The sequence below is a fragment of the Saimiri boliviensis genome, chromosome 9, assembly GCF_048565385.1.
Source record: "Saimiri boliviensis isolate mSaiBol1 chromosome 9, mSaiBol1.pri, whole genome shotgun sequence".
NCBI lineage: Eukaryota > Metazoa > Chordata > Mammalia > Primates > Cebidae > Saimiri > Saimiri boliviensis.
Window position 1 is genome coordinate 99,557,678 of NC_133457.1, and position 113,498 is coordinate 99,671,175.

Below are 113,498 nucleotides of genomic sequence, written 5' to 3' on the forward strand. Positions count from 1 at the left end.
ACCTCTGCCTCCTGGGTTCAGGCAATTCTCCTGCCTCAGCCTCCTGAGTAGCTGGGATTACAGGCACGTGCCACCATGCCCCGCTTATTTTTTGTATTTTTAGTAGAGACAGGGTTTCACCATGTTGACCAGGATGGTCTTGATCTCTCGACCTCGTGATCCACCCGCCTCGGCCTCCCAAAGTGCTGGGATTACAGGCTTGAGCCACCGCGCCCGGCCAAGTTTTGTATTTTTAGTAGAGACAGGGTTTTACCATGTTGGCCTGGCTGGTCTCAAACTTCTGGCCTCAAGTGATCCGCTCACCTCCGCCTCCAAAGTACTAGGATTACAAGCGTGAGCCATCACACCTGACCAAGGGCGTATTTTTGAGGAAGGAGAGGATCTGGTCCTGTGGGAACTGTGACTAAACATCCTTTATTTTGAAAGCCCTGAGTGTTAGTGAAAAGATGTCTTGCACTTCAAGAAATCTCAAGCTTGGGTATGCTGGTCACTTAGAGTCTGACTTGGTCAGTGAGAGGGAGCTTGGGGCTGGAATAAGCACGGCCTACTGAGGTGGAGTCAGGACCAAGGAGAAAATATCCAGCTGTCAAAGCAAATCCAACCAGGGAGTCACACAATTTAATTAAGTGGTGGCATCAGCAAGAGGTGTGTCTGGCATTCCCATGCTGTAACATGCGGCTGTGCCTTTGCACACGATGCTTGGAATCCCCATCACCACTCTACCCTCACCACTTTGCTTAGCATTTTTTTTTTTTTTGAGATGGGGTCTTGCGATGCTGCCCAGACTGGTCTTGAACTCCTAAGCTCAAGAGGTTCTTCCAACTCAGCCTCCTAAGTAGGTGAGGTTACAGCCACATGCCAACCATGCCTGGTTTGTCTGCTTTGCATTTCTTTTTTCTTTCTCTCTCCTTTTTTTTTTTTTTGAGACAGGGTCTTGCTCTGTTGCCCAGGCTGGAATGCAGTGGCTTGAACACAGCTCACTGCAGCCTCAGCCTCCTGGGCTCAAGCGATCCTTCCTGCCTCAGCCTCCCAAATAGTTGGGACTCAGGAGTGTGCCATCACGCCCAGCTAATTTTAGCTTTTTTATCCTTCACAAACAAGTCATAGTGGCACTGCCTCTGTGCAGCCAGCTGCTCCCTCTTTATAGAATTTACTACACTGTATGTGTGTGAACTGTTTCTTTACTTGCTTGCCCACCATGTGAGTTTGTGAACAGAGGCTCTGGACAAAGTTCTTTTTTTTTTTTTTTTTTTTTTTTTTTTTTGAGACAGAGTTTCGCTCGTTACCCAGGCTGGAGTGCAATGGCGCTATCTCGGCTCACCACAACCTCCACCTCCTGGGTTCAGGCAATTCTCCTGCCTCAGCCTCCTGAGTAGCTGGGATTACAGGCACGCACCACCATGCCCAGCTAATTTTTTGTATTTTTAGTAGAGACGGGGTTTCACCATGTTGACCAGGATGGTCTCGATCTCTTGACCTCGTGATCCACCTGCCTCAGCCTCCCAAAGTGCTGGGATTACAGGCATGAGCCAACACACCTGGCCCCAAAGTTCATTTATTACTGTTCTTTGGGTCCCTCCCTGTGTCTAGCTAAGTGTTGGCACATAATAGGTGCTCAATCAATATTTTTAAAATAATGAATGAATGGCTCACAAGGTGGGATTACAAGCATGTGCCACCACACCTGGCTAATTTTGTAGTTTTAGTAGAGATGGGGTTTCTCCAGGTTGGTCAAGCTGGTCTTGAACTCCTGACCTCAGGTGATCCGCCCATCTTGGCCTCTCAAAGTGCTGGGATTACAGGTGTGAGCCACCATGCCCAGTCCATCCATGGGGTGCTTTTATACACTCTTCAGGGGTTCCCTACTGGCCTCTCTCCTGCAGTTCCCTTAGCAAAGGGATCTATTGCCAATGGCCATTTGTCCAGCTTCTTGTTCCTGGGGGTCCCTTTATACCTCCAGGAGGCCCTACTGCACAGGACCTAGTAGTCAGCAGGCTTGTCTCTTCCTGCTAGATTTCACAGGCAGGAAGTATATCCTAGTCACTGTATTCCCTAACTGCAATGATATGGATTCTGCACCTCAGATTCTCATGGAAGCCCCCTCTCCCAGTCACTTGGTTTGAGTGGTTAAGGTAATGTCCCCTCAATCTTCCCTAAGGAGGAATGGAGACTCACAACCAGAAATATCTTCACACAAATTCTCTATCCTCTACCCTGTGGCTCCCTTTATATTAGGATAAGGGGTTTAGGAACTTTATACAACAACAGAATTTAGGCTAAAATTTTATATATATATATAGTGATTTAGCACCTCTCTTTGAAACTTCACATGTATATATTTTTTAATTCAGTTAGTCCAGACAGCCTCTTGGCATGGATTAGGAGGAATATATGTATAAATAACAAGAAAGGCTAGATGTAGGAAAGATCCATATTATAACCCTCAGAGAGGGTTTGAGTATAAGGCATATTTCTAGAGATGGAATTTGGGAGATGTAAAGGAGAAACTCTTCCCCTCACCTGGCAGGGACCAGGGCTGATTTTCTTTCAACTGATCCATTGTCTCTCCCTCCAATCCAGCCTCCTTTGAGAACTCCCCCAGTCTGGTTCATCAGACAGGCCTGAACATGATCAGACTTGAACTGCCTGGTTTAAGTCCTTCTAGGACTCCTGGGCCCCAAGCCAGGTGATGGGTCGGAGCACCTGTTTGTACATCTCAAACGCTCCCTGCAGTTTGCAAAATGTGGGGTATTTTTCCCAATTTTTTTCTTTTTCTTTTTTTTTTTTTGAGACAAAGTCTTACTCCTATCACCCAGGCTGGAGTGCAATAGGGCCACCATGGCTCACTGCAGCCTAGATCTCCTGGGCTCAAGCGAAATCTCCCACTGCATTTTTTGATTTTTTTGTAGATACAAGGTCTCACTATGTTGCCCAAGCTGGTCTCCAACTCCTGGGCTCAAGTGATCCACCTGTCTTGGCCTCCCAAAGTGCTGAATTTACAAGTGTGAGCCACCGTACCGAGCCATTTGCAGGATGTGTAAAGGCTGATGTGTCTTGTGCCTAGAGACTGGGGCAGGGGTTCACCAATCCCCCCCTCCACCAGGCTGCTGATCTGTTAGAACCCTGGCCGAACAGCAGGACTGCTATCGGTCTGTGGCTTGTTAGGACCCTGGCTACACAGCAAGAGTTAAGCAGATAAGCAGGCATTAACACCTGAGCGCCACCTCCTGTCAGTTCAGCAGCATAAGATTCTCATAGGAGGCTATTCCTATTGTGAACTACGCATGCGAGGGATCTAGGTTGCACACTCATGAGAATCTAATGCCTGTTGATCTAAGGTGGAAGTCTCATCCCAAAACCATTCCCGCCCATCCCCCACCAATTCTTCCTTCACACACCAGCTAACTCCACTTTGGGTTTTGGCTCAGACAATATCCAGTTGTACTACTTTATGTTTTAATACAATTTCCAACTTGTCCTTAATACATTGTATTATTATTCAATATTAGAACATAGTCAATGCTCAATAAATGTTCACTGGGTGAATGGTTGAAAGAATAAATAAGGGAATGAAGTAATGAATCCCCCTTTACAAACATAAAAGATTACTGTTTGGTCTGAAGCCTCTTCTCCATTCATCCTTTATTGGTATATCTTGGTAATCTGAAACCTGTTTACTCCTCATAGTCTTTTATTTTTCTTTCTTTCTTTTTTTGAGATGGAGTTTTGCTCTTGTTGCCCAGGCTGAAGTGCAGTGGCCCGATCTTGGCTCACCACAACAATTTCACGCAGTCCTTCCTAAAATGTGTTCTCAATATATCAGAATCACCCTGGGTACTTTCTAAAATGCAGATTCCTGGACTCCACTCCTGGTCTACGGATTCTCTGGGGGTGGAATCCGACAGTCTCCGTTTACCTATTTTTTTTTTTTTTTTTTTTTTTGAGACGGAGTTTCACTCTTGTTACCCAGGCTGGAGTGCAATGGCGCGATCTCGGCTCACCGCAACCTCTGCCTCCTGGGTTCAGGCAATTCTCCTGCCTCAGCCTCCTGAGTAGCTGAGATTACAGACACGCGCCACCATGCCCAGCTAATTTTTTATATTTTTAGTAGAGACGGGGTTTCACCATGTTGACCAGGATGGTCTTGATCTCTTGACCTCGTGATCTACCCACCTCGGCCTCCCAAAGTGCTGGGATTACAGGCTTGAGCCACCGCGCCCGGCTCCGTTTACCTTTTATGGGTTTTGTGTGTGTGTGTGTGTGTGTGTGTGTGTGTGTGTGTGTGTGTTTTATTTTTTTGAGATGGAGTTTCGCGCTTGTTGCCAGGTTGGGGTGCAATGGCACGATCCCGGCTCACCGAAACCTTCGCCTCCCAGGTTCAAGCGATTCTCCTGCCTCAGCCTCCCCAGTAGCTGGGATTACAGGCATGCACCACCATGCCCTGCTAATTTTGTATTTTTAGTAGAGACAGGATTTCTCCATGTTGGTCCGGCTGGTCTTGAACCCCAATCTCAGGTGATCCGCCCGCCTCGGCCTCCCAAAATGCTGGGATTACAGGAATGAGCCATCGTGCCCGGCCTGTTTTTTTTTGTTGTTGTTTGTTTGTTTATTATTATTATTATTATTTTAAAATCACCAAAGGCACTAGACTGGATTTTTTTTTTCTTCCTGCTAAAAATTGAGAACCACTGAGTGCAAGAGTGAGGCAGGTAAAGGGAGTTTACAACTCTAAGAAAGTGCTTAAACAATTTATACACAAAATGCTAAGGGAATAACGCATGGGTTCTACAGGGAAAAAAGAGGTACTCTAGAAGAAGTCAGGCTTATGCAGACGAACTGCTACAGGTAACGGTAACACTCTGTGCAGAGACCTGTAGACAAAACCAAATGTTGAGTAAGTCACTCGCCTGTAAGTGTTGTGCTGCCTGAAGCTGTTCTGAGCGTCTGAGCAGCAAGGTGAGAAACCCCCAGAAACTGGTCGCGCTGCTAACCGGTACCAGCGAGCCCCTGTTTCTCACACAGTTGTAAATTGTAGTCGTTTGTGGGTGGAGCTGTGCGCAGGCGCACCTAGAACCGGGGACCTTGCACATGCGTTGTATGTAATTCTGAAGCCAAAAAGGGAGATGATTGAGGGCAATTTCTTTTTTCTGCTTCCGAAACGTCCCTTTCGCGAATCCAGAGACTCTGACAGTCCTAATTTCTGGCGAGGGATCTTATAATTCTATAAATAATACGCCCTTTCCTTCTGGGCCTACTCTAGTAAGTCGGCTGCCAATACCTAATATGGCGGGAGGCCCTGCGCCGGCGCAGTCTGCCTATAGGTGCAGGACTTGGCGGGGCGGGCCCCTCCCAAAGGCGGGAGTTTGGGGGGCGGGGCCTGCCCCTCGGGGGTGGCAGAGCCCCGCCCCCGGCCCCGGCAAGGCCTTAGCAGCCGCTGCTGCAGCTCCAGTGCTGAGCATCGAGCCGGGCGTCTGCCGGAGCGGAGCGTGGTGAGGTGGGGCCTCAGGGGCAGGCGGGAGGTGCTCCGGTTAACCGTCAGACGCCCAGAGACCCGCCCGTCTAGGGCACCTGAGGGAATCCTGTTCCGGCAGCGGCCTCTTGTTACCCGGGGGGGAACCCAAGGCCCAGAGAAGGGCTGGGACGCGTCGTAGGACCCGGGGCCCGCTTGCCTCAGCTTCCCGCTGCCGCCAGCACGCTAAGCTGCCGGTCGGCTCCGAAGGACGGGTTCCCGACCCTCGTGTCCAGTGGCCCCAGTCCCGGGCTGTGGGGGCTAGGCGCCGCGCTCTCCCGCCCCCCAACCCTTCTGGCTCCCTGTGCCCTGGCGGCTTTGCACGTGATCTGCCCGAAAGCCCAGTCCCACCTGCCGCCCCACTCTGGAGCTCCCATTCTTCTGGACCTTGCTCAAATATCACTTCTCAGCCGCCTTCTCCAGGCGCAGCTGCATTCGCTTCTCGGTTTTTGCATTCGCTGCACCTTTCCTGCCCCTCTTTGACACCGTGAGCTCGTTCGTTAGACGTTATGCCTTGCCCTTTTCATCTGTATATCCCAGGATCTAGCACGTGATGGCTCGTTGTACGGAATGGTCACAAATTGCCAGGTGCTACTGAATGCATTACATATAAGGGCCTATTTATTTATTTATTTTTGAGACAGAGTTTTGCTCTTGTTGCCCAGGCTGGAGTGCAATGATGCGATCTCGGCTCACTGCAACCTCTGCCTCCCGGGTTCAAGCGATTCTCCTGTCTCAGCCTCCCGAATAGCGGGGATTACAGGCATGCGCCACCACGCCCGGCTAATTTTATATTTTTAGTAGAGACGGGGCTTTTTCCAAGTTGGTCAGGCTGGTCTCGAACTCCTGACCTCAGGTCATCCGCCTCCCTCGGCCTCTTAAAGTGCTGGGATTACAGGCGTGAGCCACCGTGCTCTGCCAAAGGCCCAATTAATCTTCCCAACAATCCTATGGGGCGAGTTTTATCTATATCTTCACTTTTTACCCATGAAGAAACGAGTACTCATAGAAAAAGCAATTTGCCTGGAGTCCCGCAACTAAGTGGGTGGAGCTGGAAAACTGTTCCCAGGGCATTTGATAACTTGACTAGATTGCCTTTGGGTTTAATAAACGTTGGTTGAAATTATCTTTACATTGGCCCTAGGAGTTATATTGGAGGGTAGGATTAAGATCAGCATCTTACCCAGAAAGCTTAGAAAGGAGACTTGGTGTTCCCAAATTTATAGAAGTCACAACAAAACCAAGGCTACCAGTGCACCCTCTGTTCCTTTAGTCACATTCTACTTTTCTTTTCTCCTTTTCCAACAGAAATCTGCAGTCATAAGTGTCATTATTCCTCACTATTTAGGAAGTGCCCCTCACAGGGCTGTGACTGTAGTCTATGCTTTAGTAGGCAGCTAATGTAATGGAGAGGGTGTAGAATTTGGAATCAGATTGGGATTCAGTCACTGGTCTGCCACTGACCAGGTTATAAGTTATATCTCTCCCTCCCCCTCAACTTTTATTTTCTTTTTCTTTTTCTTTTTTTTTTTTTTGAGATGGAGTCTCGCTCTGTTGCCCAGGCTGGAGTGCAATGGTGCAATCTTGGCTCACTGCAACCTCTGCCTCCCTGGTTCAAGTGATTCTCCTGCCTCAGCCTCTCAAATAGCTGGGATTACAGGCACACCCCACCACACCCTACTAATTTTTGTATTTTTAGTAGAGATGGGGTTTCACCACTTTGGTCAGGCTGGTCTCGAACTCCTGACTGTCTGCCTCAGCCTCCCAAAGTGCTGGGATTACAGGCATGAGCCACCACACCCAGCCTGTTTTTTGCTTTTCAGGTGGCTAATAGAGCTGTTAGCATTTTGCAAGACCATTGGTGATAATATGGATCATGTTACCTAACGTCCTATAATAGTAATAATGAGCACTTGTTATAAAACAAGGTATGTTTTAGGTAGGAGCTGGGAATGCAGCATTCAATAAAACAATGCTTTTGCACTTGTGGAATTTGCATTTTGGTAGATATATTGCATAATAGATAGGGACAGAGAAAGCATGGTAAGGAAAATAAAAGTACCAGTGTTATGTGGAGAAGTGATATTTATTTATTTAAGAGAGCATCTTGTCCCAGGCTAGAGTGCAGTGGTGTGATCACAGCTCACTGCAGCCTCGAACTCCTTGGCTCAAGCAGCCCTCCTGCCTCAGCCTCCCAAGTAGCTGGGACTGCAGGTACATGCCACATAGCCAGCATTTTTTTTTTTTTTTTTTTTTTTTTTAGAAATGGGATCTCCCTATGTTTCCAGGCTGGTCTCGAACTCCTGGCCTCAGGAGATCCTCCCGCCTTGGTGAAACCCTGTCTCTAATAAAAATACAAAAAAATTAGCTGGTCATGGTGGTGCACACTTGTAATCCCAGATACTTGGGAGGCTGAGACATGAGAATTGCCTGAACCCAGGAGGCAGAGGTTGCAGTGAGCTGAGATCATGCCACTGCATTCCAGCCTGGGTGACAGAGCCAGATTCTGTCTTAAAAAAAAAAAAAAAAAAAAAAAAAAAAAAAAAAAAAAAAAAACTGGTTAAGATTACCTTGGAAACAAATGGAGATGGAGAAGAGGTCTGAAGCCTGAGCCTTGGGGCTTCCAAACTTTAAATATTGGGGAGATGAGAAAAGGCAGCAAAGGAGATTGAATAGGAGAGGCCAGAGGTTGGAGGAGAACAACAGAGAGAGGCCCCACGTGAGATTTAAATAAGGAGCTGCATGCTAATTTGTTTCATAAGAAATAGAAATTGTCGGCCGGGCGCGGTGGCTCAAGCCTGTAATCCCAGCACTTTGGGAGGCCGAGGCGGGTGGATCACAAGGTCAAGAGATCGAGACCATCTTGGTCAACATGGTGAAACCCCGTCTCTACTAAAAATACAAAAAAAATAGCTGGGCATGGTGGCACGTACCTGTAATCCCAGCTACTCAGGAGGCTGAGGCAGGAGAATTGCCTGAACCCAGGAGGCGGAGGTTGCGGTGAGCCGAGACCGCGCCATTGCACTCCAGCCTGGGTAACAAGAGCGAAACTCCGTCTCAAAAAAAAAAAAAAAGAAATAGAAATTGTCAATGGGTGCGGTGGCTCGCACCTGTAATCCCAGCACTTTGAGAGGCCAAGGTGAGTGAATCGCAAGGTCAGACATTCGAGACCAGCTTGGCCAACATGGTGAAACTTCATCTCTACTAAAAATAAAAAAAATAAAAAAAAATCGCTGGGCATGGTGGTGTGTGCCTGTAATCTCAGCTACTCAGGAGGCTGAGGCAGGAGAATCGCTTGAACCCAGAAGGTGGAGGTTGCAGTGAGCCGAGATTGTGCGACTGCACTCTAGCCTGGGCGACAGAGCAAGACTCCCTCTCAAAAAGAAAAAAAAAGAAACATAAATTGTCTCTGTACACAAATGTCTATACTGTAGTATCTTCCTCAAGAAATAAAATGTTTGTGTCCTTAAATATTTTTCTGTTTTTGCTTTAAGTGACGAATTATTTAATACCATTCCATATCTAAGTCCTTGTAGCATTTCTGCCTCTATTCCAAGTTTAGGTGGTGGTGGTGCTTCTTTTTTAAACTTTATTTAAATACTCCTTTTGGAGTATTTCAGATGAGAGACGACCAAATACATAATTTTTTTTTTTTTTTTTTTTTGAAACAGAGTTTCACTCTTGTTACCCAGGCTGGAGTGCAATGGCGCCATCTCGGCTCACCGCAACCTCAGCCTCCTGGGTTCAGGCAATTCTCCTGCCTCAGCCTCCTGAGTAGCTGGGATTACAGGCACGCGCCACCATGCCCAGCTAATTTTTTTGTATTTTTAGTAGAGACGGGGTTAACCATGTTGACCAGGATGGTCTCAATCTCTTGACCTCGTGATCCACCCGCCTCGGCCTCCCAAAGTGCTGGGATTACAGGCTTGAGCCACCGCGCCAGGCCAAATACATAATTTATCTCACTTTCTGTCACTTTCCACTCTAGGCTCACAGGTGGCTATTGGTCTTTAATCAGGGTGCTGTCTTCACCATCTGATTCTTAGCAAAAGTAGGAAGGTAGGTCTTGTTCATTTCTGTACCACTGTGGCAGACTCCTGGTACTGAGCTGAAATTCATGAGTGTTTTTGGGATAAATTAATGTACAGAAGAAGTGAATCTTCTTTTCCCTTTTTCTGCAGTAACAATAACATTGGCTTAGTGGTTTACTGCTTAGAAGTATATTGACACTCATTACCTAATTTGAATGCAATCCAGTTTGTTACAATTTGCAAGCCACTGCTCTTTTTCCTTTCTCAGGCAGGTTGAAACTTACCTTTCCTTTGGGGGCTCTGCCAGTTTATTCCTAGCAGATCTGATGTCAGTATGTTCATAAAAGGGTGCTGAAATGTGTCTTGAGGAATTTGATTCTTGAGATAATTTTTCTCTGTTTCTTCCCTTTTATTCTTGTTGTAATAAATTTTAGTTTTATGAGGATTAGTTTGGTTTTTAAAAACTTGAAATCATTTTTTAAAAACTGTTTTTTAGAACAATTTTAGTGTTACAGAAAAATTGCGTAGTACAGAGAGCTCCTATATACCCTGCACCTAGTTTCCCCTTTTAGGAACATCTTACATTAGTATGGTATATTTGGGCCGGGTGCGGTGGCTCAAGCCTGTAATCCCAGCACTTTGGGAGGCCGAGGCGGGTGGATCACAAGGTCAAGAGATCGAGACCATCTTGGTCAACAAGGTGAAACCCCGTCTCTACTAAAAATACAAAAAATTAGCTGGGCATGGTGGCTCGTGCCTGTAATCCCAGCTACTCAGGAGGCTGAGGCAGGAGAATTGCCTGAACCCAGGAGGCGGAGGTTGCAGTGAGCCGAGATCGCGCCATTGCACTCCAGCCTGGGTAACAAGAGCGAAACTCTGTCTCAAAAAAAAAAAAAAAAAATGTTTAGTTGGCCGGGCGCGGTGGCTCAAGCCTGTAATCCCAGCACTTTGGGAGGCCAAGGCGGGTGGATCACAAGGTCAAGAGATCAAGACCATCCTGGTCAACAAGGTGAAACCCTGTCTCTACTAAAAATACAAAAAGTTAGCTGGGCATGGTGGTGCGTGCCTGTAATCCCAGCTACTCAGGAGGCTGAGACAGGAGAATTGCCTGAACCCAGGAGGTGGAAGGTTGCGGTGAGCCTAGATCACGCCATTGCACTCCAGCCTGGGTAACAAGAGCGAAACTCCGTCTCAAAAAAAAAAAAAAAAAAAGTTTAGTTATCTCTTAAAGTAAAACAATTACATAATTCTAATATAATTTCATTTATTTGATGAAGTATTACTAATGCCACCTTGCAAATAATGTTTACAAGTTACTGATAGCCTTATCCTAAAAGAAAACTTAATGAGGATTCATGGAACTATGCATGACAGGACTGCTTATTAGAGATATTAGGTTGAACTACATGAAATTGTCATTTTTGTAGGTAAAAAATAATGGGTAGGGCTGGGCTTGGTGGCTCACACCTGTAATCCCAGCACTTTGAGAGGGTTGGGCCAGAGGATGGCTACCTAAAACCAGGAGTTTGAGGCAAAGCTTAGGCAACATAGGAAAACCTTATCTCTACAGGAAAAAAAAATGGCATGGTAGCACACACCTGTAGTCCCAGCTACTCTGGAGACTGAGGCTAGAGGATTCCTTCAGTCCAGGAATTTGAGGCTGCGGTGAGCTATTATTGCACCATTGTACTCCAGCCTGGGTGACAGAGCTAGATGCTTTTTAAAAAAATAATAATAATAATAGGATAATATTAGCAATTTCATGTGTTTCAACTTAATGGGTTTTTTTGTTTGTTTGTTTGTTTGTTTGTTTGTTTGAGACAGAGTTTCGCCCTTGTTACCCAGGCTGGAGTGCAATGGCCCGATCTCGGCTCACCGCAACCTCCGCCTCCTGGGTTCAGGCAATTCTCCTGCCTCAGCCTCCTGAGTAGCCGGGATTACAGGCACGCACCACCATGCCCAGCTAATTTTTTGTATTTTTAGTAGAGACGGGGTTTCACCATGTTGACCAGGATGGTCTCGATCTCTTGACCTCGTGATCCACCCGCCTCGGCCTCCCAAAGTGCTGGGATTACAGGCTTGAGCCACCGCGCCTGGCCCCTAATTTGAATTCTTAAAAACAATTGTGTGGGCCACACAATGGCTGAAAAGAGCTAGCAGGGCACTGATTTGTAATCTCTGGCCTAAGGTTTAGCTCTGCCAGGAGTGAGGCTCACATGCATTTCTTCATTGGACATTGTTGACAACTTATAATTAAAATGAATTAGATGGCTTCTGCCTTTGAGGCACTCATGGATTGGCAGAGAAAGTAAACAAGTTATGATGATAAAATGTAGAGTAGACATCAGAACATATGTATTCTCTCTGTGTATATAGCTATAAAATTGATGAACTCTTCCTGGGTTCATCTGGAAGGACATGATAGGATCTGGCATTTGAGCCAGGATGTGGGAAATCGATAGTTTGGTGCATTAAAAGGATTTGGGGCCCTTGAAATTTCTATTGTATGTGCAAATGTTAGGTTTGCATTTGCTGTTTATACTATTTTGTTGATAAGTAGTTGAAAATACAAATACTTCCTTCACCAGCAGGGGCTGGTGAAAGTCATAAAATAAGAGAACTCTTTCCCTGGCCCAAGTTATAGGATAATTGCGTGTTTTAGAGGCCTAAGTAACTCAGAGGTCCTGTAGCTCAATGGCCTCATTTCTGGACAAGAAAGGGAAGTAGCACATCTGTGGTCACAGAACCCATTGGAGGCAGAGCTTGGACTAGCACCCAGAAGTCTTCTTTACCACCATGCTTTCCCCTCTCTTGGGTGTCTCTGAAGGTCACCGTTAAGCTGGTCACCTTTGCCTGCGGTGGCCCATTGCCCTGTTTTTGGCCCAGCTCCTGGTGGGTGAGGGATTTTGGCTATCCTGCATCTACTGGTTCCTTCTCTCTTTTGGATCCTTTGCCTGAAATGCCTGCTACCCCTTTTCTTTGTCGGTCAGATTACTTGTGTTCAAATCTCTCATCAACCACATGCAAGCTGTGTGGCCTGGTACAAGTTTTTTTTTTTTTGGAGACGGAGTTTCGCTCTTGTTATCCAGGCTGGAGTGCAATGGGGCGATCTCGGCTCACCGCAACCTCCACCTCCTGGGTTCAAGCAATTCTCCTGCCTCAGCCTCCTGAGTAGCTGGGATTACAGGCACGCACCACCGTGCCCAGCTAACTTTTTGTATTTTTAGTAGAGACGGGGTTTCACCATGTTGACCAGGATGGTCTTGATCTCTCGACCTTGTGATCCACCCGCCTCGGCCTCCCAAAGTGCTGGGATTACAGGCTTGAGCCACCGCGCCCGGCACAAGTTTTTTTTTAACCATTCTAAGCCTCAGTTTCCTCATCTATATATAAAGAGTACATTTGTAATAGTACATTTGAGGAAGTGTAATGGGAAGGCATTGGAAGGTTTCAAGATTTTTGTAAAGACAAAATGACATAATGCATATAAAGCACTTAAAGCAACAGCCCTCCAGAAGCACTCAGCAAGTATTAACTGTGATGATGATGATGATTCACACAGTTCACAGCTTCCCAAGCTGGGTGAAGTTCTCTTCCTTTGTTTCCTCATACTATCTTGTTATTATTTCACATGCCACATTGTATATTGTAATTGTGTCTACTTCACCTGCTAGACTAAGAACACCTTTAGCAATTCATTCAACAAATGTTTGTGAGCCACTGTGCCAGGCACTAGGGATGCAGTCATAAACCAGGTTTAGCTCTTGGTTTAGTGCAGAGTTCCAGAAGGCATGCCAGGAGACACTAGCCCTATGAGCTTGTCTCATGGTTAAATTTGGGGAATGATGCTCATCATAGTGCCCCTCAGAGATGAGGGTCCCTCTTAGTATTTAAAAGGTTCCGGGCCGGGCGTAGTGGCTCACGCCTATAATCCCAGCACTTTGGGAGGCTGAGGCAGGCGGATCACGAGGTGTCAGGAGTTTGAGACCAACCCGACCAATGTAATGAAACCCCTTCTCGACTAAAAATACAAAGTACAAAAATTAGCTGGGCATGGTTGTGTGTACCTGTAATCCCAGGTACTTGGGAGCCTGAGGCAGGAGAATCCCTTGAGCCCAGGAGGTGGGGATTGCACTGAGTCGAGATTGCGACACTGCACTCCAGCCTGGGCGACAGAAGAAGACTCAGTCTCAAAAAAAAAAAAAAAAAAAAAAAAAAAGGTTCTGAGAAGTCTTGTAAATAGTAAAAGAACAGTCCTTTCAATCTGACTATGTGCTTTGGTCCCCAGTTCAAGAAAAGGTTGAAGTGGCATGGCAATGGTTAGAGACCCTACTGGGCGTGAACGGTCTCTGGCTACCTAGGGATCTGTGGGTTTACTGCATTGTGCCCTCATGGAGACAAGAAGCTCTGGGTTGAACAACATGAAGCCCCCATCACTGCGGCTGATGCTGGAAGAGCAGGTGCTGGCACTACAGCAGCAGATGGCGGAGAATCAGGCAGCCTCTTGGCGGAAGCTGAAGAACTCCCAGGAGGCCCAGCAGAGACAAGCAACCCTTGTGAGGAAGCTACAGGCCAAGGTGAGGCAGCTACCCTTTTGGGGAGGGGAAAGAGAACAACCACGAGAGCTGGGTGCTGAGGTGAGAGAAGGGTTGTAGGAGGCAGAGCCTTGTGGGAGTGGCCTGCACCTAGCTTGGTGAGATAAGACCCAGACCTTCTAGCTTTCGTGTACAGCTTCTCTTCTGATGCTCACAACTGTTCCTTGAAGTACATATTATATCCTTTTTATTTTATTTTATCTTATTTTTGAGATAGGGTTTTGCTCTGTTACCCAGGCTGGAGTTCAGTGGTATGATCACAGATCACTGCAGCCTCAACCTCCTGGGCTCAGGCAATCCTACTGCCTCAGCCTCTTGAGTATCTGGGACCACAGGTGTGCACCACCACTCTCGGCTAATATAGCCCTTTTAAAGACAAAATTCACAAGGGTTAAGTTAGTTATCCAGGTTTGCTCACCTAGTCTAGAGCCAAAGCCCATGATCTTGCCTGTACGATATAATGCATATAGCAAGTGTTATTTAAATGTCCAAATAAGGCCAGGCACGGTGGCTCATGCCTGTAATCCCAGCACTTTGGGAGGCTGTGGCAGGCAGATCACAGGTCAGACATTCGAGATCAGCTTGGCCAACATGGTGAAACCCTGCCTCTACTAAAAATATGAAAAATTAGCTGGGCATGGTGGTGCACACCTGTAATCCCAGCTACCCAGGAGGCTGGGGCAGGAGAATCACTTGAACCCGAAAGGCAGAGGTTGCGGTGAGCAGAGATCACACCACTGCACTCCAGCCTGGGCAATGGAGCAAGACACCATCTCAAAAAAAAAAAAAAAAAAAAAAAATTGGATGTGGTGCCATGTGCCTATAATCTCAGCTATTTGGGAGGCTGAGGTAGGAGAATCGCTCGAACCCCGGAGGCAGAGGTTGCAGTGGGCCAAGATTGCAACACTGCACTCCAGTCTGGGAGACAGAGCGAGACTCCATCCCAAAAAAGAAAAAAATGCCCGAATAGAAACTATAAGCTGTTATGGCCTTACCTCACTGTCACCCCCCCAGTTCTTCTGTTCATAGCAAGTTTGCCTAAGAGCCTCAGGGGCCTTTGCTTTGGGCTGTTTGTGCCAGCTGTGTTCATTGCTCAGGGCCTGTTCTGTTTGCCACAGGTGCTGCAGTACCGGAGCTGGTGCCAAGAGCTGGAGAAGCGGTTGGAAGCCACTGGAGTGAGTGAGGTTGAGCTCTGTGAGCCCCCTGGATCCTCAGTGAATATACTTGTTAGGTTTCATTTGTTGACTGAGAGCGGTTGGAGTGTACAAGAAGGTGTTTGGTAGGAGTCTCTCTTTTTCATCCTCTGAGAGCTTTATCACACCGACATCTTCATCAGACCTAGCTGGCCTGTCAGTTTCCAACCTGTGGTTCTCAAAGGATGAAATGTAAATTAGATGGGGAGGAGTGTGGGATTAGCGGGAAGAAGTACATGTTTCGTCCAGCAGGTGTCAGTGTTTGTCTGTCATAGAAAGATGCAGGCCTTTCTGGGCTTACAGCATTGTCTGCAGCAGAGGGATGTCTGTGCTATTAGAACTGGCTTTGAAAAGTTATTTTATTTGCTTTTGTTCCAGCTCCCTCTCAGCACCTCCTCACATTTTCCTCAGAAAACTTCTCTCAGAGGAAAGAAAGAACCAAAACTTATTGAGCACCTTCAATGCAGGCCAGGCAGCATGAGGCACTCTCATATACAGATGGCACCCCCTTAGGATGGTTGCAAATTTTCAACTTTATGGTGGTGTGAAAGCTATATGCATTCAGTATGCTCCTTGGGTTATGATGGGGTTACGTCTGGATAAACCCATTGTTTGGGGTTGTTTTGTTTGCTTGTTTGGTTGGTGTTTGTTTGTTTTGAGACAGGGTCTCACTGTCCCCCAGGCTGGAGTGCACTGGTGCCATCACGGGTCACTGCAGCCTCAACCTCCTGGTTTCAAGCAATCATTCCACCTCAGCCTCCAAAAAAGTAGCTGGGACTACAGGCACATGCCTCCATACCCAGCTAATTTTTTTATTTTTTGTTGACACAGGGTCTCTCTATGTTGCCCAGGCTGGTCTCAAATTCCTGGATTCAAGCAATCCTCCATCCTTGGCCTCCCAAAGTGCTGGGTTTACAGGTGTGAACCACTGTGTCTGGCCTAAACCCCCTGTTAAGTTGAAAATATCATAGTTGAAAAGGCCGGGCATGGTGGCTCACTCCTATAATCCCAGCACTTTGGGAGGCTGAGATGGGCAGATCATGAGGTCAAGAGTTCGAGACCAGCCTGGCCAGCATAGTGAAACCCCATCTCTACTAAAAACACAAAAAATTAGCTGGACATGGTGGTGTGTGCCTGTAATCCCAGCTACTTGGGAAGCTGAGACAGGAGAATCACTTGAACTCAGGAGGCAGAGGTTGCAGTGGGCAGAGGCTGCAGTGAGCCGAGGCTGCACCACAGCCTGGGCAATAAAGCGAGACTCTGTCTCAAAAAAGAAAAGAAAATGTTATAAGTTGGAAACACACCTTTAAAGCAACTTTCAGAAGGGAATGATATCACCTTCATTTTGTAGCTGAAGACACTGTAGCTCCAAGAAGTTAAGTGACTTCCTAGTCTGAGTGTGGTGGCTCACACCTGTAATCCCAGCACTTTGGAAGGCTGAGGTGGGTGGATCACTTGAGGCTGGAAATTCAAGAACAGTTTGGCCAACATGGTGAAACCCCATCTCTACTAAAAATACAAAAATTAGCCAAGCATGGTGGTGGGTCCCTGTAATCCCAACAAGTTGGGAGGCTGAGGCAGGAGAATCACTTGAACCCAGGAGGTGGTGGTTGCAGTGAGCTGAGATCATGCCATTGCACTCCAGCTTGGGCAACAGAGTGAGACTCCATCTTCAAAAAGAAAAATGAGGGCCAGGCGTGGTGACTTATGCCTGTAATCTCTACACTTTGGGAGGCTGAGGCAGGCGGATCATGAGGTCAGAAGATTGAGACCATTCTGGCTAACACAGTGAAACCCTGTCTCTACTAAAAAATATAAAAATTTAGTGAGGTGTGGTGGCAGACACCTGTAGTCCCAGCTATTCGGGAGGCTGAAGCAGGACAATCGCTTGAACCTGGGAGGTGGAAGTTGCAGTGAGCCTAGATCATGCCACTGCACTCCAGCCTGGGCAACACAGCAAGACTCTGTCTCAAAAAAAAAGAAGTCACTTCCCAAGGTCAAACAATTAGTGTAGTGGAAGTTAAGTCCATTAGTGAAAGATGTATCACTTCTTAGATTGAAGATTCTTATTACTACCAAAGGCCATCTTTCAGGAGAGATCATCGGTTCACTTTTGGAGTGAGGAATGCAGTGATTGAGAAGAGAAGCACATAGCTAACAAAGGGGAGAAAGAATAGAAAGAACGTGGACTGCCATGGAAGGGAGCCTCGGAACTGGTCTGAGTGACGTTCTCTTCGGAGGTAAATAAGGCTTGTCTCTGTCTGGCCCAGGGACCAATCCCCCAGAGGTGGGAAAATGTGGAGGAGCCAAACCTGGATGAGCTGCTGGTTCGATTGGAGGAGGAGCAACAGAGGTGATGGACCCCAAACTTTCTGACCTGGATAATTGGCCAGTGGGTAGAGAAGGCTGTTGGGAAACCTCTGCCCTGAGGACTAATGTGGATTAGAGCCATGGACTTCAGCTGTAGCCCTCTAATTCCTTGCAATGGAAAATTTCAGTGGTTGCCATCTTACTCCCAGGAGGTCCAAGGGTTGGACCAGACCTTTATTTTGTACCCGCTTTTACCCCTCCCCAGTGCAGGTGTGAGAGTCTAGCAGAGGTGAACACCCAGCTTCGACTGCACATGGAAAAAGCTGACGTGGTGAATAAAGCCCTTAGGGAAGATATGGAAAAATTGACAGTGGACTGGAGCCGGGCCCGGGATGAGCTAATGAGGAAGGAGAGCCAGTGGCGGATGGAGCAGGAGGTAGGAAGAACAGGGACTGGAACTGCGAGAGGAAGACTGTGCACTCTGGATGCTGCCCTGGTCAGTACTGGAAGGGGTTAACTTCAGGACTTAGATGGAAACTGAGCTGTTGCTGTTAAAGTCTCTGACCATTCTTAACCTGCTCATGCTGGCAGCTTCATCCTGCTTGGGCCCTCAGCTTAGACCTGCCACTACCTACCTAGTCTAGGTTCTGCTGGCAGGTAGCATGACACTCAAAGCAACTCTGTTCCTGCAGAAGTGACACCTTAGGTTTTCCATGGATCTGAAAGCTTATTGACTCTCCTGGTCTGGAGGCCTTGCATATCTAGATGGTAGAGAGGTAGATATTGAAACTGAATAGGAAAGAAAGACCAGTTATAGGCCCTGTGGAATTTTCAGGTCCCAGCTGAAGGAAACATGTTTCCTGCAGTTTTGCTTTGCTTTGTGCTAGGTGGTTTATGTATATCATTGACTCTCCTTATAAAAGTCTGCTCTCATTTGTTAAGCAGCTACTGTGTATTCTTTTCCAATATGCCCAGAGGAAAGTGACATACCATCCTAGGCCCTCTGACCTCTCAAGTCCCACTGCCAACTTTATTAAACCCTTCAGCATAACCTGGATAGATACCCATTCATAGACGATCTCCTGTAAGTCCCTCCTTCCTTCCCCCAGTAGTCAGGAGGAATCCAAGACTCTTGTGTTGGCAAAAGATAGTCCTCTGCCTTTTGGTATGACCTGGGTTTCTGAACACACAGTTCTTCAAGGGCTACCTGAAAGGGGAGCATGGTCGCCTTCTCAATCTATGGCGGGAGGTGGTGACCTTCCGACGCCATTTCCTGGAAATGAAGTCAGCTACTGACAGGTCAGTGTGGGGGGAAGAAGGGAGGAGGTTTGCCCCTACCAATTCTGGACTTACAATAGTGGGCTGCTATAGAAGTGAGACCAGCTATGGGGGTGGGGTAGGCTGGGGAGTTGGTGGTGTTGGAAGCAGATGATTTTTCCCAGCTTTGCTCCTCATGCTTCACTGGGCCTGTTCACCACACTCCCTTCCCTGGTTCGTAGTGGAGTCTGCTGTTTTCCTTGCTTGTACTCAGAGATCTGACAGAGCTAAAGGCTGAGCACGTGAGGCTTTCAGGGTCCCTGTTGACCTGTTGTCTGCGCTTGACTGTGGGAGCACAGTCTCGGGGAACTGATGGATCTGGGAGAATGGATGGGCGGGAACCAGCCCAGCTGCTGCTGCTACTAGCCAAGACCCAGGAGCTGGAGAAGGAAGCCCATGAGAGGAGCCAGGAGTTAATACAGCTGAAGAGTCAAGGGGATCTGGAGAAGGCTGAACTGCAGGACCGGTGAGATGGCCTGGGGTCCCAGGAAGGGTTTGCTGAGAGAGAGCTGACTCCTTAGAGGGTTAGGGACAGGGAAGGGAGATGCCAAGAACATTCCTACCATGGAGGGGAAGAAGATATGCCTGAGGGAGTCTACTTTGAAACCTGATGCCACAGTTGGGGCTTGTACTCATCTCTGCCCTCAGCCTGTCTTTCAGCCGAGTTTCTCTCCTGTTGATTTATGGAGCTAGCTATGACTCCATCCTCCATGAACACCAAACTACTTGCCATTCCCAGAAGAGCCAAGCTCTTCCCTTTCCCTGCCTTTGTACCTGCTTACTTTAGTCTGGAAAGCCTCCCTCCCTTCCCTCTCTGCCTTATCCTCTAAGGCAGGTGTCCCCAGACTTTTTACACTGGGGGCCAGTTCACTGTCCCTCAGACCATTGGAGGGCTGCCACATACTGTGCTCCTCTCACTGACCACCAATGAAAGAGGTGCCCCTTCCTGAAGTGCGGCGGGGAGCCGGATAAATGGCCTCAGGGGGCCGCATGCGGCCCGCGGGCCGTAGTTTGGGGGACGCCTGCTCTAAGGCATAGTTCAAATATTACCTTTTTTTTTTTTTTTTTTTTTTTTTTGAGACAGAGTCTCACTCTGTTGCCCAGGCTGAAGTGCAGTGGCACAATCTCAACTACCGCTACCTCTGCCTCTCAGGTTCAAGTGACTCTCCTGCCTCAGCTCCCAAGTAGCTGGGACTGTTTACAGGCACACACCACCACATCTGGCTAATTTTTTTGTTTTTAGTATAGATGGGGTTTCACAGTATTGGCCAGGCTGGTCTCAAACTCCTGACCTCAAGTAATACACTTGCCTCAGCCTCCCGAAGTGCTGGGATTATAGGGGTGAGCCACCACAACTGGCCAAAATGTCACCTCTTCTATGAAGCCTTCTCTGACGTTAGTAGCCTACTAAGTTATTGTGTTCTTGTAGTCTTTTGACTTCTTATTACAGCATTGATCTCACTGATGATTTAGTTTCCCCCACCTTCTTTTTTTTTGGTTAGGCTGTTTTAATTTTTGGATTATAATGAAGTAGGTTTTTTAAAAATGATGATGTAGAAGGGCAGGGAAATGAGCAGAGAGCCCCTATGAATCTCAGGACAAAGTTCATATATGCTCATGACTAGGGTTATGTCTTCACCTGTTGGAGATACATACATAAAATGCAGGACTAGTTTGTTTTGTTTTTGCTTTTGGAGGCACTGAGAAGCACAAAGACAGAGACCACGTCTTAGTAAGTTTTGTGTTTCTAGTACTTTGTACTTCACCTGCCATGTAGGAGATACTCAATACATTTTGTTTCTGTGCCTTTTGAGACAGAGGCTAGCTCTGTTGCCCAGCCTATAGTGCAGTAGTGCAAACACAGCTCACTGCAGTCTTGACCTCCTTGGTGCAAGCAGTTCTCCTGCTTCAGCCTCCAGAGTAGCTGGGACTACAGGCATACACCACTATGCCTGGCTGATTTTTTTAATTTTTTTGTAGTGATGGGGTCTTGCTATGTTTCCCAGGCCAGTCTGGAACTCCTGATCTCAAGCAATCTTTCCACCTTGGCATCCCAAAGTTCTAAGATTACAGGTTTGAGCCACCGTGCCTGGCCAATAAATGTTTGTTGAGTGATGTAATACTTAAACAAATGACCATACAGTGAGTTAAGGTTCTTAGAGATGGTATAGGATAAAATTACCAAGACTTTCACTGAGGCAGGAGGTTCACTTGAGCCCAGGAGTTCAAGACCAGCCTGGGCAACACAGTGAGACCTTGTCTCTACTAAAAGTAAAAATGAAAAATGAAAAAATAGCCATGTGGCGGCATGTGCCTATAGTCCTAGCTACTTGGGAAGCTGAGACAGGAGGATTGCTTGAGAGTGAGCTATGACTGCACCACTGTACTCTAGCCTGGTCAACAGAGCAAGACCCTGTCTCAAAAAAAAATATTGAAAAAAAAATTTAAACTTTTAGATAGCATTCATTCAAGAAATATTTATTTAGCCACTCACATATTACCAAGCAGTAAGCTCCAAAATATAGTGTTAAGTGTTTGGTGATTTTGCTGGACCTTGAGTTTAATATCAAGAAGGTTGACCATAATCTTCTCCAAATTGCCCTTCCTTTTTCCCTATCAGAGTCAGAACCTCAGGCTGGAGGGACCTTGGGACTATCCCTGTGGCAATTCTGATGTTCTTATTGGCTTCAGGGTGCTTGACTTCAAGATCAAGCGAGGCCTGGAAGGGCCTGGGCCAGGGCTTTCCTTCAGCTCTCAGGCCCCCAAACACGTGTTCCAGCCTTGAGATGTGGTAAATCCCTGCATGTGTCTGAGTGATTTTTTGCCTCCCCACTTCAAAGCTATAGCATCATGTGGTGTTCAGGAAGTGCAGAGGGGCTGGGGGTGCTAAGGGATTTTAGGGTGGCCGCAGTTGGGAGTGTCTGTGGTTGGGGCTGGGGTGTGCTGCATCGGAGCTCTGTCCACATCCATGGGTTGTTCTGGTGACAGTGCAATGCTCTTCTCTTTAGGGTGACTGAGCTCTCTGTTCTGCTGACCCAGTCTCAGAAGCAAAATGAAGATTATGAAAAGATGGTAAAGGCTCTGAGAGAGACACTGGAGATCCTGGTACATGATCCTTTGTTCTGGAAGGAAGTAGGGCATGGACTTATAGGTTTCTTGTCCTATATGGACAGATAGTGCAGGATACCCGTTAAATATTCCATGATGAAATCCTCTGAAGCTAAAAAATAATTCTTGGCTGAATCTGAAAATTAATGAACTCATTCATTTATTCATTGAATAAATGTTATTGACTGTCTACTATCCCTACTGTATTCCTGGGGAAATTGCAATGGCATGCATATGCAATATGCCAGAGACTTGGCACATAACATTCAGAGACACATTAGCAAATTAGTGAGTTTCCAGGAAGCAGATGTGTGGAGAGATTTAAAACCTTGTCTCATGGGAAACAACTGAGGAGTATGGCAGTGTTTAGCCAGGAGAAGAAAGAGCCTGAAGCTTATTGAAGGCCCTTGAAGACATGATAGCTGCCCTCACATATCTGAAGGACTGACACTGGGAAAAGAGAGTTTATGTATTTAATGTTTTCTAGGCCAAAACCAATGTCAATAGCTAGAAGTCATTAGGGGAGTAGATTCTGACTCACAGTCAGAGCTCTTCAATGGTGGAACAGCCTGTCTTGTGAAGGAGTAAGGTTTTGGTCACTGGCTTAACATCTGCCAGGGACGTTATCAAAGGGATTCTCTAAGGTTGGACGTTAGAACCTTCTGGCTTGATATCATGTTTCATCTCTTCAAGTTTTCAGATTCCTGATGTTAGATAGCTCCTGAACCCCATTCATATACATACCCCTAGTCTTCTCATGCAAACTGGAATCATCAACAGGCATTATAGATTTCTGATTCCCCCGACCCTTTTTTTTTTTCCCCAGGAATTTGCCAATTCAGAATATCCATGGGGCTCAGATAATGTAAATAAATGAAGTGGGTTCAGTTGTAAGAATTCTGGTTTTCCAGTGCTGTTGTATTAGATTTCAGTACTGCAGGAACACTTGAGCTCAGTATTAAGGAAGTCATGAGGAGTGATAGGGATTGTGAGACCTTGAAGAATAAATGTCTCATCTAGAGGAGGCATCCACCGTTCAACTTCAGTAAATCATTTCCATGCAGGAATGAAGGCTGGGTGTGGCCCATTTATTAACATTTTGGGAGGAGCCAGAAATTTATATTTTTAATGTAAAATCTTTCCATTTATAAATGTTGATTCAAATTTTGTATAAGCCGGCCGGGTGTGGTGGCTCAAGCCTGTAATCCCAGCACTTTGGGAGGCCGAGGCGGGTGGATCACAAGGTCAAGAGATCAAGACCATCCTGGTCAACATAGTGAAACCCCATCTCTACTAAAAATACAAAACATTAGCTGGGCATGGTGGTGCGTGCCTGTAATCCCAGCTACTCAGGAGGCTGAGGCAGGAGAATTGCCTGAACCCAGGATGCGGAGGTTGCGGTGAGCCGAGATCACGCCATTGCACTCCAGCCTGGGTAACAAGAGTGAAACTCCACCTCAAACAAACAAACAAAAAAAAATTTTGTATAAGCCAAATAAAACATAGTTGCAAGTCTAAGTCTTCAGGCCTTCACTAACACAAATAGGAGGGAAGAGAGGAACTCTTGAGTCTTTAAGATTATGTCTAGCTTTGGGGCTAGAGGATTCTCTGGTTTAGCATTAGGTCTCAAGCATCCATTTACTGTTCAGAGACAACAGCTATCCCCCATCTACTAATAGCTTACATTTATTGAACATTTGCCTTGTTCCAGACATTATTTTTTTATTTTTTTTTTTTTTTGAGACGGAGTTTCGCTCTTGTTACCCAGGCTGGAGTGCAATGGCATGATCTCAGCTCACCGCAACCTCCGCCTCCTGGGTTCAGGCAATTCTCCAGCCTCAGCCTCCTGAGTAGCTGGGATTACAGGCATGCGCCACCATGCCCAGCTAATTTTTTGTATTTTTAGTAGAGACGGGGTTTCACCATGTTGACCAGGGTGGTCTCGATCTCTTGACCTCGTGATCCGCCCGCCTCGGCCTCCCAAAGTGCTGAGATTACAGGCTTGAGCCACCGCGCCCGGCCAGACATTATGTTGAATAACTTAAATGCATTTTTCATTTAAGCCTCAAAACAAGTAGTTACTGGTAATTATTTCCGTTTTAAAGAAGCCCAAAGAAATAGTTGCCTATGGTAACCAAGCTAGTAAGTGATAGCGCAGGAATTCTAATCTGTGAAGTCTAATTTGGAACTCATAATCACTTAATCTAAACTTGTAATTACCACATCACATTGTCATCAGACTCTTCAGATAACATATTAGCATTCACGTATGGTCAGGGAAAAAGTGGGGCTGATAGTGTTGGGGGGGCTGGAATAATAAATTCACTTTTGATAGTTTGGCTCTGAGGCTCTATTCTGTTCCCTGGTCAGGAGACAAATCACACAGAGTTAATGGAACATGAAGCATCTCTCAGTAGGAATGCCCAAGAGGAGAAGTTGTCTTTACAGCAGGTGATCAAGGATATAACCCAGGTACTGGGAAGCCTCCTATTCATGGTAACCAGGTTAAGCCTCCTCTCCCCAGGTCTCCATGTCCTTTCAGTTCTGCTTAGATTTCCAGTCTCTGAGGTTTGGGGGCTTAAAGTCTTGTGGAGATAAGTTCTGTGTTTTCGAAGACCAGAACCCTAAGAGATAGCTATGCATTCATGTCTCAGCACTACCTGACAGGATAGGCCCTCTTTCCTGTTTCTACTGGCAGTTCTGAGGGCAGAGGCTAGATTCTGGTCTTCACTATCTCAATAGTTTCATCTTTTATTTCTTCATTTGTTACTCAGAGAGTGTTCTAGCCTTGTTGCTAGTACTAGACTTGGGTGAACAAAGGTGGAGAGTTGAAGGAACCAGACTTTTATGCTCTCAGATACTCCCCTCCTTCCCCCGAGGGAGAGGATCTGAAAAGGAAAACATCAGGTTTGTCCAGGCTACAGGGTTAAGTCTCTGTGTAAACTCTAGGCTTTGGTCAGTAGGGTGTTGACCCTGCTGTATTGGGTTTCAGGTCGTGGTGGAAGAAGGGGACAACATAGCCCAAGGCTCTGGTCATGAGAGCTCTTTGGAATTGGACTCTAGTATCTTCTCCCAGTTTGATTACCAGGATCCAGACAAGGCTCTTACTCTGGTGCATTCAGTGCTGACTCAGAGACGCCAGGCTGTGCAGGTAAGAACCCTTAGCATTCTCCCTCAGTCACAGGGGTATGTGTCTAAACTGATGTGTGCCCCAGATACCTCCCTAGCTTGGACTGTCCCTTTCACTTTGTTGACCAATCGTGAGGTGTTTTGTCAACATCCCAAAGTGAATCTGTCTGTGTTTGCTGAATTGTGCTTGTGAGTAGCAGGCACATCCATGCCAATGGCATGCTTCACTTTGTATACAGTCTGCATAACATGCAGAGATTGGGAACCAGAGCCCTGGGAGATTATTGGGCCAGTGTTCTCCATCTCTGAGGGTCCTAGGCACACTTACCACTCCCTCATGCCACTGTACACTTGGAGATGACAAACTCTAAGAATCTAGAACCACAGAAGCCCAATGACCTCTGATGGTCTGTCTTCTTGAATAGTTGCATCTCCCTTCTCAGCTTACTCTTGTTGCACCAGCCCCCGACCCCCGTCTCCAGCCCCACGTTCAGGGTTCTGACATCGCCTTTGCCCTTGCTCATCATCTGGTTTCTCTTGCTTTCCCTCCACAGGACCTAACGCAGCAGCTTGCAGGCTGCCAAGAGGCTGTGAGCTTGTTGCAACAGAAGCATGATCAGTGGGAGGAAGAAGGCAGAGCCTTGAAAGAGCAGCTGCAGAAGCTCACTGGGGAGCGGGACACTCTAGCAGGGCAGACTGTGGACCTCCAGGGAGAGGTGGACTCTCTTAGCAAGTGAGCAAATGGGCTGTTTATCCCACCCTCCCAGCCTGGTCTCAGTCCAGTCCTCATGCAGCCATTTACCCACTCCCATCAGGTTTTGGGGTGCTTATCCTGCTGTCCCTGAGACTCAGGGCTGTTTTGCTCTGTGTTCTACTTGTTTCTGCAGAACAAGCTTTTGGGGTTGGAGTCTAAAGGGAAGATGGGATCTTGAGACAAGCACCTTTCATTTGAACCTGTGATGTCTGCTTCCAGAAAGAAATTGAGGTCCCACGGTCTCTGTTCATCTCTGATTTCCTTCTTCCAGGGAGCGAGAGCTGCTGCAGAAGGCCAGGGAAGAGCTGCGGCAGCAGCTGGAGGTGCTAGAGCAGGAGGCATGGCGCCTGCGAAGGGCAAACGTGGAGCTTCAGCTGCAGGGAGACTCTGCCCAGGGCCAGAAGGAGGAGCAGCAGGAGGAGCTGCACCTGGCTGTGCGGGAGAGGGAGCGTCTGTAAGTGCAACCAGTCTCCTCTTCTCTGGGGCCTGGTCTTCCTTCAATTCTACACCCTCCCCACCTAGTCCCCTCTCTTAGAAAGTAGAGTATGTAGAAGTCGGCATGCAGTGGGTTCAGATGAGCTTACTGCTTGTTCCTTTGCAGAAAGATGAATACGGAAAGTTCGTAGTTGGTTAAGTCTTTGCAGAGCACCCATATGGGATGAGACGGTGGGGGGAATACAGAAATGAATAAGACACAAGCCCTAATCTCAGGGAGCTTCCCAGAAGACAGACAACTAACTGTGACATGAGGCTGGATGAAGTATGAGTTAAATAGAGTTGCAGACTAAGTCCTTTGGGAGCACAGGAGTAACAGTTAATTATTGAGGACTAGGGAATGCTTTATGGAGGAGTGGGTAGACTTTGTGCTGGGCCTTGACCTGTTTGGTTAGTAGAGAGTGGGGCAAGAGCTCAGGGAACAGATTAGCAAATAAAAGGAGGCAGGAAGGTTCATAGCATGTTCAGAGTAGGCTGGGGTGACTAAAGGCTAAGTCTTATACAGGGAAGTAGTGGGAAATGTGCTAGCTGGTCAAGAAAGGGAAATCCAGAATCAATGGCCCAGCTAATCTGTAAATTCCCCTATATGATGTCACATAAAAAGCAAGAACTTTGAGCTGGGCAAAAGCTTGGTTTGAATTATGGCTCTGTCAGTTGGACAAATTATTTGTAAAATGATGATGATAATATTTACCTTGAAGGGTCGCTGGAAAATTAGAGCAATGTTCTGAAAAATGCCAACATAGAACCTGGCATATGGTAGGTCTTTAATAACTGGGAGCAGGAATGTATTTTCATCTTTGTTCTATTTCCCTCCTCTCCTATGCCCCAGTTCCTTGTATCTGGTAGGCATGAATAGTTGAAGCTTGAAGAGCTACCATAAGGGTCATGACTTGTGCTAAAAATGATCTCCATGTACCAGAGACAAGGGCAGACAATCCACAGAGATCATAATACGTTTTTAAGTTTAATTTATCTGACTTGATAATACATTTATATGATTCAAAAGTCAAAACTATTTTAAGGCTAGGCACATTGGCTCACACCTGTAATTCCAACCCCTTCAGAGGCCTTAGTGGGAGGATTGCTTGAGGCCAGGAGTTTGAGACCAGCCTGGGCAACATAGACCTCTGTCTCCACAGAAACACCAAAAAATTAGCTGAATGTGGTGGCATGTGCCTATAGCCTTGGCAGGGTAGATGAAGGGATCGGCTGGGTGCGGTGGCTCACGCCTTTAATCCCAGCACTTTGGGATGCCGAGGAGGGCAGATCAGGAGGTCAGGAGTTCAAGACCAGCTTGGCTAGCATGATGAAACCCCATCTCTACTAAAAATACAAAAATTAGCTGGGCGTGGTGGCACAGACCTGTAGTCCGAGCTACTCAGGAGGCTGAAGCAGGGGAATCGCTTGAACCTAGGAGGCGGAGGTTGCAGTGAGCCGAGATCGTACCACTGCACTCCAGCCTGGGTGACAGAACAATAATCTGTCTCAAAAAAAAAAAAAAAAAGAAAGAAAGAAAAGAGGCTGGGCATGATGGCTCACACCTGGAATCCCAGCACTTTGGGAAGCCGAGGCAGGCAGATCACGAGATCAGGAGTTCGAGACCAGACTGACCAACATGATGAAACTCCATCTCTAAAAATAAAAATAAAAATAAAGAAAAGAGATGGGAGGATGACATGAGCACCCAGGAGTTTGAGGCTTCAGAGAGTTTAGAAGATACACAGAGAAGTCTCACTCTCATTTGTGCTTTCTCCATCCCATATCCCTTCCCTCTTTAGGCAGCCATTTTAGTTTACTTCTTGTTTATCTTGCCAGTGCTACTTCATGCAAATATAGGCATATATTCTTTCTTCCCCTGCTTTCTTGCATAAAAAGTCGTGTATTATGTTTATACTGTTCTGCGCCTTGATTTTTTTTCTCTCGATATGTCTTAGAAATCTTTCCGTATCAGTTTTATAGACCTTCCTCATTCCATTGCATAGCAAAGGTGATTACATTCCTGTTACCTTTGGGGTTATGGTCCATCCCTAAGAGTTCCTCTAGACCCCTCTCCTTCCCGTCTTAGTCAGGAGACGCTGGTGGGCCTGGAAGCCAAACAGTCAGAATCACTCAGTGAACTGATCACTCTTCGGGAAGCACTGGAGTCGAGTCGTCTGGAAGGGGAGTTACTGAGGCAAGAGCAAACGGAAGTGACCGCAGCGCTGGCTAGGGTGCGTGGCCTCCTCTCCTCACTTGCTGGGTGGGCGGCTTTGAAAGCGTATTCTCATGCAGCCTGCCTCATTCTTCATCTTCAAGCCAGGATCCCTCATCTTTCCTTAATCATTAGTCTGCCTGTGGGTTCTCTCTTCCAACATACCCTCTATATTGAAATTAGAATGGGCTTTCTAAAGTATAAACCTGGTTATGTCTGTCTCTTAAAACCATTCAATGGCTTTCTAGCTCTGTGGTGCCACATTCAAACCTTTTTGTCCTGTGCCCTAAACTGTGTTTTAGCCTCTCCTTCTACTGCAAAACCCATCCTACGCCTCATATCCTTTGCTCCTGCCTCAGTAATTGGATTCTCAGTTATTCCATGTTCTTTCATGACTCTAACACTTTGCGTATACTTTTCTTCCCTTTCCCTGCGCTACTTCTTTCCTCCTCCCTTATGCGCAAACTGTTCCTCATCTCTCAATACCCAACTTAATCGTCAACTTCTCTACCAAGCATATTTGACTCTTCCAAACTATATTAATACTTTTTTGAGTTCCCAGAGCACTTTGTGCTTACATTTTCTATGGCTTCATTACAACTGTAGTCATTTCTCTGTCCTTACATTGGTACCTCTATACTGTGAGCTTCTGTCTTACTCCTTAATGAATGACTGAAGGGAAAACTTGTTTAGAATGCAGGAGAGGAATGGAGTATTAACTCATCTCTATACCAAAAAAGCAGCAGTGTTCAGAATGTGAACTGTTTACTGTTGCAGGAAAATTGGAAATAGGAAACTCTTTAACCCTCTTTGTTTTTAGGCAGAGCAGTCAATTGCAGAGCTGTCGAGTTCTGAAAACATCCTGAAGGCAGAGGTAGCTGATCTTCGGGCTGCAGCTCTCAAGCTCAGTGCCTTAAATGAGGCTTTGGCCTTAGATAAAGTTGGGCTGAACCAGCAGCTTCTCCAGGTGAGTAAAGATTTTCCTGGTTCCCAGGAAAGGGTTGGACCCCAACTGAGGACAAGACAGATCAGCTCCCAAACGTAGTTCTGAAATGAGCAAAAGGAACACTTACAGTGCAGAGGAGAGCAAAAGCTGTAAGGATTGGGCTTTAGACATTAGAAATACTCCACTCCCACATCTTCAGCAGAACCATCTCTGGGCTTCCTCCCGAGTAGCTAGTACTACAGGCATATACCACCACGCTTGGCTAATTTTATATTTTAACTAGAGACAGGGTTTTACCATGTTGGTCATGCTATTCTTGAACTTCTGACCTCAGGTGATCTGCCCACCTTGGCCTCCCAGAGTGCTGGGATTATAGGCATGAGCCACCGTACCTGGCCGCCCCTGGCTAATTTTTGCATTTTTAGTAGAGCTGGGGTTTCACCATGTTGGCCAGGCTGGTCTCAAACTCCTGACCTCAGGTGATCCATCCACCTCAGCCTCCCAGAGCCCTGGAATTATAGCCATGAGCTACCGTGCCCAGTCTAGGACTAGGTTTTTAATCCTGTTGGGTGAGATAATAGCAATCACCAGGAAAAAATCTGCTGAAGAGCCTAAGTCCCAAAGAATGTTTTCTATAGGTTACAGATTTAACCTATAATTTTAGTGAGGGAACCTCCTTGCAACCTCTGTTCCCTTAAGCCCCAGACATGTTCTCTATTCCATTATTCTGAATCATCTGAGAGCAGGATTTTGCCTTTCATATCTCCATCTCCAGCATCCAGCCCATCTATTACCTGGATTATAGGCACTAGATCAAATGAATGGATTTCCCTCTCCCTCGCCCCTTTTTTTTTTTTTTTTTTTCCTGAGAGGGAGTTTCACTCTTGTTGCCCAGGTTGGAGTGCAATGGCTCAATTTCAGCTCACCACAACCTCCGCCTCCTGGGTTCAAGCAATTCTGCCTCAGCCTCTCGAGTGGCTGGGATTACAAGCATGCACCACCATGCCTGGCTAATTTTTTGTATTTTTAGTAGAGACAGGGTTTCTCCATGTTGACCAGGCTGGTCTCAAACTCCAAACCTCAGGTGATCTGCCCCTCTCAGCCTCCCACAGTGCTGGGATTACAGGCATGAGCCACTGCGCCCGGCAGATGTTCCCCCCGATGTTCATCTTTGGAGAATAGATTCATATCTCACTTGGATTTCAGTCTTAGCATTTAATTCCTAAACTAACCATTTGTCTTTGATGCCTGTTTTCCTTTCCCTTTTTGGCCAGTAGTTAGAGGAGGAGAACCAGTCTGTGTGCAGCAGAATGGAGGCCACAGAGCACGCAAGAAATGCTTTGCAGGTGGACCTGGCGGAGGCAGAGAGGAGCAGGGAAGTCCTCTGGGGAAAGAACACTCACCTGGAGGCTCAGTTGCAGAAAGCGGAGGAGGCTGGGGCTGAGCTGCAGGCAGATCTCAGAGGTATCCAAGAAGAGAAGGAAGAAATTCAAAGGAAGCTAAGTGAGGTGAGAAGACAAAATGGACACCATCATTAAGGTATAATACATGCTCATTTAAAAAAATTAAAACACTACAGAAATTATCTGGAAAGTAAAAAAGTCTTACTTCCTAGAAATGACCAGTGTTACTAGTTTGCAGTATATTTTACAATTTTAAAAAAGAATGCCTGTTAAGAATTTTTCACTGAAGCCAGGTGCGGTGGCTCATGCCTATAATCTCAGCACTTTGGGAGGTAGAGGGGGGCAGATCACAAGGTCAGGAGTTTGAGACCAGCCTGACCAACATGATGAAATCCCATCTCTACTAAAAACTAAAAAATTAGCCAGACGTAGTGGCACACACCTGTAATCCCAGCTACTCAGGAGGCTGAGGCAGGAGAATCGCTTGAACCCAGGAGCCAGAGGTTGCAGTGAACCAAGATCATGCCACTGGACACCAGCCTGGGCGAGAAAGTGAGACTCCATCTCAAAAAAAAAAAAATAAAAGCTCTTTACTGATTCCCCACTTTACACCACCCAGTTTGAATTAGAAGCTTCTCCTTATACTCTGATAGCACCTCATGCTTATTTCAGCCACTACATTCCTCATGCTATAATTATCTCTATATGTCTCCACCTTTAGACCAAAAGCTCCTTGAAGGCAAAGCTATATCTTATTTGTTTTTATTCCTCCAGCGTTTAGCATACTGCCTATCACATAACAGGGGCTGAGTAAATTTTTTTCCTGATCCAATAAATGACCTGGCTCAAAGATCATCTTTTTCCTCTACAAAACCTCCCATTGTCCTAATAATTGTATGGACTCTCGCTTCAGAGTCCCTTTCTCCGGATACTGATCACTTTCTTCCTGGTATTATGTGTGCATCTTCTCAGGACTAAAACCTCCTGAGGGGCAGTTCTCCTGCTGTCCCTAGCATAGGGTCTTGCTCACCAGAGAGCATTCTTCCTGGGCTGTGTGCTCTGTGGGCTGATCAGGGAAATAGATAAATGCCACATGGGGTGAGTAATGCTCTGGGCCGCAGAGCTAGGTCCAGTCTCTGAGGAGCCAGTGGCCCTAACCTGGCTGTAGTGGCCCCAGGGGGAATCCTGCCTCTGCTCTGCGTCTCACCACATTTTTCCCCTCAGTCACATCACCAGCAGGAGGCAGCCATGGCTCAGCTGGAGCAGCTGCATCAGGAGGCAAAACGACAGGAAGAAGTGCTTGCCAGGGCAGTCCAGGAGAAGGAGGCCCTAGTACGCGAGAAGGCAGCTCTAGAGGTACGGCTGCAGGCCGTGGAGCGCGACCGGCAGGACCTCACTGAACAACTACAGGGGCTCAGGTAGGGCCTAGACTCAGTTCAGCCAAGCGCAGAGAGAGCTTTGCAAGGCAAAGGCAGTGAAGCTAAGCTCCCTGCCATAAGTATGTAGGTCCTAAATTGATTATGAATTTATAATTGCCCCCCTAACTTCTCCAGGTAGCCAGTAAGTACTTAGAACCAAACCCCTTTTGAAGGGTAAGGGCCTTGATGGGTAAGAACCTCTTCTGATTCCTGAACCTCACAGCTCAGCCAAAGAGCTACTGGAGAGCAGTCTGTTTGAAGCCCAACAACAAAATTCTGTGATAGAGGTCACCAAGGGGCAACTGGAAGTCCAGATTCAAACTGTCACTCAAGCCAAGGAAGTAATACAAGGTGAGAACCCAACTGGGATGGGGTGTGCACCATTCCATGGAGATATTGAAAGCTAGGAAGACAGTGGGAGGCTATTACAGGTCTTTCTCCAGCAGGGTGCAGGGCCTCTGAGATGGGAGTTGCTCATGAGGTCAGGGGAGAGGGAGAATTTTATTAGATAAAAGGAGCAGGGGCAGAGGCCTGATCCTGTCCCTGGCACGTTAGGGGAAGTGAAGTGCCTGAAGATAGAACTGGACACTGAACGGAGCCGGGCAGAGCAGGAGCGGGATGCTGCAGCCAGACAGCTGGCCTGGGCTGAGCAAGAGGGGAAGACTGCCCTGGAGCAGCAGATGGCGGCCCATGAGGAGGAGGTGAACCGGCTTCAGGAGAAATGGGTAAGTGATCGATGTGGCAGGGGATGGCCTCCCTTTCATGAGTGCTCCACTTGCTGCCTCTTGGTCCAGTTATTGCTGCTCATACAAGTGAAATTTGGTCACCAAGGTGTCAAATCCAGCTTCCTGCTGTTAAAGGAGTTAATATATGAAAAGCACTAAGAGTGCTTCCTGGCATATAGTAGGCTCTCTATTTGTGTTAGCCATTATTATTGTTGTTGTGTCAGTGTGTACAGAGAGTTGAGAGTGGACCCTGGGATTTAGGATTATTAAACTGGCAGAGAAATATCTTGAATGCATTCTTGTACAGTTCAGAACTGTGTTTTGTCTTTTAATTATGTAATTTATCCCATTTGCTTTTATTGTGATTTTAGGTGTATTTGGATTTATTTGTGCCATCTTAGGTTATTTCTCATGCCTTTTTATATCTTTTAGGGAGGGGAAATCACCTTTCTTCTTTTTGAGGATTAAGTTGGGTGATTAAGTTGTATTCTTTTCTCACCTCTTTTTTCTCCCTACAACTTTGGATGATATGTACTTTATTTTTAAAATTCTGTTAGTGGTTACCTGTAGTAATTTAAAGTACATACTTAATAAAATCTCAAGGTTCAGCAGTTTTACCCTTTTCCTGAATGATACAAGGGTCTTACATCTTACCTAGCCCAGAAGTTTGAGACCAACCTGGACAATACGGCAAAACCCCGTTTTCTAAAAAAAAAAAATTTAAAGATTAGCCGCACATGGTGGTACACACTCTAGTCCCAGCTACTTGGAGGCTGAAATGGGAGGATCACTTAAGCCCAAGAGGTTGAAGCTATGGTGAGCTGCGCATCACTGCACTCCAGCCTAAGCGACAGAGTGAGACCCTGTCTCAAAAAAGAACATTTAACCTGATTCACTCCTCCCGATTTATGTGCTGTTTTGATCAGTGTGTTCAGTTCTAACTAGTTTAACATCACAAATTTGATTTTTTATTGTTTTATGCAGTCAATATTTGATCAGATACAATGATGAGCCCATGTTCTTTGGAAATTTTCCTTTTTTTTTTTTCTTTTTCTTTTTATATATTTTTATTTCCCCCAGAGACCTTTGTTCTGAGGAGGTTTTTCTGTGGGAATCTTTTTAGGCCTTAGGCAAAAGAGTTTTTCCTCCGAAGATTTGCTTTTGCTTCTATCAGGAAGCTGGAGGACTAGCATCCCAGGACCACTTTAAAGTAAATTTTCTGTTTAAAGTGTTTTCACCCACAGTCAAGCCCATAGCCCATGTGCAGCTCAGCTTGTGATTTTGAATTCTCAGAGGAGATTTTTTTCCTATTCTGTATTAAAGTTGAGATAAGTGCATTTCCTTGATAATTTCCTTCTGTAGAGTTTATTTTGTTTTGTCTCCTCTCCACATCCCTCCGCTTTCTCTGTTTCTACCTTCCTCCCCATCTCTTCTTTCTTTTTCCTTTTTCCCCCTTAAGCCAAGGTCACTATAGCCCAGGGATAGGCACTTTTTTTCCTTTTAGAGATGGAATATCACTATGTTTTCCAAGCTGGTCTTGAACTCCTGGGCTCAAAGGTGCCTCCTGCCTCAGCCTCCTGAGTAGCTAGGACCACAGGCACGGTCTACCATGTTTGGCTTTTTGTTAAGGACTATATGCTAGGTTTTGCAGACCATATGGTCTCTGTCACAATTACTTAAACTTTGCAGTTGTAGTACAAAAGCAGCCATGTATAAACAAATGAGCATAACTGTGCTCAAATAAAACCTTGTGTATGGATACTGAAATGTGAATTCCATATAATTTTCACATTACAAAACATTATTGTATTGTGTTTTTGTTTTGTTTTTTTTTTTTTTTCTGAAATGGTGTTTTGTTCTTGTTGCCCCCAGGCTGGAGTGCAGTGGTGCAATCTTGGCTCACGGCAACCTCTGCCTCCCAGGTTCAAGCCATTCTCCTGCCTCAACCTCCCGAGTAGATGGGATTACAGGCATGCACCACAACACTTGGCTAATTTTGTATTTTTAGTAGAGATGGGGTTTCTCTACTAAAAATACAAAATTTTTAGTGTTGGTCAGGCTGGTCTCGAATTCCCGACCTCAGGTGATCTGCCCACCTCAGCCTTCCAAAGTGCTGGGATTACAGGCGTGAACCACCACGCCTGGCACATTATTGTTTTCAACCATTAACAATGTAAACGTGGACTGGGCACAGTGGCTCACGCCTGTGATCCTAGCACTTTGGGAGGCCAAGGCAGGCAGATCACGAGGTCAGGAGTTTGAGACCAGCCTAGCCAGCATGGTGAAAGCCTGTCTCTACTAAAAAGACAAAAAATTAGCTGGGCATGGTAATGGGCACCTGTAATCCCAGCTGCTTGGGAGGCTGAGGCAGGGGAACTGCTTGAACCCGGGAGGTAGAAGTTGCAGTGAGCCAAGATCGGGTCATTGCACTCCAACCTGGGCAACAAGAGTGAAACTCCATCTTAAAAAAAACAAACTGTCAAGGTTTGCAAACTGTAAAGGTGCAATGGCTCATGCCTGTAATCCCACCACTTTGGGAGGCTGAGGCAGGAGGATTGCTTGAGACCAACCTGGGCAACATAGCAAGATCCTGTCTCTTTAGGGGAAAAAAAAAAAAAATAGCTTGGCACAGTGGCTCATGCCTGTAATCCCAGCACTTTGAGAGGCTGAGGTGGGTGGATCACAAAGTCAGGAGATTGAGACCATCCTGGCTAACATGGTGGAATTCTGTCTCTACTAAAAATACAAAAAAAGCAGCCAGGCATGGTGGCACAAGCCTGTAGTCCCAGGTACTCAGGAGGCTGAGGCAGGAGAATCGCTTGAACCTGGGAGGCAGAGGTTGCAGTGAGCCAAGATCACACCACTGCACTCCAGCCTGGATGACAGAGCAAGACTCCGTCTCAAAAAAAAAAAAAAAAAAGTAGCCAGGCACAGTGGCTTATGCCTGTAATCCCAGTACTTTGGGAGGCTGAGGTGGGCAGATCACAAGGTCAGGAGTTCGATACCAGCCTGGCCAACATGGTGAAACCACATCTCTACTAAAAATATAAAAATTAGCTGGGCATGGTGACGGGCACCTGTAGTCCCAGCTACTCAGGAGGCTGAGGCAGGAGAAGTGCTTGAACCCGGGAGGCAAAGGTTGCAGTGAGCCAAGATTGTGCCACTTCACTCCAGCCTAGGACAGAGCAAGACTCCATCTCAAAAAAGGAAATCAAAACAAAAAAAAGAACAAAAGAACAGCTAGCACGTTTTTGTGCCAGGTGCTGTGGCTCAAGCCTGTGATCCCAGCACTTTGGGAGGCCAAGGCTGATGGATCATGAGGTCAGGAGTGTGAGGCCAGGCTGGCCAACATAGAGAAACCCATCTCTACTAAAAATACAAAAATTAGCCAGACACTGTGGTGTGCCCCTGTAGTCCCAGCTACTCGGGACAGGAGAATCGCTTGAATCCAGGAAGCAGAAGTTATGGTGAGCCGAGATTATGCCACTGTACTCCAGCCTGGGCAACAGAGCGAGACTCCACCTAAAAAAAAAAAAAAAAAAAAAGTAAAGGCTGGGCATGGTGGCTCATGCCTGTAATCCCAGCACTTTGGGAGGCTGAGGCTGGCAGATCATGAGGTCAGTAGTTTAAGACTAAGCTGGCCAACATAGTGAAACCCCGTCTCTACTAAAAATATAAAAATTAGCCAGACATCATGGTGTGTACCTGTAGTCCCAGCTACTTGGGAGTCTGAGGCAGGAGAATCGCTTGAATCCAGGAGGCAGAGGTTGTGGTGAGCTGAGATTATGCCACTACACTCCAGCCTGGGCAACACAGCAAGACTCCGCCTAAAAAAAAAAAAAAAATAGTAAAGGCTGGACATGGTGGTTCATGCCTGTAATCCCAGCACTTTGGGAGGCCAGGGTGGGTGGATCATCTGAGGTCAGGAAGGATCACCTGAAGTCTACTAAGAATACAAGAAAATTAGCCAAGTATGGCAGCACATGCCTATAGTCCCAGCCATTTGAGAGGCTGAGGCAGGAGAATCACTTGAACCTGGGAGGCAGAGGTTGCAGTGAGCTGAGATCATGCCATGGCCCTCTAGCCTAGGTGACAGAGCAAGACTCCATCTTAAAAAGAAAAGAGTAATGATATTGGACATTTATTAAGCACTTCTCCATGCCAAACACCATGCCGAATGCTTTATTCACACAATAAAGGTGAATAAATGCATAGAGAAGTCACTCAGGGCTGTGCATGGTGGCTCACACCTGTAATCCTAACAATTTGGGAGGCCAAGGCGGGAGGATTGCTAGAGGCTGGGAGCTGGAGACCAGCCTGGGCAATGTAGCAAGCTCCCCATCTCTAATAAATAAAATATAAAAGGGTAAGTCAGGGTTATATGGCCAATAAGGGGTAGAAAAGGGATTCAGGGCCCAAACTGCTAACCAATTCTGCTTTGTCCACTTCTGTAATGGTTGCTTAGCTGCTGTTGTGTCATCACTTGGCTGCCCATTTATTTTAGATAGATCTAGTTATTAGGAGATTCATGTTGAACTAAAATCTATTACCAGGAACAGGTGAGCCTTAGATTTGTTTGAAATGCCTCACCAACATGGTTGCTTTCCTCTAGGCACGTTACAATTTACTCATGTCCCAATGTGAAGGTGGCACTTTGAATTGGGTAGAATATTCTATCCATGGTCATACCAGCAATGCTGGACTGTTACTTCCTAGACATCACAGAATTAGCTCTTCTTGTAGCTATAACACACTTCTAACTCACATAGAGCAAATAGGTCAGGTTTTTTTTTTTTTAACACTTGCAACTACTATTAAAATTCATCTTTTTTGGCTGGGCACAGTGGCTCACGCCTATAATCCCAGCACTTTGGGAGGCCAAGATGGGTGGATCACCTGAGGTTGGGAGTTTGAGACCAGCCTGACCAAAATGGAGAAAACCCATCTCTACTAAAAATACAAAAATTAGCCGGGCATGGTGGCACATGCCTGTAAATCCCAGCTACTCAGGAGGCTGAGGCAGGAGAATCTCTTAAACCCAGAGGCAGGGGGTGTGGTGAGCCGAGATTGCACCATTGTACTCCAGCCTGGGCAACAAGTATGAAATTCTGTCTCAAAAAATAATAATAATAAAATAAAATAAAATTCATCCTTTTTATGTTTTCACAGTTGGCTTTGGCTTTTTATACCCCTGGCTTTGGCTTTTTGAACCAGAGGGTTAAATGACTTTCCTATAACTGGGACATTACACATTGCTGGGTTTTGTAAGGAAGAACAAAGTAAGACCTCTCTTTTTCTTTTTATTATTATTATTTCTTTTGCAACAGGGTCTCGCTCTATTGCCCAGGCTGGAGTGTGGTGGCGTGATCAGGGCTCACTGCGGCCTCGCCCTCCTGGGCTCAAGTGATCCTCTTACCTCAGTCTCCTAAGTAGCTGGGACCATAAGAATGAACTACCACACTCGACTAATTTTTGCATTTTTTGTAGATAAGAGATTTCATCATGTTTCCCAGGCTTATCTCAAATTCTTGGGCTCAAGTGATCAGCCTACCTCGGCCTTGCAAAGTGATGGGATAATATGTGTGAACCACCATGTTGGTGAAGCCTTCCCAGACAATACAGTCGACAGCCAGACTACTCTCAATTGCATTGTCTGGGAAAGCTTCACCAAGGAAGTGTCAGTTTAGGTGTGAGGAATGATGGAATGGGGTAGAGAAGGGATTTCCAGCCAGGCGCGGTGGCTCAAGCCTGTAATCCCAGCACTTTGGGAGGCTGAGGCGGGTGGATCACGAGGTCAAGAGATCGAGACCATCCTGGTCAACATGGTGAAACCCCGTCTCTACTAAAAATACAAAAAATTAGCTGGGCATGGTGGCACATGCCTGTAATCCCAGCTACTTAGGAGGCTGAGGCAGGAGAATTGCCTAAACCCAGGAGGCGGAGGTTGCGGTGAGCCGAGATCGCGCCATTGCACTCCAGCCTGGGTAACAAGAGCGAAACTCCGTCTCAAAAAAAAAAAAAAAAAAAGAAGGGATTTCCAGGTAGAAGGAAACATGAGTAAAGGCTTTTTTTTTTTGAGACCGAGTTTCGCTCCTGTTGCCCAGGCTGGAGTGCAATGGCTTGATCTCGGCTCACTGCAACCTTTACCTCCTGGGTTCAAGCAATTCTTCTGCCTCAGCCTCCCGAGCAGCTGGGACTACAGGCATGTGCCACCATGCCCGGCTAATTTTTTTTTTTTTTGTATTTTTAGTAGAGACGGGGTTTCACCATGTTGACCAGGATGGTCTCGATCTCTTGACCTCGTGATCCACTCGCCTCAGCCTCCCAAAGTGCTGAGATTATAGGCTTGAGCCACCACGCCTGGCTGAGTAAAGGCTTTAAGTTATGAACATGTTTGCCGGGCATGGTGGCTCACACCTGTAATCCTATCACGTTGGGAGGCTGAGGCAGGCGGATCACATGAGGTCAGGAGTTCAAAATCAGCCTGGCCAATGTGGTGAAACCCTATCTCTACTAAAAATCCAAAAAAAAAAAAAATAGCCAGGCGTGGTGGCAGGTGCCTATAATTCCACCTACTTGGGAGGCTGGCTAGAACCCATGAGGCAGAGGTTGCATTGTGCTGAGATTGCACCATTGCACTCTAGCCTGGGCTACACAGCGACAGTCTATTTCAAAAAACAAAGTGTTTAGTGTCCTGAAGGACCTGCAAAGAGGCAAGTATGTGTAGCTGGGGTGTAGTAAATGAGGGAGAAAGCTGCACAGGATGACACTGGGAAAGCCAAAACACAGATATTCCCATTACATAAATAAGCAACTACAAATTTACAGGCATTTTAAAGGAAAAGTACAGTGTATGCTAATGTGGTGATGATGCTAGTTGTTATGTATGGCCCACTTTCTGTGTGCTAAGCACATTTAAAGTGATTCAGACTACTTATATCCATCCTCAATACAACCTGAAGAGAATGACACTGTTGCTATCCCCATTTTAATAGATGAAGAAACTGAGGCACAGAGATGTTTAGAAATTTTTTTTTTTTTTTTTTTTTTTTTAGGCAGAGTCTCACTCTGTTGCCCAGGCTGGAGTGCAGTGGTGCGATCTTGGCTCACTGCAACCTCTGCCTCCCAGGTTCAAGTGATCCGCCTGCCTTATGAGTAGCTGGGATTACAGGCATGTGCCACCATGCCTGGCTAATGTTTGTATTTTTAGTAGAGACCGGGGTTTCACCATGTTGGTCAGGCTGGTCTAGAACTCCTGACCTCATGATCTACCCGCCTCAGCCTCCCAAAGTGCTGGGATTACAGGCGTGAGCCACCATGCCTGGTGCAATGTTTAGAAATTGAGTGCTAGTAGTGGTAGATTAAAGATTTTCACTCAGGCAGCCCAACTTCAGAGCCCTTCATCTCTATCCTGGCACCTAATAGAGGGTCCTGAACTGGTCAGAGAGCTTGGGAAAGGTTTTAGTTCCTGGATGACCTCTAAGACAAGCAGCACCCCATCCTAATGCTCTTATATAATACAGGGAGACATTCTCACTGGGCCAGGCCTGATTTTTCAGGGGCTAACTCTGCAATTCTGATGGAGGAAAGCAGATATCAGACAGCCAGAGTTGGCCACCTCAGTTCGTTGTTACAGCTGTCAACCACGATGTGGCTGCTTTAAAGATAATAGGGAGCTGTGTGTGTTGGTGTGCCCCTGTGGTCTCAGCTACTCAGGAGGCTGAGGCAGAAAGATCACTTGAGCCCAAGAGTTCAAGTCCAGTCTGGCCAACATAGTGAGACCCCATCTCTGAAAATAAAAATACCAGGCCAGACATGGTGGCTCATGCCTGTAATTCTAGCACTTTGGGAGGCTGGGGTGGGTGGGTCACAAGCTCATAAGTTCAAGACCAGTCTGGCCAACATAGTGAAACCCTGTCTCTACTAAAAATACAAAAAATTAGCCCGGTATGGTGATATGTGCCTGTTATCCTAGCAACTCAGGAGGCTGAGGCAGGAGAATCATGTGAACCCAGGAAGTTAAGTTTGCAATGGGCCAAGATCGTGCCACTGCACTCCAGCCCAGGCAAGAGTGTGAGACTCGTCTCAAAAAAATAAAAATAAAAATAAAAGATAACAGATATGGAGCTGTGTGTGGTGGCCCCTGTGGTCTCAGCTACTCAGGAAGCTGAGGCAAGAGGATCATTTGAGCCCAAGAGTTCAAGCCCAGCCTGACCAACATAATGAGACCCCATCTCTAAAAATAAAATGCCAGTCCAGGCATGGTGGCTCATGCCTGTAATCCCAGAGACTTTGGGAGGCCGAGGCAGGTGGATCACTTGAGGTCAGGAGTTAATTACCAGCCTGGCCAACATGGTGAAAACCCCATTTCTACTAAAAACATAAAAATTAGCCAGGCATAGTGAGGGGCACCTGTAGTCCCAATTACTCAGGAGCAGAGGTTGCAATGAGTGGAGATCACACCACTGGGTGACAGAGCAAGACTCCGTCTCCAAGAAAATAAAAATAATAAATAAGGCTGGACATGGTGGCTCACACCTATAATCCCTGCATGTTGGGAGGCTGAGACAGACAGATCACCAGGTCAGGAGATCGAGACCAGCCTGGCCAACATGGTGAAACCCTATCTCTACTAAAAATACAAAAATTAACTGGGTGTGGTGGTGCGTGCCTGTAGTCCCAGCTACTCAGGAGGCTAAGGCAGGAGAATCGCTTGAACCCAGGAGTGGGAGGTTGCAGTGAGCTCAGATCATGCCATTGCATTCCAGCCTGGACAAGAGCAAAACTCCATCTTTAAAAAAAAGAAAAAAAGAAAAAAAGAAAGGGTGTGTAGGAGACAAAATGTCTAAGTTTGCATGGTTTAGAAAGCCATTATTCAGCTTGCAGGAGGTAGAATTGTGTTCAAAAAGAAAAAGAAAAGAAAAAATACATTAAAACCCACATATCTGTAGCATATATAAGGGACAATTGCAGTTTGGAAGGTATTTTTACATATATCGTTTGATTTTTTTTTAATGAATTTCATTTGCTTATCATAAAAATTGGTAAGATAGATAAAGCAGGGATTATTAGCCTTACTTTACAGATGAAGAAACAGGCTTAGAAAAGTATCAAGGTAACCCAGTTAGTGAGTAGTATAGAGACTTATTACTCCAATCCAATTCTCCTGCTTCCCCTCCTCACCCATTTGGTTCTAATGGTGTTTCTTTTATGAGGCCAGGAGAAGGAGCGTTCCTGGCACCAGCAGGAGCTGGCAAAGGCCCTGGAGAGCTTAGAGAGGGAAAAAATGGAGCTGGAAATGAGGCTGAAGGAGCAGCAGATAGAAATGGAGGCCATCCGGGCCCAGAGGGAAGAAGAACGGACACAGGCAGAGAGTGCCCTATGCCAGGTGGGAGCTGCCCGTCCAATCAGTGATCTCCTTACCTTTGACCACTTCCTTTTCCACTCTCAAGAATAGGGCTGCAGAGGAGCTTCCAGAAGAGATCGTACCCACCCACTTTGCTACCAGTGAGCAGGGTGGTCTTCCACATTAGCTGCAGTTCCGGCAATATGTCACATTTCCTGAGGGAGGGCTAACATATACCACATCCTGTCAGCTTGTAAACCAGTGGTAATCTTTGCACTTCCTTGTTCTGAACCCATGGGCTCAGACCTTCCTTTGCCCTCAGCCCCTACTCATTTGGTAGAAGAGCCCTAGAGCAGCTGGGATGGGCTTGTGGCCTTGTTGGTGAGCATGGTAACCCTGAGCCCACAAGTCCTTACCCCTCTACCCCTCCACAGATGCAGCTGGAAACAGAGAAGGAGAGAATGTCCCTTCTGGAGACACTGCTGCAGACCCAGAAGGAGCTGGCAGATGCCAGCCAACAACTGGAACGGCTGAGGCAGGACATGAAGGTCCAGAAGTTAAAGGAGCAGGTATGGAGTGTGGTCTCGGCAGTAGGGGAGAAAGGGGCACACATTTACCCATTCAACCATGAAGACTTCTTGGGCACTTCTTATGTGCCAGGCCCTGTGCTAGGTGCTGACACATGACAAGTACATAAAGGTATGGCACAGGCTAGGTGCAGTAGGTCACACCTATAATCCCAGCACTTTGAGAGGCTAAGGCGGGTGAATCACCTAAGATCTGGAGTTCAAGACCAGCCTGACCAACATGAAGAAATCCTGTCTCTACTAAAAATACAAAAAAAAATTAGCCGGATGTGGTGGTGCATGCCTGTAATCCCAGCTACTTGGGAGGCTGAGGCAGGAGAATCACTTGAACCCAGGAGGCGGAGGTTGCAGTGAGCCAAGATCACACCATTGCACTCCATCCTGGGCAAAAAGAGCAAAACTCTGACTTTAAAAAAAAAAAAAAAAAAGATGTGGCATAGCAGTCAGCATGACACACATTGCCCCTGCCCTCAAGGGACTTAATTCCTGTGGCAAAGTTGGATGACAAATGAGCAGACAGAAAGTAAAAGATTATTAGAGTGGGCCGGGCGCGGTGGCTCACGCCTGTAATCCCAGCACTTTGGGAGGCTGAGGTGGGTGGATCACGAAGTCAAGAGATCGAGACCATTCTGGTCAACATGGTGAAACCCCATCTCTACTAAAAATACAAAAATTAGCTGGGCATGGTGGTACGTGCCTTTAGTCCCAGCTACTCAGGAGGCTGAGGCAGGAGAATTGCCTGAACCCAGGAGGTGGAGGTTGCGGTGAGCCGAGATCGCGCCATTGCACTCCAGCCTGGGTAACAAGAGCGAAACTCCATCTCAAAAAAAAAAATTATTATTAGAGTTTGTAATAAGTTCTATAAAGAAAATAGAGTGATACACTGAGAAAAGGAGCTCACTTTGAACTTAGTGTCAGGGAAGGCCTCACTGAGAAAGTAACGTTTGAGCTGAAACTTGAAGGTTCAAAAAGAAACCAGCTCCATGATACAACATAGGTGAACCTTGAAAACATCTGGCTAAGTGGAAGAGCCAGTCACAAGAGGCCATATATTATATGTGATTTGATTCCATTTATATGAAACACCAAGAATAGGCAATGCTATAGAGGCAGAAAGCAGATTTATGGTGAGGAGTGGGTGGGGAATGGGGAGTGACTTAATGGGTATGGGGTTTATTTTGGGATTGATGGAAATGTTCTAAAATTGAATGCAACAATAGTTGCACAACTTTGTGACTATCCTAAAACCCACTACCTTGTATACTTTAAACAAGTGAATTTTATGGCATGTGAATTATATCTCAAAGCCATTAAAAAAAAAAAAAAGAAATGCCTGCCATTTGAAGAACACTTTAGACAGAGGAAGCAATGATTGCAAGGGCCCTGACACAGAAAAGGGTTTGGGAAGTTCAAGGACAAAAAAGAGGCAGTGTGGCTCCAGTTTGATAAACTCAGAGGGAGTGGAGCAGCAGCCAGAAGCCCTTTGTCAGCCATTGTAGGAGCTTGGATTTTGTTCTAAGGGCAATGGGAAACTGTTGAGTGGTATGTATGGTATGTATGTATGTATGTATATATGTATTTGAGACTGAATCTGGCTCTATCACCCAGGCTGGAGTGCATTGGCGCCATTTCAGCTCACTGCAACCTCTACCTTCCAGGTTCAAGCAGTTCTTGTGCCTCAACCTCCCAATTAGCTGGGATTACAGGTGCCTGCCACCATGACTGGCTAATTTTTGTATTTTTAGTAGGAAAGGGTTTCACCATGTTGGCCAGGCTGACCATGAACTCCTGACCTCAAATGATTTACCCACTTCGATCTCTTCCAGTTCCGGGATTACAGGTGTGAGCCACTGTGCCTGGCCACTTGGGTGGTATTTTAAAACCAGGAGTAGGATATTATTTATTTTTATATACATACACACATGCATATACATATATGTATTTTTAAATACTTAAGCTGCTGAGTAGAGAATTGTGTGTGTTTTTGGGGGATCATGGAATCAAGTGTAAGTAGGGATACATTTAGGAGACTGTTGCTGTGGTCTGGGTGAGAGACTATTACCAACTCATGGACCCTGACCAAGAAATCTGGGTGACCCAGTACACTTTGTGAGGGAGAAGAGGGACTAGGAAGTGAGAAGGTGGGGTGGAAAAAATGTGAATTGCTGGCTCCTGCCTCAGCTTTTGCTACCCCACCAAAAAATATATATATATATATTATTTATACAACACAATTCCTCTATTCACTGATGTCTTATCCCTGTGCAGGAGACCACTGGGATGCTACAGACCCAGCTCCAGGAGGTTCAGCGGGAGCTGAAGGAGGCAGCCCAGCAGCACAGAGATGATCTTGCTGCCCTCCAAGAAGAGAGCAGCTCCCTGCTGCAGGATAAAATGGACCTGCAGAAACAGGTCTCCTCCACCTCCCCACCCAATCCCATGGTCCTTCCCCAACACAGCCAGGCTTTCCCACTTCCTCCTGAAGGACAGGGAGAACCTTGGCCCTGCTGCCTGATTTGGGAGGTAGATTGGTGGACCACAGTATTGACTGGAAAATTAGAGGGTGCTCAGAGTTGAGTGTGTGCCTCTCAGAGCCCTGGGATAGTAATCTCTTTCTCTGTAATGGTCGCAGAGTTTCTATATTCCCCTGCAGTCTCAGTTTCAGTTGTTCTTTCTGACCTTGCTATAAATCTAATATTTTTACATACTAGGTTGCAAAATGATGTTCTTTTCATTTTTAAAAAAGCAATCACAATACATTTTTGCCTTTGAGCTTAGTTATAGTCAGCCTTTTTTGTTTTTTTGGGTTTTTTTTTTGGTGGGGGAAACAGGGTCTGACTATCTCACCCAGGCTGAAGTGCTGCAGATCACAGCTTACTACAATCTTGACTTCCCAAGCTCAAGCGATTCTCCCACTTCAGCCCCCTGAGTAGCTGTGACTACAGACATGCGCCGTCACACCTGGCTAACTTTTTAATTTTTATAGAGACAGGGTCTCACTCTGTTGCCCAGGCTGATCTCAAGCAGTCTGCCTGCCTTGGCCTCCCAAAGTGTTGAGATTACAGGCATAAGCCACTGCACCCAGCCCAGTCACTTTTTTTTTTTTTTTTTTTTTGAGACTGAGTGTTACTCTGTCACCCAGGCTGGAGTGCAGTGGCGCAATCTTGGGTCACTGCAACCTCCACCTCCCAGGTTCAAGCAATTCTCCTGCCTCACCCTCCCAAGTAGCTGGGATTACAGGCGCGCACCACCATGCCCAGCTAGTTTTTTGTATTTTTAGTAGAGACAGGGTTTCACCATGCTGGCCAGCCTGGTCTCTAACTCCTGACCTCGTGATCCTCCCACTTTGGCCTCCCGAAGTGCTAGGATTACAGGTATGAGCCACCATGTCCGGCCTCCAGCCAAGATTTTTATTTGTGCCTGCCTCTGCGCAGCATATGTGAGGCTGGGAGGCCCAGGCTGAACTGTACTGAGGAAGTGGGTGGTTAAGAACAGTGTGTAGGGATTGGTGGAACCACCAGAGCATTGGAAATGACTGCTGACTATGGTAAACCTTGAAGGACCCTGAAGCCCTAGGTGAGGAGCATTTTCCCACTGGCCCCCTGCCCTGCCATCTTGGTCTTCATGCCCTTAAATTTCCAGGTGGAGGACTTGAAATCTCAGCTGGTGGTCCAGGATGACTCCCACAGGCTGGTGGAGCAGAAAGTTCAGGAGAAGCTCAGAGAGACCCAGGAGTATAACCGAATTCAGAAGGAGCTGGAGAGAGAGAAAGCCAGGTAGGCTAGGTAGGCCATGGAGGTGGCTTTTGCCTATCTGGCTGTGTGGTCACTATGAGATTGACAGTTGTTTGCTCAGGCCGTCTTGCCTTTCATGTCTGCAGCTCTGGGATGTACATGTAGCCATGTGGAGAGGGCATGATTCCTGTCTTCAAAGCTTGCACTTAATTCATTTAGTAAATATTTCAAAAACACCCATCATGCACCAGGCACCATGCTTGGGGATACAGTAATAAAGACAACTGTATGGTCCCTGCCCGAATAGAATTTGCAGTTTTCTGGAGAAGACATTAATCAAATAATAACTCAAATTATTACAGATTATGACACATAGAGGAAACAGGGTGAGAGAGAAGAGACATACTTTAGAACCATTGTTAAGGAAGGCTTTTCTCAGGAAGGTGCATTTAAACTGTTGCAGCAAAACCCCAGCCAAAGAAGACAAAGAGACCAATGAAGACCAAAGGGAACTTTAATTCAGACACCCGGGCTGGCAGCACGCTCACACCTTAAATGGCCGCTGACCACCACAAAGAAGGCAGTTTTGCTTATATGCAGTTTGAGGCGGGAAAACAAGACCGGCTGCAGGTTTTAGACAAAGACAGTGAATTATTTAACCTCTGACAATTTTGAGAGAACTTACAATTTAGTTATTTTGACCAGTCAACCTTGCTGATAGACAGGAATTACAGAGGTATGCCTGTAATACCTCTGTATTACAGGGTGGGGGGCGGTGTCTGGAGGCAGGTGATAAGCTTGGAAGGTTGAGATAAGCTTGCAGCTGCAACTTGTTAGCTATTCTGGTAGAGGCTGTTTAAATTCCTTAGCCTATGTATAACTTCTAAGTGACCTTAATGTTAACTATTACCTATTTTATGGTTATTAAACTTTATTATTACTTATCTTATTTTTCTTCCACAAAACAACACTAAGCATGAACTGGAGCTACTCATGTAAAAGGGTGAGGGGGAGTTCCATTCTGAAAGAGTAGAAATCATGTGCAAAGGCCATGAGGCAGGTAAAAGTTCACAGTGTTTGGTGGAACTGAAAGAGTGTGGTGTGATTGGAGCCTGGTGAATGAGGAGAGTGGCATAAGCTGGGCAGGTCCACAGCACTCAGGATTTGGTAGGTCACAGCAAGGAGTTCATAGTTTGAGTTTCATAGGAAACCTCTGGAGAATTTTAAGCAGGGAAATTGATATAATACAACTTATGATTGTTTGAAGGGTGCAATGACATGAGGTATCAGGTATGACAGAAGACCATTCAGATTGAAGAGCAGCTTGTATACTTAGTGCTGCAGAAGTCTGAGAAGGGGATGGGCTGGGTGCAATGTAATCCCAGCACTTTTGGGAGGCCAAGACAGGCAGATCACTTGAGATCAGGAGTTCGAGACCAGCCTGGCTAACATGGTGAAACCCCGCCTCTACTAAAAATTAAAAAAAAATTGCTGGGTATGGTGGTGGGTGCCTGTAATGCCAGCTACTCGGGAGGCTGAGACAGAAAAATCGCTTGAACCAGGAAGCGGAGGTTACAGTGAGCTGAGATCACACCACTGCACTCCAGCCTGGGTGACAGAGTGAGACTCCATCTCAAAAAAAAAAAAAAAAAAAAATAGGAGTTTCAGAAGGGAAATGTCATTTTGGTGATTAAACTAGAGGCAGGAAGACAAGTTAGGCTGGTAAGAGTTGTCCTGATTTGAGATCCTAAAGCTAAACCAAGGTAGGGTAGTGGGGAAAAGGAGGAGAGAAGAGAAGAGGTTTAAAGGATGTTAAGGGAATTAGATTCAATTGTATGTAATCACAGATTGGATATAGGTAGGATGAAGGGGGAACTCTAGAGTGGTCAAGGTTCTACACTGGGACCTGTGTAGATGGAAGTGCCATTCATTGAGCTAGGGAACATAGTAGGAGATGATTGGGTGGCAGGGGAGGAGAGGAGAGGGAAGATTTGAACATGTTGATTGAATGTGAGGTACTAATATAAAGTATATGTGAAATTTGCCAGAGAAGAATAAACTGTGAGGTTGATAGCCAGGCATGGTGGTGTGTGCCTGCAATCCCAGCTACTAAGGAGTGTGTGCCACTGCACCCCAGCCTGAGTAACAGAGCAAAACTCTTTTCAAAAAAAAAAAAAAACCCTGTGAGGTTGAAATGGGAAGTACCTAGGAGCACTTCTGCAGGAAGTACCTAGGAGCACTTATTAAAGTAATAAATGATAGCTTTTATTGTTATATCATAATTATTACTATTTCTATTTTGATTTTTAATGCTATGTTAAGAATACTCAGATGGGAAGTAGTTTTTCATTCCCTAAGAGAGTGGCCCAACACTCTGACCCCTCTGTTTTTAGCCTGACTGTGTCACTTATGGAAAAGGAACAGAGACTCCTTGTTTTACAAGAAGCTGACTCTATTCGACAACAGGAGCTGAGCGCTCTGCGCCAGGACTTGCAGGAGGCCCAGGGAGGACAGAGAGAGCTCAATGCCCAGGTACTTCCTACTCTGATTATAAGCCCTGCATCTCTGGCAGAAGCCTGATCCTGGAGCAGTGGATTGATTGCTCTGAGTCCTCTCATGGAGAGGACCCATCTGTTTTTCCTAATTATAGGATAGGCAGGTGCCTCAACAGCCCTGCAGGAGGGGGAAGCCAGGACTAGACAAGGTGGGGGCTTGGGAACCTGACCCAGAGGTGGGCATGGCTCCTGTGGGAAACCTGACAGCCCAGAGCAAAGTGCACACAGGGGTGGAACCCACGCAGGCCTGGTTCCAGCACAGCCACTTTCAAGTGTGCTGGATCTGGTTGGCAAGATGCAGCAGGGGGAACGAGCTACCAGTAACACTCCAGATCAGGCAGGCAGCAGCAAGACTTCCAGGGACTCAGTCTGCCCACATCAGGACCCCAGACCTTGTGTGCAGAGGAGAGATGGAACTAGGAGGGGAGGAATGGGATATAAGAGCTAGATGGTGGATTGCAGGGGTTAAGGGCACACAGGTTTGGCTGTTCAACAGTCTTAAGTTTGAATGCAAGCTGTACCGCTTTCTAGTTGTGTGAACGTCAGCTTCTTCATCCATAAAACAAGGGTGATAATTCTTGTTCCTATTTCCTGTAACCATTATAGAAATATAAAAATGTCAGGAACACAATAAGCATTCAATACATGGTAGCTATGTTATTGTGACTGCTCTTACTAGGTGCAGCGTCAGGGTTTCAGGCCAGAGTTCTGATCATAGCAGGGAGCCAGGGCTGAAGCCCATTAGCATAGCAGGCTGGGCCCATGTGTTCAGTAGTCAACAGGTGTTAGATCTCTACGGTAACACTCATTTCAGAGTCCCTCTACCTGCCTGAGAGCTGAGCTAAAATCCTCCCAGCCCTGATCAGAGTTTGTACAGGGATTGAGTGGGGTCTCACCTGGGAGAACCTGAGGAGAGGGTATCCATTTCCTGCTTAGAGTATGTACAATTCTTCCTTGGCAGATGGAATTGCTGAGGCAAGAGGTGAAGGAAAAGGAGGCTGACTTTCTGGCCCAGGAAGCACAGCTCTTGGAGGAGCTGGAGGCGTCTCGTATCACGGAGCAGCAGCTACGAGCTTCCTTGTGGGCCCAGGAAGCCAAGGCAGCCCAACTACAGCTGCGACTGCGCAGCACAGAAAGCCAGCTGGAGGCACTGGCCTCAGAGCAGCAGCCTGGGAACCAGGCCCAGGCCCAGGCCCAGCTGGCCAGCCTCTGCTCTGTCCTGCAGCAGGCCCTGGGGTCTGTTTGTGAGAGCAGGCCTGAGCTGAGTGGTGGGGGAGACTCTGCTCCCTCCCTCTGGGGCCTTGAGCCAGGTAAGACAGCCACCCCAGAACTAGGTCCTTTGGGCCAAAGCCAGGCCATTCCCAGGAGAAAGGGAGAGGAATGCTATTCCTTAAGCCATATTGCTTTAGGGTTAAGACTGCATACTGGGGAATTCTGAGTTTGAACCCCTACTCTACTGCTTGCTAGCCATGTGTCCTTGGGCAAGTCACCTATCCTCGCTGAGCTTGATTTTCCTTAACTATAAAATGAGGCCGTTAAAAGTACTTAACTTATAATTTCACCAAGGAGTTAGGAGATTGCAGATGTGAATAGCTCACACAGTTCCTGGCACTTACTAAGTGCATAACAAGCCATAGCTGGCCTTACCTAGCACCCACCATAGTGCCTGTCCCATACTATGAGTGAACTGCTGAGAAGGGGTTCTTTTGCAGAGAGGAGGAACCAGTGGGAAGGCCAAGGCTGTGTCTGGGAAGGTCTGGCTGTTTATTTTCATAGTGGCAGCCAGAGGTTTTCCTCATTTTTTCAGACCAGAATGGAGCTAGAAGCCTCTTTAAGAGAGGTTCCCTGCTGACTGCTCTCTCCACTGAGGCAGTAGCATCTGCCCTCCATAAGCTTCATCAAGATCTGTGGAAGACTCAACAGACTCGGGTATGTTTCTCTGCTCCCCTTTCCTGAACTCTTTACCTCCCTCAAAGGAAATGAGGAAAAGATGCATGAAGCAGTTTGACCTGTTCTATTCCTGAGATCAAGTTGGGATGAGTTTCACCTCTATCACTTACCACCTGGCAACCACAAATAGAGCATTTGGAGTTCCTGGGCCTTGTTTTCTCTTGCATATTAGGGCAGACAGTGCCTACTCAGAGTTGTGAGGATTAGATGAGTGAGGATCTTGAATGAGCCTTGTAAACTATAAAACCCTGGGCAGGGCAGGTGCCGTGGCTCAGGCCTGTAATCCCAGCACTTTGGGAGGCCAAGACAAGCGGATCACCTCAGATCAGGAGTTCAAAACCAGCCTGGCCAATATAGTGAAACCTCATCTCTACTAAAAATACGAAAATTAGCTGGGCATGGTGGTGGGCGCCTATAATCCCAGCTACTCAGGAGGCCAAGTCAGGAGAATCACTTGAACCCAGGAGGCAGAGGTTGCAGTGACCCGAGATCACACCACTGCACTCCAGGCTGGGCAACAAAAATAAAACTCCATCTCAAAAAAAAAACAAAAAACCCCTAGGCAGATGTGTGGCATTGTTTTGCATCATTTTCCACTCAGCCATGAATTTATTCTTGGTACCCAGGCTTCCAAGAGAAACCCTAGAAATCAGTGACCACTATTTGAGGTTGGCATTTATAGGAGCATTCTAGGCCTAAGGATGCTCTGAAATGAAGATGTCATCAATTCCACCTCACAGTGAACCTATCAGTACAAATTGAGTGCCACCCATATGTCAGCCACTCTTTTTTTTTTTTTTTTTTTTTTTTTTTTTTGAGACGGAGTTTCGCTCTTGTTACCCAGGCTGGAGTGCAATGGCGCGTTCTCGGCTCACCACAACCTCCGCCTCCTGGGCTCAGGCAATTCTCCTGCCTCAGCCTCCTAAGTAGCTGGGATTACAGGCATGCACCACCACGCCCAGCTAGTTTTTTGTATTTTTAGTAGAGACGGGGTTTCACCATGTTGACCAGGATGGTCTCGATCTTTCGACCTCGTGATCCACCCGCCTCGGCCTCCCAAAGTGCTGGGATTACAGGCTTGAGCCACCGCGCCCGGCCATCAGCCACTCTTGAGCTGAGGATGCAAAAGGGGGAAAGACCTGATGTCTGCCTAAAAAAGTTTTGTGACATGGTGGAGGAACAAAACTGCATTCTACTAGAAAGCAGAACTGATAGAATTAATTGGATCAGTAACAAATGCAAGTGATGTACTGTTGGAACTAGGAGGAAGGGGCAGAAGGAAAGAAGATATAGCCTTTGGCCTAAGCTTTGAAGTAGATGTGTCGGGAGGGAAGAGGTGAACCCTGGGCTAACTTTGAGCAGCTCTCTTTCAAAAGACATAGACAGGTCAGAAGGGGATTCTTGTTCCATCCAAGTGGAGCAGAGCCTGTCTTCACTTCAGGGAGCTAAATGCACATGCATTCAGAGGAAGTAACCCAGCTCTCTGGGAGTAGATCCACAATGGTGGCCCACCACAGGGGCTGAGAATGAGGAGAGAGCTTGAGCCCTGCATTGCTTGTGAAAGATGAGGAACTCACATTTAGCCATGTCCTTCCTTTCCCAGGATGACCTGAGGGATCAGGTCCGGAAACTGGAAGAACGTCTAACTGATACTGAGGCTGAGAAGAGCCAGGTCCACACAGACTTGCAGGATCTGCAAAGACAGCTTTCCCAGAATCAGGAAGGTGAGAAGCTCAAGACAGGTGGGGAGATTTAGAGGGAGAGGGAAGATAAGTGAGGAGCCCAGAAGTGGCAAGAACAGGTCTAGCAGCCACCTATTTTTTTATTTTTTATTTTTTTATTTTTTTATTATTATTATTTTTTGAGACGGAGTTTCGCTCTTATTACCCAGGCTGGAGTGCAATGGCATGACCTCGGCTCACCGCAACCTCTGCCTCCTGGGTTCAGGCAATTCCCCTGCCTCAGCCTCCTGAGTAGCTGGGATTACAGGCACACGCCACCATGCCCAGCTAATTTTTTGTATTTTTAGTAGAGACGGGGTTTCACCATGTTGACCAGGATTGTCTCGATCTCGACCTCGTGATCCACCCGTCTCGGCCCCCCAAAGTGCTGGGATTACAGGCTTGAGCCACTGCGCCTGGCCTTTTATTTTGTTTTTGAGATGGAATCTTACTCTGTCACCCAGGCAGGAGTGCAGTGTCACGATATTGGCTCGCTGCAACCTCCACCTTCCAAGTAGCTAGAATTACAGGTATGCACCACCACACATGGCTACTTTTTTTGTATTTGTAATAAAGACAAGGTTTTGCCATGTTGACCAAGCTGCTCTTGAAGCCCTGGCCTCAAATTAACCACCTGCCTCAACCTCCCAATGTGCTGGGATTACAGGCGTGAGCCACCGTGCCTAGCTGCACTGTTATTTACCCAGAACTGTGAGATGATATCTAGAGGCACTTCCAAAGGGGTAATGACCTCCTTGAACTATTTTTTCTGCTTTGCTTGGCTTTTGAGGCCCATCCTGGAAGAAAAGATGAGGAGGAACAGATTTGGTGATGCAAGCTGATGCAAGGCTCCTGGCCGGTTCTCCCACCAGAAAACCTACCCCGTCTCAATCCCACTCCCCTGGAGTCAATCAGAGCACCCAGCTGTTGCTCATTCCTCCTACCTATAAAACCCCACACCTTGGGAAGCCGTGTGCAACTTCCCTGGCTCCTTTCCCCGGGACCATGGAACCTCGCCCGGGAGCTGAATAAACTGGATTTTCATTTTCTTAAAAGAAAGAAGGAAATGGCTGGGCTTCTAATTTCTCTCTGCAGCAGATTTAAAAATTTAAAAAAATTGGAGACCCAGGGCCAGGACTGTAGGAACATAAAACTGCATCTTTTATCATCCACGTTACTTATTTTTATCATCTTCAAGTATGTCCTCCAAGTTAGCCTTTGGTAGCTGAGGGATTATGAATTTATTTGGGAGAAAGCAAGGAGAGGAGCTCTGCGGAGGACATGCCCATGCACCAGCCAAGGACTGGAAAGGGTCATGGCTCCTTCAAAGGAGAGGAAAGGAAGGGTCTTGAAGCTGAGGTTTCTACTTAGAAGAGTTAGCCGGGCATGGTGGTAGATGCCTGTAATCCCAACTACTCAGGAGGCTGAGGCAGGAGAATCACGTGAACCCGGGAGGTAGAGGTTGCAATGAGCCAAGATTGTGCCACTGCATTCCAGGCTGGGTGACAAAGCAAGCCTGGAATCCTTTTTTTTCATCTCAAAAAAAGGAAAAAAAAAGAGAAGAGGACAGCTTGGGCCTATTTTGAGGCCATTTGAGGGTTCCCTGAGAGCCACAAAAATAAAGTGAGATTCCAGCGCCTGCTGCAGAAATCGGGGGCAGCCAGCAGAGCCACCCATGTCTCTAGGAGCTCCTGCACAATTATAGGATTGGGGGCTAGAAAGGACCTCCAGTGTCATCTGTCCAACCCTGTCTGGAATTGAGGGCTGAGGCTCTTGATGATGAGGATGAAGATGTATTAAGATGATTACCAGGCAATGCTGGGGCTGGCAGCAGCAGGGAGTGCTGCCAGGCAATGCTGGGGCTGGCAGCAGCAGGGAGTGCTGCCAGGCAAATAAAAGCACCTGGCGGGTGGTTGATGTCTCTAGAACACTGGATGTAATTCTCTCCTTCTTGGCCGCCTTCCCCTTTGAATCTGTTCCCCATCCTCCATCTGCCTCTATATCCCTCTTTTCCCCCACCCCAATCATGGGTCTTACTCAACTACTTCTCCTCTCCTTAAAGAGAAATCCAAGTGGGAAGGAAAGCAGAACTCCCTAGAGTCTGAGCTGATGGAACTGCATGAAACTATGGCATCCTTACAGAGTCGCCTGCGGAGAGCAGAGCTACAGAGAATGGAAGCCCAGGTAAAGTGGCACTGGTTTTGGTGGGGTGTGGGGAATGCCTCAGGAGTAGTCCCTTGGACCCACCTTGGCCTGTGGTCATGTGTCCTACTTCCTTCAGCAAGTCCGTCAGCTCCTCTGGCTGTCTCCATGTCCCTGGGGGCCATCATTAAGATTCCAGTGAATCCTCTTTCAGTCGCTTTTTCTGAATTAAGGTTGATGTTTTTGCCCCTTGTTCTGAAGGACCAGAGTCTCCTCTGGGCATAGCAGAGTCCTAGGAGGTGGCAACGATGCTCTTTTACAGTATCCACTTAAGTGGAATATACCACCACTTTTTTGCCCAAGTCCTTGTCACTGCTAGTACCACAAAATAAGAAAGAGAAGGGCCAGTGTTGGAGTGACAGTAGCAGGGAAGTGTAGTCTAAAGTGGTTTTTCATCTTGTCTTCCAGGGTGAGCGAGAGTTACTTCAGGCAGCCAAGGAGAACCTGACAGCCCAGGTGGAACACCTGCAAGCAGCTATTGCAGAAGCCAGGGCTCAGGCAAGTGCTGCTGGCATCCTGGAAGAAGACCTGAGAACGGCTCGCTCAGCACTGAAGCTGAAAAATGAGGAGGTGGAGAGTGAGCGTGAGAGAGCCCAGGCTCTGCAAGAGCAGGGTGAGCTGAAGGTGGCCCAAGGAAAAGCTCTGCAAGAGAATTTGGCTCTCCTGACCCAGACCCTAGATGAAAGAGAAGGGGAGGTAGAAACTCTGCGGGGACAAATCCACGAACTGGAGAAGCAACGGGAAATGCAGAAGGCTGCTTTGGAATTGCTATCTCTGGACCTGAAGAAGAGGAACCAAGAGGTAGATCTGCAGCAAGAACAGATTCAGGAGCTGGAGAAGTGTAGGTCTGTTTTAGAGCATCTGCCCATGGCCGTCCAGGAGCGAGAGCAGAAGCTGACTGTGCAGAGGGAGCAGATCAGAGAGCTTGAGAAGGATCGGGAGACTCAGAGAAATGTCTTAGAGCATCAGCTTCTAGAACTTGAGAAGAAGGACCAAATGATTGAGTCCCAGAGAGGACAGGTCCAGGATCTGAAAAAGCAGTTGGTTACTCTGGAATGCCTGGCCCTGGAACTGGAGGAAAACCATCACAAGATGGAGTGCCAACAAAAACTGATTGAGGAGCTGGAGGGCCAGAGGGAAACGCAGAGAGTGGCTTTGACCCACCTTACGCTGGACCTGGAAGAAAGGAGCCAGGAGCTGCAGGTACAAAGCAGCCAGATCCATGACCTGGAGAGCCACAGCACCCTTCTGGCAAGAGAGCTGCAGGAGAGGGACCAAGAGGTGAAGTCTCAGCGAGAACAGATAGAGGAGCTGCAGAGGCAGAAAGAGCATCTGACTCAGGATCTCGAGAGGAGAGACCAGGAGCTGATGCTGCAGAAGGAGAGAATTCAGGTTCTCGAGGATCAAAGGACACGGCAGACCAAGATCCTGGAGGAGGACCTGGAACAGATTAAGCTGTCCTTGAGAGAGCGAGGCCGAGAGCTGGCCTCTCAGAGGCAGGTGATGCAGGAACGGGCAGAGGAAGGAAAGGGCCCGAGTAAAGCACAGCGCGGGAGCCTAGAGCACCTGAAGCTGATCCTGCGTGATAAGGAGAAGGAGGTAGAGTGCCAGCAGGAGCATATCCATGAACTTCAGGAGCTCAAGGACCAGCTAGAGCAGCAGCTCCAGGGCCTGCACAGGAAGGTGGGTGAGACCAGCCTCCGCCTGTCCCAGCGAGAGCAGGAGATAGTGGTCCTGCAGCAGCACCTGCAGGAAGCCAGAGAACAAGGGGAGCTGAAGGAGCAATCACTTCAGAGTCAACTGGATGAGGCCCAGAGAGCCGTAGCCCAAAAGGACCAGGAACTGGAGGCTCTGCAGCAAGAACAGCAGCAGGCCCAGGGGCAGGAGGAGAGTGTGAAGGAAAAGGCAGACGCCCTTCAGGGAGCTCTGGAGCAAGCCCAGATGACACTGAAGGAGCGTCAGGAAGAGCTTCTGGACTACAAGGAACAGGCACAAAGGCTTGAGGAAGAGCTGGCAGTGGAGGGACGGCGGGTCCAGGCCCTGGAGGAGGTGCTGGGAGACCTAAGGGCTGAGTCTCGGGAGCAGGAGAAAGCTCTGTTGGCCCTCCAGCAGCAGTGTGCTGAGCAGGCACAGGAGCATGAGGTAGAGATCAGGACCCTACAGGACAACTGGCTACAGGCCCAGGCAGTGATCAAGGAACGGAACCAGGAGCTGGAGGCTCTGCGGGCGGAAAGTCAGTCCTCCCGGCATCAGGAGGAGGCTGCCCGGGGCCGGGCTGAGGCTCTGCAGGAGGCTCTTGGCAAGGCTCACGCTGCCCTGCAGGGGAAAGAGCAGCATCTGCTTGAACAGGCAGAACTGAGCCGCAGTCTGGAGGCCAGCACTGCCACCCTGCAAGCTGCCCTGGACACCTGCCAGGCACATGCTCGGCAGCTGGAGGAGGCCCTGAGGACACGAGAAGGTGAGATCCAGGACCAGGATCTCCGATACCAGGAGGATGTGCAGCAGCTGCAGCAGGCACTTGCCCAGAGGGATGAAGAGTTAAGACATCAGCAGGAACAGGGGAAGCTGCTGGAGAAGTCTCTGGCCCAGAGGGTCCAAGAGAATATGATTCAAGAGAAGCAGAATCTGGGGCAGGAGAGAGAAGAGGAGGAGATAAGGGGCCTTCGTCAGAGTCTAAGGGAGCTACAGCTGACTCTAGCGCAAAAGGAACAGGAGATCCTGGAGCTGAGGGAGGCCCAGCAAAGGAACAACCTGGAAGCCTTACCTCACAGCCACAAAGCCTCCCCAGTGGAGGAACAATCTTCAAAATGTTATTCTTTAGAGCCCAGGCTGCAGCAGGAGCTGGAGCGGCTACAGGCAGCCCTGAGACAGACAGAAGCCAGGGAGATTGAGTGGAGGGAGAAGGCCCAGGACTTGGCACTGTCCCTAGTGCAGAGCAAGGCCAGCATCAGCAGTCTGCAGGAGGTAGCCATGTTCCTACAAGCCTCTGTCCTGGAGCGAGATTCAGAACAGCAGAGGCTGCAGGTGAGTCACTCCAGGGGCAGTAAGGGCCAAGGGACACAGCCTGGTCTGGCTGAGCTCAGGGACTGCCCACCACTCTGGGCCTTGTGGTACCTCAGGGTTATGAGAAAGCTGAGATCATGAGTACCTCAACACAGTGGGATTCAGGCTACAGTTCTAGTCTGAGGAGATACAAAGAGGGTAAGAGCCCACAGTCCCGTGGGGAAACCACGATAATGCAGTGTGGTTGGTGCCTAATAGGGGAAGTTTAGGATGCCCCAGGCATGCTGGAGGGATGCTCACCCTTTTCTGGGAGTGGGTCCCAACAGGCTTTCTGGTAAAAGCAGTGTTTAAGATTAGACCTGGGCCAGTGGCTCACACCTGTAATCTCAGCACTTTGGGAGGCCAAGACAGGCAAATCACCTGAGGTCAGGAGTTCGAGACAAGCCTGGCTAGCATGGTGAAACCCCGTCACTACTAAAAATACAAAAATTAGCCAGGCATGCTGGCATGTGCCTGTAATCCCAGCTACTTGGGAGGCTGAGGCAGGAGAATTGCTTGAACCCGCAAGGCAGAGGTTGCAATGAGCTGAGATCATGCCACTGCACTCCAGCCTGGGGGACAGAACAAGGCACCATCTCAAAAAAAAAAAAAAGACCTGAAGGGACCAGTAAAGAACTAGCCAGGCACAGGTTGGGGAGGAGCATTCAGGGGAAAAGGAAAAGAGAGCGAGAACAAATGTACTATCTGTGTAGACAGTTCAGGTTGCATGAGACAGGGAAGGATTTGGTAAGAGATGGGAAGACAGTAGGGGCCACACCTGTCAGGGCTTACAGTCATGCCAAGGACCTGGGTAACTAGTAGGAAGCAGGTGAAGTGTTTGCATCAGGGGAGTGATGTGATCAGACATACAGCTCATAAAGATCACTCAGACTGCCATGTGGAGCAACAGCAGGCCTGGGAGACCCACTGGGAGGCTGTACTGGAAGTCCAGGGAAGAGGTCGTACCCTAAGATGGAAAGTGTGAATGGAGATGTGGTTGGGTCTGAGAGGTAGGACTTCCGACAGCTGATTGGCTAAGAGGTGGGAGGAATAAAGAGAGGGCAGAAAGAAGTCAAAGATGACACTCAGGTCTCTGCTCACCAAGATGACGAGAAGCAGGTATGAGGAAGAGGAATGAAATGATGAGATCAGTTTGGAAGTGGAGGGAGGAACCTGTGGGACAGGCGCGGGGAAGTGTCCAGTGGACAGGTCAGTAAAGTGATCTGAAGTTTCGAATTGAAGCCAGAGTCACTTTGGAGTCATTAACAGTTAAAACAAATGGGTTTCTTGTAGGTAGAATGTTGAGTGAGAGAGGAAATGAGCTTAGGAGAGGACTTCAGGGTATAATATTTAACCTCAAGGTCAAGCACCATATCTTGGTCACCTTTGTACCCCCTGCACTGAGCACAAGACCTGCAGCAAGCAGGCCAACAGGAAAGCCAGGCTAACTTGACAGTGAGAGGCATCATCTTTTTTGCCAAGAGAAGCCCAGTCCAGTTTTCCAGGGAAATCAATTCTCCATCCTGGTCCCTTGACTGAGCCCCAGGGAACCCCAGACACAGCCCCCCAGAGAGTTCCTTCTGGGAACTCAGAAAGCTCTGCTCTTGATGAAGGGCAATATGAGGAGAAGAAGGTCAGTCTGTGAACTGTGGAGTCCAGTTCCAGGGTTTAAAATGCAGTAGTGTTGTGTGACCCTGGGTAAATGCCTTTACTCTGACCTTCAATTTCTCATCAGTAAAATAGGCAACGGTGGTATGAAATGGGATATGTATGAATTGCTTAGGAAGAAAGCACTTAGTAAGTGGAACTCCTTTCCTGTGTTCAGGTGCATTCTTACAGACACAGCAAAAGTAAGGTATGTAATTGGGCAGGAGGGCACTTCCCACCCATACTCTTGGGTTACTAAGCAGTATTCACTCAATAACAACCCAGTCAGAGTCACTTCACCCACTGCCTCCTCCATACACACAGGAATGTCTGTCAGATGCAGTCCTCCATTGTCGTGGGACCATTTCATTTTAAGTGTTTTACATGCTAGGCACTATAACACTCACTTTGTTTTACAACTACCCTGAAAAATAGGAACCGTTACCGTCCTCGTTTTATAGTTGAGGAATGACAGTTCAGAGAGGTTAAGTCCTCTTTGGATTGGTTGAAAATCATGGCCAGGTGCAGTGGCTCACGCCTATAATCCCAGCACTCTGGGAGGCTGAAGCAGGCAGATCACTTGAGCCCAGGAGTTTGAGACCAGCCTGGGCAACATAGCAAAGCCCCATCTCTTCTAAAAATACAGAAATTGCGCCGGGCGCGGTGGCTCAAGCCTGTAATCCCAGCACTTTGGGAGGCCGAGGCGGGTGGATTACAAGGTCAAGAGATCGAGACCAACCTGGTCAACATGGTGAAACCCCATCTCTACTAAAAATACAAAAAATTAGCTGGGCATGGTGGCGCATGCCTGTAATGCCAGCTACTCAGGAGGCTGAGGCAGGAGAATTGCCTGAACCCAGGAGGCGGAGGTTGCGGTGAGCCGAGATCGCGCCATTGCACTCCAGCCTGGGTAACAAGAGCGAAACTCCGTCTCAAAAAAAAAAAAAAAAAAAAATACAGAAATTAGCCAGGTGTGTGGTATGTACCTGTAATCCCAGCTACTCAGGAGGCCGAGGCAGGAGAACCGCTTGAACCTGGGAGGTGGAAGTTGCAGTGAGCCAAGATGACACCAGTGTACTCCAGCCTGGGTAGCAGAGTGAGACTCCATCTCAAGAAAACCCTCATAAATGGCAGGACTGGAATGAGATCTGAGTCATCTGCCTCTAGAGCTCAGACTGTATCACCAAGCTCTTCCTCTCTCGTAGGCAACCTGCACGCATCCACTTTTTTTCTCTTGTTTGTCTCTCTTCTTGACGGATAACATTTATAAACCACAGGGCGCCTAGAAAGTATCTAGGCTTCCCCACTTACCCACAGGGTACTTAACCCAAGCATGAGGCTTCCCCACTTACCCAGAGGGACTTAACCCAAGGGCTTGATCTGTTTCATGGTGCACATAGTCATTTTGTAAATGAGGAAATTGGGGTTTGGGGAGCACTTATACTTCAACCAGAGTCATATAGCCACTGAGTGATGACAAAGCACCCAGCCCTGTGTGACTCCAGAGCCCATGGTCTTCCCAAAGCACATCAGTGCTCTGAGTCATTGCTCAGCCTTCTAGGAGATGTGCAGTGAACTGGAGGCTCTGGTCCTAGCTCCCTTGCTAGCTCACCACATATCCTTAAGTAGAGTCGAGGCCCCTCTGCTCCTTTGTTTTACCCATCTGTGAAATGAAGGTTCTGTACTAGAATGACTCAGAGCCTCTAGGAAAAAATAAGACAAAAGCCTGAGGAGAACATTGAACCACTGTTTCTGTGGAGGGTGGGTGGATCTGGATATGAGGTTGGCAAGGGGTGATTTTGCTCCATACCTTGGTACCCTAGGACGAGCTAGAGCTCACCAGACGGGCTCTGGAGAAGGAGCGGCTACACAGCCCAGGTGCAACCAGCAGAGCAGACCAAGAGTCCAGAGGGGAGCAGGGCATGCAGCTGGGAGAGGTGAGCTGGGGGCTCAGGGGAACAAATGGCCCAGCAGTGAGCTCCTGTCCCGGGGTTTGTCCCTTTCCCTTGGGACCTGGGTTCCTGAAGCTTAGACCTGCCAGATTGGTCTGTATGCCCTCTGTCTGTTCCCTACTTGTCTTAGGGGCTGCCCAGGTGAGATTCACAGGTCTTTCCCACAGGTCTCAGGAGTAGAGGCTGAGCCTAGTCCTGCTGGAATAGAGGAGAAGCAGCCATGGAGACAAAGGCTTGAATACCTGCAGCAAGCGGTGGCACAGCTAAAGATTGACAGGAGCAGGCTGCAGCGCCACAATGTCCAGCTGCAGAGCACCTTGGAGCAGGTGACCCCTTTTCTGGTCTAGTGGGCATGAATCTCCACTTCTCATGCAGCCCCTAGAGCATAAGCTCAGTAAACTACAGCCTGTGGGCCAAATCCAGCCTGCTGCCCATTTCTGAAAATCGAGTTTTATTGGAATACAGCCATGCATTGTCTGTGGCTGCTTCCCTGCTATGGCCCACAAAGCCTAAGTACTTACTACAGGAAAAGTTTGCTGGCCTTTGCACCAGAGGCCTGAGAGGCTGGCCCTGCCTCGTCTGTCCCAGGAGCACTTCTTTGCACTCAGGGCTACCCTAGCTGTGCCCTCCTCAGCCAGGGGTTCTCTTCCCATGGTTACTGTCCCCTCATATACCCTCACAGGCACTGGCCACCTCTGAAGAAAGGCAGCTCTACTCCAGTCACAGAGCCAAGCCAAGCCTTGATTTCTTATTTGCACCTTGGCAGGTGGAGCGAGAACGGAGGAAGCTGAAGAAGGAGGCCATGCGTACAGCCCAGGCAGGGTCCCTGGAGATCAGCAAGGCCACGGCTTCTCCACCCACACAGCAGGTTTACCCATTTTCCTCTACTGCAGCAATAGAGAGCCCAACCTCAGCCACCAGAAACAGCCCTCCTCATTGCATATCACAGGCTGACAGCACTTCACTAATCCAGAGAGCCCCTCCTGACTGCCCTATGAGGAGGAGGCCCAACATTGGGGTGGCATCAGGGCTAGTGACCCTGCTTTCTGAGGGACTTAGATATGTGCACTCCCAGACCAGTGCCACCACTGGCCCAGGAGCGGGACTTATGGGCTCTGCTCAGGATCCCTGGTGTATGGGGGTTGTATGGCACTTGTCAGCTCCTGGTAAGCCTAGGAGCGTGATCACAGCTTGATATCTTAGACCTTTCTACAGTGTTGAGTTTACAGGCTTAGGGGTCCATGGTCTTCCCTGGAGCCAGTGTCCCTTTTTTGGGTAAAGGGCTCAAGGAAGACTCCCCATACCAGCATTCTTTTAGGTGAGGTATCCCCACCTTGCAGCCTGGCAGGGAGGCACTGTTTATGGGTGGCTGAGCACTAGCTCTCTATACCCTGTCCTTTAATGAAAGTTCTCAAGTGCAGGCACTATGTCTTCCTCTGTGCATCCTTAGCTCACACCCCAGGGCTACCACAAAGCAGATACATGGTGTACTTCTATTAAATAAAAACATGCCTCAAAGAAGCAAATGCCATCCAGGCCTTTTGGATGATTTGTGTCAGGTCTCCATGGGCATTGCCCCTTGTGCTGGTGTGGGGCCTCTCCTTGCCCCAGGGCCTGCTGCCCCGTAGAGGTCCAGTCTGAGTTCAGATGCTCCTGGCCCATAGCCTTTGCCCAGACCCCAGGATTGTGAAAAGGTTCTGCAAGGAAACTTGCAGAAGCCCCAGAGTGAGAAGGCCTATTCCAACAAGAGTGCTGTTTGTCTTCTTTAGGATGGGAGAAGAGGACAGAAGAACTCAGATGCCAAGTATGTGGCCAAACTGCAGAAAGAGGTATGTTCTGGGTTTTCTAAGCCCATATTCCCTCCCTTGTACTCAGGCCCTTTGTACACCTCCAGCAGGGAGAGAGGAAGTTCCTGCCTTCAGACAACCTCAGTCTCCACGGGAGCCAAGAAGAGTCTCAGTCCCAACCCCATCTCTCATATGCCTAAGGGTGGGAGTGGGGAAGAAAGCCTGGTCTTCCAGATCCATACTGAGCAAGGGAAAGGAGAAGAAAGAGGGCTGAGGAGCAGGCAGAAGATTCTAGGAGGACAGGTGGGAGCAAGTGAAGCCGTCCTGGCCTCCCTGCCCTCAGAGGTGCCCTCGCAGGCAAGACTGTTGCCAGCGCCCCAGGCAGAGAAGCCAGGCAGCAGCAGGCTCCAGGCCACACAGCTCAGCTTGAGCCACCACTTGCAGAGAAGTGACTTGAAGAGCCTTCCTGCCTCTTAGGCCTCACTTAAAAGTCCACTCTCCCTTTCAAGGCCCAGGAGTCATAAGAAGTGTTACCTTTTTATTTCTGAGCCTATTTCAGAAATCAGTAGTCGCTACTGGCAGGGCCTGACTCTGTAGCTAGACCTAAACTATTGCTTTGAATTCTATTAAACTCAGAATGCTTTTCTATTCTATTAAAAAGTCAGAGCTGGGGCACAGTAGCTCACACCTGAAAGCCCAGCACTTTGGGAGGCCAAGGCGGGCAGTTCACCTGAGATCAGCAGTTTGAGACCAGCCTAGCCAACATGGTGAAACCCTGTCTCTACTGAAAATACAAAAATTAGCCAGGTGTGGTGGTGCACACCTGTAATCCTAGCTACTCAGGAGGCTGACACACAAGAATCACTTGAACCCGGGGGCAGAGGTTGCAGTGAGCCAAGATTGCACCACTGCACTCTAGCCTGGGTGACAGAGCAAGACTCCATCTCAAAAAAAAAAAAAAGAAAAAGAAAAAAGTCAGTCAGTGGTTATACATGGTTATATATTGTTATCAGCCTCATCAAAATGTACACTTAAAATCTGGGCATTTTTCACCACATGTAAATTATCTTTCAATGAAGTTGATGAATAGCTTTGTTATTTTCAAGCTCCCTATTTGAGTCACATGTGCAGCCAGGATTGAGAATTACTGGATTCTGTCGTTCCTAAGGGCCCTTTCCCTAAACTCTCTAAAGCCTGTTTCTGAGATTCGTGTATGTGGTAGAGTTGATTCAGATGCTCAGACAGTAAGTGTCACAGGAACAGAGCAGGAAGAGCTGTAACAACTTGAGGGCCCTCAGCTGCTCTCCCTCTTGGTTTTCCTGCCCACCAGGTGGCCCTGCTGCGAGCTCAGCTGACTCTGGAGTGGAAGCAGAAGCAGGAATACATCGCCCGCTCATTACAGACCAGCCGTGAGCTAGCAGGCCTGCACCACAGCCTCTCACACTCACTTCTTGCCGTGGCCCAGGCCCCTGAGGCCACTGTCCTGGAGGCAGAGACCCGCAGGCTGGATGAGTCCCTGACTCAAAGTCTTACATCCCCAGGGCCAGTCCTCCTACACCCCAGCCCCAGCACTACCCAAGCCACCTCCAGTTAGCAGCCGCAGCCAGGACCACACAGACAAAAGACTGTACTCTGGTTACCGCCCCTCTGCACACATACAGGTTTGCCAAAGGAAAAGCCTGGCTCTGTTAGGCACCTAGGAGCCCCAGCTCAGCTGGTGTTCCCAAAAAGAAGGAAACCTGCAACACTGTGAGGGTCCCACCTCACCTGGGAATGAGGCAAATTGCATTTGCTTGCTACGTACGGAATCACCCAGAGGAGTGCCTTGCCCTGGCTAAGGGACACCTACTGCTTCTCGTCTAGAATTTCTTTTCCTAGCATTTCACCACCTCCTTCAACTTCCCTCTCAATAATAAACCCTGGGGCCTTTGCATTCATTTTCTGCTGCTGTTTCCACTTGTGTAGCTGGGCGGCAGCAGCACATCAAGGGAATTGATGAGGGAAGAACTTGCCGGAGATTCCTGTCGAGGTAGCATGTGTTTATTGTACACCATGCTCTGTTATAGGAGAGGGTCTCAGAAAACACACAAGACAAAGCCCCTGCCCACAGAGAGCCCACAGTCCAGTTGATGAGAACAGATTAATACACATTTATGAGTCAGAGGCAATTCTTGTACTGACTAGAACTGTAGGAATTCCAGGGGCTGAAGAAGGGAGGCAGGAACCGACCCTTGAAGGATGGAGTGGAGTCGGGGGTGTTGCCAAGCACACGGTGAGAAGACTGGTCTGTCTGTGGCAGGGGGTTGGGGCTGAGCTTGGGTGGGTTGAGAGGGGAGATTATGGAGGGTTAAAAGAAGTTCTAGGGCCTCAAAAACAGCGTTGACCTTCAGCTAAAGACAGAATCTCTGAGTTCAGAAGCTCCACATGGCCTCATTCCTCTTCTACTCTGGGTAGATGTCCTTGAGGTATTCCATCCTGTCCCGACCTGCAGGACGACAAGGGCCCGAAGGGAGGGAGTGGGGATGGATGGGCAGGAGACTCGAGAAATGGAGACAAGACAGGAGTCTGATCAAGTCTCGTTTATTGTTGCTGAGCTCACAGCTTAAATAGGCCAGGCAGGGGGGCGGGGCAAAGGAAGCTTGCAGTTGGGAAATTGCGGCCTGGTGTGCCTCGTGCCGCTACCAGCCTCGTGCCGCCTCGTGCCGTCCACGGGCTGGACCTGAATCATCAGGACTCGAGCCTTCCACAAGCGGCACCTGGGCTCTCTTGGCCCCAGGATTTGGCCTGCTGCTCACAGCCTCCCACACATCCTGGGCATATCAGCTGGAACCGACCTGGTCCCCTGTAGTCCAACCATGTGTCAAGGCAATTAGGAGGTTGGACCATGGTGGAATTCCTCACCCATGAACTGGTCCTAGTGGAGGCTGCACGGAACTCAGCTCACAGGCCTAAGACCTATTGCTGGCAGCCTCCTAAAGCCTGAAAATTGTTTTATTTTTTAGAGACAGGGTTTTGTCCTGTCTTCCAAGCTGGAGTGCAGTAGCACAATCACATCTCACTACAGCGTGAAACTCCTGGGCTCAAGTGATCCTCCCACCTCAGCCTCTCAGAGCACTGGGATTATAGGCGTGAGCCACCATGCCCAACCAGACCAGTTTTCTTTAAAGAAGCAGCCCATTACCTTCCTCTGGCACTCCCAACATAATCTAGAAATCCTCTTCCCTAAGCCTGGGGATGGAACTGAGACCTAGCTAAGAATGTTGGGGGTATGAGAGCAATACCCACTCAACCAGACCTAATTAGGGGCTCAGCCCCGTTAAGTCTCATTACACCACACAAAGTGGCAATGGTGTTTACAGCAGCTAGAGCTTTGTTCCAGAAACCCACACTTGCAGCTCAGCAACAGATGCTTAGTGAAAACTTCCAAAACCCTAGAAATGGATCTGGGGACCCAGAAATGCTATCCTGGTTTCTACTTCCAGTCAGATACCCTGTAGCTTAAAATCCTTACCTGGCCTCTAGGCCACTTCTATGCTAGGAGTTGTTGAGGACAAACAAGACTTCTCTTGGTTGATCACTTGTTAGGTCCTCCAGCCCTGGTTCTCGGGCTCGGACTGACAGCGGAGCCCAGTTTTTTACCCTGGAGTTTCTTCTCAGCATCATTTTCTGTAGGTCACAAGCCAGGGCCTCAGGCCCAACATACCTTCTGGGCATCAGAGAGGTTCTAGCAAATGAAAGACATCTTAGAGGCTGCCAAGCAGGGTCTTTATTCAGGACTAGACTAACCTGTATTTGCTCTTCTTTCCATCCAACCCTCACGAGACTCCATTATAGATCTCAGCCTAGGGTTTCCCCTCCCAACCAGATATTCAGAGCAGGGTTGGCCTTCAAGTGTAGACTGTGCTCTTGCTGTTATACTCGTGCTTCTGGACGATCTTCCACTCTGGCTTTTTTTTTTTTTTTTGAGACAGTCGTTCTGTTGCCAGGCCGGAGTGTAGTGACGTGATCTTGGCTCATTGCAATTTCTGACTCCCAAGTTCAAGCGATTCTCCTGCCTCAGCCTCCCAAGTAGCTGGGACTACAGGCACACACCACCACACCCAGCTAATTTTTGTATTTTTAGTAGAGACAGGTTTTCACCATGTCAGCCAGGATGATCTCGATCTTTTGACCTCATGATCCTCCCACTTTGGCCTCCCAATGTGCTGGTATTACAGGCATGAGCCACCACACCTGGCCTCCACTCTGGTTTTCTAAAGTACACTTTCCTTGCCACACCTGGCTAATTTTTCTATTTTTAGTAGAGACAGGGTTTCACCATGTTAGGCTGGTCTCAAACTCCTGACCTCAGGTGATTTGCCCACCTCAGCCTCCCAAAGTACTGGGGTTTCAGGTGTGAGCCACCACACCCAGCCGACAACTGCTGTTTTTATCAGCTCCAGACCCAAAGAGACCTGAAGTGGAGAACATGAAGGAAGGACTATGTGTCATCTGGGGGGGGACCCAACTTTGCCTAAGGGAATGAGACCAGAGCTTCCTTTCCTAACCTTGTCACATTTAGCAGGGCATAACCAGAGTGGTGAGTCCAGCAAATGGGAGGATCCATGTGGGAAGTGAAGGTTAGAGCTCAGCCACAGAGGTTATCTTCTGCAGAAAACTTTCCCTCTTATTAATCTTATCTGCTTTTTTTTTTTTTTTTTTTTTTTTTTTTTTGAGACGGAGTTTCACTCTTGTTACCCAGGCTGGAGTGCAATGGCGCGATCTCGGCTCACCGCAACCTCCGCCTCCTGGGTTCAGGCAATTCTCCTGCCTCAGCCTCCTGAGTAGCTGGGATTACAAGCACGTGCCACCATGCCCAGCTAATTTTTTGTGTTTTTAGCAGAGATGGGGTTTCACCATGTTGACCAGGATGGTCTCGATCTCTCGACCTCGTGATCCACCCGCCTCGGCCTCCCAAAGTGCTGGGATTACAGGCTTGAGCCACCGCGCCCAGCCAATCTTATCTGCTTTGATAGAAGCTGGTACTGGCTGGAAAGGCCTGAAACCAGAAGGGGACAAGAGTCATCAGAGGCTGGCAATGTTCTTGTTCCCAGGGAGTGCTGGGATCTGGCAGGTGCTGCCCCTGTTCTCTCAAGGAGCCTGCATGCTTTGTGTGTTAGAGTGGTGACCATCACCTCCTAACCCAATGACCTTTGCTCCTCTGCTTCCCACATGGGACTGCCAGCACCCTGAAGACAGAAAAGCTGTCTGACGTGAATGTACCCATTAAAGAAGGAGAAGCTGGTATATGTTGGGATAGGGAGGGTGGGGAGTCTACAGTTACAGGCTGCACAAGGAGGGCAAGATCAATGTTGATACCAGAGTGCCAATGGCTGGCTGTGCCAGGCCTGGGGCCCCCACCAGTCATACCGCCTGATAAAACCATTGCAATCCACACTCGATGTGCAGGCTTCAATGACAGCCACAGCACATGGGTATTCTCATGCAGGCCATGAGTATTCCGGGTGCTTTAAGTGCAGGGAGGTTCCATTGCTCACATTATTCTCAACGCCCAGAACAAACCCTGGTTCATTCTACAGAGATAGGAAGGCACTGGGGCTCAGATTGGTGCTGCTTCCCACCCTTACCCTCCTGCCCCCACTTGAGCACAGTGTGGTGCTCAGCGATGGTTATCCTATATCCCAAATACACATGGCACAGGACTGGCAGAGTCGGATCTTGGGGTCTAGCTGTGGACTGGGGATCGGTTAGGGTAGCTTCTTGACCAGCTGGAATTGGGTTGGGTGTCCTGGCATTGGTGCCTATGGAGAACACAGGCTGCTTATCACACCCCTAGTTCCAGTACCAAGGAAAGGCTGGAATCATTGCAGCTGGAGGCCCAGCAGAGGAAGGGGTCAAGGAAAGGATGTAGCCCCAAGCCCAGGACTGAGCATCCACCGGCCTCTGGAGATAGGGTGGTCTCCAGTTGCATCAGGACTTCAGGACCCATCCAAAGCGCTGATTAAACCAGGCAGACACACCCTGCTGGTGAAGGCAGGCCAAGCAGATGCAGGGCTGAATTGAGCAGCCACAGAACCTCTGCAGCTCTTGGGCTAGCAGCAGGACTTCTAGAAGTACCTCAGGAGTGGGAAACCCCAGCCACAAAAGCAGCGAGCTGACCTCAGGCCTGAGGCTTTGCCTGCAGGCCTCATCTCAGCCCATGGGACAGATCTCTGGTTGTCTTAGTTTGGCCTTGGGGCAGATGACACCTTCAGCTGTCCAGCCTGCAATACCTCACCTCCTGCCTTCTGACCCACTACCCTGCAGAGTAGGGGAATGGGGCCAGGGGACAGGGGCAGGGAGAAGGAAGAAGCAAGAGCTGCCAGTATGCTCCAAACCAAGAGACCCCTCCACGTGATTCTGGGCACAACTGAGGAGCGGTGCAAGCTCAACTCTGCTCACCACACTTAAGAAGCAAGCAAGGGAGGAGGAGGGGCAAAAACATGGGATCCTGAGGCCTTTTTACCCCCTCTACCCTGCTGGAGGTGAGGCTTCTTTGGACTGTGCTCCTGGCTAGCTGATCTTACCCAATTCATTATATCAGTAGTCTGGTCACAGGGTAGACACTCTGATCTCTTAGCCTTTCGTTGCCAATGGTACCAGTTCTACATATGCCCTTATAGGGCCTGAACCTTGGCTCAGGTAGGCAGGTTTGGAGGTAAAATATTGAATGGATCAGGGATCGGAGGAAAGATGCGTCTCTGCCAAGGCTGTGTGATGTGTCATCTGAGAGAGTGGGTACCCCTATTCTCAGCACATGGCCATTTATTTAGAGGGAGGGAGGGGGATGAGAATTTGTATTCAAATGTGATTCTTTCTTAATTACTACTAGGTGTTCAGATGAAGGAATCAGGGAAGGCTGTTATTCGGTGCCAGACTAATAATCCACACATTGCCCCTGCACCTCCTGTCTTAGTTTCCTAGCAAAACCTCCTCTGTCCATGAATATTCCAGCCCTGCAGGTCAGATTGCTGGCCAAGAGTAGTCTTACATTCTAGCTGACTGATAACCTTGGCCTCTGCTGTTGCATGTGGTTTGATGATTCATGCTGGAGCCTCTGGCTATAACTCTCTTTCCTGTATAAGGGGCCATCTCTGAAGTTTGTCTGCCCAACTCCAAATAAAGGAACTTGGTGAATGAGATAGGCTAGCTGCTGCTCCTGCCCCAGCTCTTCAGTCATCTGGGCAAATGCTGATTAAACAAAGCTCCACAAGGAGCTCTGAGAAGGAGCTCACCTCTAGGCACACAGAACCTGGACACAGATAAATGTTTGCAGAATGACCCGGATGTGCAGAAGAGACCCACTGGCTGCTCTCGATGAGGCCAGGGAAAGAGTCAAACAGAGCATATTGGACAAAGAGAGGGCTTAAGGGTCCTTTGAAGTGTTTGCCAAGCCAATTGGATGCACAGGATTTATAGAGTTGAGGGGTACATCCAGGAGCAATGGCAGGTGTATCAGTTCATTCAGGTTAAACCTCTGAGCAAACAGCAAAAACATCAGCCACAGGTAAGCATAAGCTCAAACCCCCCGTTGAAGGCTACATTCTTGTCACACAGAGCAAAGCACGTGGCAGGTGGCACACTAACTCAGACACCAGGCACTGGGAAAAGTGAGCAGTCATGGTCACATCCCCCTGCCCTCCATCCCCTCCTCAACTGTCCGCAGCATGCCTCCTTCCAACGCTGTAGCTCTTGCCTCCCTCTGGACCTAATCAGTCCTCAAGGGTGCCCTTCTAAAGGCGGGGCTGGAGGCTAAGGGGAGAGGTGCCATTCAGTGTGTCCCGTGGCCTCCCTGGGGATAATGAAGGAGTTGATGCCCAATAGAGTCCTTCACCTTGGCATTCTGCCCAGGGCCCAGCTGTCAAGGGAAGGCTTGGCAATCAAGGGTGATGGAGATAAGAATGAAAAGGGGCACCAACCTGTGCCAAGGCTGGCATGGTGTATATGAAAGGAGAGCTGCCTATTCATAGCATAGGGTTGTCAAGCTGGAGGCAGAGAGAAAAAAGGAAGAGCTTTTTGGTTCCTCTTGAGGGTAGAATCTACAGGAAAACTTTGTAATAGGGTTAAAAGTAAATTTGCCGGCCGGGCGCGGTGGCTCAAGCCTGTAATCCCAGCACTTTGGGAGGCCAAGGCGGGTGGATCATGAGGTCAAGAGATCGAGACCATCCTGGTCAACATGGTGAAACCCCGTCTCTACTAAAAATACAAAAAATTAGCTGGGCATGGTGGCGTGTGCCTGTAATCCCAGCCACTCAGGAGGCTGAGGCAGGAGAATTGCCTGAACCCAGGAGGCGGAGGTTGCGGTGAGCCGAGATCGCGCCATTGCACTCCAGCCTGGGTAACAAGAGTGAAACTCCGCCTCAAAAAATAAATAAATAAATAAATAAATAAATAAATAAATAAATAAATAAATTTCCCATCTCTCCAAACTTTATTTGATAGACTCTCTTGTCATCTATTTAAAATGAAACAAGTGCATGCAAGTGGTTAGGAAATTTTAGCTAGGCATGGTGGTGCATGCCTGTAGTCCCAACTACCTGGGGGGCTGAGGCAGAAGGATCACTTGAACCTGGAAGTTCAAGGCTGCAGTGAGCCGAGATTGTACCACTGTACTCCAGCATGAATGATAAAGCAAGACACACACATTCCTCTATTATGGTTTCGCTTCTATGGAGTTCACCCAAAGTTCACAGCAGCCTTGCTGCTGATTCCCCCAGAGAGGGTGGGCTACTCTGGCTCTCTATACCTCCCGCTTAACTGTAAATATAAACATAACAAAAATTGGCATAGCATAAATCATTACTGTTATTAATATGTAAGGTGTAGTACACTGAACAGACTACATGGGAATTTTATGTTTAAGTTGTATTTAATAGCAGGCATCACCTTCACAGTGAAGGCAAGTTAGATCTACAGTATTGTGGGGTAATGCTCAGAGCCTCAGGAGGGATGGCCGGCTGGACACATCCCTGATGTTTGTTGGCCTTGCTGTGACTGTGTTTGTCATAGGTCATTCTCCTCTGAGGATCTTACCTGTCATTGACTATTCAATTATTTATTTAGGTTCGGTATTACAATCAACATCATTTTTAGAGGCTTAATGGTTTTGTAAATAATATTAGACCACACGTCACTGAAGAGCATATGTACCCACATACCTTATTTCAGCTTCAGTCTGTAACTTTTGTTAGGACTGATATTCTGTGTGTCTTTGTTTTGTACAAACGCCTTTAATTTTAATACCTATTTTACTGTCTGGAATTTTATTTTATTTATTTATTTATTTATTTTTTGAGACAGAGTCTCACTCTGTCACCCAGGCTGGAGTGCAATGGCACGATCTTGGCTCACTGCAACCTCCACCTCCCAGGTTCAAGCAGTTCTCCTGCCTCAGCCTCCTGAGTAGCTGGGATTACAGGCACGCGCCACCACACCCAGCTAATTTTTGTATTTTTAGTAGAGACGGGGTTTCAACATTTTGGCCCGACTGGTCTCGAACTCCTGACCTTGTGATACACCCGCCTCAGCCTCCCAAAGTGCTGGGATTACAGGTATGAGCCACTGTGCCCGACCTGTCTGTAATTTTAAATAATGCAGTTTAGCTTGTAAGTTTTTACTGTTTAGATTTCTGCAAATATGGACTGTTGTATATAACAAAAACAGAATAATTACACAGATAACAAGTATCATAAACAGCCAGAAGGCATGTCTCAGAATTTCAAAAGGATTAAATCCCTGTAATTAACCCAATATCTTTTTTGCTATTTTTGTAGGGTCCTTTATATCAAGGTGTGCTTATTGTATTTTATCAATTTTCTGATGTAATTTTTTTTTTTTTTTTTTTTTTGAGACGGAGTTTCACTCTTGTTACCCAGGCTGGAGTGCAATGGTGCGATCTTGGCTCACCGCAACCTCCGCCTCCTGGGCTCAGGCAATTCTCCTGCCTCAGCCTCCTGAGTAGCTGGGATTACAGGCACGTGCCACCATGCCCAGCTAATTTTTTGTATTTTTAGTAGAGACGGGGTTTCACCATGTTGACCAGGATGGTCTCGATCTCTCGACCTCGTGATCCACCCGCCTCGGCCTCCCAAAGTGCTGGGATTACAGACTTGAGCCACCGCGCCCGGCAATTTTTTTTTTTTTTTTTAAAGACTGGGTTTCATATTGGTCAGGCTGGTCTTGAACTCCCGACCTCAGGTGATCCACCCACCTTGGCCTCCAAAGTGCTTGGATTACAGGTGTGAGCCACCATGCCCAGCCTTCGGATGTACTTTAATTAAGTCACTAGTTAAATTATAACAACCTTGAGCTCCACAAAGTTGTTTTTTAACTGTTTTTCAATTCTATTTTGTATAATTTCAAATTACAGCGATCACACAGATAGCAATATAATTACTGTGACATCTAAATCTTTGTCTTAATCTTATTGTCTCCAGTTCATTTTTTATAAACACAGTGGCTGTCTCAAGAGCTGCCAGTCTGGCCTCTAACCTCAGAGCAATATTCTCCTGAGTGGCCGTAAGTTGAGAAACATTTGATGTTAATTGATTTACATAATGGGCTGTTTGAGTAGTTTAAGAAAGTGGAATGGCAGTAACTGTAGAACTGGCAATAATTTGTATCAATGTTACAGTACCAAGAATCAATAACCTCAGCACTCATTTACATCGAGACAACATTTTTTTCATTGTTGCAACACTGCCAAACCCCTATTCTCATACCACTCTTGTTAAATTGACAGGAATCATCATATATACAGGCTGCTTTAACAGCAGTAGACTTTGTTCCTTATTATAAGTAGATACACAAGAAGTAAGATTACAGTTTATACAAGACACATAAAATTTCCCTCCATATTGGGTTACATTGACCTCCCCTGTTACAATCACATATGGGCTAGGAACACAAGCCTTTAGTCCATACATGTCATTTGTAAATATGCTGGGAAAATCGACATAGTCCATGGCAGCGACCAGACGCCACAGTTCCTTTTGCAAAGTCCCATAGTTTGTTGTTAGAACATTGCGGACGAAGGCTCTGAATGACATGTCTTCTGGGTACCCAGCACCATTAACTGTATTGTGAGACTGCTCACACATTGTCCAGTTTTTAGAAAGATTATGCTTTACAGGGAGCACACTAGCACAGTCCTTCCACTCTGGAAAGCCTTTAAATTTTATCCCAGTCTTACTGTGGCTATATTTCATGGGGTGTGTATACCTGAAATATTATGCGTGTTGCTTGGAAACCCCCATTTACTAATCTTGGACTGGTAACGAAAAAGGTTCCAAGGTCCTGAAAGATTGGCTTTCCTAATAGTGGCTGCTGTCGTTTTATTTTTTTGTTTAGTCTTTATACAACCTGTTTGCTCCATCATGGAGGCACATAAAGGAGTGTCAGCAGTCCGTTCAGTGTAATTATAATTTCCATAATAGGAGGAGGGCTCCGGAGCTCTTCCTCCAAGTATCCATGTGTCGTTTACTAACACAGGAGCTGATTTACTTGCCCAGGTCACTGGCTGTAAAACTAAGGGCTCTGGGACAAATGCCCGGCACACGTCTGCTCCCTCACAGCACACCTGGCATGCTGTAATTGTCATCATAGCCATGAACATAATTTCAGGAGTCATCTGGGGGCCTCGGCCAGCCATTGTTGCTGCAGCTCGCTGAATCAGCTGTTTGATCTGTTCCCAGCTTGTTGGCGAGACTCTCATCCTTTTGTGGGTTTTTTTCCTCGGTCCCCTCTTTTTCTCTTTTGGTTTTAGCCTCTTTTTTTTTTTTTTTTTTTTTTTTTTTTTTTTTGAGACGGAGTTTCGCTCTTGTTACCCAGGCTGGAGTGCAATGGTGCGATCTCGGCTCACCGCAACCTCCGCCTCCTGGGCTCAAGCAATTCTCCTGCCTCAGCCTCCTAAGCAGCTGGGATTACAGGCACGCGCCACCACACGCCCAGCTAATTTTTTGTATTTTTAGTAGAGACGGGGTTTCACCATGTTGACCAGGATGGTCTCGATCTCTCGACCTCGTGATCCACCCGCCTCGGCCTCCCAAAGTGCTGGGATTACAGGCTTGAGCCACCGCGCCCGGCAGTTTTAGCCTCTTTGAGGGTATCACCAATTAATGCTGGTCCATGGCTGTGCCGAACGCAGTGGACACAACTGGACAACTGGCTCCTTCTGGAAAAACACAAACATAACATCATAGTAGGATCTGGTCCTTTCCAAAGTCCTGTTTGGAGGTCCTTCCATCGGATCCATGCCTTAGGTATTTCCCTGGTGGCAAAGTGCCTTATCTGCAGGAGAATGTCCAGATTCATCACAGTTTAAAAAATTAAGGGTATACAATGCAGGAGAAACTCGGGTAGCCGGAGTTCCTCTATAATTTTCTCTCTTCTTTTTCAGTTTGAGTTTTGAGAGTGCAGAGAGTGTGCTCAACAATAGCTTGACCTGTTGGATTATATGGAATGCCTGTAGTATGTACAATAGTAAAAGTTGCAGAAAATTGAGTAAAAGTAGCAGAAGCATAGGCAGGACCATTATCTGTTTTAAGATAAAGAGGCAGACCAAGGGTAGCTAGGCAAAAATTAATGTTTGGCCACTTCCCCTGAGAGCGGTTGGGTGAAAATGAAACCAGAGTAAGTATCCGCCAGCACATGTAAATACTGCAAACGGCCAAAAGAGGGCAAATGAGTAACATCCATTTGCCACAAGGCGTTCGGCTTAAAACCTCTGGGATTTGCAGCTGAGTTTTGAAGTGGGAGGAGAGTTTGGCAGGCAGAGCAAGTTTCAACAAGCTGTCTGGTAAGTGAAGAGCAGAGCACTAGCGTTTTGATGAAATGTTGTATGGGATTCTTGTGTCTGGGAAATAAGTGAACCCACTAGGTGGGGGCAGACAAGACTGTCCACAGTTGCATTGCCTTCTGTCAGAGGACCTGGGAGATCCGAGTGTGATCTGATATGTCCAATAAATAGAGGACTTTCGCTGGTGGAGCATGCGCCGTAGAATTGTAAAAATTTGAAAAATCTCTTTTGAGGCAGAGGCAATGAGAGTCCTTGCTAAATGTTGAATGGCTCCCACCACATACTTGCTGTCTGAGTAGATATTAACTGCCTGTGAGTGGTCTCTGAGAACCCTGTAAACAGCATAAAGCTCAACTCGCCAAGCAGAAGTAAATGGGGTGGCCTCCACCTGAGAGCTGCTTGCCGTAAGCGGCTTTTTTTGAACGGCTGCCGTCAGTAAACACTAATTGAGCTAAAGGAACTGGCTGTGTTTGGACAATTTTAGGAAAAATGAATGGATGTTGTTGTGTAAATGAAAGTATTTTAGAGGAAGGATAATGATATACTATCTGTCCTGTAAAATTTGCAAAGGCTAGTCCCCAGTCTCCAGCATATTGTCACAGCCAGGATTGTTGAGTGGTGTTATATGGCACAATGACTGTATTGGGGTCTCGATCAAAGATCTGATAGCATCGCTCTCTACGCTTAGCTATTAGAGAAGAAACTGCTGAAGAGTAAGGTGTTAGAGACTTAGGTGGGGTGTTAGCCAAATATAACCACTCCTCAGGGGAGTCTTTTTGCCACAGCACTGTAGTGGGTGTATGAGCAATCTGTAAGATAATTAGATCTAAGGGAAGTTGTGGGTTAATGCGAGTTAACTGAGCCTGAGCTATGGCTTCTTTCACCTGTTTAAGAACTAATGTTGCTAGTTCAGTTAAAGTTCTAGAGGAGGTGGGGTCAGGATCACCTGGCAAAATTGTAAAAAGTGGTGGTAATTGGCCAGCAGTCAATTTTAGCATAGAGCAAAGCCAATTAATGTCTCCAGGGAGTTTTTGAAAATCATTTAAAGTATATGTATACAGTCCCAGTGAATTTGCAGCCTCTGAGGATGAATAGTGTGACCAGAAATGATTGTTACTAGATACTTAAAAGGAGCCAATTTTTATACTTTTGAGTGGGGGGAGTTTCGCTCTTGTTACCCAGGCTGGAGTGCAATGGCGCGATCTCGGCTCACCACAACCTCCGCCTCCTGGGTTCAGGCAATTCTCCTGCCTCAGCCTCCTGAGTAGCTGGGATTACAGGCACGCGCCACCATGCCCAGCTAATTTTTTGTATTTTTAGTAGAGACGGGGTTTCACCATGTTGACCAGGATGGTCTCGATCTCTTGACCTCGTGATCTACCCGCCTCGTGATCCACCCACCTCGGCCTCCCAAAGTGCTGGGATTACAGGCTTGAGCCACCACGCCTGGCCTGTTGGCATTTTTAAAAGCCATTTGTTTTGCTAACACATTGTTGGTTTTTGGGTCAGCTATAAGCCATCCTATTGCCTGAAGTGGGTGGGCAGTGAAGTCTGCATATGGTTCCTCTGGTCCCTGGACAATTTTACTAAGTTTTTGGGACTTTTCACCTTTGGCTGGAAGAGACCTCCAAGTCTGTGCAGTACAAATATTTATTTGTCGATAAGCCTTTAAAGGATAGCCAAGCTGATTTTGTAAGGGCTCAAAGTTTTTATTACTCACTAACATATCCACAGATTTATTCACACATGAGCTGTATTGTGCTCAGCCTGCTGACTACATCTTATCGTGGTAATCATATTCCCATTTTAGATAATCTCTCAGATCCAAGCCTGCTTTTGCAAGATTATACCAATCCTTAGGGGCCAAGGCATCATTGGCCAAGGCATCCAAGAGAGTATCACAAATGGGGAATAGGTCCATAAGAGGCTGAAGCTGTTTTTAAATCTCTGTATAATTTAAAAGACAAAGGATCATGCTGTCTCAGCATCTGTCCTGGATTATTAGGGTCTGGGCATACCAGCACGGGGCAAACCTGAAGCCCCTCCGCATCCTCCCCTCGTGCCATCGCCCCACATAAAGCTGCCTGCAGGGGGTAGATCTTAAAATGAGTTTCATTATGTCCCTTGCGTTTTTCTTGTATGAGCCCTCTGGGCTTTGGTTCAGTAAAATTAAGAGCTGCAAACGTTTGAGGTCAATGGTCCTGCTTCTCTCTAGTTATTTCATCCTTTAATTTTTGTTGATACTTTGGGGGCAGAGGCTCTTCTGAGCCATCTTCATCACCCTGCTTCTCAAAAGAGGAAGCAGTTTCAAGTAAGACTTGGGGTGGCGGAGGGAAGTCCATAGGTGGGGCAGAAGGCTCGGCTGCCTGGGCATCTTCACTTGTCTCCTGGCCTTTAGGAGATGCCGAGATAGCCTGAACTCTCCTCAGTGTGTTAGAAAGAGCAGTAATACAATTTTGTTGGTCTGACTATCCTGAGGTTAAATGATAATAAAATACTGTACCAACACAATAAAGAAAATTACAGTTTAAACAGAATTACTGAAGAACTGTTTTCTTTTAAACTTGTCTGCCTCATGTTGGGGGTCTAAAGCATCCCTAATCAAAGACCAAAGAGCAAAAGTATAAACTGGCATCGTCTGATGTCCCTTAGCTGTGTATTTGTTATGTAACTGCTGTCCTACCCTTATCCAAGTAGCTAAACTAACTGTGTCCTGTTCCAGAAACCATGGGCAAATCTGCTGCACAAAGTGTAGAAAATTTTCTAGCTGCCCTTTATGTACACAACATCTTTTACCCTTAAGGAGGGCAAGCAGCACTTTCACATACAAAGAACTATCACTAGACAAAGAATTGCCCATGCTTAACGCAATTATTACATGCAAATTAAGGGGCAAATTATGCAGAAATTTCCCAGGCACAAGCAATCCTCCTGCCTCAGCCTGGCAACATGCTGGATTACAGGTTTGAGCCACCATGCCCAGTCAAGAGTCTGATTTTTTTATTCTTTGTTAATTACAGCAGCTGGATTCTTGGTCTTGGTCAACAGATTGGTAAACTTCAGAGAAAAACAATTCGCAGGCTAAATATTTAGTAGTTTACAGGATGATGCAAAAACTGGAGAACAAGGCTCAGTCCATCATCATGAGAGGCAAAATGTGGCCAAAGATTACCCCAGGAATGGCCCGCCTGGAATGCCACCACTGCTGCCAACACAGCTGGGCCCTTGACCAGATTCTTTTCAGCTCTTTCCATTAGGAAGAGCAGTTAATTTCTGCACTTCTTGGATCTTGGGTCACTTTATGACTTGATCTGAAGTATACTTCAGATCAATCCTGCAGAAGGAACACTGTAAGGGCTAGACACAGTGACTCACAACTGTAATCCCAGCACTTTGGGAGGCCAAGGCAGGAGAATTGCTTAAGCCAAGGAGTTTAAGACCAGCCTGGCCAACATAGTGAGACCCCCTCTCTATAAAAACAAAAATTAAAATGAACTGGATATGGTGACATGCATTTGTAGTCCCAGCTACTCAGGAGGCTGAGGTGAGAGGATCCCTTGAACCCGGGACGTTGAGGCTGCAATAAGCCATGATTGTGCCACTGCATTCCAGCCTGGGCAACAGAGCAAGCTCCTGTCTCAAACAAACAAACAAACAAAAGGCCGGGGGCACAGTGGCTCATGCCTGTAATCCCAGCACTTTGGGAGGCCACAGCAGGTGGGTCACAAGATCAGGAGACTCGGGCAACATGGTAAAACCCCATCTCTACTAAAAATACAAAAATTATCCAAGTGTCTCTACTACAAATACAAAAATGGTACACTCCTGTAGTCCCAGCTACTCAGGAGGCTGAAGCAGAAGAATCACTTGAACCTGGGAGGCAGAGGTTGCAGTGAGCCAAGATTGTGCCATTGCACACCAGCCTGGGTGACAGAGTGAGACTCAGTCTAAAAAAAAAAAAAAAAAAAAATATTGGAATTGGAATTGGGACTGAGACACCTAAAAAAAAACTGGGAACCTCAAATGCTAAACCTTCTGTGAAAAGCTGGGGTAGCAAAAAAAAAAAAAGAAAGGAAAAAGAGAAAATCTCACCCTCCAGCGTGGGTGAACAAAGAGGTTTACTTACTTCTTTTATCGGAGTGGAAAAAGGGCCTCCCCCAACAACTCAAAGTCTGGGTTTGTACTTGGCATGAAATTGAATCTAGACTTACACATCCTACATGATCCAGGGGACCAGGCAAAGAAATTAATTCAAGTATTGCCCCTGAGATCTGGAAGGCACGTCTGGCCCATCCCTCCCAGACACTGTGCTTGCAGGTAAGACAATCAGGCCAGGATTTTATTTAGTACCATACTGATCTCCATGCAATTTCCTCTTGCCCTTTACCCCCCAGAAATAGGACTTGTGTGGACTGAGCCAAGCAGCATAGGTGGACAGTGAGCTTGTCCACTTGCTAGCTGATGGATGACTTCGATTTCTGCTTCTGCACCGGACGTGGGCAGTATTTCCTTGGTCTGATTATCCTTCTCCCAGTGATAGAAACACTTTCCTTGCTATTCTGATCCAAATCCAAAGAGGGTGACCTGGTGGATGAGAGAGGGACATGTGCATCAGCAGATGGACTCCTGTCCTTACCGCTGCCTCCCTTCACGCAGCACCTAGGATGACAGGTTGCCCCTTGGAGCTGGGAGGAGACTAGAGCTCACTTCTTCCGGGAAACAGACTCTGGACACACTGAGATAAACACACTCCTATAGTCACCTAGGAGCCCCAAAAAGAGAATGTCAACTAGCTTCTCTTCATGACAGTGGAGGAAGACAGGGGAACACCCCAGGACATAAGAGAAGGGCGTTCCAGGCAAACGGAATGGAGCATGAGAAGGCATGGGGCAGCTTGTGTGTTTAGGGAATTCTTTTTTTTTTTTTTTTTATTGAGACGGAGTTTCGCTCTTGTTACCCAGGCTGGAGTGCAATGGTGCGATCTCGGCTCACCGCAACCTCCCCCTCTTGGGTTCAGGCAATTCTCCTGCCTCAGCCTCCTGAGTAGCTGGGATTACAGGCATGAGCCACCATGCCCAGCTAATTTTTTTTATTTTTAGTAGAGACAGGGTTTCACCATGTTGACCAGGATGGTCTCGATCTCTTGACCTCGTGATCCACCCGCCTCGGCCTCCCAAAGTGCTGGGATTACAGGCTTGAGCCACCGCGCCCGGCCGTGTTTAGGGAATTCTAAGAGCCCATATGAAAGCCTGGGAGACAGGAGGCGAGGGGAGGGGTCAGAACATGTAGAGTCTTTTTTTTTTTTGAGATGAAGTTTCACTCTTGCTGCCCAGGCTGGAGTGCACTGGCGCAGTCTCAGCTCACTGCAACCTCCGCCTCCAGGGTTCAAGTCTCCTGTCTCAACCTTCCAAGTAGCTGGGATTACAGGCACCCACCACCACGCCTGGCTAATGTTTGTATTTGTAGCAGAGACAGGGTTTCACCATGTTGGCCAGGCTTGTCTCCAACTCCTGACCTCAGGTGATTCACTTGCCTTGGCCTCGCAAAGTGCTGGGATTACAGGCGTGAGCCACCATGCCCGGCCTAAATGTAGAGTCTTGAAAGCCAGGCAGAAAACTTTAGACACCCTGCTGAAGGCATTGAGGAACAGGCATTTTAAGAGAAGATACGAGAATCTTTCTTTCCTGGGCACAGTTGTGCAAGACACGGAACAGAGCCCTGGGCCCCAGGGATGACCCTCACCCTGGGAATGCAGCCAGTTTCCCTGGTTGCCCCTGGGGAGGAAGGGGGAGGGCCCTTCCCCAGCAACCCACAGCAACATCCTACCCCTTCTCCTATCCCCCCTCACCATGTCTTTGCTGTCTTTGCTATCTTACGCTCCACTAGGGAACCGGACCATCTTCCAAAATCTGAGAAAGAATTGGAATGTGTTAACCTACCCTGTTAGCCTAATCAACTCTTTTTTTTTTTTTTTTTTTTTTTTTTTTTTTTTGAGACGGAGTTTCGATCTTGTTACCCAGGCTGGAGTGCAGTGGTGCGATCTCGACTCACCAAAACCTCCGCCTCCTGGGTTCAGGCAATTCTCCTGCCTCAGCCTCCTGAGTAGCTGGGATTACAGGCACGCGCCACCATGTCCAGCTGATTTTTTGTATTTTTAGTAGAGACGGGGTTTCACCATGTTGACCAGGATGGTCTCGATCTCTTGACCTCGTGATCCACCTGCCTCGGCCTCCCAAAGTGCTGGGATTACAGGTGTGAGCCACCGTACCCAGCCTCAACTCATTCTTAATTGAAGGAGCTGGATAGACTCCATCTTAGCTTCTTCACTTATAGTTATTTTCCTTCCATTAAGTACGTAGCTGTAGTGTGTAGCTGGGGCAAGATGACGCCAGGCACACACAGGAATGCATTTACCGATAAGACACCGAGTCAAGCAGTACCAGCAGCCCCTGGGAATGCAGATGCTGCTAAGTACCCAGAGCCCCCAGATCTGTAAGTTGCATGTCTTTTGTGACAGCTTAAGCTTCTGCACCTGGAACTGTTTACTTCTTATGTACTAGTATATCTTTTAACTTGCTTGCTCTGCTTTTGTGAAAAATTGCTTAAGTGAGGTCACCCCTCCCCTTTGAAACTAGGGTATAAGAAAACCACCTAGCTCTTTCTTTGGGGCCGAGAGAACTTTGGGCATTAGCCGTCTCTCAGTCATAGGCAATAAAGGACTCTTTATTGAGTCTCAGAGTGTGGCACGTTCCTTTACTCACTCAGGTACAGCAGGAGTTGGGGGAGTTTGGGCCCCAAGACCTGGGAAAGTCCTGCAGGTATCCCCAGTAAGCCAATAGAGGGGCTTCCCAGGACCCCTGCTGCTACTCCCTGCCATGACCTCCCCTCACCCGCACACAGGCAATGTTTGGGGACCCCTCTTCCATCACCTCGTCACTCAGAGCATCTGAAGGCCACACCAGCTCAAAGAGCTTCCGCAGCAGCATCTCCAGCTGCGCCCAGGAACCCTGGTCACTGGCATTCCTGGGACAGATGAAGCATTATGTGTGGTTTGGTTCCCCAGTCCATCTCAAAACCCTGGACTAGGGCCCACTTCATCTTGGGAAGGGGAGCAGAAACTGACAGAACTGTGGGGCAGGCCTGGCTGGCCCTCCTGCTCCCACCCTCTCCCCAGCACCCACCTGAAAACCAGGGGGTATTGGTCGATGTCATTGCCATGGCTGGAGCCCTGCAGGATCTGTGGGTGCCCCAACAGCGCACAAGTCCCACAATAAAAATCAGAATGGTTCACCGAGAGCCTGGGAATCACTTTAAACAGCTTCTTCCACAATTTCCCAAGCTTGCTCCCCGAGTTCATGCCCTGGAAACAGCAGGAGGGAGGACACTGGGGGCTGGGCCCAGGGGAGGGAAAACACAGCTGGGTGGGTAAGATCTCCATCCAGGGCCTGTGAAGACAGGGCTGAGGCCAGGGGGTTGGGCTGGAAAGTGGGAGATTGGTGAGGCCTGGGAAGCAGAGGGATGGGACGGGGCCCAGTGTTGACCACTGACCAACCACCAGTGCACAGTGTCAGAAGTCACAGACTCCCTGGTCCTCGTCAGGTACCCCATGGTCTTCCTGGAGCACGCATCAAGCCAGTTCCATTCTGTGGCTGGGTGGGGCCAGGAGGAGCAGTTGAGGGTCTCCGAAGGGCAGCCAAACGTCCCGAAACCGAACCAGGGGCAGTTGCAACGCCATGGAACCAAGTACATTCGTTTTTCCTGGGGTGCTGATTCAGGTGTCAGATCCAGATAGGGGGCCATCAGCCAGAGGAGGAGCACCCAAAAGATCCACAGGACAAAAATCTGCCAGCGCTTCATGTCTGTCCCAGGCAGTGGCTCCGTGACGGGCGGCAGACTGGCTTCTCTACCTGGAAGGATGAGGGGCTGAGGCCACAGACAGCAACAGCTTCTCTCCATCCTGTCGGCCTCCACGCTCCCCGTCCCAAAACCCCTCACCTCCTTCCAACCCCTCCCTCCTCTCCTGCCTCACTATCCATTTGCTCACCCCCAAAAAGGACTACAGCTGGGCATGGGGTAGAAGAGGCCAGGGCAGAGAGACAGCATGTGGTTAGTACTGCGGAGGGCAGGAATACCTCTCAGTAGGGTCCTTGGTGTCCCTAGCTATAGGACAGATCTCATCACAAAGTACACATTGTGACCTCCCTCCTTTAGCCTGCCTGGAAAAAGCCACCACCCTACCCTTTCTGACATCCAAACATCCTCCACTGGATATAAGATGACCTAGTCTTTCTTCTTCACCTCTGCAGCCCTAGGACTTAGAATCATTAAAAAAAACAAACAAACAAAAAAAAACCCTTAGAATCATTTAGTAAATATTTATGGAATAAATAAACAGGCGTTGAAAGGGAACTTCTTTTCTTTGAGATGGAGTTTTTGCACGGTCATCCAGGCTGGAGTGCAGTGGCGTGATCTTGGCTCGCTGCAACTTCCGCTTCCTGAGTTCAAGTGATTCTCATGCCTCATCCTCCCAAGTAGCTGGGATTACAGGCAGATGCTTGTACTCCCTGGGTCTGCTTGGAGTCAGCTTAACCCAGCTACATGCTCAGGGTCAGGAAAGAGAAGGAGGGGCAAGTAAAGAAGCCAACATGGAATCTGTCCGGCTCAAGAAGCTAACCTGGAGTCTGAACAGCTCTTGGCTAAGAAAGAGAGTCAGTTAGGCTAACAAAAGGTAGGTTATCACACTTGCAGCTCTCCAGGACTGAAGGCCCTGAGCCCTGAGATTCATCCACATATTTATTGGCTCTTTGACAGGTGATTCTTATTAATACACAGGTGTTCTACATATACACATAACTCAAGAATATACCAAGTAGGCAGCTGTCACCTGCCTACCACTAAATACAAGCTAAAAGGTATCCTCCACAAAGGAGCCATGGTGGGCAGGGTAAACTTAATGTTTCTCAACCTCTTCCCCCTTCTTTGTTTCACAAAGCTAGGTAAGCAAGCATAGCTCTATCTTGGTGAACCATTTCTTGGAGGCTTCTGGATCCATACCTGCAGACTACACAAAGAGAAACAGAACAGATCAATAACATAATCATAACAGCAATCATAGATCCTCCAAGTGTTTTCATCCAAATTTTAGGGCTGCCAATCCATCAACAGCTTCCTCAGGCACCTCGGAACCTGACTGACTACCTACTCTTACATTTTTTCTTAAGGAGTTGGGACCCAGAAATCTTTTGGAAAATAGGGTGAAGGTCGTTCTCCTGTAGCTAATTCCTGCTAAAAAGGGGCGTCGAGGGCCCTCTGGGTCCTCCCCTCCTTGCTTGCTGTCCAAAGTCCTTTCCAGGTGCTGATTTATTCTGTCCTGATTATGTTCAGTCTCATCATACTTTTAGAGTTCCTAAAGTTAACCTGTAACTCTCCTACCACCAAAAGATATAGGGGGTTTAGCATAGCCCTGAATCTAAAGAACTTTTAAAAAATTCTTGTAAATTTCCAATGAATGAGAACTAGGGCCTGATTTTCTATTTTCCTTCCCGGACTTTTACTGGTTTTAGGGCCATAGGTATTTTGCAAAGTTTTTATCCAGCTCTTATTATTGGCCACATTATTTTTGGTTGTGGCTCTATTAATTCCCCATTTCTCCAGACAATAGAGTTGTTGGTCTCGGTATGTATAAATTCTAAGTAATTGCAGTTCTTTATTTGCCATCTGAATTCCGTATTACTCCAAGACTACTGACGGGTGCAATCATTGCTAAGTATCCCCCAGGGGACCAATAATCAATAATAATTCCATGGGAATTGTTGTGCAGCATCTCAGCCTCTATCACAACAGGTTAATGTTTTTAACTTAGGGGACCATTCTTTATTTGCATTCAGGTTTTGATGGCCAAAACATTGTTACTTTATTTCCTAAATTATTACAGAAAATACTAAGGCTAGAGATCAATAAAGGAAGGAAAGATGCCCAATGTATAAAACTTTCTTTTACTTCTTTTTCTTTCTTTCTTTTTTTTTTTTAAAGAGAGGGGGTCTCACTATGTTGCCCAGGCTGGAGTGCAGTGGCTATTCACAGGCTCGATCCCACTACTGATTAGCATGGGAGTTTTGACCTGCTCCGTTTTCCGACCTGGGCTGGTTCATCCTTCCTTAGGCATACCTGGTGGTCCCCCGCTCCCTGGAGGTCACTGAACTTAGTGGGGACACCTGATTGGCATAGCGCACTACAGCCCAGAACTCCTGGATTCAAGAGCTCCTCCAGCCTCAGCCTCCCAAAGAGCTGGGACTACAGGCACGTGCCACCATGCCCGGCACTTTCTTTTACTTCTATCCCAACTCCAGAAATGCTCACTTTAATCATGATAACCGTCATCATGATTAGCATAATAGGCTGTCCCGCTTTCTTCAGGTTTTCCTCCGATATTTGTGAAAGCTTCTTTAATCTGACTCCAAGTCGGTGGTGCTGTTTGGCGTGTTCCCGCCGTGGAAGCAGTACTCCACCTCCATGTTAGTCTCGCCATCTCTGTGACTGGGGGGTTCCTCTGCAAGTCTCTTTTTTCGGTATTTGGCTTATAGTATGGCTTTAAATGTCTGGAAGGTACCCACACAGGTTGTTGATTAGAAATACAAGCAAATCCTCTCCCCTGGCTTATTACATTGACTTTTTCCAATTCTTTGTGAGTGGGTCTTGCCACCAGATTAATTGCCTTACAGTTTCTTCCTTGGTTTGTTTGTTCAGGTGTTGTTCAGTAAATTTTCTAAAGCCTCCAGTTTTTCTTTTCTTTTTTTTTTTTTTTCTTGGAAAATGGGTTCTTGCTATATTGCCCAGGCAGGTCTTGAACTCCTGGGCTCAAGCTATCCTCCCACCTCTGCCTCCCTAAGAGCTGGGATTACAGGCATGAGCCACAGCACGCGGCCATGCCTCCAGTTTTTCTTTTGTTAGCGGCCATTGCTTTATACATATAGGTTTGTTTTTTATCCATTTCAAAGCGATAGGCTCTGGAGGCTTAACAATGGCTGCCATCAAAATATATCCTAAATCCTCGAGAGAATTTTGTCCTTTAATTTCTTTTCTTTTTTTTTTTTTTTTTTTTTTTTTTTTTGAGACGGAGTTTCGCTCTTGTTACCCAGGCTGGAGTGCAATGGCGAGATCTCGGCTCACCGCAACCTCCGCCTCCTGGGTTCAAGCAATTCTCCTGCCTCAGCCTCCCTAGTAGCTGGGACTACAGGCGTGAGCCACCATGCCCAGCTAATTTTTGTATTTTTAGTAGAGACGGGATTTCACCATGTTGACCAGGATGGTCTCGATCTCTTGACCTCGTGATCCACCTGCCTTGGCCTCCCAAAGTGCTGGGATTACAGGCGTGAGCCACCGCACCCGGCCTTAATTTCTAAACATTCCCTCAGGCTCTGCAAATTTTCTTCCAATCCCATATTAGGCACAGAACTCTTGTCCTGCATCATTTGATGGTCTGGTGGAGCTACATGATTGTTCAGGTATTAAAACCTGAGCTCCCCATGTTGTACCCAAAGCAAGTTTAAAACAGAAGTGCCACTCTTGAGTTTGCTGAGAGTCTGTTTAATGCCTGCTTCCAAGAGTCAGCTGTTGCTCAAACCTCTCAGCCCAGATCAAAAGGCAGTCAACATTTTTATACCTTTTCAGGGTTAGAGGGGCAGAAAGCAAAATTGTTACAGAAGCAGAAAGAGCAGGTTAGGTGAGGGAGAGCCTAACAAAGATTCTATTTAAAGTTGTTTGTCAAGCAGGATGTGGGGTAGGCAGTTACACAGCTACAGGTACAGGATGTATATAGGGCCAGTGGGCCCTGTTTCTCAGAAAAATAGGTTGCAAAATCCCAGATGTCTCAGGCTACAAAGTTTCAGGAACAAAGTGCTCTACATAGCTCAGGGTGGTTAAAATGGAGTTAACAGGATTGCTTAAAATGGAGTCACCCTGGCTAAGCTAGATTATCTCACCCATTGCTGCAACAAGTCTCTTTCCCACAATTTAACGGGGATTTGCATCACAATAGGCTGAGTGGTTCCAAGCTGTCCCTCAGGCTCCTCACAGGTTAAAATGTGACTACTTTGATATGAGTCCAAGCACATTGAACTGAGCATTTTCCACCAGCCAAGACAGTGGCCAGTGCTGGAAAGAGGTACTAGAAATATCTGCTCCATGCCGGGCGCGGTGGCTCAAGCCTGTAATCCCAGCACTTTGGGAGGCCGAGGCGGGTGGATCACGGGGTCAAGAGATCGAGACCATCCTGGTCAACATGGTGAAACCCCGTCTCTACTTAAAAAAAATACAAAAAATCAGTTGGGTGTGGTGGTGCATGCCTGTAATCCCAGCTACTCAGGAGGCTGAGGCAAGAGAATTGCCTGAACCCAGGGGGCGGAGGTTGCGGTAAGCCGAGATAGCACCATTGCATTCCAGCCTGGGTAACAAGAGCGAAACTCCGTCTCAAAAAAAAAAAGAAAAAAAAGAAATATCTGCTCCAGTATCCACCAATCCTTTAAATTTCTTTCCTTGAATCGCAATCTCACATGTAGGATGTTTACCAGTAATTTGATTAACCCAATGTGCTGCTGTGTCTTATTTGTTTGTACCTCCAAATCCTCTCGTTCTTTTTCATATGGTATAACTGCAAACTGTGCAATGCGTTCCCCAGGCTCAGCACTCCAGGGAATGGAAGAAGACATTGCAATTTGAATTTCCCCTATAAAGTCCACATCAGTAATTCCTGTATGAATTCTAACTCCTTCAACAGTAAGACTAGATCTTCCTAGAAGTAAACCCACAGTTCCAAGGGGCAAAGGGCCACAAACTCCTATAGATATTTTTTGCAGTGGCTCTCCCGGTAAAATGCTTACCCTTTGAGAGCTGCGCAGATGCCCTGCTGCGCTCCCAGCTGCGGTGGGGAAGCATTGCATAGGGAGTCGGGAATAGCCTGCACTGGATAGGCCCTGGTTTGGATCCAGGCCCGAGGTGGGCCTCTCAACCCATTTCCCAAAATCAGATCTATTGGAATTAGCCGGTAAGAAATAGCTACGATCTTCAATAATCCTAGCTCAAACAGACTCAGGCCCATACTGGCTGATGGCCTGTCTAAACTCCTTCAGCAGTTTGAAGGGAAGGGGTTCAAAAGCAACCCGTACGTGCCCCTGCTGATCTTGAGGGTGTACAGCAACTGGAAATTGCTATGCCTCCAAATCTCCCTCTTTTCTCACTTGTTTAATTCCGACCTGGATGAAACCAGTTACTGTAATTCTAGGAATACAAACGCCTGAAGTTGTTACCGTAGTTCTAGGAATACAACCGCCAACAGAAGTACAGGTCAAAATATCTGGGAGGACCTGGTCATCCCTAAACGAGATACTGAGGGGGGCGCTGATGGGCACACCTTTTCCTCATTTGACTTTTCATCTTTTTTGCTCTATAATTTCTTTACATTATCACACTTCTCTCCTTAATCTTCTCCTGAATCGTCTTCCTCCTCCTTGTTCTGAAACAGCTCCAGGGCAAAACACACCAAAGCCCAAACAAACCACACCAAATACAGCCCCGTGTTTACTTGGTTTTTGTCCCATGTTACCCCAGTATGACCGAGCTCCCCCAGCTGCCACCCTGGAAGATTTTTTCAAATGTTCTTGGACTAATCCCGAGCTCCCCCAGCTAACCCTGGGAGTTTTTCTCTAATATTCTTGGCCTAACCCCAGGTTCTCCCTAACTCACCTGGGAGTCTCCCCCAGGTCCTCCAGGCTCCCTCTAACTCACCTGGGGGATTTTTTAAAAAAACATTCCCAGGATTCCTTCCGAGCTCCCCAGTTTGCCCCAGGGATTCTTTCCAAAGGTACCTGGGATACCTTCAGCTTAGCCTCTCCTGTCTTTGTTACTCCAGCAACTCTTCATAACTCTTTGTCCTGGGTTGGAGTCCCTTTGTAACCGGGTGGCGGGACAACAGGGGCTCAGCTCCCTCCCCGTGCTCAACAAACATGTAACCGGGTGTGTCCAGGTTCTTGGACTCACTTGCCCCAGAAATGGGGGAAAAGGCCCTGGTGGCACGGTCAGCTTACTGGTCACGTAAATATCAGACCCAAAGAGTTTAGCAGAAAGCAATTTATTAGGCAGAGAGCAAGAGAGAGAGAGAGCGAGAGCGAGAGCGAGAGAGAGAGAGAGAGAGAAGAGAGAGAGAGAGAGAGAGGAGAGAGAGCTCTCATGTTACCATGGGAGGGAATCCAAAGGGTATCTGTACAGGGAGAGACAGCTCCCATGCTGTTGTGGGAGGGGATCCCAGAAAGGGAGATCTTATAGGTAAGGGGGAGGTTTTAACTCCAGAGTTACTCCCCCCATTCATGTTCTTGTCCAATGAGAGGAGTTCTTTCAAACTTCCTCTGGAGTGATTGATCTTTGACTCTGATTGGTTGCTTGTGCCCACAAAAGAGCTCCTCCTCCTAGCGCCTTTGGTGGGCTTTCTGAACAAAAGTAGCTCACCTGGAAGTTCTACCTAGCTCAGGAGGAATGAAGTTAGACAAAGAACTTTACATTTGAAACCCCTCTGAACCCCGGATGGGGACGTGGATAGAGGTATGGCACTGGGAAATTCCTGTCTTTGAAACACAGGCAATTTTCCTTAGCACAGTCCCACAGTCCCCCCCTTTGAACAGGAAAGTCCAACTGCTATTGGGACCCGGGGCTTGCTCACTCTTCAACTACTTCCTGCTGAATTGGGGCATAGAAGGGGCCCTGCAGTTGAGATTTCCTCCAGAGGCGGGGGGTCTTCCAGGGGTGCAGGTTGATCTAGAGGTTCAAGATGGAACTTAGGAGCCAAGGACATCCAGGGTTCCATTTGCAGGATTTGTGGCCTTATGGCTTTAACTCTTGAAGAAATGAATTTGATAAGAAGGTTAAAGATGAGAGACCTGAAGGTCAGCAATAATACAATGGTTATAAACGGGCCTAGGAGAGGATAGACCCAGGACAGCCAGTTGTTGAAGAAGCTCCACCATACTGTTTATTGGGAGTCTTTAGTTCTGTGTTTGATTCGGTCCCTGAGTTCTTTAAGACAATACCTGACTGGTTTATAAGGTAGCTGCATTCTTTTCCTATAAAGAGACAGGTTCCAGCCGGGCGTGGTGGTTCATGCCTATAATCCCAGCACTTTGGGAGGACGAGGTGGGTGGATTACGAGGTCGGGAGATCAAGACCATCCTGGCCAACATGGTGAAACTCCATCTCTTAAAAAAAACAAACAAACAAAAAAGACATGTTCCTTCTCTCTCTGCTGTTAGCAGATTTAGGGCTCTTCTATTTTGAAGAGCTATGGCAGATAAAGAGTTAAGTTGCTTCTGCAGCGTGGACTGCCTCTGCGGAGAGAATTACCAACCTTTTTCCATGTTATTATTTAACTCCTGAGACAGCTTATAGTAAAACTCAGTAAAGGTAGTAACTTTTCCAATGCCAATACTAAGTTCTCCTATTATTCCCTCCCCGGGTCCTACTATGAAAGGAATAATTGGAGTTTGAGAGTCTGGTTGCAAATAGCAAAGTTAAGAGTGATAGTTCTGTTAATGCCAGGATGTAAATTAAGACTCATGAGTAGTTACTTTCCTGGGGATCTCGTTGGAAGAGCAAACGTAGATCCTCTGATGTCTCGCAGGTGTACAAAGGGTCACCTCCTGGAAATTGAGGTTGCGGAGTGGAGGGCCTATGATTTTCTTCAGGTGTCCAAGGCTTCAGCCGAGTGTGATGAATCCACGAGTCAACTCCCACCACCTTAACTGCCACTGGGGTAGACAGAATAACCGAAAATGGCTCTTCCCAAGATGGGCCTAGAGAGAGGGGGAGTCTGAGGAGACAGACTTAGCAAGCACTAAGTCTCCAGGGCAGGACAGCTCTTTCCCTTTTTCCCTAGGGTGTCCTTCAGGTAAGGTCTTGAGAGCCTGTTCGTACTAAGACTCCTCGGACAGTTACATACTTGGAGGACAACCATCCAGAACAAGAAATTAAAATTGAGAAGGCCGTGCCAGTGTCCAGAAGATGGACCTCCTGGCCCTCTATGGTTAGCTTTACCCGGAGCTTGGTGAGGGTGATGGCTTGTGCTGGCGCTTGCTCCGGGCACCCTCAGTCCTGCTGTTGAGTCATCTGGTTAGCCACCTCAGGCCCTGGGAACATTCATCCCCTGGGATAGTGTGTCTTCCAGTGATCCCCTTGGCACAGTGGGCAAGGACAAGGAGGTGGTCCATTGCTCTGGGGACAGTCTCTCCTAAAGTGTCCCATTTGGCGGCAGTGATAACAAGCTGTGCCAGACCGCAAGCCTTTCCCTCTTCTGAACCCCTTGCATTTGCTTCCCTGAAGGCCATGACTAGGGCTGCAGCTTTTCCCTGGTCTTGTCTGTTCCTTTCAGCCTGTCCTCCTGGTCTTTATTATAGAACACCGAGGTTGCTGGATTTAGTAGATTCTAGGCTCTGTTCTGGCTCCAGGGCCAGCTTGGTCAGAACACCCTCACCCAGGTGGGCTGAAGGTATTGAGAGGCAGACACCCAGATAGTCCAACAGAGTGGATAGCTCTCCAGGACTGAAGGCCCTGAGCAGAGATTCATCCATGTATTTATTTGCTCTTTAACAGGTGATTCTTACTAATATACAGGTGTTCTACATAATACACATAACTCAAGAATATTCCAAGTAGGCAGCTGTTATCCATTTACCACTAATTAGAAGCTAAAAGATATCCTCCACAAAGGTGCCATGGGGGCAGGGTAAACTTTAATGTTTCTCAACAGAATTGTCCTACAAATCTGGGGGCCATCACTTCAAAGGATGGCTAGTTCCCATCAGAGAAATTTCCACCATCTTCCCTCGACCTATTTTCCAGATTCTTGGGCAAACCAAGGCCTTCTCATTTGGAGAGTAACTTGGGACCTCTGGGAGGCTCTGGGAGGAGGGGCATGGTCAGGGCTTTTTTCCTAGGATGCAGAGTAATCATAGCTGCCTGTTCTGTTTTCCTGTCTGCCTTTTGGTTTTCTTTGGTCTCCAGTGTTCCTTACCTTTGGTGCCCTCTGCTATATATAACAGCCACCTTCTTTTGGGCCCATACAGCATCTAGGAGCTGTAGAATTTCCTCCTTGTACTTTCTTTCTTTTTTTTTTTTTTTTTTTTTTTTTTGAGGCGGAGTTTCGCTCTTGTTACCCAGGCTGGAGTGCAATGGCGCGATCTCGGCTCACCGCAACCTCCGCCTCCTGGGTTCAGGCAATTCTCCTGCCTCAGCCTCCTGAGTAGCTGGGATTACAGGCACGTGCCACCATGCCCAGCTAACTTTTTTTGTATTTTTAGTAGAGACGAGGTTTCACCTTGCTGACCAGGATGGTCTTGATCTCTTGACCTCGTGATCCACCCGCCTCGGCCTCCCAAAGTGCTGGGATTACAGGCTTGAGCCACCGTGCCCGGCCTGTACTTTCTTTCTTTTCCCCCAGCAGTTATGAGATGAACCAAACTAACTCCATCTTAGACGTGAGCCTGATTGACTCCATCTTGGCTTCTCCCCAACCATTTCTCCCTCAGGTGCACAACTAGGTCATGCTGTGCACAACCTGGTCATGCTGGACCCAGAATCTTGCAACCATTGTAACCACTTCCTGCTTGGCAAGCCCCCTGACTATTGTGATCAACCCCCTTGGTAACCAACAATCCTGAGAACCTCCACCTCCCCTGGCTACCAGTTTCCTCCCCTAACTTGCTTATTCTGCTTCTGTAAAATTCCGCTTTGCCCCCTTACCCTGAGCAACATATAAAAGGAAATCAGACCCTTTCCTAGGGCTGAGAAATTTGAGCAAGAGCTGACTCTTGGTCGCTGGCAATAAAGGAACTGTGATTCGAACTCAGAGTGTGGCATTCTGCATACAACTCACACGGTTATAACAGTTAAGAGTCCTCTTTCCTTGTATATGGCTCCATGAACATGTAACATGGCAAAGGCATATTTGGAGTCAGTGTCAGCTGTTCAACTCTTCATTCAATGCAAGCTTTGAATGAAGAGACCCCCCACAAACAGACTTTGTGTGAGCAACATGGCTGTTTATTCACCTGGGTGCAGGTGGGCTGAGGCCGAAAAGGACATCAGTGAAGGGCAATGAGGTAGGAGTTGGTTTTATAGGTTTGGGGTTGGCAGTGGAAAGTTACAGAGTAAGATCAGTTACAGTGGTGGAGGTAGGGGCAAGGACTATACATTACCATAAGTTCACTTATAAAGGCAGGTGGAGTAAGGTGTAAGAGTAGTTAAGATGGTAGGGTGGGGCGGAGGGATATTCACAGAGCAAGAACAGTTAAGATGGCAGGGTGGGGTGAGGAGTATTCACATTATCACAGTAACAGTTAAGATGGGAGACGCTTAATGTCCAGGGGAAGCTGCGCTGGGCTGGGTGATCAGGGATAATGGCAAACGCAGCAGGTGGGAGGTGGGGGGTAAAGGGGTTGTCAACTCTGGAGAGGATGTGTACTGGGGTGCAGAGTATGGGAGAAGAGCCATTGAATTGATACGTGGAAATGCAGTTGGTGAGGCCAAAGGTGCAGGCTAACCAAGTGGTATGTGGGGCCCAATAGTAGAGGTTTGTATCATTAAAGTTACACTGTGGGAGACATTACAATAGTCCCCAAAGGGAGAACCTGCAAGGGTATAATTTGGAGAGTGGTAGCAGTGCCCAGACTCTTCTATGTCTCCCGGGGTTAAATGGAGTGTGGATTGGGAGCACGAAGAAATAGACAGGTTGGCAGGTAATTGACGGCATAAAACAGTGGTTGAGGGTTTAGACAGAGCCAACAGTTTTCCCCAAATCTGGGTTAGATTTGTTGAGGAGGTGGTGAGCCAAGGACAAGGTTAGCAGGGTTGTGTCCTCTTTGAGCAGAGTTGGGGTTGTAGGGGAAGGTCATTGAGGGGGAGTATTGTTTGTCTGGATGAGGGGGCTTTGTATCTTTAGGGGGGCTTCTTGTTGTATGACCTAAGCAATGGGTCCTATAGAGCGGTTGGTTCGGGGCGGGGTTATACGCTGGATGGTAAAGATGTTTCCCATGTCCCACCCACTCATATATACCCTGGGACCCCAGGTCCATCCCGTGTTCCACTTACTATCCGGGGTTTTTACATTTCCTCGAAGTGGGTTGCAAGACCCGGTGGAACATGGGGATGGAGGAGACACTCGCTGAAGGGAAATGAAAGAGTCTGTGTTTTGGTTGTATCCTGATATGGTGGAGATAGTTTCACAACCCCAATAGGGGCAAAAGAACTCATTTAAGTCTCCACAGTTCCATCTTTTTTGTGGGGTGGATCCCGGGCACAGATATAATCCCATGGTCTGGAGTTGTTGCTCTGCCCCTGAACTGCCGCACCCAGCTATACTTCCACTTGTTCTGAAATTTAGGTTTGGGCCCAGGAGGGCACAGAGGTCTAGGGAGAAGGTAATAGGGTTGTTTGGAATGTACTCAAGGGTTAAGTTGACTAGGGTGGATCCCTTCCTAGTTAAGGAGCTAACATATCTTCCAGTAGAGCCCTCAGTGAGGACCCATTGATAGTAGGTGGGTTCTAAGTGGGGTTTGCTATAGGGATTTAGAGCATGGATCAGGGTGGCGAGGGTGGTGACCGCAAAGAGCGCACAAGTCTTAGCTTTAGTGAGTCGGGGGATGAGTGGTTGACGCTCCATTGTTCTTCTGGTGGGGCAGCCTTGATGTGGGTGTGATGAATCCAGGCTGTTAGTCCATCCACCTTGAGTGCAGTGGGCGTGGTCAGGATAACCCTGTGGGGTCCCTTCCAGTGGAGGGTGAGGCCAGAGATGGCAAATCTTTTAACAAGAACAGAGTCTCCAGGCTGGAAGGGGTGCATTGGCTGGTCTGCAAGTTCCAATTGGTCGGGACGGGTGTCCTTAATGAGCTGATGTACCTGGGATTGAACAGACGGAAGCACCTGTAAGGACTTAAGGAGTATATAGTTACGCACTCCAGCAAGCACAGTATCTGCGGGTCTGGGGAGTGAGGTAGGGGGCCTACCGAACATGATTTCAAAAGGGGAGAAGGCTTTCTGATAGGGTGTGCATCGGATGCAGAGAAAGACAAAAGGAAGCAGGCTGACCCAGCTTTCACCGGTCTCTAGGATAAACTTTTTCAGGGTTTCTTTTAGGGTCCGGTTCATTCTTTTGACTTGTCCTGAACTCTGGGGAGGACAGGGACAGTGTAATTTCCAGAATACACCCAGAGCCTTGGCTAGGCCCTGAGAAATTTGTGCATTAAAGGTGGGCCCATTGTCCAATCCCAGCGTTAGAGGGAGGGCGAACCGAAGAACAAGGTCTTGTAATAGTTTTTTTGTGACCACTAAAGCAGTCTTGGACTTACTGGGGAAAGCCTCGACCCATCCAGAGAACGTATCTATAAACATAAGGAGGTATTTATAGCCATTTACTGGGGGTTTTATTTCAGTGAAATCTACTTCCCAGTGCTCCCCAGGGCCAGCCCCTCTGAGTCTCACTCCTACCTGGCTAGACCTCTTTCCTCCCAGATTGACTCGGGCACATACACCACACCGAGTAGTGATTTCCTTGACAAGTTTATGTAAATGGAGAATGTAGTACTTGGTTTTTAGTAGTTCAGTTAGTTTGGTTTGTCCTAAGTGAGTGGCCTGGTGCGTGTCCTTAACTAGGGCCCATCCCAGAGCCTCAGGGACCACAATCCTCTGGTCTGGCAGAATTCACCATCCTGTGGAGCTCTGTGTGGCACCCTGTTCCTTTGCAAAGTTCTTCTCACCTGAGGAGTACGTGGGAGTAGGGGGCAGAACTGGGGCGGGCAGGGTTACAAGGAGGGCCAGCGGTTTCACTGGCCCCATGGCTGCCTGCCTGGCCTGTAAGTCAGCAGCCCTGTTTCCCGTTGCCTCTGGTGAATCCCCTCTTTGGTGTCCCTTGCAATGGACTAGTGCCACAGTCTTGGGCCTCCATTTAGCCTCCAGCAGGGCTAGAATTTCCTCCTTATTTTTAATAGCTTTTCCTTCTGAGGTAAGTAGTCTTCTTTATATATTGCTCCATGTACATGAGCTGTAGCGAAGGCATAACGGCTGTTGGTATAGTGACAGTCTTTCCTTCTGCCCAGTTTAAGGCTTTTATCAGGTCTGTAAGTTCAGCCTTTTAGGCTGAAGTCCCATGAGGAAGGGCCTGGGCCCAGATGACCTGCTCTAGGGTGACTACGGCTGCCCCTGCATACCTGACTCCGTTGACCATCAAACTGCTGCCATCCATATATAGTACCTCTTCTGGGTTCCATAAGGGGACGTCGGTGAGGTCCAGTCAAGCAGTTTGGATGACTTCTGTTACATGTTGACAGTCATGTATGGGTTCTCCTGACTTACTATTAGGCAGTAGTGTGGCCAGATTCAGGACTGTAGTCTTCAGGAACTTGATGCAGAGCTGGTCCAAGAGAAGAGCCTGATACTGTAGTATGTGGGCATTAGACATCCACCTTCCTGGAGCCCCGCAGAGTAGTGATTCTACTGCATGGGGTGCCACTAGGTTTAATTCCTGCCCCAGAGTCAGTTTGTCCACCTCCTTTACCAACAGGGCTGTTGCTGCCACGGACTGAAGGCAGGCTGGAAGGAAGGAAGTCTTTTTGATAGGTAGGCGACTGGTCTGGACAATGGTCCTAATGTCTGGGTGAGCACCCCCTTCGTGATTCCTTGTTTTTCATGTACAAACAACTGGAAGGGTTTAGAAATATCTGGCAAGGCCAGGGCTGGGGCTGAGGTTAGAGCAGCTTTAAGTTTATCAAAAGCCTGTTGTTCTACCACTATCCAAATTAGGGGTTGATTCCCTCCTGTGCAGGCATACAGAGGCTTGCCTATTTTGACAAAACCTAAAATCCATAGCCTACAGTACCCTATTGCCCCAAGGAAGTCCCGAACTTAGCGTTTTGTGGTAGGGGTGGGTATCTGTAGTACCACTTAGACTCGGCTGGGTGCCAGCACCTGGTTGCCCTTTTCTACAATATAGCCCAGGTAGTAACCTTTTATTGGCAGAGTTGGGTCTTTTTGGCTGAGACTCAATATTCCAGAGTTTGTAGGGTTAACAGTAACAACTGGGTGGTTTCCTTGCAGGCCTCTTCAGTTCTGGAGGCCAGAAGTAAGTAATCTACATATTGGAGTAGCGTACACTCAGGGAACTCGGCCCAGAAGGTGGCAAGATCCTGGCTAAGTGCCTCATCAAATAGGGTGGGAGAGTTCTTGAATCCCTGAGGCAGCCAGGTCCACGTGAGTTGCCCCGAGTCCCAGTGTCCAGGTCCGTCCACTCAAAGGCAAATATGGGTCTTCTGACTGGGGCCAGTAGGATGCAAAAGAATGCATCCTTGAGGTCCAGGACAGTATAGTAATGGTGGTTCGGGTTCAGGAGGCTTAGGAGGGTATACGGATTTGGGACCATGGGGTGGGCAGTTTTCACTCTTTTTTTCACTTCCCTTAAGTCCTGTACTGGCCAGTAATCCTTTGTGCCAGGTTTTAAAATAGGGAGCAAAGGGGTGTTCCAGGGTGACTTACGGGTGGTGAGAATTCCTCCTTTCAGAAATCTTGTTATATGCAAAGCAATTCCCCACCTGGCTTCCTGACTCATTGGGTATTGCCATACCTGGACCAGAGTTGTTGTTGCTAACAGTTGGACCACAACTAGGGTATGGTGTTCTGCCAGACCTGGGGGAATTGCTCTCTGGGCACACTCTCCTGGAATTGGTGGAGGAGGTCTGTTGTTGACACCTGATTTGTTTCCAGTGATAAAGTTTCCTGCAAGAGATACTTATCTGACAGAGCACAAGTGATGAGGATTTGCTGAGGTGCTTTTGATATGGAGGGCAAAGTGGGGATAGAGAGGCAGGCCTGATTTTCACAGAAGGAGATGGTTGCTCGAAGTTTGTGAAGTAGGTCCCACCCTAATAGTGGGTAAGGGCATTCTGGAAGAACTAAGAAGGAATGGGTAACGGTGCCATTTCTTAAGCCAACGACTCGATCTGTGGCCCATGAACTTGTCGTGGTCTTTCCAGTGGCCCCCTGGATGACTGTTTTCCTACTGGATAGTAGTCCCAGAGGCTGAGTAAGGACTGAGTGGGCCACCCTGTTCTCCACTAAAAAACTGACAGGTTTGCCCCCAATCTTTAAAGTAACCCTGGGCTCCTGGGGGCTTAACAAATAAGAGCCCTGGCTGCGTCAATCCTGCCCTTCTAAATTGAGGATAGCCCTCAGTGGTTTTTCTTGAGCAGTTACTTGTCTTTTTCTCTTGGGGTGCTCATTTTTCCAATGTCCCTCTTGTTTATAGTACGCACCTTGATTTCTTCCTAACGTGCGCCAGTGACCCCAGGGGCCCTTTTGCAAGCCCTCCTGCTCTCGTGGAATGACTCGTGTTTCCTGAAGGGCTGCTATTACTGCTTTAGTAACTTTTTTGTCTTGTATGGCTCCAGGAGTATCCCTGTTATCAAAAACCTTCTGGGCAATTTCCAGCAATTGGGTCAAATTCATTCCCTGGAATCCATCTAGTTTTTGTAACTTTTTCCTGATATCTGCAGCTAACTGGGAGACAAAGGCTAAGTTAATGTCCCGTTGATTTTCCGGGGCCTCAGGGTCTATAGGAGTATAGGTAAGGTATGCCTCTCGTAGACATTCCAGAAAAGCAGCTGGCGACTCCTGTGGACCCTGAGTCACTGTTCCTACCTTGGAGAGGTTAGTAGGCCTCCTAGCTGCCCCCTTAACTCCTGCTAAAAGATACCAGTGAAAAGTGTTCAGAGCCTGGTGACCCCCCAAGGTGCTGGGGTCCCATTGGGGTCAGGTAGAGGGAAAAATATCTTCAACTCAGTCCTTGTTTTCCTCCAAGGTGCCCCCCATTTGTCCTCATATGGCTTTTAGGGCCTTTTGTCTAATTCTTCCCCTTTCTTCCGTGGTAAACAGGACCAGAAGTAGTTGCTGGCAGTCATCCCAGGTGGGACGGTGAGTCTGGAGAACAGACTCTAGGAGTCCTGTCAGGGCCTAGGGCTTCTCAGAAAATGGGAGATGCTGAACTTTCCAGTTATATAAATCACTCGGGGAGAAAGGGATGTGGACAAAGAATGGGCAACCCCGATTGTCTCCTCCTGTTGGGGCACCTCTCAAAGAGGAAGGACAGCGGGGGGTGTGGGGCCCCACTACAGGTGTGTAGGGGGGACAGGGGCTGGCCACTGGTGCTGTCCAGGGGCAGGTGCTGAGGCCCTGGTTCAGAGGGCATTGAGTAGGGTGGAGGTAATTCCTGATCCTCTGCTGGGGAGAGAAGTATGGCTGGCGCAGAAGGGGCTCCATTAGGGCCTGCCAGCATAACTTGTAGCCCAACTTGTTTTATGCAGTGTTTAAGCCATGAAGGGGGCTGTTGAACTAGACCTAACCACTGATCAATGTAGGGGAATTGGTCTGGGTGGCCTGGGGAGCCCATCACTACATCCCACATGGCCTGGGTGACCTTGGGGTCGTATGTTCTGGTGTCTGGCCCACCCCTAAGGACGGCCACTCGAGTTTACACAAGGTATGAAGCTTGCCAGAAGTTAGTTTCACTCCATATTGGCCAGAGAACCCGGTCTTGAAATTTGCTGTCATGCACTGGAGCGGGGTACAGGACCAGGAACTGGACGAGCCCATCTGGTTTCTCTCCTCGACCTACCAGTTGTTACCTGGACCTTTTTGCTTTTATAGTACTTGCAGTTCTGGAAAGCATTGTACTTGTGTCTTGCCCTTTCTAGCACCAGTTTTAAATATGCCTCTGCAGCAAAGTCTTGTAAGGAGGGGGCAACAAGCTTGATAGGCCTATCCCTGGCACAAGGCAAGGAGATGGGCAGAAGCGGCCAGGGGTGCAGGTCGATGTCACCCACGTGGGACTACAGCGGTGAATGGTAAGCTTTTAGGGGCTAAAAAAACCTCTTTGGTAAGATCTTCCCTTAGAGGTACCCTGGGTTCCAAGGGCTTAGGGAGGGTTGGAAAGTGACAAAAGAAATGAACAAATGGGCCAGCAAAGGCCAGGCGTGGTGGTTCATGCCTGTAATCCCAGCACTTTGGGAGGCAGAGGCGGGTGGATTGCCTGAGGTCAGGAGTTCAAGGCTAGCCTGAACCCCATCTCTACTAAAAATATTTTAAAAAATTAGCTGGGCCTGGTAGCGGGTGCCTGTAATCCCAGCTACTCAAGAGGCTGGAGAACCACTTGAATCCGGGGGCAGAGGTTGTGATGAGCCGAGATTGCTCCATTGCACTCCAGCCTGGACAATAAGAGCTATACTCCATCTCAAAAAAAATAAAAAATAAAAAAAGGTGGCGGGGGGGTGCAGCAGTCAACCGGGTGTGAATTTTGAATTCACCATGGCTCATGGAGATCACAAAACCTTTTCCAGTCAGTATCAACTGGTTGGTGGCAGTCAGCCTCCCAACATCAGGGGTGATGCTGTGCCATAGCTAACCCAAAGTTAAAACCTAAGCAATGCCGTCTTAAACCCTGTATCCTGCAACCACCAAGAAAAACGTTTTTTCTGAAAGTAAATTGTAGCTGCTGCCCCGTTTTCCTTGCAATAACTACTGACCTTGGCTTCTGTAAATAAAAACAGCTAGCTTGCTCTAAAAAATGCTGATTAAAAAAAAGAAAAGGGGCCGGACTCTGTGGCTTACACCTGTAATCCTAGCACTTTGGGAGGCTGAGGTGGGTGGATCACCTGAGGTCAGGAGTTCAAGACTAGCCTGGCCATCATGGTGAAACCCCATCTTAAAAAAAATAAAGAAAAGAAAAGAAAAGAAAAAAATTTCTGTTGTAGTGTTTAACTTGCAGCTCTCCACCAGGGACCACTTAAAATTTCCCCAAATTCCAAAAAACCCACTGTGTAAAGCTGATTGCCTTTTCTTATCAAAAACTGCCAAAAATAGCTTCTATAAAGTTGCTTGCCCTGCATCCCTTCACCCTCTTAGTCCTAAAACCAAAATGTGGTTTTTTCAACTTAAAAACCCTACTCCCCTGAGCTTGGGGCCACGGGTTGGAAAAACCTAAGTCCTCTGGGGCCACCAACAATAAAAACCCTGCAATTTGGCATACTTTTGTCTTAGTGTTAACTTTCTATGCTTGCTCCAATACAACAATGCCAAAAGTCAGAGATCAGGTGAGGATAGAGCAGGACCATTAACAATTCTTTTTTTTTTTTTTTTTTTTTTTGAGACGGAGTTTCGCTCTTGTTACCCAGGCTGGAGTGCAATGGCACGATCTCGGCTCACCGCAACCTCCGCCTCCTGGGTTCAGGCAATTCTCCTGCCTCAGCCTCCTGAGTAGCTGGGATTACAGGCACGCGCCACCATGCCCAGCTAATGTTTTGTATTTTTAGTGGAGATGGGGTTTCACCATGCTGACCAGGATGGTCTCGAACTCTGGACCTCGTGATCCACCTGGCTCTGCCTCCCAAAGTGCTGGGATTACAGGCTTCAGCCACGGCGCCCGGCCATTAACAATTCTTAACCACTTTCTGATAGAATATACAGTGGTCTCTTTTTATCACTCTAGGCAGACAAAGAGTCCTTGCTTGTCTTCCCTAGAATCTGGATTCTAAGATTCCAGGAAAAGCTACAACTGAGTCACAGGGGACAGAATTGCCTCCCAGACATTTAAAGGAGAAAAGGAGGGGCCTAATAGTGAAAGAGGAAGAGGAAGGAAAATAAAGTTATTTCTAGGGGCATAAAATCAGTGAAAGTCCCCTGCAACCAATGGTCATTTAACCAATTGAGAACATCATCTGGCCTTCGTGAGGCAGGCCTGAACCACTGGAGCTCAGTCAGTAAGCACCTCAGAGAACTAGAGAATCTACGGACACAGGGTGGGTGTCCCCTGTGGGAGACCAATCTGACGTCTGCCTGACCATGTCCCAAAAGGGATATTTCAGAGCATCTTGGTTAAGATGTACCCGTATAAACCCTGGGCCTGGCCACTGCAGAGGTGAATCACCGTTATGCCCTCCGTGGAACCGCGGGTGAAGTGCCACACAGGTCCTGTAGCCTGCTGGCCCTGGGACCACACATGTACGCACTCACTCACTCACTCACACTGAGGTTATGGAAGACAACCGAAAACTGAATCACCCGAGCCTCCAGTGACATCTCAAGGTAGGCTTGCCTAGACAGGGCATTTACGACCGCATCCGGTCCCCTGACCTAGGCTCCTGACAGACTGGTGCCCCAATTCCCAGACCTCGCTTACCTCTGGAGGTCCCGTGACCCTGAGGAATTTCGGGTGAATGTCGGCCGAGTGGTCGCCCGTTCATCACAGGGCCCGAACTCTGGGGCCCTGGAACATCTCAGGGGCACCTCCCCTAAAGATCCCCGAGGCCGGAGCGGCCATCGGGAGAGGCTCTAAGGGCTTTTGTCTGAGCGATGATGTAAAAGATGAAAGAAATGGAATATCTAGCTGGGGACTCCAAATGTTATAACCAAGCGAGTGCGCCATCACCACTGAGACAAAGACTAGGCCAAATTACAGGGTCTTTATTGCCAGCGGCCACGGAGGACTCACATCTCCCTAACCCATGGCCCTGAAAGGAGGGTGTCAAGACCTTTTGTGCCCCTAAGCCACCTCCTGGGCTGGGATGAGGGTGAAGGGCTTTGGACATTCCAAATGTTACTTAAGTGGTTCACAGAAGTCAAGATAAGCGTTAGTTTACACATTGTTTGGGTAGAGTGGAAAATTACAGACCTTAGTTACTTATTACAAGTCTTAGTTTTTCTTAAAATGGTGCAGGGGCCAAAATGGCCTTGGTTTGGGCTGCTTGCCTGTCACATTAGGGTTACAGAGAACGGTTTCAATGGAAAGCCGAAGTATGGTCGAGGTATGCAGTTTATGGGGCAATTTCCATGTCACACTTCCAGTTTAGAAGGTCGGTAGTCGTTAAAGGCTGGTGGATGAAGGCTCTTTGCCCTCCTTGAATTTGACCATTCTCATCATCATAGAGGGGTCCCTCAGTTTCCGGCGAAAATGTCTGCAAAGCCCGGATGCGGCCAGACCCAGGGCAGCTTGCCTGAACACCCTGATCTTCTTCCCTGTTCTCCTGGGACAGTGGTTCTGGTTTCTCCTTTTGGGGTGAAACCTGGGGCTCGCTATCATCTGAACTTATTGGGGGTCAGCTGGGCCAGCTTTGGTAAAGGCGGGTAGATTGAGGTGTAAGGAGGAGGCATTTCTATCTCCTCCGGTGGTTCCTGCAAAACCTGTTTTTCCTGTTTCCCCTCTGGCTTTTCCTTTGTCTCTGAAGCTCCTGGCAAAGCTGATCCTTCCCTTATTTCAGGCTCAGCTCCAGCCATGAGTGTTTGGTAACAAGCTGCTAGGCTGGGCTGTAACCAAGCGGGTCGGGTTTGGACTATATTCAGCCATGAATCAATATAAGGAAGCTGGTCTGGATGCCCTGGCTGTCCTCCGACCCCAATCACCACTCGATAGACACAGCAAATCATTCCCCTATCTAATGTCCCTTCGCCGGCCATCCGACATTAAAATAAGGTCATTATTTCGCAAAGGGTTCTTAACCTCTGGGAGGGGCGGTCAAGTGATTCTACAGTCCCGCCCATAACCACTCTTAAAGTTTTCTAACATACATTCCAGTGGGGTGGGTTTCGACGAATTCCCTCCCGTTTCCTCCCAGTTCACAGTGCCCCGCACACTCTCTTACTTTTGCTTCAGACCGAACACTCCACTCCCCTAATTCACACACTTCCCCGCTCCGAGGCCCTCCTCTCAGGTTATGGTGCAGGTTTGGTCTGACTTTGCGAGCCACTCCCGCATCCTGGGTCGGATTACTCGGTACCCTTGCCACCCTGGAGTTGATCAGGCTCCCCTTCTGTCCTTATGGGACAGGTCCTGCCTGAGGCCCCAAACCTTACCACAGTCCTGCAGCGGGCTGTCCCTGGAATTGTCCTGTAGCCCCTTCGGCTCCGTTGCGCTGTCGGGGAGGGGCACCGGGTTGCGGGAGAGTCTCTCCCTCCTCGGGTACAAATTGGTGAGATGGCACCCCTGAGGTCACGGGATTCCCCCCCCTCCCCCGCCGCTTGGGGCCCCAAACCCGGAGGCAAAGAAGACAATAAACCTGTCGTCTCCTTTCCCGGCCAATGCACCAGAAATGTTGCAGGAACTGAGGGACAGGAGAGACCAATGCGTGGAACAGGAGGATTTTATTAAGGTGGCCACCGGCTCAGCAGACTAGCATCCCAAGGCTGAGGCCCAACAAAGACAGGGCCCAACTGTTATGTATGCGACCGAAGGGGGTCGGCCATCCAGTGGCATGAAATTTGCAAGAAGGGAAGTGAGCTCACAGAGGCAGGACAAAGCAGTTTATCAAGCAGTGACAGCTGTTGCAGCTTGGCAAGCCTTGTGGCCTGGGAAAACGGGAACTCACAGAACTTTGACAACTTTTGCAAAAACACAATTACTCGACAGAACAAAGAACAGGCCTGGGAAATAGAGGGTACTTGTTAAACTTGTTCTCATTAAAACGCGGGCTCTGAGTGAAGGGACTCCTAAACGGGCTTTGTGTGAGCCACATGGCTGTTTATTCACCTGGGTTCGGGTGGGCTGAGGCCGAAAATGTAGTGAGTGGAAGGCAGAGGGATGAGAGTTGGTTTGGGGTAAATCTTCCAACTATTTCATGTTTTCTAATTCTGGAAGGCCCCCCAGAGGTGTATGTACGGTTCATAGGGGTCCCCATGCCGTCCACACCAGGGTCAGACCTTACAGTTATTATCTCTGTTCCGGGATGAGAGGGGGACCCTGGAGCCTGTACTTGAAGGCTCTGGCTGTAGAGAGGCTGTCAGAGCTCTGCCTAGGCCTTGGAGTGAGCCAGCCTGGGAAACTTCTTTTTCTTTTTATCTCTGCTTCACTGTCAACCAGGCAGGAGTGCGACATGATCTCGGCTCACTGCAGCCTCTGCCTCCAAGGTTCAAGCAATCCTTTCACCTCAGCCTGTCAAGATGCTGGGACTGCAGAAGCGTGCCACCACACCAGGCTTATTTATTTACTTGTTTGTTTGTTTTATTTAGTTTTGAGACAGAGTCTCACTGTCGCCCAGGCTGGAGTGCAATGGCACAATCGTGGCTTACTACAACCTCTGCCTACCAGGTTCAAATGATTCTCATGCCTCAGACTCCCAGGTAGCTGGGACTACAGGCAGACACCACCACACCTGGCTCACTTTTGTATTTTTGGGAAAAGATGGGGTTTCACTGTGTCGGCTAGGTTGGTCTTCATCTGTAATAGTCTAACTTGTGCTAGCCTAACTAAGTGCATCTTAGCTGCAAGCTTTAGCTTAGCTTGTTTCTCCCTGCCACAGCCCCCACAGGTGCATTACCAAGTCACGCTGTACTTAGAGCCTTAAACCGTTAAGGTTTGGGTTACGCTGTTCTCAGTACCTGTGAGGAAGGAGACCCAGACATCTAAGATCAACTTCCCCTTTGATTATCACACAGCATTTCAATAGAAGAAAAGGCTGGCCGACTGGCGCCTCCTGTTTCACCTTCCTGTAGGTGGCAGACTTGGTCTTGGGGAAAACTCTCCGGAAGACACTGTTTTCACTTAAAACAAGATCAAACCCAGAAACCTTTTAACATGTGATTCCTAAAGCTGTAAACCCAGAAACCCTTTCATATGTGATTCCTGAAGCTGTAAACTGAAACCCTTTCATATGTGATTCCTAAAACTATAAACCGAAACCCTTTCAAATGTGATTTCTAAGGTTGTAAACCTAAGATTCTTCCACCTGTAATATCTAAAGTATAAGCCTATATAAAGGTAGAACCTTCCTTTGTTAAATGAGCTGGGTAATTTGGAACCATCGCTCAGCTTCCGGCCATAATATTAATAATATTAATAATGACAATAATAATAAACCCTTTCCTTCCCCATTTGGTGTTCGGGAGCTCTGTTTCTCGTTGTCACTCCTGCAACACCTGTAACCAAGGTAACTGTGTCCTGCTTGGCAAGTTTACTTGCTATTATAATACTCCTCTTGGTAATTAATTATATAAAAAGTCCCCCCTGCTACTCCCTTTAATAATTGTTTGCAAGTACTCTTACTAACCAGCAACTATGGGAACCTCCTGCCTCCTGGTTACCAGCCTCCTCCTACTAACTTGCTTGTTTTGCTTCTGTAAAATTATACTTCAGCTAGGCTCCCCCTCCCCTTCTCTAAGCAAGGGATGAAAAAAAAAAAATGCAGCCTCTTCCTCGGGGCCAAAAAATTTTTTAAGTATAAGCTAACTCACAGTCGCTGGCATTAAGAAAGTCGCTGGCATTAAAAGACTTGTAATTCAAACTCAAAGTGTGGGGTTTTCCATACAACTCGCTGGGGTATAACACATCTCCTAGCCTCAAGCCATTCACCCACCTTGACCTCCCAAAGTGCTGGAATTACAGGTGTCAGCTATCATGACTGGCCTTTTTTTTTTTTTTTTTTTTTTTTTTTGGTAGAGACAGAACTTACTGTGTTGGCTGGATCTGTCTCCAACTCCTGAGCTCAAGTGATTCGCCCTCCTTGGCCTCTCAAAGTTCTGGGATTACAGGAATGAATCGCTGTGCCTGGACTTTTTTAATTAAAAAATTCATTTATCAAATTTAATGAATTTTCTATTCATTAAATTAATGAAATAAAACTAATGATTTTTTTTTTTTTTTTTGAGGCGGAGTTTCGCTCTTGTTACCCAGGCTGGAGTGCAATGGCGCAATCTCGGCTCACCGCAACCTCCACCTCCTGGGTTCAGGCAATTCTCCTGCCTCAGCCTCCTGAGTAGCTGGGATTACAGGCACGCGCCACCATGCCCAGCTAATTTTTTGTATTTTTAGTAGAGACGGGGTTTTACCATGTTGATCAGGATGGTCTCGATCTCTTGACCTCATGATCCACCCACCTCGGCCTCCCAAAGTGCTGGGATTACAGGTGTGAGCCACCGCACCCGACCAAAATTAATGAATTTTTTAATTCATTTGTTTCTATTTCTTTTCTTTTCTTTTCTTTTTAAAGATGGCGTTTCACCATGATGGTCAGGCTGGTCTTGAACTCCTGACCTCAGGTGATCCACCCACTTCAGCCTCCCAAAGTGCTAGGATTATAGGCGTGAGCCACGGAACCCTCTCATTTGTTTTTATTTCTAATCCATCTTCTTCAACTCCACTCCTACCCCTTAAATTCAATAGTAGTCTTAGAAAGATAATTAAAAAATCGAGTTGTTTTTAAGGTTTAGGCTCAGGCCTGTAATCCCAGCACTTTGGGAGGCCAAGGTGGGCAGATCACCTGAGATCAGGAGTTCAAGACCAGCTTTGTCAATATGGTGAAACCCTGTCTCTATTATAAAAAAGAATAATAATAAATAAATAAATAAATAAATAAAAGAAAAAAACGAAAAAAACAGAACTTTTTTTTTTTTTTTAAATCAGAACATTTTCCGTAATGAAATAAGAACAATAAAATTGTTCATTTTTTTTTGAGACATAGTTTTCACTCTGTCACCCAGGCTGGAGTGCAGTGGTGCAATCTCAGCTCACTGCAAGTTCTGCTCCTGGGTTCAAGCAATTCTCCTGCCTTAGCCTCCCAAGTTATAGGTGACCACCACCACACCCGGCTAATTTTTGTGTTTTTAGTGGAGACGGGATTTCACCATGTTGGCCAGGCTGATCTCAAACTCCTGACCTCAAGTAATCTGCCCACCTTGGCCTCCCAAAGTGCTAGGATTACAGGCGTGAGCCATCTCGCCCAACGTAAAATTGTTCATCTCTTTTTTTTCTTTTTTTTTTTGAGACGGAGTTTCGCTCTTGTTACCCAGGCTGGAGTGCAATGGCGCGATCTCGGCTCACCGCAACCTCCACCTCCTGGGTTCAGGCAATTCTCCTGCCTCAGCCTCCTGAGTAGCTGGGATTACAGGCACCCACCACCACGTCCGGCTAACTTTTTGTATTTTTAGTAGAGATGGGGTTTCACCATCTTAGCCAGACTGGTCGTTAACTCCTGACCTTGTGATCCAGCTGCCTTGGCCTTCCAAAGTACTGAGATTACAGGTGTGAGCCACCTCGCCCGGCCAGTTGTTCGTCTTAACTAGTGGAAAGCTACACTGGATATTTTATAGCTTTTAAATAAATTCACCCAAAAATCTGAGTAAGGTCTGTAGGCTAATTATATCATTGTCAATTTCCAGGGTTTGAAAAAGTACTATATGTACTATGTGGTAAGACGCTACCATTAAGAGAAAATGAAGGCCAGGCACAGTGGCTCATGCCTGTAATTCCAGCATTTTGAGAGGCCAAGGTAGGAGGATCGCTTGAAGCCAGGAGTTTGAGACCAGCCTGGGCAACACAGTAAGACCCTTTCTCTACACACACACAAAAAATTAGCCAGATGTGGTGGTGTGCCCTTTTATTCCCAGCTACTTGGGAGGTTTGGATGGGAGGATCACTAGAGTCCAGGAGTTAAAGGCTGCAATGAGTTATGATAGCATCACTGCACTCCAGCCTGGGTGACGGAGCAAGACTCTGTCTCTTAAAAAAATGAAATTTAGTGGGGCCGGGCGCGATGGCTCAAGCCTGTAATCCCAGCACTTTGGGAGGCCGAGGTGGGTGGATCACGAGGTCAAGATATCGAGACCGCCCTGGTCAACATGGTGAAACCCCGTCTCTACTAAAAATACAAAAAATTAGCTGGGCATGGTGGCGCGTGCCTGTAATCCCAGCTACTCAGGAGGCTGAGGCAGGATAATTGCCTGAACCCAGGAGGCGGAGGTTGCGGTGAGCCGAGATCGCGCCATTGCACTCCAGCCTGGGTAACAAGAGCGAAACTCCGTCTCAAAAAAAAAAAAAGACTAGAATGAACGATATGATGACATTCATATACCCACTACCCATTTTTTCCAGATCTTAACATTGCTTTGCTTTTGCTGTTCTGGTGTTCAGGTATGAATATATGTATATTTATTCTGTTAAAGTATATTCAGGCTTCCTAAATATGAGAACTCTTGTCTTTCATCAATTCTGGGTAATTCTCAGCCATTTCTTTCAAATACTGCTTCTCCCTTATTCTCAGTATTTGCTCCTACTAGGAAATTCGTATTAGGCAAATGTTGGATTCTTTTTCTTTCTAGCCTTCAAGTATCTGAATCTCTCTTTTGCATCTACGATTTTATTTCTCTCTATTACATTCTGGGTAATTTTTTTCAGCTCCTTCTGTTCAATATTTCTCTCTCTCTCTCTCTCTTTTTTTTTTTTTTTTTTTTTTTTTGAGACAGAGTTCTCACTCTGTCGCCCAGGCTGGAATACAGTGGCCGGATCTTGGCTCACTGCAACCTCCACCTTCTGGGTTCAAGCAATTCTCCTGCCTCAGCCTCCCAAGTAGCTGGAAATACAGACGTGCACCACCATGCCCGGCTAATTTTTGTATTTTTAGTAGAGACGGGGTTTCACCTTGCTGACCAAGATGGTCTCGATCTTTTGACCTCGTGATCCACCCGCCTCGGTCTCCCAAAGTGCTGGGATTACAGGTGTAAGCCACCACACCCGGCCAATAGTTCTCTCTTTAACTGTGCCTCATTGGTTGTTTAGCCCTTCTACTGGTTTTAAAATACGAATGACTATTTTTCATTTCTAGAAATTCTTTGAAATTTACTTTCAAGTCTTCTTGGTCTGATAGCATCTTTACATTTTTATTTTTTCTTAAATGTCTTTAATTCTAAACATATTTATAGTGTTTATCTGATAGTGTCATCTCAAATTCATGAGGGTCTAGGCTTGCTGCTGCTGATGTCTACTGATTCCTGTTCATGAAGGATGGTTTCTTCATGTGTTTTGTAACATTAGACCAGGTGCATCTTTCACAGGATTGTGTTTTTCTGTTTTTGTTTGTTTGTTTGTTGAGATGGAGTCTTGCTCTGTCACCCAGGCTGGAGTGCAGTGGTGTGATCTCGCTTTACTGCAACCTCCTCCTTCCAGGTTCAAGCAATTCTCCTGCCTTAGCCTCCCAAGTAGCTGAGACTACAGGCATATGCCACCACGCCCGGCTAATTTTTTGTATTTTTAGTAGAGACAGAGTTTCACAGTGTTAGCCAGGATGATCTCCATCTCCGGACCTTGTGATTTGCCTGCCTGGCCTCCCAAAGTGCTTGGATTACAGGCATGAGTCACCGCACCCAGCCTGTTTTTTCTTTTTTTTTTTTTGAAACAGAGTTTTGCTCTTGTTGCCCAGGCTGGAGTGCAATGGCATGATCTCAGCTCACCGCAACCTCCGCCTCCTTGGTTCAAATGATTTTCCTGCCTCAGCCTCCCAAGTAGCTGGGACTACAGGCATGTGCCATTATATCTGGCTAATTTTGTATTTTTGGTAGAGATGAGGTTTCTCCATGTTGGTCAGGCTGGTCTCGAACTCCTGACCTCAGGTGATCTACCTGCCTTGGCCTCCCAAAGTGCCTTTTTTTTTTTTTTTTTTTTTGAGACGGAGTTTCACTCTTGTTACCCAGGCTGGAGGGCAATGGCGCGATCTCGTCTCACCGCAACCTCCGCCTCCTGGGTTCAAGCAATTCTCCTGCCTCAGCCTCCCGAGTAGCTGGGACTAAAGGCGCACGCCACCATGCCCAGCTAATTTTTGTATTTTTAGTAGAGACGGGGTTTCACCATGTTGACCAGGATGGTCTTGATCTCTTGACCTCGTGATCCACCTGCCTCGGCCTCCCAAAGTGCTGGGATTATAGGTGTGAGCCACCGTGCCTGGCACTTTTTGGTTTTTTTTAGAGACAGAGTCTCGGTCTGTTGCCTAGTCTGGAGTGCAGTGGCACTATCACAGCTCACTGCAGCCTCGACTTCCCCAGGCTCAGATGATCCTTCCACCTCAACCTCCTGATAGCTGGAACCACAGGCACATGGCACCACGCCCAGTTAATTTTTGTATTTTTTGGAGAGACAGAGCTTCACCATATTGCCCAGGATGGCCTCGAACTTCTGAGTTCAGGTAATCCTACCACCTTGGCTTCCCAAAGTACTGGGATTATAGGTGTGAGCCACTACACCTGGCCAGAAGGCTTTAATCAGGCAGTGCAGCTGAGGAGATGGGAGGTCAGTCTCAATCTCAAATCCAACTCCCTGGGTTTGAGAGGTTTATGTAGCAGGAAAGAAATGTAACAACATGTAAGAAAACAGAAACTAGGGAGGAGAAAGGAAGCAAATCATGATAAATGAAGGGTCCCACAGCTCTCATTGTCTAGATGTGGTTGGTAATCTGTTGTGTTTCAGTCTTTTGATTTTTTTTTTTTTTTTTTTTTTTTGAGACAGGGTCTCACTCTAGCACCCAGGCTGTAGTGCACTGGTACCATCTCAGCTCACTATTGCAACCTCTGCCTCTGGGACTCAAGCAATCCTTTTGCCTCAGCCTCCAGAGTAGCTGGGACTATAGGCACGTGCCACCATGCCTGGCTAATTTTTGTATTGTATGCCAAGATGGGGTCTATGCTATGTTACCCAGGTTGATCTCAAACTCCTGAGCGCAAGTGATTCACCCACTTTGGCCTTCCAAGGTGCTGGGATTACAGGCGTGAGCTAACAAGTGCAGCCCCTTTAAAAGCAGGGTTTGTTTTGTTTTGTTTTTGAGGTCTCAGGGAATCACCTCCTTTTGCATGTTTATTGCTCCCCTGCTTACTGCCCCTGTTCCTTTAAAAAATTAAAAGACAGGCCGGGCGCGGTGGCTCAAGCCTGTAATCCCAGCACTTTGGGAGGCCAAGGCAGGTGGATCACGAGGTCGAGAGATCGAGACCATTCTGGTCAACATGGTGAAACCCCGTCTCTACTAAAAATACAAAAAACTAGCTGGGCGTGGTGGCGCGTGCCTGTAATCCCAGCTATTTAGGAGGCTGAGGCAGGAGAATTGCCTGAGCCCAGGAGGCGGAGGTTGCGGTGAGCTGAGATCGCGCCATTGCACTCCAGCCTGGGCAACAAGAGCGAAACTCCGTCT

The 113,498-nt window shown here is 47.6% G+C and overlaps 2 protein-coding genes and 1 long non-coding RNA gene across 11 annotated transcripts; 1 reads left to right on the forward strand and 2 right to left on the reverse strand.

Moving 5' to 3' along the window:
* The first annotated feature begins 5,384 nt into the window (after positions 1-5,384).
* On the forward strand, positions 5,385-65,587 carry CEP250 (centrosomal protein 250). 9 transcript variants are annotated; one of them, XM_010342663.3, is made up of 34 exons: positions 5,385-5,494; positions 13,829-14,117; positions 15,254-15,310; positions 17,599-17,681; positions 17,909-18,134; positions 18,831-18,937; positions 19,170-19,421; positions 21,576-21,746; positions 21,964-22,060; positions 24,434-24,535; positions 25,056-25,214; positions 25,747-25,925; positions 26,218-26,400; positions 28,510-28,654; positions 29,456-29,602; positions 30,859-31,089; positions 32,209-32,402; positions 32,626-32,753; positions 32,958-33,127; positions 42,348-42,515; positions 42,908-43,042; positions 45,329-45,472; positions 46,703-46,836; positions 49,188-49,326; positions 50,311-50,659; positions 51,157-51,278; positions 52,903-53,023; positions 55,083-55,204; positions 55,631-58,246; positions 61,735-61,848; positions 62,031-62,189; positions 62,630-62,731; positions 63,633-63,692; positions 64,981-65,587. In XM_010342663.3, exons 2-34 carry the CDS (start codon positions 13,932-13,934, stop codon positions 65,242-65,244), a joined length of 7,566 nt encoding a protein of 2,521 aa, XP_010340965.1. In that variant the 5' UTR covers positions 5,385-5,494; positions 13,829-13,931; the 3' UTR covers positions 65,245-65,587. The 9 variants fall into 9 exon arrangements, with proteins under 9 accessions (XP_010340965.1, XP_010340967.1, XP_074262538.1 ...); XM_010342665.3 differs by having other exon boundaries at positions 17,909-18,074; XM_074406437.1 differs by having other exon boundaries at positions 5,385-5,489.
* Positions 23,509-42,665, reverse strand: LOC141585694 (uncharacterized). The gene is made up of 4 exons (XR_012519343.1): positions 42,551-42,665; positions 36,833-36,954; positions 30,985-33,832; positions 23,509-29,682 (listed from the first exon to the last, which is right to left on the reverse strand). It is a non-coding gene; the product is annotated as an uncharacterized LOC141585694 (long non-coding RNA).
* A 17,761-nt stretch (positions 65,588-83,348) lies between the features above and the next one.
* Positions 83,349-87,499, reverse strand: C9H20orf173 (chromosome 9 C20orf173 homolog). The gene is made up of 3 exons (XM_039479340.2): positions 84,034-87,499; positions 83,667-83,845; positions 83,349-83,508 (listed from the first exon to the last, which is right to left on the reverse strand). The coding sequence occupies exons 1-3, from the start codon at positions 84,439-84,441 to the stop codon at positions 83,349-83,351; spliced, it is 747 nt and encodes a 248-aa protein (XP_039335274.2). The 5' UTR covers positions 84,442-87,499.
* Between the last annotated feature and the right edge of the window lie 25,999 nt (positions 87,500-113,498).

Bases quoted from the DNA above. Each gene is read 5' to 3' on its own strand.
- CEP250 (XM_010342663.3), top strand. From the start codon at position 13,932: ATGGAGACAAGAAGCTCTGGGTTGAACAACATGAAGCCCCCATCACTG. The intron at 17,682-17,908 runs GTGATGGACCCC...TCCCCAGTGCAG, and splicing joins TTGGAGGAGGAGCAACAGAG to GTGTGAGAGTCTAGCAGAGG. The intron at 55,205-55,630 runs GTAAAGTGGCAC...CTTGTCTTCCAG, and splicing joins TACAGAGAATGGAAGCCCAG to GGTGAGCGAGAGTTACTTCA.
- C9H20orf173 (XM_039479340.2), bottom strand. From the start codon at position 84,441: ATGGAGAGAAGCTGTTGCTGTCTGTGGCCTCAGCCCCTCATCCTTCCA. The intron at 83,846-84,033 runs GTCAGTGGTCAA...TGCTGTTTCCAG, and splicing joins ACACTGTGCACTGGTGGTTG to GGCATGAACTCGGGGAGCAA. The intron at 83,509-83,666 runs GTGGGTGCTGGG...CATCTGTCCCAG, and splicing joins CAATACCCCCTGGTTTTCAG to GAATGCCAGTGACCAGGGTT.